The sequence below is a fragment of the Sminthopsis crassicaudata genome, chromosome 4 (assembly GCF_048593235.1).
Source record: "Sminthopsis crassicaudata isolate SCR6 chromosome 4, ASM4859323v1, whole genome shotgun sequence".
In the NCBI taxonomy this organism is placed as follows: Eukaryota; Metazoa; Chordata; class Mammalia; order Dasyuromorphia; family Dasyuridae; genus Sminthopsis; species Sminthopsis crassicaudata.
The window spans coordinates 122,297,696-122,419,591 of NC_133620.1; the positions used below are offsets into that span (position 1 = coordinate 122,297,696).

The following is a 121,896-nucleotide window of genomic DNA, read 5'->3' on the forward strand; positions in this document are numbered from 1 at the left end:
TTTCTTTCTATATACTATTTGTCATGCTTTGCTGCTCTCCATCCTTCTAAACCAGGAGCTCTTAGCTTGGGAATATTGTTTTTAAACTTACAGTTGAATTCTTTGTAATTCTATATAATTTATCTTATGCATTTAAAGAATCTAAGAAGGGAAAAGGTCTGTGGGTTTTACCAAATTATCAAAGGGATCCACAATGGTTAAAAAGTCATGTTTCAGATCTTGTTTATGATTTTATTGCTTTAATTTTTGCCTCATCAGCAAGTAATCGTCTATCACATGATGTGATAGAAAGAGACTTGGACTGAAAATAAAGGTATATGAATTCTAGCATTTGGTTCTGATACTACTTGCCATATGACCCTAAACATAACACTAAATCTCTTTGATTTTCAAGAGTCTTTCCTTCTTCAACATAGGTTTGGACCAGTCCTGCCTAAGAAAGAAGTTCAATCATTAGACCTGAAAAAAAAAACAAAAAACAACTATATGGTTATTGTCCTCTTTTATTCTCTCCTAACCTCAATCCTCTTGCTATCCCCCCCCACTAGCAATATTTTGTTGTTGCTGTTGTTAAAGAAATTGAGAAGACTAAAATGTAAATATACATTTTCATTGCAGTAACTTACTGTTATGGAGAAAGAAAAGAGATTTTTCTATTAGAAAATGCAATGGAAAATTTCAAAGGCCTTTTAACTTCTAATTAAGCTTTGCTTGCTTTGATACTTGCTTGTTTAGAATGGCCTGGAAAAGTCAGGGAATCACATGAATAAAGTGACCTTTTTTCTAATGGTATTTGCCTTATTAAATTATGTCAAAAAGCTGACAAAGTTGCAGATTTTTTTCAGCTTCCACATAAATAAGCCAAGAACCATTAAACCAAAAGCTATGGGATAGGAAGAAACAACTAGAAAAGAAACTGAGAAAGTGGAATGAGTGAGGAAACTCTTTCCCTATGATCACAGGTACATCAAAAAGTGCTGGACTGGGGGAGGGTGATTCAAAACCTGCACTGCCATGTACTGCCTGTAGGATTGTGGGCAAGTTACTTAATTCTGTGAGCCTTCATTTCTTCATTTGTAAAATGAAGTTTCCTTCAGCTCTAAATCCATGTCTTTTATAAATAGTAAATAATGCAATGGGTAGAGTGCTTGTCAGGGAACCAGGAAAACAGGTTCAGATCTACCCTGAACAAATCACTTAACCTCTCTGTAAAATCACATCAATAGCCTCTAAGTTACTCTCAAATTGGTTTTTTGCTTCTCCTCCTAGGTAATCCTGACTTATTCATTGAACTGTGTGTGCAGACTCATGACCAAAGAGGCATAGGTGTGGGGATGGGGGGAAACACATCCAAAAAGTTGAGGAAATGATGTCCTTGATTGGGTTAGAAGTTACTATTGTATTTGGCACTAAATAGACACTATTTAAATTAGTTGATTTGATTGATTGATTTCTTTCTTTTTTTTTAATGGGCCAAACACAACAAATTTTAGAGCATCAAATCAAATTGTTTAAAAAAATTATTAACTTGGTTAGGAAATGAAAGAAAAATGATGAAAGGAAAAGAGAGGCAGAAATCTCAAATTATAAAGACAGGTAAATCAAAAGAGAGTCTCTAAATAAACTATTGTGGAAGTGCATCTTTTTCAAAATGTCCATTAATTCTTTTCACAGAAAGCTCCTTGAAACCAAACAGATGTAAATTTATAGCTAACCAGTTAGTCACAGTTTCAGTGGTGGAAACAAGGGAAAAAATACACAGTTGGAGGAAAGAAAATGATGGTTTTGTTCAACATAACGTAGCAAATCAAAATACAGCCATTATTTTTCCTCCTCAAGCTAAAAAAGCAACATTCAACTTGAAAATCCCTTTCATGTCCAGGAATAGTCTGGCATCTCTGCCTAGATTATACTGCCTTTGAGCTGCATGTTAGACCACACAAATTCTGTGGTCAAATACAGGGTTGGTATGTCTGTTCAAGGAACAGGCTGTAGTGCTCCCTTCCCCTTCTACTGCTTTCTCTGTCTTGGAGTCCAATGGATTGAGAAGTGGTTGACAGAAAGAACTGAGCTCCCACAACTAGTCTAAAATAGAATTCTCTCTTTCTTCTGAGACAATTGCTCATACCTCTCCTATGTACTCTTTAATGATATCCTGTATTATATTTATTTGGGTCTGTCTGACTTATCTTCCCTATTAAACCTAGAATTCCATGAGAGTGGGGAGTATGGCTTATTTATTTCCAGTTCTTATATTAGCTTAATGTCCTATACATGTTAAGCACTCCACAAATATTTATTGAATGAAGCAGAGTTGTAATTAACAATTGTGATAGCCAAAGCAAGCACCACAAAAGGGTCCCTCAAATCAACTTTTTAAAAATTTTCTTTTTTATTGGATTTACACACATATATTGTATTTAGGTTATACTGTAACACATGTAAAATGTATGGGATTGCCTGTCATCTAGGGGAGGGAGTAGAGGGAGGGAGGGGAAAATTTGGAAAAATGAATACAAGGGATAATGTTATTAAAAAAATTAATCATGCATATGTACTGTCAAAAAAATTTTTATAATTATAAAATTAATTTAAAATTTTCTTTTTTATTATTTATTTTTTATTAATTATTTTATTTTACTTTTTAAAAAATTCTTATTAATTATTTTTAAATTTTAATTTATTAATATTTTATTGGTATTTTCAAAAAACATGCAAAGATAGTTTTCTACATTCACCCTTGCAAAACCTTGTATTCCAAATTTTTCTCCCTCCTTTACCCTTCTCCCCTCCCCTACATGGCAAGTAATTCAACAGATACAATTCTTCTATACATATTTCCACACTCAAGTCAACTTTTTTTTCTCCTGAGGCAATTGGGGTCAAGTGACTTGCCCAGGGTCACATAGCTAAGAAGTGTTAACTGTCTGAGGTCAGATCAAATCAACTTTTAAAGACAAATTCAATTAAGATGGAATGTGGGAAGATGGAGATCTTGGATACTCAAATACAGGTTAGCATAGAGAGAACCACTCTCAGACTATATTGTCTTGGTGTGACAGGAAGAGCATGGAAAGAGAAATCTTGTGATATTTCAAGAATTCTATGAGGACCTCTTCTAGGGAAGAGGACAAGGAAGGAACTGGACAATGAGGATCTTGAAGGCAGGAAGGAGAATATATATACTCACTTATGGGAAGTGAGTAGACTTTATCAGCTTCCTATTTTAATTATTCTTGGTAACTACATACTAAATAAACTAAATTGCTTTTATTTCCTTAAATATAAGCATAATTGACTCCTCAATTTTTGTGCCCTCGGGCAAAGCTCAAATCATTCTGCCCAAGCCACATTGTTGGGATTTATAGATAAAATTTTTTAAAACGAAGTTTAGGGCTATCTTTTACTTTATCATCCAAAGATATAGGCTTCTGTTTCTTCCCCAAGAGAACTAAAAACATCTGGACCTCTTTCATTTAATTTCTTAATCTTAATATTCATGGCAATTTCAAGTCCTTATTTTGACAGAAAACTATCAGAATTGGGATAATAATACTTCAGTTGGGACATTCAAAAAATGTGGCTAACTAATTTACACCCAGTTTGTCACCTATTGATATTTACTGTATGTTTTCCATGTCTTTCTTGGTTCACATATAATAGATTTGTTATTGTTTTGTTTTACAAAATGAAGCATATGGAGTCAAGGTGCCAGGAAGATTAGATACTTCTACCCATCTATCCATTCTTTCAATTAACATTTATTACACCTACTATGTGCTGGCAGACTCAGAAAAAAAAAAGACTATGAACTGAATGGGACATGGAAAAACAGATTTCATTTGTATAGCTAAAACCATCAGAAATAGATGGATGGGGTTTATTTTGCTGAGGCTGTGTGTCCCTAATTTTTTAGGATGCTCTCCCTATTTCTACCCTATTTAAAAGGGGGAAAAAAAAGTTGATTTGAGTGTGGAAATATGTATAGAAGAATTGTACCTGTTGGATTACTTGCCATGTAGGGGAGGGCAGAAGGGTAAAGAAGGGAGAAAAATTTGGAATACAAGGTTTTGCAAGGGTAGAAAACTATCTTTGCATGTTTTTTGAAAATACCAATAAAATATTAATAAATTAAAATTTAAAAATAATTAATAAGAATTTTTTTTAAGTAAAATAAAATAATTAATAAAATAAAAAATAAAACCAAGATGGGGCAGGGATGGGGAAGGAAGTGTGAATGCAGTGCTTAGAAGAAACTTTTAAATAATTTTTAATAATGTCCTTTAATTACATAATTACATAATGAGATATGATAATTACAGCAGAAAATAAGAAGTGACTGAAAGGGACCAAATTTTGTTAATGTTATTAATAGGATTTCTTTAAAGCACAGCTCTGGTGCCACTTCCTACATGAGATCTGTACCAGTCCTCCTAATTATTAAGTTATTAACACTCTCTCCTTTTTAAATTCACTTTATATTCATGAGCATGTATGTATATTTACATATAGATAGATAGATAGATAGATGTACAGACAAAAAAATATATATATAATGTATACATAGAGAGAATATATATGTAATGTATACACACACACACACACACAACACACACACACACACACACACACACACACACACACACACACACACATATCATTTGTAAACTCTCTGTCTCTCTCAACACCCCTTCCTGCTCCCTCAATCTCCTCCCCTTACACTGGCAGGTCAGGTATTCAAAAATTGGTTACTATGCCCCCTTAGAAACTCTAAGGTTGTGTATCAGATTGCTTGCTGTCTTAAGGAGTCAGGAAGGGAGGGAGAAAATTTTTGAACTCAAAATCTTAATTAAAAAATGAATTTTGAAGATTGTTTTTATATGTAATTGGGAAAAATAAAATATTTTTTAAAAAGAAGCTAGGTTTAGTTTTGAAAGATTGGGGGTGGGGTGTCTCTCTAATGCTTTATTCACAAACTCCTGTTGGTATACTTCTCATCATGATTATCATTGATATAAATTAGTCAAACTTAAGTAGCTTTTAGAAAGGGCTATTTATTAAGGTGATTAGTAGGAAAAATTGGAACATTCTTCCAAAAAGTCTGTGACACATTTTCCTACTGATAATATACTGAATCCATGAAAAAATGAATTTAAATCTAGAATACATGGTAAACAGAATATAGCTAGAATCCGGCTTTTAGAAGTCTTTTTAGTATAATTTTCAAGATAGTCCCCTTGTGTGTAATACTGTTTTGTTTTGTTTTGTTTGTTTATTTGTTTAGCTGGGCAACTTGTAAAGCTTTGCATCTATATGTAATTTGTTCTTGGTTCCCAATGCAGATATTGCCATTAGATACTCTGGTGATGATGCTAAGACTTCAGTGGAAAGATGAGAAGTCCACTGTTGTCTTACCGTTCACTCTAAGTGAGGTAAGGTTATTGTTTAGGGTGAATCTCTCCCCCAATCTGGATAGATAGATTAGATAGATAGATGGATGGACAAATAAAAGAATAGACAGATAGATATTGTATATATATGTATACATGCTATAACCCTTCAGTTGAATATAAGTTTCTTAAGGGCAAGACCAGTTTCATTTTTTTGTCCTTGAATTCTTAGAACTTTTGACCAATAAGCAAATTTAAGAATACAATAATACCTGTATTAAACTATGCCTCTCTTTTGTCCAGAGAGCCCAGTGCTGGGCACATACCACAACAAGCTAAAGACAAAAAGAAAGGTCCCATGTATAATAAAATATTTGATGCACAACATTTTTGTGGAAGCAAAATAATAATAATAATAATGATATGTGTCCAGCACCAGAAGAGCAGCTGAGCAAGTCATGTTACGTCAATATGATGAAAGTTTCTTGAACTAAAAGAAATGATAAAATAAGGAATTAAAAAAATAAGAAGACTCCTATGATCTAAAAAAACAGCAAAAAAAGCAGAACCAGGAAAGCAATCTAATATATACAATGCCTACAATAATATAAAGAATAATAACACTTAAGTCAGAGAAATTCTGACTAATTATAATGGCCATCTCCATCTGATTAAAAAAAAAAAAAAAAACATTCCTCCCTCTTCACTCTGTAGGAGAGGGGGTACCTTGGATGGGAAGTGACTCATATGCTATGGGTTTAGATCATTCTGTTAGTTTTGCTTAACTGCTTTTCTTCGTGACCTGAGAGAATGGAGAGGGAGAGCAAGAAATGATTGTTATAAAAACAGAAGACATCAGTAAAACTTTAAAAAAAAAAAAAAAAAGAAAACCGATACTTGTCAGGTTTGCTACAATTAAACACTGAGTTTTCTAATAAGTAACCAGGATTTTTAGGCCTCTAGTGTAATGACAAAGTTAAGGAATGCCCCAGAAACTTAAGCTGAGAATAACTTTCTGGTGAGTCACAAATGCTTTGTTAGCACAATAGTCACCTGAGGCAAAATGGTATTGAGTTCTTTCCTTTCAGTAACTGACATGCTGGACTTCTATCTACATAATTTCACTTATTTGTTTATTTTGGATAACAATTCATTAAAGCTTAAATCAAGTGATTCTTCGTGTATCCACTGAAGGGGTCTACATAGTGCCCAGAAAGAAATGGACTACGATGGGTTGGAGAGGCTGGAGGGAGAGTGCTCATTGTGTGATAGGAGTTATTGGAAGTTATGTTTTCTTCTTAGCAAATTCTAAGAGCAGTCAAAGGTGACTCATAATAATGCAAGCTAGCCCATGGCAGTACAAAAACCTTCAATAATCTCTGCTGCCTGCTCCCTGGTTGGCACATTGTGCCTTCTGGCTGTGGGCATGCTGTGCCATGATGACATCCAGTAAGACACACAGGGGATAATCCTGTCATTTTCATTCAGACAAATTGAAATATGTTTTTCTCCAAAAGGAGACTACAGTATCCAGACCAATGAAGCTAAGTGCAGTAGCTAGGGAGGCAATCCTTGACTGAGATCACATGGATTGGTGATCCTTACCAACATGAGGAGGTTTGTCCTAAGTTCATTGCTCTGAGATTGATTATTTGACTTCTCAACAGGGAATTAGGATCCTGGGTACTTCAATCCATCACCACCTAGTATGCCCTCAAAAAGTTGATCCTTGTATCTAATTACAGAAATGGTTGTAGATTCAAATTCTATCATTTTTCTCAATGTGCCAAAGTTAGCCAATTTACAACGTGAATCCCACAAAGAGCAATTTAAAAAGTATAGAGAGAATAATGAAAATCCAGTAACATCTTTATTAATGCAGTCATTTAGGAGACTAATATTGGGATATAAACGATTTCTTTACAAAGATCCTAAGTAGTCATTTTACAAACTGATCAGACACCAAGAATGGATCCGCTATCAACACTCTTCTTGTCACAAACTCAATTCTGCTGGTACTGCCATCACAACTAATAAATATAATGAGCAACTAAGTGTTACAATGGAGAAAACACCACACCTGGAGTCTGGAAGACCTGAATTCAAATTCAGCCACAGATACTAGTTGTGTGTCCCTGGAGGAATCACTTAACTAATGTTTGCCTGTTGCCTCATCTGTAAAATGGGGATAATAGTAGCACCTACCTCAGGGATTGTTATGAAGATCAATGAGATAATAATTACAAAGCACTCAGAACAATGCCAGGTACGAAGGAAGTACCACATAAATATTAATTATTATTATAGACATGGTCCTAGCTGCCAGAATTTGCAAACCTTCCAGAACTTTCCCATGTTCACAAAGTTAATGCTAGAGGAAAGGAAAAACAAAAAGAGGCAGAGGCAAGGCTGCCAAAGACTTCTAATACAAGCCCTGACTAGAGGAGTCCACACTCCAAGTGAGAAGAATCCTTGTAAAGCTACATCTGGGGCATGTAAGGACAGCACCTTCCTCTACCCCAGATTAGAGTCTCATTTTGTCTTCTTAGTAGCTGCCTCCAAAAGATCTTTCACTACTATAAATTAAGCAAGGAATAGAAAGGATCACAGAAGATATCATGAAAAACTTTACTTACATAAAACTGAAAAGTAACTGGAGAAAAAAATCTTTGTAGCAGTTTCTCTGAAAAAACCTAAATTTCTCCCCGCTTATTAGTATTTTATTTTTTTCAATTACATATAAAGATAGTTTTTCACATCAATAAGATTTTGAGTTGCAAATATTTTTCCTTCCTCCCCTCTCCAAAACAAAAGATGTTATACATATACAATCATATTAAACATATTTCCATATTAGTCATATTATGAAATAACAAAAGGGAAAAATCACAGGAAAGAAAAAAAAAAAGTGAAAATAACATGCTTCCATCTGTACTCAGACTCATAAAGATCCATAGTTCATAAAGAGCTAATTTCCAAGATGTATAGGAACTAATTCGAATTTGTAAAAATAAACCATTCTTTAATCTAAAAGTGGTCCAAGGATATGAAGAGGCAATTTTCAAAGAAAAAAATTATAATAACTATGTGAAAATATGCTACAAATTAATGGGTGGGATTGGCAGAGACCCTGAAGGAGAAAATTACTCCCTGGGGCAAGCAGGGAAGGACATCGTGCAATCTTATAGTCCCACTCTCTGTGGAGGTCATGGGTAGCCCCACCTTGCTATGTCCAATGAGAAATCCAAGTTATGTCAAACCCCTGAGGTTAAATGTCTCCTATCTGTCTATATTTCATCTTTGCTAAATCCCTTTTAGGATTATACCATCTAGGCACTCTGCCTCCTATCTTTCTCCTCCCTCCCTCCCCCGACCATGCTTTATAATGTCTTTCTCCTTATTGCCAATTAATTGTTTTAGGATGCTAAACTCCTTTATGGATTTAGCTTGTCATTTAAGGGTATTACTCCCATCTCTTTTCCTTTCTTCCAATCAATTGTGAGTTTCACTAGAAACTCTTCTTTTCCATTGTTCTAACTAGATGTTCTCCCAACTCTATTTCATATTTACATTCTTGGTGCCTATTATACTCTTCATTTTGTCTATAATCTCTTCTCTTAAATAAACCTACCCATTGCCAAAGAGAATGACCATTGATGCTGAGTGAAATGAGCAGAACAGGAGATCATTATACATGACAACAACAAGACCATATGATGATCAATTCTGATGGATGTGGCTCTCTTCAGCAATGAGATGATTCAAACCACTTTCAATTGTTCAGTGATGAAGAGAGCCATCTACACCCAGAGAGAGGCCTAGGAACTGAGTGTGGAACACAACATAGCATTTTCACGCTTTCTGTTGATGTTTGCTTGCATTTTGTTTTCCTTCTCAGGTTTTTTTTTTTTTTCTTTCTAGATCCAATTTTTCTTGTGCAGCAAGATAACTGTATACATACATACATATATATGATTTAAGATAACATATTTAATATGTATTGGAATATCTGCCATCTAGGGGAGGGGATGGGGGGGAGGAGGGGAAAAGTTGGAAGGGAAGGTTTTGCAAGGATCAATGTTGAAAAATTACCATGCATATGTTTTGTAAATAAAAAGCTATAATAAAAGAGAGAGAGAGAGAGAGAGAGAGAGAGAGAGAGAGAGAGAGAGAGAGAGACAGAGAGAGAGAGAGAGAGAGAGAGAAAATGGCCATTGTGAATTCTTCACATAACCTAACCCCATCATTGAAGCCTACATCAATCTCCATATTTGGTGCGAAACTCCAAAAAACATCATTTGGAACTAAGAATTGCTATTCTTAGTTCAATCACATCACGCATTACCAATGGAGAAAACCAAATTAAAGCATCTCTGAGATTCTCCTTCACAATACCATTAGTTTGTCTGATGACAAAGAAAAGAAAAATGACCATTGTTGGAATGAAAGTATGCCAATGTACTATTGGTATGACAGTGAAAGGATGCAATCATTCTGGAAAGCAATTTGGCATTAAATTCAAGAAGTTACTAAACCATGCATATCCTTTGACCCAGCAATACTCCCGATAGCAAAGAAAAAGGGAAAGTAACCATAAAAATATTCATAGTATCATTTTTTTTCTGTAGCAAAAAAACTGAAAAATAAAGAGGTATTCATTATCAGATGGGAAATGGCTGAATAAATTGGGCTATATGAATGTAATGGAATATTATATTACAATAAGAAATAATGAAAATAATGTCTTCAGAAAAACCTGATAAGACTTGAATTGATACAGAATGAAGTAAAAAAAAAAAAAAAAACAAACAGGAAAATATTCTTAAGAGCTAACATTTTATATATATAAATATATAAAACATTACATATAGCATTTATTGTGTGCCAAGCATTGTGTTAAGATACAATTATTATCTCTTTTGTTTTTCACAATAACCTCTGAGGTATGTGCAGCTATTTTCCCCATTTTACAGTAGAGAAAACTGAGTCAAATAGAGGTTAACTCATTTGCCTAGGATCACACAACTAGTATCTGTGGCTGGATTTGAACTCAGGCTTTCTTGATTCCAGGCCTGGTACTGTATCCACTGTGTCATTTAAGACTACAATTTTATACAGAAAAATGACTTTGAACAACTCGCAAATTCTATGTAGTGACCAACCATGACTCCATAGCACATAGTTGAAGTATTCTATCACTTGAAAAAGAGATGTAGGGGCAGCTAGGTGGCGCAGTGGATAGAGCACCAGCCCTGAATTCAGGAGGACCCGAGTTCAAATTTGATCTCAGACACTTAACACTTCCTAGCTGTGTGACCCCGGGCAAGTCACTTAACCCCAGCCTCAGGAAAAAGAAAAAGAAAAAAGAAAAAGAAAAAGAGATGTAGACTAGAGATGTATAATGAAAACATGCATTTTTCTATCATGACCAATGTGGAGATTTTTTTTTGCCTGAATATACTACTTGTTATAATGGAGAAGATTTTACTTTTTTAAAGGGCTTGGGGGGAGAGAGAACCATGAAAGCGAGCAGAAATAGTAATAGCTATGACATAAAAAAGAAAAAGAAAATTTTAAAGTTAATTTTTTTTTTTTTAATTAAAGGGGCATTGGTAATTTATTTTTAAATGAACAAAAGAAAAAGAAGGAGGCTGAATAGCTTTGGAACTAACATGCTGAATTTGTTATAAACTTTTAAAAACAAACTATAAATAATGGAGATGCATGTTTCCAAATATAATTCTGTTTTTCTGATCTGTGCACATGAAAATGTTCTTTGTTGATGTTTGAGTTCAGAATAAAACAATTATAAAAAATAATTTTTAATCCTTTTGTCCAAACCCTCCCCTTAGTTATTCTAATTTTAGACAAAATTCTGAGCAGATTGGTTATCTGTTGCTCTTCATTTGTGTCTGACTCTTCATGACCCCATTTGGGGTTTTATTGGCAAAGATATTGAAGTGGTTTGTCATTTCATTCTCCAGCTCATTTTACAGATGAGGAAACTGAAGTAAACAGGGCTAAGTGACTTGCTGGGGGTCATTCAGGTAGACAATTCAGATTGTCTAAGATCAAATTTGAACTCAGGCCTTCCAGACTTCATACCCAGTGTTATATCCATTATGCTACCTACGTGCCTCAGTTATATGATTTTCCATCCAACAAAGAGATGGAAAAGTTATTAAAATAGACCCACTGACAGCAGCTAGAAGTGAAAAAAGTCTAACATTGAAAGAAGAGAGAAAATACATCAGATGTGGACTCACTAGTTTGGAAAGCACAGTAGCCTTGAGTCAATTAGTTCAAACCACTTCAGAAGCTTCTAAGAACTGTATTCTGTAGCTAAACTCTTTCATATTTCATTTTGAGTGGTCAGTTCCACTAAAATCTCCAAGAAGATGCTTGAAATGGAAACTTCCAGCTGATACACCATTGTAATCAGAGGCACAGCCCAAAGATAATACTTTTTGGAAAAGTGAAAGGATGGGTTATCAAAATTCTGTTCCTCTATTTGATTCAAGGGGGAAAAAATTCCCACCTCAGTTTTTGTTCCTTATAAAGAAACTAATCTAAGAAAACACATAAACAGACAAGACAGGCTAACATTTTTTATGAGTAACAAATTAGGAAAGATGAGTGCTTTGAACCAGTTCATTTCTGGAAAGGTTTCAAAAAGCATTAGATAAGGATTCAATTTTATAATTTTATCTGTCCCAGTCTAATCATACCTTCTATGAATGAGAATTCTCCATTTACTATAACATTTCATGACAGAGTTGGGACCAAAGATTCTTTTTCATTGGTTGGTTAGTGAGGTAGGATCAGTATCTTATTTTGGGCAGCACTCTAGGGAAACAAAAACTCTAAGCTCTCCAATTGGGTATCAGTCTATATCCAAAAGAATAATGAAAATAACAATCTAAGGAAATAGAGAGAAAACAAAAATTAGAAAAGCTATTAAAATTCATTTGGTGAACAAAAAGTCAAAAAAAATCTAATAGATATAGATATAGAACTGATAGAGATAGAGATATATATGGAAAATATATAGATATGAAGGAGGCTTGATAGTATCAAATCTTAACATATTCTAAGGCATTAGTTATCAAAATTATCTGGTTCACATGCATTTGCAGTTTCATGTGCATTTTAAAGTTGTACTATATTATAGAAATGCTTATTTTATTAGTTAAATTAAAAATAAAATAAAATAAATAATTTTAAAAAAAAAGAACTGTATTCTGGCACAACATAAGACAGTAACTGAGTACCATATTGGTAACTCTTATTAATCATAAGAACAATAAATTATGGTCAGTACTAACTATTTTAAAAGGTGAGGAAATTTGCAATACAATAAAGGAAATTCTACATAAAAAAGGCTATTTTTTTTAATTGCCTCATAAAAGGTTAAGCCTTATTTATCTGAAAAATTCATTGGGCTTGAAAAGTTCCTTTTCCGATGATGATAGATAAACAAGGCACTCTAGTACTCTTTCTGAATACTGGACACAGGGATAGGCATTATTACATCCTGATTAATTTTCTGCATTTAATTGTAGCCTTAGGTTCATATGTAATTTTTAATTAATACTTAAGGTAAAAACCATAATGGGACTTATGTTTATTAGTATTCTCTCCACAGATGTCAGAAAATTAGGCTCTGTTCATTAAGTGAATAGTATAATTTCACTATAATCATTGTTCCAACTCAGATCATTTTGGGATCATAGATTTGTAGCTAGAAGGAACCTCAAAAGAAATTCAGTCCAATTCCCTTGATTTACATGAAAAAAAAAAAAAACAAAAAAAAAACCTGAAATCCAGAGAATCAAAACGTATTCATGGCTACATAGGAATTGAGAAAAACAGCTGAGTTTCAAGCCCTGGTTTTCTGATTCCACAATCAGCTATATTCCCACTATGCCACACTTTTTTTAAAAAATAAAAGCTTTTTATTTTTCAAAATATATGCGAAGATATTTTTCAACATTCACCCTTGCAAAATTTTACGTTCCAAATTTTTCTTCCTCCCTCTCCCCCTCACCTCTCCCCTAGACAGCAAAAAATCCAATAAAGTTATTAAACGTGTAATTCTAAACATATTTCTACATTTATTATGTTGCACAGGAAAAATCAGATCCAAAAAAAAAAAAAAAAAACAAGCAAGGCAACAATAACAAAAAGAGTGAAAATATTCTGTTGTGATCCACATTCAGTCCCCAAAGTCCCCTTTCTAAATGAAAATGGCTCTTTCCATAATAAGTCTATTGGAATTGGCCTGATTGGCCTGAGTACCTCATTGTTGAAAAGCACCAAGTCTATCACAGTTGAGCATTACATGATCTTGTTGTTACCGTGTACAATGTTCACTTGGTATTATTCACTTCACTCAGCTTCAGTTCATGTTAAGGTTTTCAGGCTTTCCTGAAATCATCCTGCTGGTCATTTCTTACAGAACAATAATATTCCATAAAATCCATATAGCACAGTTTACTCAGCCATTTTTCAACTGATGGGCATCCCTTCAATTTCCAGTTTTTGACACTACAAAAATGGCTGCCACAAACATTTTTGCATATGTGGGTCCCTTTATCTCCTTGGGATATAAACCCAGTAGAAACACTTCTGGATCAAAGAGTATATGCACAATAACAAGAGAACTGTACGGTTCTATACACATATATTGTATCTAGGATATACTATAATATATTTAACATGTATAAGACTGCTTGCCATCTAGGGGAGGGGATGGAGGGAGAGAAGGGAAAAGTAGAAACAGAAGTGAGTTCAAAGGATAATGTGAAAAATTACCCATGCATATGTATTGTCAATAAAAAGTTATAATTTAAAAAAATAAAAACAAACAAAAAAAGAGTATATGCACAGTTTGATAGCCCTCTGGTCATAGTTTCAAATTCTATGTCATACTTATAAGAAAGATGTAGTTGAGAGAGGGCATTTCCCATTGTCCATTGATGTTAATAATGACTTGTCTCTAAACTGGAGTCATTTCCCTCATGACATTGATCTGGGATAAAAAACAAAGTGAAAAATGGGCACACCTTATCATTAGTGTCATCTTGTCACCAATTTATCTCGTTCTTCAGCTTAAACACAATCAACCGAAATTTAAATCTTCTTAGAGTAAATATGTTGGCACAAATGGCTTAAAAGCCAAGTTTGTCTCTTCAAAATACTGCCAATAAAGCCATTTACATGGGGAGGAACCTGGTGACACACAGACTTTGGCGTCTTTGGCTTCCCTCTCCAAGTTGTTAGCAATTAAAACATACAGGGAGCATCTAAGTCAGCAAGACAGAGAGACTCAGCCTTTCTCTCACCTCTCCCCTTCCCTCTCCTGGTCCCTGCTCTTCTCTCCTTCCTCCTTCCTCCTTGTCAAACCTTCAGCCAATGAAAATACCATTTAATAAACACAAAGCTGCAGTATGTGCCCTTTCCCTGGGGATCCCAAGCTATGGTTCACCTTCCAATGAGGAGAAGCATGCAAAATTCAGCACATATTGGGGAGCCAAGTTAGTTTAGTCATGTTTCCAATGGCATCCTCTAGGTTTGATAGTTGTCATTCAAAAATTGCTTTCAGGTAGGAAAGTATTTTTTTTTTTTTCTTTTCTTTTTTTTTTATTCATTTTTCCAAATTATCCCCTCCCTCCCTCCACTCCCTCCCCCCGATGACAGGTAATCCCATACATTTTGGGTAGGAAAGTATTTTGAATCCATTATCTCTTTTGAGCCACACAAAGACTGGTGAGTTAAGTATTATAAGGTTGCCTTAATCCCAGGTTATTAAATTGATGTTTGAAATGAAATGGGGCAGCTAGGTGGCCCAGTGGATAAAATGCCCAGCTCAGAGTCAGTCTTCCTCATTCAAATCTGGCCACAGACACCAGCTATGTGACCCTGGGTAAGTCACTTCACCAGGTTTACCTCCCTTTCTTCATCTGTAAAAATAAGCTGAAGAAGGAAATGGCAAACCACTCTACTATCTTCACCAAGAAAACCCCAGGTGGGGTCACAAAGAGTTGGGCACAACTGACCAATAAAAAAAAGTACCTACTATGTGCCAGAAACTATGTTAAGTGTAGGACTTCATCATCAATACTTTGGTGACAAAGCCACCAAGCAGGACTTAGGAACAAGGACTCACAAAACTTTAAACATGCACATATATCTTGCTAAAAACTTGTGATTCTCAGTAAGAGCTTTCTGTTAGGATTTCTCACTTTACCACTTCAGGGAAAAGGGTTCAGACTTAGTGACTCTGGAAGGATGAACTCTAGTCTGGATAAGGTCCAATTCAAAATATCAAGCAAAAAGAAACCTAGATCTCAACAGGAAAGGGGAAGCAGTTAAAGGCAACAAAAAACATGGTCAAATACATTCATATAATTAGAATACAACTGTGCCATAAAAAATGACCAAAGGGAAAATTTTGGAGAAATAGGGAAACTGATGTTGAGTAAAATGAGAAGAATCATGAAAATAATTAAAATATAACAATATAATTGTAAACAATATTGAAATATTTACAAATTTGGATCAAAGCATAGCAATGCCATGATTACAGAGGACTGATGATGAAATATACTCTAACTTCTTAATAGGGAAATGATGGATTAAATATATAGAATGAGACACTCATTTTTTAAAAAATCTTATCAGTTTTTCCCCAAATACACATAAAGATAATTTTCAACATTCACTTTTGTAAGATTTTGTTTTCCAAATATTTTCTTCCTCCTCCCTTACTTCTCCCCTCCCAAGACAGCAAGCAATCTGATATAGGTTAGACACGTGCAATTCTTTTAAACGTATTTCCACATTTGTCATGTTGTGGGGGAAAAAAAAATAGATCAAAAGAGAAAAAGAACCATGATAAAGAAAAAGCAGACAAACAAACAAACAAAAGGTGAAAAATACCATACTTCATTCCACATTCAGTGTCCTTAGTTCTCCAACATTTTCCAACCCAAGCCTATTGAAATTGAGACACATTTTTAGACAAAGTCAACATGGGGATTTGCTTTGTTTGACTATGTATATTTATTAGGAAAATTTCTTTTTTTCCTTTCTCTATCTCTGTATTTTAAGTTGGAAGTATCAGGAGACAGAAAATATATTCTTTTTAATAAAGAAAATAATTGAAAGAAGTAAACAGCATCAGGAATACTGGAAATCAGACATAAATGACCAAAACAAAAAAGGAACATAGAATGAAAATTTGGTTTTACTTAAATTGAAGTCAGGAACACTAGAGCTTAGGGTAAGGCATGTCACAGAATTCTGTGGAGGTTAAATAAGCCATGAGGCCCCAAGGGACACAAATCAGAGAAGTGCTTCGGGTCTGCTTACTATAAATTGTAATATTTGCAAAAGGCCTGGGATAGGAAACCTGTATGAACTGATATCAAGTAAAGCATAACAAGATATAAAGTAAGCATAACAAGGAGAAAAATTTTATACACACTGGATAAATAGAGATACCTAAGTAATACAATATTTTAATTTCTGGCCCTGGAGTCAGGAAGACTCATCTTTCTTAAATTTAAATCTGGCTCCAGATAATTCCTATTTGGGTGACCCTAAGCAAGTCACTTAACCCTGTGTGCCTCAGTTTCTCATCTGTTAAATGACCTGGAGAAGGATCTTTATCCAGTATCTTTATCAAGCAAACCTTAAAAGGAGTCATAAAGAATGGAACATGACTGAAAAATAATTCAACAATAGAAATAAATAACGAAAAATGTAAGAATTTAGATCAGTGCTATGACCAACCATGATTCCAGAGATAAATGTATATTTTGTGGACATGGCCAAGGCTAATTTTTTTTCTTTAGTATTAAGCAAAGACTTTTTGGGTTTTTTTCTGCAATGGTGAGAAAAAATAGATTTTTGTTCATTGAAAAAAGTAAATGTGATTAAGAAAAAAAAAATTATAAATACCTCAGATCCCCTTACCCTCCTAAGTAAGCTGTTGGCATTTGGCCCCCAAGCCTGTAGTTCTGGACAGGAACTTTAGGTCTGCCAGAGAAGGACAACTGTATGGTTGGCAAAGAAAGGAATGAAAGATATCCTTTTAAAATACCCATCCCATCAGGGGATTGTAAATCATCCATAAACACTGTAGTTAGATATAAGAATTCTGAGGCTCTGTTTCTGTCCCTGGAGATCTAGAACAGGCCTGACACAGAAAGAAAAAAGCCCAGAATCAAAAGATATTTATTTACAATGGCTAGTGGTTCCACACTAGCTTCTTATCTATTGTGGTAGCTGCTTCTCGCCACATTCACTGCCTGATACCATCAGCAACTCCCCTAAAAATGTCAACTACTTTCCTTTCTTGGCTGGGAGGAACAGTTTAGACAGAAACCAGATTAGGATATCAAAGTGTCCCAGTCCCCAGGATCCAGAGTTGACTTGAAAACATCCTACAGAAAGGAAGAAAGAAAGGCTGCTTTTTATTGAAGAAAATTCCCCCAACCACCACCATCTACATATGTCTAGTGAATAAGGTACCCCGAGAGAGATCTAGGAAATGTCATGTGCCATGCTTCTTCCTCATAGCCTCAACCTCTACCTGCTCTCAGACTTGGATGGAGACATGACCCAGGACCCAAAAAACCCAGGAAGAGTTCCCAGGGCACCAGCTTTGCTTCCAGCCCAGCCCCCATAGACATCAATTCTTCAAGGGGAGCAATCTAGTGGAAAGGACTTAAATCCCCTAATGGACAAGTTCTTCCAAGAGTCTCAGGAATAGCAGGACTCTCCTCCTAGTATTACCAGCTTGCTCCCCACATCCAACCATCATTTGACCAGATATTGTAGCCCCTATTTCCTAGGTAGCTACCACTAATGAGGACCTAGAAAAAAATTCTCAACATTAATCTCTTGGGACTGGAAAATTATTCAATATCAGAAATGGATATGATTTTATCCATAAAAATAACATTAAAAATGCATTACTATTTATTTTGCCACTACATTCAAAGAATATCTTATACCTTTCCATCTGACCAACTTTCTTCCACCTAAAACCACCAAGATGTGTTTACTCCTCTATTAGAACTCAAACTATCTGTACTTTTCTTTTTCTATCCACAGAATTTAGCATAGTGGTTTGTGCTTAGTAATGCTTAACAATTTTTAATTCTAAATCATTACTGATTAAAGAAATGCAAATTCTGACAACTCTGAAAGTATTACTGTACACCTTTCAGATTGGTTAAGATGACAGGAAAAGATAATGATAAATGTTGCAGGAGATGTGGGAAAACTGGGATACTGATACATTATTGGTGGAGTTGAGAACTGATCAACAATTTTGGAGAGCAATTTGGAATTATGCCCAAAGGATTATCAAACTGTGCATACCTTTTGATCCAATAGTGTCTCTACTGGCCTGTATCCCAAATAGATCATAAAAAAGGGGAAAGGACCGACATATGCAAAAATGTTTGTAGCAGCCCTTTTTATAGTGGCGAGAAACTGGAAACAGTGTTTGAAAGGCCTGAAGAGATTTAAATAAACTGATGCTAAGTGAAGTAAGTAGACTCAAGAGAACATGGTACACAGCAACAAGATTATATGATGATCAACTGTAATAAACTTGGTGCTTTTGAACAATGAGGTGATTCAGGCCAATTTCAATAGACTTTTGATGGAAAGAGCCATTTTCATTTAGAAAGAGGATTATGGGGACTGAATGTGGATCAAAATATTATAATTTTTCCTTTTTTGTTATCATTTGTTTTTTTTCCTTTTTCCTTTTTTTCCTTTCTGATCTAATTTTTCTTGTGCAGCATGATAAACGTGGAAATATGTTGTTTAGATAGATAGCACATGTTTAACATAGATTACTTACTGTCTAGTAGAGACAGGAGGAAAGGAGGGAGAAAATTACAGAACATAAGGTTTTTCAAGGGGGAATACTGAAAATTATTTTTGCTTGCAACTTGAAAATAAAAAACTATTATTAAAAATTTTTAAAGAAAAAATTTTGTATTGGCTTTGCCTATTCATGATTATTTAGATCTGACTTTATTTGTATAAAAATGTCATAAATGAAAAAAAAATGCTTTTTAAGTCATTTATTCACATCCTACAAATCACAGTGATTTGCAAAGACCTATGAATTTGAAAGTCGTCTTTAGTTAGGAAAAATATAATCAGTGGTAACGATGCATGCTGGATTTTTTAGGATAGCTTCAATTTCAAGAAAGAATAGTCTTTAAAGTTAGTACGGAATATTAGAAAGGGCACCAGACTTGTACTCAGGGAAAGCTATCTGGATTCAAATCCCATCTAGGTAGTTAGACAAAATACTTAACTTTTCTTGGCCTCAATTTTCTTATCTGTAAAATGAGAAAAATATACAATTGTTTGAGGATCAGGCTGGATAGAGTATACAAATAGCTCTTTGAACTTTAAAACCTTGTGGCCCCGTTAATAGAGGGCCAAGCCTAGAGTAATGAAAACTTAAATTTAAGTCTGGCCACAGATTTGTGATTCTGGGCAAATCACCTAACCCTATTTGCCTCAGTTTCCTCATCTGTAAAATGAGCTGGAGAAGAAAATGGCAAACCACTCCAGTATCTTTTCCAAGAAAACTTCAAAAGGGGTTATGAAAAATCATATATGACTGAAAAATTACTAAAACAACAAGTATATATGTAAGTTATATTTCCTTGTAATTAGGATGTAGGAAACATACCCCCAGAGAGACTCCAGTCCCAGTTTGAGCTTTGAAAAATATAGTTACTCTAAAACAACCAAAATCTAAAGGATAAAGTCCAGCTACACTGTACTATTTTGGATCCATTATAAAACTGTTTTTTTCCTGTCAACAATTTCATTTTATCAGTTAAATTTAATTTAACTCTAAATGTGAGATACTTGTCCAATGACCAATAAGTGGGCATACTGCTGGAACAGCTGAATTATATCAATTATATTTATTTATTTATTTTGGCTGAGGCAATTGGGGCTAAGGAACTTGCCCAGGGTCATACAGCTAGGAAGTGGTAAGTATCTGAGGTGGATTTGAACTCAGCTCCTCCTAATTTCAGCACTGGTGCTCTCTCCACTGTGCTACCCAGCTGCCCCTCATGTCAATTTTGATATCCTTTCTATAAAGAAAAACCATTACTAAATGGAAGGATTACCCAAAAGTATTCTTGAAGAGACTAAATAAGGAGTTGACAAAATGGATTTTATCACATATTCACAGGAAACAAAAAGCAGGATGTCATAGGCTGTTTAGTTATAATGTATTATGAAAATTAATGTTTTTAGTTTTATTAACTAGTATTTTCTTATTGAAATAGTGGGGTTTTTTTTAAGATCAAATATCTTACTGACCAACTGAAATTAACACTATTGAAAATATCAAATGTAATAATAAATATAAAGATATATATATATATGAAGCAATTTGCAAACCTTAAAGTGTGATTCATTCATTCTACAAGTTATTATTAAGTATCTAGGAGCTAGGCTGGCATGCAGCTAAAATGGCATTTACTTTTCAGGTGCTTACCTTTCTTTGGGCAAAACGAAATACACACAGATAGAAACACAAAATATAAACCAATTGGAGGAAGAGGTAGTCCAAGATCAAGTTTGTACAGTACAACAGATTGAGGGAAGCCTGGAAAGGAGTAAGGGTATGAGCCACCTGGAAATGAGGAGAGGCCCTTAGGGACAGCCTGAAGCAATTTACAGCTGGAATGTAATATACCAGGAAGAGCTAGAATGCCAGTTTGACTGGAATGTAGAGTTTATGATAGAGTGATGTGCAAATAAGCTTAGAGAGAAATTGTGTTAGGCTTTAATTGCCAAACTGAGGAGTCTGAATTTTAAACTTCTTGAACTGTATTTCAATTCACTGGAACTTCTTGAGCAAAGACGCATGCTCAATGCTATGCTTTAAAAATATCATTTTGTGTTTGTGGCAGCTCTTTTTGTTATAGCTAGAAACTGGAAGTTGAATGGATGTCCATCAATTGGAGAATGGTTGGGTAAATTATGGTATATGAAGGTTATGGAATATTATTGTTCTGTAAGAAATGACCAGTAGGAGGAATACAGAGAGGCTTAGAGAGACTTACATCAATTGTTGCTGAGTGAAATGAGCAGAACCAGAAGATCACTATACACTTCAACAACAATACTGTATGAGGATGTATTCTGATGGAAGTGGAAATCTTCAACATAAAGAAGATCCAACTCACTTCCAGTTGATCAATGATGGACAGAAATAACTACACCCAGAGAAGGAACACTGGGAAGTGAATGTAAATTGTTAGCACTACTGTCTATCTACCCAGGTTACTTATACCTTCGGAAGCTAATAATTAATGTGCAACAAGAAAATGGTATTTATACACATATATTGTATCTAGGTTATATTGTAACACATGTAAAATGTATGGGATTACCTGTCATGGGGGGAGGGAGTGGAGGGAGGGAGGGGATAGTTTGGAAAAATGAATTAAAAAAAATAATAATAAATAATGGGAACTCCACTATCACTGAAGGTGGCATTTTGAACAGTTCTCATTCTCAAGAGGATTTTGCTCTCAGCAAGCCATTACTCTTAATCCAATGTTTTGGGGACAAAATAAAAGAAATTTAATTCCTTTTTCAAAAAAAAAAAAAATATATATATATATATCATTTTGGTTGCCTAGAAGATAGTTTAGGGATTAGAGGCAGGAAACTTTGATTTAGAGGTTAGGGCAGTAGCCCAGGCAGAAGTGTTGGGGGCCTAAACTAAGATGATGTCATGGTGTGTTTAATTGTGGTAAAAAATAGCTTACTTCAATTTCATAAAAAATCAGTCTGGGATAGGGAGACCCAAAACAGAATAGGGCCAAAACAGAAACAACTGCTTACCCTGGATCAGCCATCAAAACCCAAACAAAAAATAAATAAGACTTAGGCTGGGACTTCTTACTGACCAATCAGTGAGAGCCAGAGTGATTTGGGTTTAAAGGTATAATCTAGTAGCGGCATTTAAATCACAAGGAGTTTTTAGAAAACCTATTTTTTCAGAGCTATATTTCAAGAAAACACAAAGGAAAACTACATGAGGCAAGAGGAAAGGAAATTGTTGTATGATGTAGAGTCTTTAGGACGTGGCCACTGATTGGATGTGAGCACTGGGAGAAGAGAAAAATCAAGGATGACTTCATGAAGCATAGAGATACTCTCGATGAAAATAAGAATGTTTAAACTAGAGGAAATTAGATGGAGGGAGGAAAAAGATAATTCTTTTTAATAAAAAAAAAATCCACTATTATCTCAGTGAGTGATTTGCTCAGAATTTGCACAGAGAAATAGGAATTAGAGAATGAAGAGGTAGGAGTTTTCTTTCTATAGAATACGGAAATTCCAGTTAACCATTTTCTCAACCAGAGACAGTTTTCTTCTTTCTTAAATACCTAGGAAGGAAGTGAATCAATTTAGGCTTCCTGGTCAGTAACTACTTGCTGACTGAACTCATATACAATGCCAATTCCTTCATGCCAAGAAGCTAGGGGAGTGATAGAAGATGCCCTGAATATCAAGCAAGAACTTGACTCCAGGTCAGGTTTGGTATGTGAGATCCTCTCCTGGACAAGTAGGCTAGGGTGAGGTCCTGGCACTTTGTTACATACTGTCACTGCTGATTAATCAATTTTCACCACTCCCTTATAGTCCACATCACTTTAATTCTCTCTTAGGAACATCTCAGATTTTAAGGAAGAGGAAATGTCTCTTTAATTCCATATGAATAAAATAGTAAATATTATCACAATTTGTGCCCTTTGTGTGAACAATTTCTTTTTTTTTTTTTTTTTCAGACTTGTGGTTCCAGTGGGAACTCTTTCCAAAAGAGGCTGAAGGGAAACTCATAATTTGTAATATTAGAGTCTTCTGGGACACAGATATGTGACTTTCCCAGAGTCACATAGCTAGTATGTATAAGAGGTAGCACTAATACCTAGATCTCCTAACTTTGAGACCAACTAGACTTTTAACTACTTCCTACTCTCCCCATAAAAGCCATTAGTGAATAGTATCATCTACTTTATTAAGCTAACAATTTCATGAAAACAATTATCTACTCTTATCAAAACTTTTTATCTCCTCCAGGTACAGCTCATAGTAGGTAAGTAAATAACAAAGTAGGTAAATTTGTAAGTGTTGAATCCAATAATCTCCCCATGGCCAACCTGGTTTTTTTAGAATCTAGAGTTAAAAATGAGCTATTGAGGCAGTAGATAGAGCACCAGCCCTGAAGTCAGGAGGATCAAGTTCAAATTTGCCCTCAGACACTTAACACTTCCTAGCTGTATGACCCTGAGCAAATCACTTAACCCCAATTGCCTTAGCAAAAAAAAGAGTTCTTTCTCCTATGAAACAAAGCAAGTAAAAGCACAAAATCATGTAAAAGCCATGATTTTTTTTTGCTTAATATCCATAATGATCTATGATGTGGGGTTTGTCACCAAATGATGGCAGGCACCAAAAGTTAGGGTACAGTCATGTGAAGAAGTCACATATTCTCTTTGGCAAAAGGTAGATGTATTTAGGGAAGAGGCCACAGACAAAATGAAGTGATACAATAGATACTGGGAATATTAAATATGAAAGAGTTGGGAGAGATATGAAAAACAAGTTCCTCAGTGAAACTCACAATTACCCAATAGAAAAGGAGCAACCATGAGGTTGGGGCATGCCCTTGACTGGCAGGCTAAAGCCTGAAAGGGACTTAGCACCCTAAAAATGTTAGCTATAAGGAGGAGGAGTGGTGTTGGGAAGCATATACCATGGGGCATGGTAGGGGGTGGGTAAAGGAGAAAAACAGCATGAGGCAGAGAGCCATGGCTGGCTGACCTAAAGGAGCAGCCATGGTTTGGCCCACAAGTGGATTTATAGAGAAAATTTAACCTCAGGGACATGACTGAGATTTCTAGAGGGTAGATCTCAGGAGTCTGACATAACTTGGATTTGAACCACCTCCCAAAAAGGTGGGAGCATGGAGCTAAACTGAACTCAATCAGAACCTTCTGCCTGCCTCAGAGAGCAATTCTTTAGTTTCTCATGGTCCAAAACAATATTCAGGGTCTCATCACAGCCAGTCTTTTTAAGATTTATTCTCAATGAGAGATTCGAACATACTTTTGGCAAAAATTCCAGGACATGTCTCTTATGCTTGAAAAAGTTAGTAATTAAAAAAAAAAAAAAAAAAATCCATCTTTTCCTTAATCATATAAGTCACGATTTGACCAGTTGGGATTGTAAAGGAATCATTTGATGAATTTAAAATTAGACTTGAAGCTGAAAATTCCCATTTTAAACTAACAAAATAAATTATTGAATTTCTTTTTTCTTCTCTTCCCCCCCCCCTTTTTAACCCCTCTTAGATTCTTCCCATGTCTTTTTCTATAATTCTCACCCCAGAGACCAGCAGCTTTGACTGGAATGAATGGGCAATCTATTCTTCTTTGATTTCCTATTGATTCCTTTGCATACCTTCCCAGCTCTGCCTGTTGACTAAATGATAGGAGTAAGAATGCTTGGGATTTCTGGTTTCTGAGTCACACTCTCATGACAGGCCCTGAACTAACCTTAAATCTTAGAAAAACTGCTCTCAGAGAAAAATTCCTGCCTATCTTTTTATTTTTTTTATTTTTTATTATAGCTTTTTATTTACAAGATATATGCACGAGTAATTTTACAGCAAAACCTTTTGTTCCAACTTTTCCCCTCCTTCTCCCCACCCCTTCCCCCAGATCCTGCCTATCTTTTTGCCTTTTTCAAATCCCAATTTGCTTTTTCATTTTTGAATTTTACAAAATGGTCTCTTTCATGACCATTCTCTTTAATACAATTAACAAAAAAAGGGAATAGGAAGGCAAAATTTAATTGCTAAACTTCGGATTCCAAATTTTTTGGATTTAGAAATATTCATAAAAGTTATTGAATCTTGTTCTATCTCATGGAAAAAAAATGGCCTAGGAAGAGAGATCAGAAATGTTTTTCTTAAGTTGGCATGGACAATATTATTGTTCTTCAGTTTCTTTGCTGGCCTGTTTGCTCCCTGGACAAGCTGTCTCTCAGACACTACACTACCATCACCATTAACTTGAGTTGTCTCGATTTACTTGATAGAGCTCAAGGCATGAAACAATTAACTAAGGGAACCAACCAACAGACTATATGCTCTTTGAGGACTGAGACTATTTTGGTTTTTGTCTTAAAACCTCCAGGGTTTAGCATGGCATATAATAGGCATTGGCCATGTTTGTTGATTTGATTTAAATTGAAAGGAGTTAAGCCATTTAAAAAAGTTTTTTTTTAAAACTGATACCTTTTGTTTTTCACATCATCTTCATATCCAAATATCTCCTGCTTTCCTCTTTTACTTATACCTTGTCATGATATATGAATATTCCATACTCCTCACTTCTACAAAGAAGAAAGAAAGGTGAAATTTTGTCAGGAGTTAAATCATGTAGTCATAGCCTCCCATACACAGGAGCAACACAATTAGTGACACTAATTTTTTCACTTTCAGTTTTATTGATATTTTATTTTAACCTTTCATATCTATTTACAGATCACTCCCATTTTATGATCAGTCTCTTATAACAAGCTAAAACAGTTAAATAAAACTAATAACACAATGAATTCATCTGAAACTTCATTCAATATTTCATACTGGTACCATTCTCATGGTAGATATGTGGCATAGTGGATAGAAGAAAGACATAGTGTAATCAGGAAGACATCTTTCTGCATTCACATCTGGCTTTGGATATTTACTAGCTGTGTGACTTTGGGCAAGTCACATAATCCTGTTTATCTGTTTCCTCATCTGTCAAATGAATTAGAGAAGGAAATGGTAAAGTACTGTTGTATCTAAATAGGGTCACAAAGAGTAATACCTGACTGAACATCACTCTCAACTCTCTAATATATATATATATATGAGCAGAAACCTAATTCTTTCCTTTTCCCCCAACCCATTAAAATTAAGAAAAGAAAAAAATAAATAATAAATATGTGATAAAATCACAGTCAAGCCAAACAAGAAAGATTTCTTGCAGAAGATGATATTTGAGCTGTCTTAAAAGAAAAGGTAAAATGAGAGGAATATATTGTTTACAAGAAACACATTTAAACAAGAGTGATACATACAGAGTCAAGGTAAAAAGTTGGAGCAGAATCTATTATGCTTCAGGTGAAGTAAAAAAAGGAGGGGTAGCAATCTTGATCTCAGATCAAGCAAAAGCAAAAATTGATCTAATTAAAAGATATAAGGAAGGAAACTATATCTTGCTAGAGGGCACCATAGATAATGAAGCAATATCAATACTAAACATATATGTATCAAGTGGTATGGCATCTAAATTCCTAAAGGAGAAATTAAGAGAGCTTCAAGAAGAAAGAGACAGCAAAACTATAATAGTGGGAGATTTCAACCTTGCACTTTCATAACTAAATAAGTGAAACCACAAAATAAATAAGACAGAAGTTAAAAGAGATAAATAGAATACTAGAAAAGTTAGGTATGATAGATCTCTGGAGAAAACTAAATGGAGACAAAAAGGAGTACACTTTCTTCTTAGCAGCTCATGGAACCTATACAAAAATTGACCATATAGTAGGACATAAAGACCTCAAAATCAGTTGCAGAAAGGCAGAAATAGTAAATGCATTCTTTTCAGATCATAATGCAATAAAAACGGCATTCAATAAAAAGCCAGGGGAAAATAGACCAAAAAGTAATTGGAAACTAAATAATCTCATCCTAAAAAATGAATGGGTGAAACAGCAAATCATATACACAATTAATAATTTCACCCAAGAGAATGACAATAATGAAAGGGCATACCAAAATTTATGGGATGCAGCCAAAGTGGTAATAAGGGGAAATTTTATATCTCCAGAGGCTTACTTGCATAAAATAATGAAAGAGAAGATCAGTGAATTGGGCTTGCAACTAAAAAAGCTAGAAAAAGAGCAAATTAAAACCCCCAATCAAATACTATACTTGAAATTCTAAAAATAAAAGGAGAGATTAATAAAATTGAAAGTAAAAAAAAAAAAAAAGTATTGAATTAGTAAATAAAACTAAGAGTTTGTTTTACAAAAAAATCAACAAAATAGATAAATCTTTGGTAAATTTGATGAGAAAAAGGAAAGAGGAAAATCAAATTATTAGTCTTAAAAATGAAAAGAAGAACTTTCTACTAATGAAACAGAAATTAAAGCAATAATTAGGTATTACTTTGCCCAATTTTATGTCAATAAATTTGATAACCTAAGTGAAATGGATGAATACCTACAAAAATATAGGTTGCTCAGATTAACAGAGGAGGAAGTAAATTGCTTAAATAGTCCTATTTCAGAAAAAAGAAATAAAACAAACTATCAATCAACTCCCTAAGAAAAAATCCCCAGGACCAGATGGATTTATATGTGAATTCTACCAAACATTTAAAGAACAATTAACCCTAATACTATAAAAACTATTTGAAAAAATAGGGAATAAAGTAGTCCTACCAAATTCCTTTATGACACAGACATGGTACTAATACCTAAATCAGGTAGGATGAAAATGGAAAAAGAAAATTATAGACCAATCTCCCTAATGAATATTGATGCAAAAATATAAAATAAAATATTATCAAAGAAATTACAGAAAATCATCCCCAGGATAATACACCATTACCAAGTAGGAATTATGCCAGGAATGCAAGGCTGGTTCAATATTAGGAAAACTATTAGCATAATTGACTATATCAATAACCAAGTTAACAAAAACCATATGATCATTTCAATAGATGCAAAAAACGTATTTGATAAAATCCAACACCGATTCATATTAAAAACACTAGAGTATATAGGAATAAATGGACTTTTCCTTAAAATAGTCAGTAGCATTTATTTAAAACCATCAGTAAGCATCATATGTAATGGTGATAAATTGGAACCATTCCCAGTAAGAACAGGAGTGAAACAAAGTTGGCCATTATCACCATTACTATTCAATATTGTATTAAAAATGCTAGCTTCAGCAATAAGAGATGAAAAAGAGATTAAAGGAATTAGAGTAGGTAATGGGGAAACCAAATTATCACTCTTTGCAGATGATATGATGGTATATTTAGAGAATCCCAGAGAATCCATTAAAAAAAACTATTAGAAATAATACACAACTTTAGCAAAGTTGCAAGATACAAGTCTACATAAATCATCAGCATTTTTATACATCACTAACAAAATCCAACAGCAAGAGATACAAAGAGAAATTCCATTTAAAATAACTGCCAATAGTATAAAAAATTTGGGAATCTCTCTGCCAAGGGAAAGTCAGGAACTGAGCAGAACGACAAAACACTTTCCACACAAATAAAGTCAGATTTAAACAATTGGAAAAATATTAAGTGCTCTTGGATAGATCAAGCAAATATAATAAAGATGACAATATGACCTAAACTAATCTATTTATTTAGTGCTTTGCAAATCAGACTGCCAAAAAACTATTTTAATGACAGAAAAAATAACAACAAAATTCATCCGGAAAAACAAAAGGTCAAGACTTTCAAGGGAACTAATGGGGAAAAAAATCAAATGAAGGTATCCTAGCTGTACTAGATCTAAAACTATATTATAAAGCAGCAGTCACCAAAACTATTTGGTATTGGCTAAGAAATAGACTAGTTGATCAATTGAATAGGTTCACAGGACAAAATAGTCAATAACTATAGCAATCTAGTGTTTGACAAATCCAAAGACCCCAGATTTCAGGATAAGAACTCACTATTTGACAAAAACTGCTGGGAAAATTTGAAACTATATGGCCGAAACTAGGTATTGAACCATACTTAACACCATATACCAAGATAAAGTCAAAATGGGTTCATGATCTACACATAAATAATAAGATTATAAATAAATTGGAAGAACATAGGATAGTTTAACTCTCAGACCTGTGGAGGAGGAAGGGATTTATGACCAAAGAAGAACTAGAGATCATTATTGATCACAAAATAGAAAATTTTGATTATATTAAGTAAAAAAGTTTTTGTACAAACAAAACTAATGCAGACAAGATTAAAAGGGAAGCAATGAAATGGGTAAGTATTTTTATATTCAAAGGTTCTGATAAAGGCCTCATTTCTAAAATATATAGAAAATTGACTTAAATTTATAAAAAATCAAGCCATTCTCCAATTGATAAATGGTCGAAGGATATGAACAGACAATTTTCAGATGAAGAAATTGAAATTATTTCTAGTCATATGAAAAGGCACTCCAAATCATTATTGATCAAATAAATGCAAATTAAGACCACTCTGAGATACCACTACACACTTCTTAGATTGGCTAAGATGACAGGAAAAGATAATGATGAATGTTGGAGAGGATGTGGGAAAACTGGGACATTAATACATTATTGGTAGAATTGTGAATGAATTCAAGAAAGCAATTTGGAACTATGCTCAAAAAGTTATCAAACTGTGCACCCAGCAGTGTTATTACTGTGCTTATATCCCAAAGAGATCTTAAAGAAGGGAAAGGGACCCACATGTGTAAAAACGTTTGTGGCTGCCCTTTTTGTAGTGGCTAGAAACTGGAAATTGAATGGATGCCTATCAATTGGAGAATGGCTGAATAAATTGTGGTATATGAATGTTATGGAATGCTATTGTTCTATAAGAAATGACCAGCAGGATGATTTCAGGAAGGCCTGGAAACACTTATATGAATCAATGCTAAGTGAAATGAGCAGAAACAGGAGATCATTATACACTGCAACAACAAGATTATACGATGATCAACTCTGATGGATGTGGCTCTCTTCAATAATGAGATGATTCAAACCAGTTCCAAATTGGTCAGTAATTAAGAAAATCAGCTACATCCAGAGAGAGAACTTTGGGAAATGAATGTGGACCACAACATAACATTTCCACTCTTTCTGTTATTGTTACTTGCATTTGTGTTTTCCTTCTCAGGTTATTTTTCTTTCTTTCTAGATCTGATTTTTCTTGTGCAGCAAGATAACTGTATAAATATGTATACATATATTGGATTTAACATATACTCTAACATATTTAACATGTATTGGACTACCTGCCATTTAGGGGAGGGAGTGAGAGGAAGGAGGGGAAAAGTTGGAACAAAAGATTTTGTAATTGTCAATACTGAAAAATACCCATATATATATCTTGTAAATAAAAACTATAATAATAAAAAAAGAAGAGATTACAGTCAAAATGAAGAGATACAATAGACACCAGGCATGATAAATATACATATATATATTTGGGAGAGCAATAGGATTACCAAGGAAAGGAGTTTCAAAGAATCCATTGAAGGAATATGCCATGAGAATATGCCATTGACTGGTAGGCTAAATCTATAGAGGGGTTTAGCACCCTAAAAGAGTTAGTTAACTATAAGGAGAAAGACACCATGAGACATGGTAATGATGGGGTAAGGAGAAAGATACCACAAGAAGAATCAGTGGCAGGTTTAACCCAAATGGGGTTCAGCAAAGATGGAGTGAACCATGGACAGATTTATTGGGGAAATTAAACTTTGGGGATTTGACATAACTTGGATTTCTCACTGGACACAGCAAGGTGACACTACCCATGACCTTCATAGAAGAAGATTGAACTGATCACTTGAAGAAGGTTGAATTGATTACCATCAATGCCCTTTCTGCTTGCCTCAGGGCAATCTTATTAGTATTTCAATCTTTCTCCATCAATCCCACTCAGGACTTCATCAATAGAACAGTCAGTTTGAAATGTCTAGGAGACAACTAGAGATGTTTGGAACTCAGCAGAGAAAGTAGAGCTAGGTAGAGATCTAAGAATCATCTGAATACAGATGATAACTAAATTTATAGAGACTATGAGATCACCAAGTAAAGTAATAAATGGGGTAGAAAGAAGAAGGGAGAAGATTGGGGGGAATCCACAGTCAGAGGGTACAATTTGGATGAAGATCTAGTACAGGAGATTAGACTAAGAAAAGTAGGAAAAAAAAAACAGAAGAGAGCAGTGTCATAAAAACCTACAGAGGAGATAGTATCTGAGAAAAGAGGGTAATTGACAGTGTCCAAAAATGCAGAGAAGTCAAGAAGGATGAGGATTTAGAAAAGACAATTAGATTCGGCAATTAAGAAATTATTGATGATTTTGAAGAGATTAATGTCTGTTGAATCATGAGGCCAGAAGCCAGATTGAAGAATAGAATGATTGGAAAGGAAGTGGAAGTACTGAATGTAGATGACTTCCTCAGAGAGTTTAGTTATTAAAGGAAAGAGAGAAATAGGATAATAATGGGGATAAAAAAATTTTTTTGTTTTTTTGTTTCTTGAGCATAAAGACATGGTTGCCTTTGTCAGAAGCGGAGAAACAGCCAGTAGACAGGGAAAGACAAAATATAAGAGAAATAGAATAACAGCGGGGGCAATTTGCTAAAGACAAGAGGGAATAAGATCAAGGATGTATGTAGAAGAGTTTGTTTTGGCAAGGAGAAAGGCTACTTTTCAAACATTTTTTTAATTGAATTTTACTTTTTTCAGTTATGAATTTTTTTTTCTTGATGTTTTGAGGGAGAACTAGTGCCTCTTGTGAGAGGCTTTGCTGAGCTCTTTTCAGGGGTGCTTCTCTATCTTTGCTCTCTAGTATCACTCAGCTCTCACCTGTAGCTCCAAGAAGCTGTAGTCCACATCTAAGTAAAAACTATCTCATCAGGTTGTGAGTCATTAACAGGTCTCAAATCCATTAGTGAGTAAGGAAAATGTCTCCTCCAAGCCTATGAAGACTTTTTTTTTTTTTTTTTTTTTTTTGGCAGAATGGGCAGATATTCAAATAGCCATGGGGAGAGGCTGAAGCAGGCATTGTGGAAAACTTAAAGATTGGTTATGAATAGAATAAATGAAGTTTCTTGGGAGATGGTAGTGTAAAGTAGAGCAGATCCCAGACCTCAATTTCAGGAAGTCAAGTGAACATGAAGCAGATTCTGTACTGCCAGGTCAGCACTGCTCATCCCACATAAGGAGGTATTGTTCCTCATTGGTCAATAACTCCTTTCTGTTTCTGAAGATTCAAAACATTTAATGAATTTAAAAATCAACTGGATAAGGGGGTGAACCCCCAATTTTTTTCGGCTATATAAATCAGCTTCTGCTTCTGTACTATGCCACACACCTTGCTGAACTGCCCAGCAACTTTGCTGCTTGCTTCTTGAAGGAAATGAATAAAGACTTTCTGTTTGTACCAGATCCCTCAGAGAAGTCAATTTGGGTAAGGGGGAAGAAGGGTCTAATAATCCATCCCACACATTCAGACATCAAAGACAATAAGGCTATCTACTGCATTCCAGGACCTTGTCTTGACTTTTGTCTCACCTTGTGAGAGTTGGATGAGAATATAGTTTCCACAGAATTAAATAAAAAGCTCAAAATCAGATTAATGAAGCCTAAAAACTAGGCTGATATGGAATAATGTAAAGCAAACTTATAGAGGGAAGTCAGACTTTTTTTTCTATCTTTTTTTTTTTTACACCCAAATAAAGTGAAAGGCAATGGAAGATACAATCAGTACTGGGGATTTATACCCACATGCAAGAATTAGGTGCTTTCCATAGGCAGTGACTTCTGGGGAGAAAGAGAAGGCCTTACTTTTTGGGACAGGGAATAAAAGTCTATGCTTTTGAACTTCAAGAGTGTGCCTGCTAGTTTAGATACTCTCTCTTGAAAGAATTTAAAATAAAATTGTATTTATCAGTGAGTCAGTGGAATTTTTAGTAAGGTTCTTCTCTGTTAAACCACAGGATTTGCAAGTCTGGAAGTGAAAGTGAGGCTAATGACTTCATACAACTTTGTCTCATTTAAATCCAATTTGTGGATAAGTCAAGATATCACCCCTGATGTCACTGATCCTCTAGGGAAAATGAAGGACCACACTAAGAACAACACCACTCTGAGGCTTCAGCTAGACATTGGTGGGGAGTCATAATAGTGTTTGCCTCAGCCAAGACTTAATATTCTATTTGCTAGTCTAAGCGACATGCTCAGATGTTTTTTTTAGAAACATCTGAAAGCTGATACCTTGTTCTGCAGAGGGAACATGGCCCCAGAACCTTTCCTGACCTACAGATACAAAAGACCAGAAAGCCCCTTGGCATTTGGGCCTGAAAAGATAACTAAGGGGATGCTTCATGTTTCCTAGGCAGAATTTGAAACTCAAGGATTATGGGAAACAATCCTCCTCTCTTGATGGAATAGCTGAAGATTGTCTCCCCTTAAGGAGGGATAACTTCCAGGCTCCCGAAGCATTGGAACTGGCTCTTGACCCCACCCACTATCTTGACTTCGGAAAAGGATCCGGTCTCCCTTGGGCATGGTCCTTGGGGAGTGTCCAACCATGAGTCCTCCACACTTAACTTAAAGTGATTATTATTGTCACCACTTTTTATCTAGTAGGTGGTCTTCTTTGAAGAATTTTGTTAAAAGTACTATAGCTTATAACTACCTAGACTAGGACTTTTGTTCTCTGGAAGTTGGAAAGATTTAACTACAGATACCACTATTAAACACAATTCTAAATTGTGAATGTGATTATCACTTTCTTCTAGAAGAAAGTGTCAGAGGAAATGAAGGTGTTACATTGTAATTATATACTATGTTTTTATTAATAGCAATAGTTTTAAGTTTATAGAACCATTTACAAATATGGTCTTATTTGGTTTGCCTTCTCTGCATCTAGTATACTGTGTTGCATTTAATAGGTGCTTAATAAATTATTATTAAATTGAATTGATCACCCTAAGTTTCAATTTCCTCATTAATGAATGCTTGAAATAGTTTTAACAAATGCATTCTAAGGTTCAATAACTATGCCCAATTTATCTGTGAAGCTTAAAAAAATAATGCTCCTATGACTCTAATAGTCAGACTTCAGGGGAGGGATGGACCTACAGACAGAAAAAACCCATATCTTTATTTACATTAACACAGAAATGAAATTTAATTCATTTATGAATATAAGGAATAAAAATTGAGATGGCCTTTATTAGGTCAAACTGCCAAAGAAGTCCTAAACATACACAAAACACTTGACTCCCGGGGTTGTTTGAATGGTTGGATAAGAGAGAATAACACTATTAGTTAGCCCTAATTCTTCCTTTTCCAGATATGGAAACCAAAACCTCTCCCAAACTGAGAGACTAGGCCAAGGTCATACCGCTATTAAGTGACATTGCCAGAAGCTGCTTTACACTAACTTATAACTACTCGAAATTCCAATGGTAGTGCATTGTAAATTGTCAGGTATTCAAAGAGATTCTTTGCATTAAAAAGGCTTGTGGGGGGCTTGGGTAAAATTCTTGGTACCAAGCTTTTATTTGCAAGTGAATTGCTTTGTTGTTGTGGTTAAGTGAGACTGAACTTAAGTGCATTTAAATCCCCACTCTTACTTATAGTTTTTTTTTTTTTTAAGCAAACCATTTTTAAAGTACTCTTATAATTACTGTATTTTAGATAAAAATTATTGAAATTATTCCATATTTTTATCATATTACCCTTTGATAGAACATCATTTTGTCACCTTATCTACAATTCATAGATTATGAATTGCAAATGAAACTATCCGGATCTTAGTTTGTGGTTGATTCTGTCCTTTCAGAGTGTGGCCCCCACCTATCTTTCCATTCTTAATTCAGATTACACTATTTTACTTTACAAATCCTCCATTCCAGTTCAGCCGGCTCATTAGCTTTTCCCTTGACTGGTTGTTCCACCTTCCTCTTCCAGACCTTTGCTCAAGTGGCACACACCCCATGCCACCCCATCCCCCCCTTGCATGGGATATAGCCCCTTTTTGCTTCCCACAGGGAAGACTTCCTTGCTTCCTTCCCAGAACTATAGGCTTTTCACGCCTTCCCCCAAATATTAACCCACTGTCCACCTAGATCGAAAGTACTAGCAGTTACCCCTCAAAGGAATGTATGCTCCTTGAAGACAAAGATTTCTTTTTTTTTTCCCTTTTGTCTTTGTATCCTACAAGTGCCCAGAATAGTTCTTGTGCACTTAGTAGACAATTAGTACATGTTCACAAAGAAAATGACCAACAAAAGTAGGTTTAAGCTTTTAGAGATTTGTTTCTGCTAGCATTTTTTTCCAGTTTTATTATGATTTAGTTTTTTTCTCAATTTAGTTTTTTTTATTAATATTTATAATTATAACATTTTTTGACAGTACATATGCATAGGTATTTTTTTTTTTTTTTACAACATTATACCTTGTACTCTCTTCTGTTCCAAGTTTTCCCCCTTGTTCCCTCCATCCCCTCCCCTAGATGGCAGGCATTCCCATACATATTAAATATCTTATAGTATATCCTAGGTATAATATATATATATGTCTGCTAGCATTTTTTAAGTACCTGCTTATTTGCAGAGTTCTTTGAGCTGGCAATAATACCAAGACTGAAACAAAACAATTCCTACAATAAAGGACTTTATATTCTTTTTGGAGACTCCATTTGTAAAAGATAACTAAATACAAAATGTATTTAAAATCAAGGGCAAGCTAATTAGTTTAAATCTGTCTTCAGATACTTACTAGTTAAGTGATCCTGGGCAAGTCACTTAATCCTATTTGCTTCTGTTTACAAACCCTGTTTGTACAATGAACAGGAGTTCTTGGCAAACCACTCCTATTATCTTTACTAAGAAAATCCCAAATAGGGCCAAGAAGAGTTCGACGTAACCGAACTATGCAGCTCAAAATTCCCTCTGAAATTTCTTCGTCTCCTGTATGTAAATTGTTTGGATTAGAATTCCCCTCACTAGGTTGAGTTACTTTGAGAATAAGGCTTGTTTTTTGCCTTTCTTCGAATTCCCTACACTGCACCCAGTATGGGACACACAGTAAACGCATAATCAATGCATGCTGACTTGAAAAGCTCAAATGAGAGATTTCCTTTGTATTTAGCAGTTTCTCGACTAGCCGAGCCTCCAAATACTTATTTGTATAGCTATTCGCATATCTATGTATGCAGTAGTATAGATGACTTATAGACCTCACAGAAAATATAAAGTCAATGAGAAGAGATGGGGTGAAATATTGCAGTTTATAGGAAGTCGTATATTGCGAACTGAGTAAATAAAAATGGTAAATTCTGCTTATACAGAATTAGACCAACAAAGTGATAATAGCTCGCATTTCTATGATCTAAGGTTTGTAAATCACTTTACACAGTTTATCCAACTTAGTGGAGCAGTTCCCACAGTACCCCAAATGATGATGCGCTTTTCTCAGGGAGTTGAGGTTTTCGGTATCCGCTACCGAGCACTTTCTACAGTTTAGCCCAGTAAAGGGAGCTGAACAAAAGACAGAGGGAATCCGCCCAGAACTCAATAGTTTTAAACTCACTCAATCCTCGCACATCCCCTCAAAAGCTCCAAAGAAGGAGTTCGACCAACCCCCAATGGGAGGAAGGAGCGAGACCCCTCACGCTCCACCCGCCGGGGCCAATCGAGTGCGGTAGGATTGAGTCACTCTCCCAGGAATTACTATGAGTTCGACCCGCCTCTCCACGTGGTTCCATTGAGAAGGCAACAAAGCCCCATTCGCTGTGTGTTTACAACAATCAGCCGGGGGGGTGGGAGAGTCCTATCCTCCGGGAGGAGGTGAGAAGGAGACGCTAAAGAGTTCACGTCTCCGAACCTAGCCAGCTTCTCTAGTCCCTTTCTTTGCGGACCCCTACCTGCGGGAACATTTAGGGAAGGACCGGCGTGATCTGGAGTTAAGAGGTGAGTAGGTTTCTTGTTTTGAACTTCCATATGAAGAGCCACTGCTCAGCCCCCGCCCCTCTCTCCTCCCTCCCCTCTCCCTTGGAAGGGCTGGATAACTTGCTTGCTTGCTTGAGTGATTGACTAGCTCGTGAGCAGAGGAGAAGCCCAGGTGAGTTTAAAGGATTGCTCTGGGGTCGCGAACAGCTCAGGAGCCAATCCTGCTCGGATCTCAGCCGTGCTCGGCGTCCCTTCTGCGCTGGGGTCCCCTGCTCTTGAGCTACGGCTGTAAGAGTCGAGTTGGAGTTCCAGCCTCGCGTTCCCGGGGGAGCTGCCAGGTGTAAGTATTAAAGGGCCAGCCATAGCCACGAGTTGCTGGCCGGAGATGCCACAAGTTCTCTCTCCCAAGACATTTGTGGTATTGTGGCCGACGCCTATCTCTCGCCGTCTCTGCCTCTCTTGCTGTGTGTGTCTGTGTGTGTGTGTGTGTGTGTGTGTGTGTGTCCATGTGTGTCCATCCCCTTGTGTGTCTCTGGATATAGAGCACCCGGACATCATCTCTGTGTGTAATTATTAGCGTTTGGGGGCTTGACTCCACTATTTGCATTGGGTATCTATTTACCGAAGTCTCGATCTGACCGACAGGGCAAGTTATTGAAGGATTTTCTCCAAAGCTCTCTCATCGTGAGTAGAAGAGTTAGCTCCGAGAAGTCCTATCCCTTATGTGTTCTCTCCTGCTGGTACTTTATTATTTATAGCCAAGATATAGATTACTAGCGTGTTCGTAATAACGTGAGGGATGAGATTGCTGTACTTCCTTGGGGTCACTACGTTTCTTTTTCCTGGGCGATGCTTCTTAGGGTTTGTGAGAGCCCCTCTCCACCCGAACTCACTATCTGCACTTGATCTGCGTTGTGCTGATGATAGTAGATAGTTAACTGATGGCTCAAATTGTGCTTGGATTGGAATTACAAGGGATAGGAGACGTCTATCTTTAGTTTTTTTCTCAGATAACAATCACACTTCCACGGCTCTTTTCCGGGATGTCTAGAAAAGTGGGTCGGGGAAGAGTGTTGGCCCTTAGAAAATTTTCGGAACTTAAAGGTTATTCTCATCGCAAGAAGGAAAACTCCATTTGCACTATTTGGAATTTACTCATATCCACTCTAAATTTAGTGGTGGGTCATTGTCGGTTGAAGAAAAGGGGGAAAAAGGGGGAAATGTCATCCATCAGCCCTTTTCCCAGCCATCTGAGTTTTTAACTGTCTTTTCGAACTATCCCCTCTAGGCAATTCTTGTTGAACTTAAAATATGACCAAAAGACAGGATCTTTAATAATACCTTCTCTACAAAATAAAAAGAACTGTTTGCCAACTTGGTGGATTATTCAAATTAGAACACAGAGGCATAAGATGTATCCCGGTTAAAGATTTTTCTGAAATTGGGAGTGAGAAGAAATGTTGCTTTAAATGATTCTTCAGCTGTATAGTCTTTTAAGAAGTCTTCCTTTTTTCCTTAAAAAAAAAAAAAAAAAAAAAAAAAAAACCTTAACTAAAAGGGAGGGAGGTTAAATTAGAGAAAAAGTGAGTTGGGGGAGGTTTTTTGGTTTTTGTTTTGTTTTTGATGGGTAAGCTAAAAGTTACTATGGTGAAAGTCTTCAGAAGATTAAATGAAATAAGTGATAGCTTTGACTATCTACCTGAAGACTTAAAGGCCCTTAAAGTCTTCAGGAATATTATTTGACCTTAAATTAAGCATCTGACTCCTTCTTTTGACCCTTCCTGATTAATTAATCTCCAATAGGTTCTACCTGAAGAATTAAACTCAGATTCCAGTTTGGATGGGGGTCAGGACCGCCAGGAAAATTTAAAGCTTTTAAAGAAAGAGATAGAAAGCTTTTGATGAATCATCCCACTTTGCAAATCACAAATTGTTTCTATTTAAATACAGTAAAAGTCAGGCAGAGGCCATTCTGTCTTTTGTCTGAGCTTGTTGGTAGGTGATCTTGAGGTTTTGTTTGGGAGGTGGGTCTGTCCCTGCAGTGTATACAGATAAGGAGACCTGCCTGTTTGTTGGAATAGATTTGGCTTGTTTCCTTTTGTGGTATGTTTTATATGTATCTCACTTATCTTGGGAATGTTCCTTGAGTATTTTCTAAAGACTGAGGCCATTTTTATGGAAGAGAGTGATAAGAGCTAATATATGCCTCTTAACAAGTTTTTTCATTTGATCCTTACAGTTTTCTAAATAAGGAAACTAGTGTCTGATTAAGTGATTTAATAGATCTGATCTGGGATTCAACCTACATATCTGGCTCAATTCCAGGGTTTTCTCTCCTCTACCAAGCTAGTAGCTAAGTGATTCACCTAGGGTCATGCTGCAAGCTAAGTGCATCATCCAGGGCTCTGGACACAGAGCTCCCTGTGGTTTATGTTAGGATTTTTATTTGTCTTTCATTGGTGTTGTGGAGGACAGAGCTGGATTTGAAATTAGAGGACCTCAGTTCTAATGTTGACTCTACTAGCTCCTTCTACAATCACCAGCAATCAGTCTGCAAGAATGTGTTTACTGATTGCTAAATATTAGGATTACAAGGAAAGGCAAAAATAATCCCTGTCCTCAAAAAAACTTGTATTCTAATGGAGGAAATAGCATTGCTAAGATACATTCAGAGTATATAGAAGATAACTTTTGAGTGCAAGGCTAGGAAAAGGCTCCTATGGAAGGATTCAAAGAGATGGAAGTGATGAAGGAAGGTATTCCAGAGATAGGAGACAGCCAGAGGAAAGAGACAGAAGGTTCATCTTGTCCACCAAATAGCACATAGACCAGTCTGGCTGGATCTTAGGGTTTATGGAGAGCAATCAAATGTAAGAAGATGAAAAGATAGGAAGAGAGCTGGTTGTGAAGAGCTTTAAAAGCTAACGTCCTGGAGAGTCAGGAGAGACTTTTATATGAAGACTATTCATAAAACTATTATAGTAGTGCAAGTGAGAGTTGAGAATCTGATTTAGGGTGGAAGCTCTTTGAAGGGAGAAAAAGGGGCATCTACACAGATGGTGTGAAGATAGAAACAAGATTTGGCAAGTGATTGGTGGCATCTAATGAGTGAGAACAAGGAGTAGATGACATTTAAGGTTTCCAGTCTGGGGAAATGGGAACATATCAGTGTCCCTAATAGTAATAGGGAAGTTTGGAAGGAGTTAGGGTTTCTGGGCTTCACTCTACCCATCTGTAAACTGACTTTTCTCCAAAATGATTTGTTGGGTTCTTTCAAGTTCTTAAGACGCCCCTTGATTTCCTCTGATCTCACCATTGGGTAAATGGAACTTTAGAGCTGAAAGAGAAGGGAAAAAAACAGGAAATGAAAATTCCCCCACCCCATCAATCTCAGTACCTGGCAGGACTTAGCTTTAAGAATGTTGAAGGAGTGAAGTGAATGGAAAGGCTGTGTGACTCACTGAATTTCTGAGCCTCAGAGGCAGCCCAACTGTGTGATGTTGAAACTTGTCTAGTCAGTCCTGAGACACAGCCAGTTTGGGGACATAGGGAGCCTCAGAGATACCCAACTCCCCAGATCTTTTGAAAAATTTCATTTTTACTCAGAAATTAAATCTTATTGCTTACTCTCTCTCTCACCCTGTATATTTAGTTAATTGCTGACTCTTGTCCAAAGTTTCTGCAAAAACTATGGCATCTGTCCCCTCCTCTCTACTCCCACAGAGCCCTCCCTAGTCCCAGGCCTCACCTCTCTCCTGGACTAATAGTAGTTGCTTCCTATTTGTTCTTCCTGCCTCAGATTTCTGCTTCTTACAACCAATCAATCCACACTATTACCAAAGTGTTTTTCTTAAAGCACCCACTGGCAATCACCCTCTTCATTCTATTGTTGCTTTCTAATGCCTCAAGGCTTAAATATGAATTTTGTTTGACATTTAGAGGCCTTCACAACATTTCTATTTTCTCACCATTGTAGTCTTCCCATATTTCCCATAGCATTTCAGTCACCTGGGCATTTATTTGTGTTTGTCTACCTTCCAAGCCTGGAATAGATTTCCTCCTCACTTCTTCTGAGAACCTCTGCTTTCCTTCAGGACTGTTCAAGCACCATAGTTTTCGGCAAATTTTTTCTGATCTCCCAAGCTGCTTCCTTGTCTTTATTTTATTAATAGTAGTAATAATTATAGCTAGCATTCATCTAGTAGTTTAAAATTTATAATTCAGTTTACTTATGTTAACTTGTTATCTCAATTTTAATGTTCAGAAAACTAAGGCTGAAATTGACTTTCTCATGTCTGAGGCAGCATTTGAACTCAGCTCTTTCTAATTCCAAACCTGTGCTCTATCCATTGTACCTACCACTCAGCTGCCTAGGTGGTGTGTTTTGTACATATTTTGTATATATTCATATCCCTCCCTAGAATATAAACTCTTTGAGGGAAAGGAGTGTTTCCTTTTTCCCTTTGCATCCCCAGCAAAGAGCTCATACTTCACAATAAACTTGTGAAGTAGGTAATGTGATTATGGTTATTCTCATTTTTATAAGTGGAAAGACTGAGGCTCAGTGAGATTATGGTTTCCCTACGGACACTCAACAAGTAAGAGTCAGAAAATTTGGGAGCCATCTGATTCCAAGGTTTCAGCTATACAAATGGAAGCTATTGGCAGAATCATCTCCACAGAGAATTGGTAGCCTGGTGGTTCCACAAAAGTTAAGGCACTTAACCATTCTCTATCTCCTTAAAAAACAAAATAAAACAAAACCCCACAAAAAACCCAAACACAAAACAAATAGCTGTCAGACAATCTTGCTCTGCACTGGTTACAGATAGGGACCATGGTAAGACTGACCCAAGTTCTTCTCAGTTCACTAGATCACAGAGGTTGGATCAGGCCTGGAAGAACACACAAACCCTTGCCTAAGGTGGCTTACTGAGTCAGTGACAGCAACAATTAGAGATCAGCCTTGGATTGCTAAAGTTGCTTTATAGCATAACCCTTTGAGTCATGTTGTACTTCCCGATGGCATATTATTACTGGCTCCTATTTGTTATAGTGATTTACTGTGGCAGAACACTTAATAATCCATCATTTTCTTTGGTCCTGACATAACCCTATCCCTCACACCTGATCAGCTGGCAAGTCTTTTTTGACTTCTTCAGTGGTTCTTTTTTTCTGTTAGATAACTGAGTATTTATTTTAAAATTTCCAAATTTATCAGGGACTTTTCCACTCAAATGTGACCACTTGCTGTTCTATTTTCATGTTTGATTCAATTTCCTATGCCTCTTAATCCATGTGCACTCAGTGAAATCCTTTGAATCCTCTGTGTTTTGAAATCTTAGTTAAAATATTATGGGTCTACTCATCACTTACTTGATGATCACCCTACCTCTCTTTTCCATTTATATGTGTCAAAAGTCCCTGACTAGGTTTTTATTTAATCCACAGAGGCAGGGACCACAAGACTTATTTAATCTTTGTATCCTTAATGTACAATAGACAATTACTAAATGTTTCATAAAGGTTAGCATGTTTGAAGTCTTCTTGGAAATTTTTTTTTTTTTTTGTCTATTGCATGTTGGCTAGTGTGTCTGGAGTCAGGAAGACTCATCTACCTGAGTTCAAATAACTTACAAGCTATACTTATCCTAGGCAAGTCACTTAACCCTGTTTGCCTCAGTTTCTTCATCTGTCAGATGAGTTGGAGAAGGAAAGGACAAATCACTCTAGGATCTTTTCAGAGAAAACTCCAAATGGGGTCACCCAGAATTAGACTGGATTAAACTGTAACATCAAATCATTTCCCCTGGGTCAACAAGTTAATAAGTTTCTTGAATTGTTTTTGGCAAGTGATAGATTCACTCTTTTGGCTTTTTTCCTCAAAATGTTATGCCTTTTTGTTTTTCTATGATCTTCATTATTTTGAATATCATCTCTCCCACTTCCCACAAGCCAGCCTTTGTAATTCTGACAGTTTGTTGTTGTTTTTAAGGGGGAAAAAAGCAGTTCCACATAACCAGCATTTTAATCCTGTGTAGTAGTATGGGCAGTATTCCATGCTCCAAATCTTCCCCACCTCTGCAAAAATGAGATGAGAGGTACTTCCCCCACCTCTTTTCCTGTTAAGAGTAGAAAGAGTGATAAGGTCTAGTCTGTCTCTAATTCTATGTTGTGATGAGGTAGAGTCAAGCTTCTTGTTCATTGTAAAAATACCCAGCAGAACCCAGGACTAAAGGATGCCACATCCAAGGCTATTATTACTACACCACAGGCTGTTCCATTAAAGGTTCTGTAACAAAACTATCCTGGGCAGCTGAGCAACTTCATGAGATGTTCAGAGTCATCTTTTATACTGACTGATTGCTATTAAAAATAATCAGGAGTCACATTAAAGTCCCATGGAAAACTAAAGAATGTTGTATGCAACACTGATTCCTTTGATTTTTTTTTTCCCCCCTAGTAAAACAGTAGTAGAAAAAGCACTTGAAGTTAGAGGACCCAAGTTTTAAATTCTGGTCCTTTGAGATCTTGAGCATTGGGATAACCTCTCTGGGCCTCAGTTTCTTTACTTGCAAAATAAGAGTTGGATTAAATGACTACTAAAATCTTTTTCAGCTCTAAATGTAATATAATCCTAAAAATCATAAAATCCTATGATTTGAGAGCAGCAGGCATGGCACCTTTTTGTCTAGGGCTTTCCTTTACTCCTTTTTTCTTTTCCCCAAATCCCATATTTACTCTGGGTTCAAGACCTAATTGTCTGTGACTCACTTTGATTATGTCTGGCAACCTAAATTCCGAGTTGATTACTCTGGCCCTCATCTCTAGTTAGCAGTAGCCTTTATTTCTTTTTTCAAGTCTCTTGGTCCCTCCCTTGGTGGCCCCAGCCTGACCTTCCCCACTCCCCCATCCCACCAAAATGGCTCCTTCCCAATGGAGTTGAGTCCCAGATCTTTGACAGCTGCTCAGTTTTCAGTGCTAGCACAGTGCCTGGCAATAGTAGTCATGTAATGAATGAGAACTACATTCTGATAATAGGGCCAGTTTTAATCGGTATCATAAAAGAATTTCTTAGGTAGAAAGTGATTTCCCCCCCCCCCCATGATTCTTGTCTTCAGTATTAGATCCCTTATTACCCAGAGTTTTTGGTTTTCCTCCTTCTAATTTAAGAAGCTTTTGGTTACTGGTCTCATGGAGCCTATTTTTAAGAGAATGTTCGGAGAATTAATCCCTTTTTTATCCACTGAACATGCTGGATGAAGGAGGACAGGTCCATGCAAAGATTCCTTGAAGAAACTGGAGCTATGTCATTTAGCCTGCAGCAGAAAAAAAACTAGTGGGAGTGGAGGAGGAGCAGGGGAAGGAAGGATTGACAGCTTTTTCAAGTATTTTAAAGACTGTCATGTTTAACCCATAAGTGAAACAACAGAAAGGTAGATCGAGGTTCAGTCAATGGGAAAAACAAAAACAAAACAAAACAAAAAAACCCCCAAAAACAATTACCTAAGAATTAGATTAGTTTTATCTTGGAAGGTAGGAAGTTCACATCAGGGAATGTCTCAGGCTGAAGCTGGATGACCACTTCTCAAGGCTCTTGTACATGCTTCTGGTTAGGAGGTCCTTCCCACTTGGAGATTTTCTAATTGCATAAATTATTTGGACTCACCCAAAATTTTCTATTGGTTATAAAAAAAAAAAAAGATATAAAGTCTTTCTCCCAAGGCTTATAAATATAAGGAATAATTAATAAATGTTTATGGTAACCAAGCAGTCTAAGGCATTGGATTTCCATTCAATTATCCTTTTAAATTTAATTTTCATCATTATTAATTTAACAGGCATCAAGAAAAAAAAATCTTTTCCACATTCCAAGAATAAAAAGAGCATTTTATATGAAACCCTTGGTCTTGATTATGTCCTGTCACAGCTTTTAACCAACATTGCTTTTGTACTGTGATCCCTTCTGAATTTTCTATTGTCTTGAGTATCTTTTAATATTTCATTGACTTTTTTTGATCACTTTCAATAGTCTCATTACATCCCCAGATAAAAATCCTCCCTTGCAGCAAATAAGTATTTAAATATTTTTTATGATAATAAATAGTGCATTTTACTAAGGTTCCTATTACTGAATTAAGTGGAAAGTTAAGCATTTACTATCTGTTGGGCACTGAACTAAGTGCTTTGACTTCATTCTTCACAATTCAGAAACCTTTCAATTTTAACTGTGCTAAACTTGAAGGAAGGGAAACTGAGATGTTTGGGAGAGTGGGGGGGAAAATCAGGTCTCGGAAGTTTAAGAAGATGGACTCTCAGAACTATTCATTCCTAGGAATGAATCTCTCCAGGACACTTCCAGTCACATATCTCCAACTGCCTGTTAGACATCTCAAGCTAGGTACCCCATAGAAATATTAAACTCATGTCCAAAACCTGAATTCATTATTTTTCTTCCCAAACCTTCTCCCTCTTCCTCACTTTCCTATTGTTATTAATGGCATTATCATCCTTCCCTCTTTGAGGCAGTTAAGTGGCACATTGGATAGAGTGCAAGGCCCGGAAGTCAAGAAAACTCAGTCTCCCTGAGTTCAATGTGACCTCACATATTTCCTGGCTATGTGACTCTGGGCAAGTCACTTAACTCTCTTAGCCTCAGTTTCCTCACCTGTCAAATGAGCTGGACAAAGAAATGGCAAACCAATCTATTATCTTTGCTAAGAAAACACAAATAGGGTCATAGGACATGGCTGAACAATAAATATTTATCACCCAAGCTTACAACCTAATTATCATCTTCAACTCCTTATTTTCTCTTATCAGTTTATAGAATCTAATATCAAGTCCTTCAGTTTCTATCTCTCATAGACACTCCCTCCACTCCTGATTCTATTGCCACCTGGCCCAGGTCCTCATTACCTATCCTGGGCCTATAACTCCCTCACTTATTTCCTCTCTTCATTTCATTATCAGTCACTTGTCAAATTGATCTTCCTTACACAAATCTGACCATATCATTTCCCAATTCAGTCACATGCAGAGGCTTCTTATTGTTTCTAGGATAAAATATAAAATTCTCTCCTTTTTAAAAAAGCTTTTCAAAACCTTTTTAACACACACCCACTTTGCATCTTTCCTTTGTAGCTCACCACACTCCTTCCTCCCTCCCCCATCCTTTGAGTTTCACCTTGCTGTTTCTCCATTGTCTCCAGACTTGCATTCCTACTGTCCCCCAAGCCTGAAATTCTCTCATCTCAAACTATTGATTTTCCTGATTTCCTTCAAGTCTTTTCTAAAGAGAAAGAAATCTTGATTTTTCCTGATTGCCTATTACACCTTCTTTCTGAGATTAATTCACTGGATTTATCTTGATTTTACATTGTTTGCATGTTGTCTCCTCTGTTGGACTGTGAGTTCCTTGAGAAACAATGATTATCTTTTGCCATTGTTTGTGTCTTCAAGGCTTAGCACAGTGCCTAGCACTAGTTGATATTTCATTGATGCTTGTTGAATGACTGGTAAAATGGGGTCATACTACATTAAGGGAGGTTTTCTTATCTAATCTCAGGTGAACCTCATTTTTGGTTTGCTACCTAGCTTTGTTGTTGAATAAGATCTTCAGGGTAAAGGTTGGCAGCTAGAGTCTAGGAAAATTAAACCATTGGGAAACCCGCAAATAAATTACATAATTACATCTGATTTAATTGATTTTTTAAAAAATTTTTTGAAATCTATTACATTGTTTGCTTTTCTATTAATGTAATAAATTCAATATATTACCATCAAAGCTTTCTGGCTTAGCTTCCTTTTGCTCACTTGTGGGCATTCTGAAAATTGTTTTCAGTGAACTTCTCTTTTTTGCTTATTCTCTCACTTTCACCCTCCTTTTTCTTTTCTATCCTTTCTCTACTTTCTCTTTCTTTCCTTTCCTCTCTTTACTCCTCTCCTTCTTTACTCTTTCTCTCCTCTTCCTCCCTCCCTCTTGTCTTTCTTTTCTCTTTTCTCTTCTCTCTGCTTTCCTCCTCCCTTTTCTTTGTATCTTTTCTCCCCTCCATCTCTGTCTCTGTCTCCCCTTCATTTCACTCCCTTAAGTTGAAAGGTGAAAAACCCCCAAACTTGTAGCAAATAATACAGCTTCAAGGACAATGAATTCCAATATTGGTCATGTCCACAAATGTATGTCTCATCTTCACCTTGAGTTCAAAACTTCTCTGTGAAGTGGATAGTCTGTTTCCTTTGGAATTGTGGTTAATCATGAAATTGAGAAGAGTTCCTAAATTTTTCTCAGTTTTTTTTTTTTTTTTTTTTTTTTTTAGTGTTACTATTCTTTGTCACTGTTGCAGTCTGGTTGATACATTCTTTTAGCCTTTGACAGACACTGTGGCACATTAAAGTACTTTGGCGGTGAGAAAAGACTGATTTCAGTCAACCTCTTGACTTTGGTAGCCTCGGTACTACAGCTAGATGGCATATTGGATAAAATACCAGGCATAAAGCCAAGAAGCTCTGAGTTCAAATCTTACCTCGACACTTGCTGTGTGACCCTAGACAAGTCACAACCCTGATTTCCTTCAGTTCTTCTTTATTAAATGGGGACACACTGGAGAAGAAAATGGCAAACCATTCCAGTAACTTTGCTCAAAAAACTACAATAACAACAACAAAAAACCTATCCAGAGACAGACACGACTAACTGAAAAACTTTGGGAACCTGCACAAGTCGTCCAATTTGGCTGAGCCTGTTTCTACAACTGTAAAATAGGCAGGATACTTGGTAGTATCTACAGCATCAAATTGTTTCCAAGATCAAATGAGATGCTTTTGTTAAGCTTCTGGGATTTTCAGGGACTAGGGATTAAAAAGGCAAAAATTCCAAATAACCTCTTCTGGCAGAACCTTGAAGAAGGCTAAGGATGCTGGGAAGCAGAGATAAGGAGGGAATTAACTGGCATAGGGGGAAAGTCTGGGCAGAGGTAGAATGAATGCTGTGTGTGTGTGTGTGTGTGTGTACACACATCCATATCTATATCAATCTATATGATTTGTACATGTTTCCCTCATTAGAAGATGTTTGTTCTCAAGAACAAAGATGTTGTTGCCTTTACTTTCTGTCTCTAACACAGAGCATAATATTTGGTACAAAAGCACTCAAAAAAAGTCTTCTTGATGAGGTAATATGTATAATAATTCTGGAAAGGTAACTGGAATCATATTATATGAGGAGTTTGTTCTTTTACCCCAGAAGAAGAGGAAACCAGGAAGTTCTTGATATGGATTGATATGGATAGGATTTTGAGTATGGCAAATGTGTGAGGAATAGGGTGGAGAGTTGAGAGATTCCAGGCCAGAGAGACTTATTACTATTGTTATTTATTAGTAGTATTTACTTGAAGTGATTAAAAACGAATTATGGGAGTGACCCACTTAAAGCACTTGGAAACAAGTACACCATTTTAGGAGAGCCATTCCACTAAATACCTATCATGTACAAAGAACTGTGGAAATGTCCTAGATTAGGTGCTAGAGATTTCTTAATAGTGCTAGTTTATTCCTTCTTGCATAACTGGATACCACCTTTGTTCCTTTTGGGGTCAGAGGTCCTACAAGCTTCCTATATCTTCTGTTAGTTTAAACTAGTTTTGCTATATGACCTTTAATCTCTTTGGGCCTCAGTTTCCTTATCTGTAGAGTAAAGGGATCAGACTAGATTATCTTAGCTTTAAGGTCTTGTGTTCTACAAGATATGTAAAATGTTTTTAATGGATGTTTATAGTTGAGTTCAAACAGTTAAATTACTATGGAGAAGAGTTTCCTAGTACTTCATCAGAAGTTCAAAACTTCAGAGGAAACCAAATTATCCAGTTGGCAGCAGTATCATTAAAGCTCCATGGCCCTCAGTAGTGTTCTGTACTTGTTGGGACCTTATTTGAAGAAAGGAATATAGGAAAAACATAAACATTTATGAAACCTGACTCAAAAGTTTGATAAGGGATGAGTAAGCATGACTAAAATCTTGATCTAATAATGTAACGATCTGGAGAAAGGGGAGCCTCATAAGAGTTGTAGGCTGTTTTGGTGACCCTTCCTGAAAAAATAGCTTTTAAAAAACATTTTTATCAATGGTATTTTATTTTTTCCAAATATATGTAAAGATAGCTTTCAACACTCATTTTTGTAAGACTTTGTGTCCAAGTTTGTCTCCCTCATTTCCTTATCTCCTCCTTCCTCAGGACAGCAAGTAATCAGATATAGGTTAGATAAGTGCAATTCTTTTTTTTCTTTTCTTTTTTTTTTTTTTTTTTGCTGAGACAGTTGGAGTTAAGTGACTTGCCCAACCAGAGTCATTTGGCAAGGAAGTGTTTAGTGTCTGAGGGCAGATTTGAACTCGGGTCCTCCTGACTTCAGGCTAGGGCTCTATCCACTGTATCACCTAGCTGCCCCAATATGTGCAATTCTTTTAAACCTATTTCCATATTTGTCATTTTGCAAGAAAAATCAGACCAAAAGGGAAAAAACATGAGAAAAAACCAACTAAACAAAAGAAAGGTGAAAATGCTATGCTGTGATCCATGCTCAGCCTCCATAGTTCTCTCAGGATGCAGATGTCATTTTCCATCCCAAATCTGAAATGCATATTTCTTAATCATATAATGGGGGGAAATAATACCCTACTTGATATTGTAGGTAAAAACATTCCAGATACAGCTTTTATTAACTTATCATCCCTCTAAATTTAAGCATTGTTAAGCTTGAAAGGAAATGTCCAATATAAAGGAGTCCCCCCTTCCCTTTGAACCTCTCTCCAAAAGACATTTTAAAAGTAGCAGTTAAAGGCTTCTTGACCATGAGAATTTCATAATATGACAAAACAAATATGCAACTTGAGGTGAGCTTAGTAAATGTTAACTTTTTGCATCATTGATCTACAACAGTCATTTAATCTTAGAATCTTTTCCTCTAAAACCACTCATCTCTCTTTGACAAGGGTTCTTATTTAATCTTTTTTGAGACCTTTTCAGCTTGATGAAACCTGTGACCCTTTTACAGGATAATGTTTTTAAATTATAAAATATACATAGAATTACAAAAGAAACATTGAAATGCTATTATCAAGATATTAAAAACAAAATAACCAAACATTTAGGAATCTCAAGAACTCCTGCTATATTATTACCAGCCCTTCAACAATTCCCTCCCATTCCAATCCCATCATTTCAAAGAGATTTCCCTCTGATCCCATACCCTAATCCAGCATTCTCTCAGACCTCCTTGAAAAGGTCTCTGGGGACCCTGAAAACACTTTGAAAGTCACTGCCCTCTTCTCTTCTGGGGACTGGGGGGAAAGACTTCTCTTTTGGATCAGATTCCTGGCCCTTGTCCTTGTCCCTCCTAGGCTGATCTGAGAGAAGGGGACAGGATATTGTTTTGGAATTGATAAAGCCTGATAAGGTTTCTCTTTCAGATTAGTTCAGATTAGGATATTTAAAATGTTTTCTAAATATTTCTAAAAAGAGGGGATGGGCTGGGGAGAGGAGAAAAACTGTTTTCACAATGTGATAAGCAACTTAAGTCTTTGTTCTTAGATCGTCCTGGAATTTCAAAAACTGAGCCACACTGATATGATCTGGTATTTAAAAATTAATGTACTTTGTGGCTGTTGAGAGGATGAGGAGAATATATCTGCCCTCATGGAGATTTGTGAAGTAGACCCTCCCTTTCACTGCTTTGAACTTTCTTGCAAAACTCATCTGTCTTGAATTCCATTTATAGGATGCCTACTTTAACTAATCAGGCAAATTTGAGATCTACTAAACTTTTCCCTGAAGAGTGAATAATGTTAGAATTTCAAATATAGGTCATGCCCACTAAGTGAGCTTTTAAAAAATTCTTTTCAATCAACACATATTTGTGTTCCCTCTCCAAACTCTACCTTTAGGAAAAGAAAAATAAAAGCACTTGTAACATAGAAATTTCCAGAGTGACAATGTCCAGAAATATCTAACTTCCTAATAAATGAATAGGATGGGTCATCCATTATTGGTTGTTATATTCATCAGAGTTCTTAAGTCTTTCAGAGTTGTTTGTCTTTACAGTTGTTACAGTTATAGTCTCAGTTGTTCTCCTCGGTCTACTCAATTTCACTCTGTAAAAGTTTATACAAGTCTCAGATTTTTTTGAAACCTTCCCTTCTGTTGCAGCATTACATTATCCATATATTGTAATTTGTTCAGCAATTTGAATAAACTTTTTGTGGGATAAGAATCTTTTTAGTATTCCTCAAATTACATAGACTCATCCTAAGAAAGATGTTCAAAATTTATCCAAAAAATTCTATAATGATGAGCCATTCCATAATAGTTCATACAAAGCCAGTGTACTATTGCAGGGTGAAGAATAACTGGAATTAGAATGGTTAGATATTAATCCCAAAACTTTTTTTTTGATCAATGAGTACAGTTCATGGGGAGGGTCTGATTTTACTTTATATGATGGATGGTTTGGTTATTAAAATCTATGATGACCTTTTCAAGAATGAAATTGTACCTGTAATCTTCATCTTTCAGCCACTGTATTACTTAGAAGCTTGCTGTGGATTTCTTGATTTGTTTGGAACCTTTTAGCTTTGCTGAACCTCTAGAGTTTTGCTGGTTTTCTTGGGGATGGTAGTGGAGAAATGAACTCTGAAGAGATAGACCCAGTTTGGTGTTAGAGTAAATCTGCATTGGGGCAGATCCTGTGGGTAGAGGGAGGAGGGGAGAGGTGGGTAGGGAACTCTCTCAAACTACATGTGGCCCAACCCCTTTAATTTGCGATTGAGACTGAGACTTATCTAAGTTAAAGGATTTGCTTTTCCTTGGTCACATTTCAAGAAATGAGATTTGAACTCAGGACTGCTGATTATGGAGCCAAGTTTGACTGTTATACTGGATTTTAATCTGTTTACTAATTAGGCTCCAGCTTTCTGTAATTTTCCTCCTCTAAAATTCAAATTAAGTTTAATTATATTAAATACCTTTTCAAATTATAAATTATTTCATTAAAATTTTTTTATTTTCAACAAAATTTGTAAAATTAAAGAATCTTAATATGAAGTTTTGCAAATAATAAGTTCAAGTATTGAGCTCTCCTCATCTTAGATTTGTTAACTATAAAATTGAAGAGATTATAGATTGTAGATCACATAAACATTAAGAACCTAGGGACACCTACATACACACACCCTCAATTCTTTTTTTTTTTTTTTCTTGGTGAGGCAATTGAGATTAAATGGCCTACCCAGGGTCACACAGCTCTGAAGTGTTAAGTGTCTGAGGTCAGATTTGGAACTTGGATCCTCCTAATTTTAGGACTGGTGCTCTAACCATTTAGCCACCTAGCACCCCCCCCCCCCCCATCCCGAGTACCCTCGAGTGCTCTCTCGCACGTATACACACACACACACACACACACACACACACACACACACACACACACACACTTTTATCAGACTAATAAGAATAATCACAGTTCCTTGTTCTGTACATGTGCTTTTCTGAGTCAAATATTAGATTGTCCAGACTTTGGATGGCTTTAAATTTTTCTAATTTTTTCAAAGACTCACTTTTTTTTTTGCTGCCTTTACGTGCTTGAGGTAAAACAAAGCAAATTGACCCAGCTATGGTCATGGGGCTGCTGTGCCTGTCAGTAATGTGGTGGGTGACAAAGACCCAAGAAAATAATAACTTAGTCTGCTCAAAACCTGACAAAGCTAGCTAGCTCTTGGGATCTGACCTCAGATTCTAGATGCTGAACATGCGTCTGAGACTCTTTCTGAAGAATCTCCTTTCTCCATTGTTGAGAGGTCTTTAGGGAAAGAAGTGGCCCTTTTTTAGTAATGAGATGACAAAGAAAATATTGAGAAGTGACTAATTGCAGTCAGTTTCAGGTTCAATTCCAGGAGAACTGTCAATTGAATAATTACTGTCAAGTATATTAAAGTTATTTAATACTATGCCGGAACAACTGAATAATTCACAAATCTTTACACTTTCAAGATACTTGGAGAAAAAAACCACTTGTGTGCCTTCCAAAAAGATTTATCAGTAACAGTTTAGCTTTGTCCTTTCTGTTATAGGTTTTTCTCTCTTTTTTTTTCTGAGGCTGGGGTTAAGTGACTTGCTAGGAAGTGTTAAGTGTCTGAGACCAGATTTGAACTCAGGTCCTCCTGAATTCAGGGCTGGTGCTCTATCCACTGTGCCACCTAGCTGCCCCAGTTTTCCTATTTCTTTTGGATTGAGGTATCAAAATAGATGCCATTCAATAGGGAAATGGCTAAATTAATCATGATTCATGGATGTAATGAAATATTAGTACACTGATAAATGAAGGCTATTTAGAAAAACATGGGAAAGAATATTTAGGATCTGTGTTAATGTGTTAAGCAAAGTAAGCAGAACCAAAATATTATATATGCCCAATAAATATACTATATATGCACAATTTATTACATGTAGACACACATATATAAGGTTACGCACAATTACACATATCCATATAGTTAATTTTGCTACATTTATAAATGTATGCATGTGACCTGTATATGCACATGTGTGTTTACGCACACATATAATGATTACAACAATATAATTTAAAAACAAAAACAAAAAAGAGAGAGAGAGAAAGAAACTGAACAATGTATAACTATAATGACCAAGCTCATCTCTTCATAAGAGATGAGAAAATGGGTTTGAATGCTGTACTATTTTACATGTTGCCTTGTTTTCCTCCTCTCATTCTTTGTTATGAAGAAAGGCTTCCTTCAGGGGAAGGGAAGCAATAGTCTCAATGAAGTTTGTCCATATAAAATCTTACTCTGAAAGACTAGGCTCAACATTCCAAGGATACAGATTATGAAAGCTTTGAAAAAGTAAAAACCAAGATTATTCCCAGGAAACCCGGGTCACCTTTTAAAGGATAAATAAATGTATTTCCTCCAAAAGGATCCTTGTCATGGACTATTATGACATTTCCGTTTGGTCTTGGCAATGCCAGTGTAAACAAGGAATTGTTTGAACCACTCCAGAGAACAGAACCATCTCTGTTTTGATTGCTTGATTTGGCTGAGGTAAGGGATGGTATTGGAGAGTTCTAGGGCAACTACTTATAACATTTCCTTGTGCTTTTTAAAAATTTATTTTTTTAATTAAAAATTTTTTTTTTTATTCTCTCCCCCATCCCACCCCCATTCAGTTCTGGTCTTTACAGTTCCTTCTGTGTCACACTTTTTCTACAAGGTTAAAGATGCACCAGAGAAAGTACTGCATTTAATTCCTTTTTTTGCCACCTAACACAGATCTGTATACATACATATTAGGTATTAATACATTTTTTCTTATATTGCTGTATGCTATAGTATTGGTTCTCCCTAATTTACATGGTATACTCCTGAATTCTCAAGGTGTTTTTCAGCCCTCACTCTATATTCACACATATGGTTATTAGAGCAAAAGTTGTGAACCTTATATTCTTAGGAGTGGCTTTAATTGGCTAGTGTCAACTATGTGGAGAGGGGAAAGGGGAATGGGGAGTGGGTAGAGTCAGTATTAACTCCACTTTAGTCACTACCTTGATTATATGATCACAGATGATATGGAACCACTATAGGGTAACAAAGGGGAATACGTGATTTCTATATTTAGCAGAGCACTCACTTCTAAAGCAGATTTTAATGAAATAAGTTGCAATTTGGAAGATGTTTAATACAAGCACAAATTTAATTTTGATGTTGGAAATTTTTTATTTAAACAAAGCTTGCCACACTGGACCCAACACCAAAAAAGCAGTCTTAAATCTGGTTCATCATAATTCATTTTTCTATCTTGATTTCAAGCAAGAATAGAAAAATGTAGCTTCCTCATAGAAAGATGTAGCAGATGATGTGGATAGAGTGGGTTAATGCCAAAGGAGTAGGGATTGCAAAAATAGGTATGCTGGTATCCAGGTTCTTACTCTGGCTTCCTTGAATTTTAATTGATTAAAATTTCCTTGTCTTTGGAGACCTTTGTCTATCACTATTATCAAGTATTTGATAGGTCCCAAGGCTCTACCTTCTCTTGTGAGATCACAAAAAAGAATAGCTTGGGTAAGGATTTTCTAGTTCTCAGCAGAAACACTTCAATAACAATGAAAAGCTATTTGTGCAATAAGAAGAGTTCTGGATTTGGAGTCTAGGGACTTTGGTTTCAAATCCTAGCCAGCTTGCTTACTTGGTATCTTGATGAATTTGGGTGAAATATTTACATCTTTGGGCCTCAATTTCTTTCCTTATAAAATTAGGATATTGAACTAAATGTCTTTTTTCCTGAAGTCTTTTAGCTTCAAATCTGGTATCCTTTTCATCAGTGATTACCTATTTTTTTTTTTTATGTTCCTTGAACCTCTTTCAACAACAACAAAAAACATTCAAATTCCCTAAGTAATTTAGTATACTACTCATAATATTTAATAAGTGCTTACAATAACTAGTATGAAAACTTGCAACCAAATCTTCAAATTAAAATTTATATTATTCTACAATTATATTTTATGATTTTAAACAATGGCTATTATATGTGGGACATTTTAAAAAAAATAACAAATCTCATGTTTATTAATTTGTAAAACAATATAAAAATTTCTCTTAAAAATTTATAAATTATGAACAAGATTTTAATGAAATAAGTTGCACTTGGAAGATATTTTAAGCACCTAACTGGTGAAAATAAGTACCTACAGTTTTAAAATATTTACATTTATTCTGGCTAATAAGTATTACTATTAAATGATCAGTATTACTTAAAAGTTGCTCTATTTTGTATAATTATTATTTGTAAATTAACCTTTGTAAGGAAAAAATAACTTGATATGACTTTCTGCACTTCTAAAGTTAGCACACTAACTGCATTTTCATAGAAACTATTGCATGACTGACCAGTGTTGCCAACTATTTCAATTAGAATTTTGACAGATATAAAAAGAATGACAAAAGTGAAGAGAGGATAAGTTAGAAAATAGCCTTACTACTGCAATGAAAGGGAGTATTAGGACTGTTTTCTGCAGAGCAAATTATGTTCTTCAGAAAGAAATGGTTTATTTTTGAAGATCTGTGATAGTTTCAAGATGTTTGATGGCTGGGCGTGCCCAGCAATCATGTTTTTCAAACAGTCTAACATTTGTGTGTAACATCTTGATTATATGATTACATAGCTGATGAGGTACCATTATAGGGTAACAGAAGGGAATAAGGGAGCTACTATGATGCCATGTATAAAACACAAAAGAGGGGATGGGAATGTATCTAACCATCTGTTGGGTTTTGTGCTGGAACATCCAGACCCTTCTGGTGGTTTGGAAACAATTTGATAGGTTTAGAAACTTCAAGGACATATTACATTCAGAATTTGATGTAATCACTACACAAACACTAAAAATTGTGTATACAATCACAATAATTTTGAATGACTGCAGAAACAAGCCTGTATTTCTTCAAACACATTTGTTGCCATAGAGGGGAAAAACATTTTTAATTGAAGTGGCCAATTATTTATTCCTTAAGACACCATTAAAGAATTAGCTCAAACCCTTTGAACCATCTTCATAAATCCCTTGGGAATCATTGCTGTATCATAAACATTATAGGTGTTCAGGATAACATGAGAGTATTTGGTAGGTAGGATTGAAGCTGGGACCTCAGTTGGGTAGTCCCGAGAAAAAGTAATGATTATTAGAAGAAGGTTCTTCAGGAGAGGATACTTAGTATTTAGTCAAAGGGTTAAATTGAGTCTCAATCATAGGTTGTTGAGATTAAGATATAGTTGGATAGAACAGAGGTTTCATATAAGGCAGAGTATGGTGATGAGCTTGGCTGGTTAAGATGGAAGAGTTGAAAGTCAGGTTAAGAAGTTTAGCCTTAAGCCTATGGGGAATGAGACTTTCAGATAGAAAAGATGGCATGAAGTAAGTAATATTTGAAAATACTGATCATAATTTAGCCCTCTCATCAAGGATCTTCCTATTGAGAATTAGAATCAAGACTTGTTCTCTATTAAAGTACTTTTGAAATGAAATATTCAAGATAATAATAATATGTTTATTTATAGAGCACCTTTCTCAAAGCTTAAGGAGTTCAAAGACTGAAGAAACTCTCATTCATTTCCAGACATACTAGAGAGAGATGGCAGAGCATTTCAAAGCAACTTCTTCTAGTAGGAATTTGCCCAGGCTGGCCAAATGTCTCTTTAGCAGAAAGTGTCTGGGATCTAGAGGCAAAAAAGTATAGCAATTCTTTTTGTAGTAGCCCCAAATTGGAAACTTAAGTGAAATGTCTATATAATCAGGAACAGCTACAAGAAATGATGAAATGGATGGTTTCAGGGGAAATTGAAAATGCCTGTGAATTGATGAAGCATTAAGTGAGCATGACTGGAAGAACAATTTATATAATGATGTTTTGAAAAACTTTTTTATTCTGATCAGTGCAATGGTGAACTTAGATATCAGAGAATCAAAACATTGTACCCACTTCTTGCCAGAGAAATTATGGACTTAAAATGCAGAATGAGATGCACATTTTTGGACTTGGGCATTGGCTGGGAGTTTGTTTTACTAGACTCTGCATATAGTTTTTCTTTGTTCAATTGAGGTTGAGCATGGGAAGCAGAGATATTAAGTACTTATTAAAGTGTGTGGGGAGGAGTGAGAGAATGAACAACACAGAAATCTAGGAGTAGTGTCTCAAGTGTCTCAATTTCATCCTTTGATGCTTCTCACCAGCTTGGGAATGGCAGAAAAATTCATAAGAGCTGCCCTAAGGAGACTATTCCAGGAAACAAAAGCAAAGGAGGCTACAAGCTCAGTAATGCCTCCTAAAAGTTATTGGGGTAAAAAATAATTTCCCCTAGAATCTGTTCTCAAAATGGATCGGATGGACAATATCACATGTGTAGTGTTTAGGTCAGAGACTCTCTACCTGGCATAAACAGCACTTAGAAAACCAGGAAGGCCCCAGCATCTGACTGCTGCTCATGGCCTAGGCATCCGAGACAGTAACATAAACCAAACCATGTGATATTGCCAGTTTGTATTTGCTGAGGCAAATGACACTAATCAGCTTTATGAGAATAAGCATACTTATTATGGTAGCTTCTTCCTGATGGGGAGTTATTTTAGTAGGCTGGAACAGCCCTGTAGAATTGGAATGTCATGGGAGTTGAGGAATTGGTTTATGTTTTCTTTTTTTATAGCACCATTCCCTCCCCAGAGAGTAATATCTTGATGCAGCAGAAGCTTCACACCGAGCATTTGAGGATGAAACTTAAAGCTGAATTCAATGTGTTATCCATGCTTTAGTAGTTCTTCTTAGAGCAAACTGACTAGCTTGAATCTCTTTAAGAAATTTTTAATTTCAGGGGCAGTTATGTGGTGCAGTGATTAGAGTACCAGCTTTGAAGTCAGGAGGACCCAAGTTCAAATCTGGTCTCGTCTACACTTAACACTTCCTAACTGTGTGACCCTGGGCAAGTCACTTAACCCCAATTGCCTCAGGGGGAAAAACTTTAATTTCTAGTCAACCAATCCATAGAATAGAGAAACCTCCTAATCTTTTGCCCCTTTAGTCGTTAAATGGTTGGGTGTTTTGTCTGTGTGTGTGTTTTCTCTAATTGAAAAGGTATATTTGTTTATAATAAAGTTGTATGAATTCCTGCTGAATCCTAAATTCTAATCATTTCCATAGGATCTGAATTGAAGTTTGCTTCCTTTGTAAAATTTTCTTTTGTCAAGTTAGTGGAATATATTAAATTGTATTTAATACAGCTTATTTTAACATATTTTACATGTTAAAATATATTAAATATTTGGAATGTTTAATATAAAACATAGGCATACCTTTTAAACATTTCCTCATTAAGATAATTCCAAATTTATATATTGGATGTAAATTTTTCTATCATTTCCACCCTTTTTTATAACCAAAACATCCTTTTTATATCCCATTTAAAACATTGTCCTCTTTGAGGAGTATGTCTAAATGCAAATCATCTCATCTGTTGGCATTGAAAAGTTCTTAAGAACTACCAATTTGGGGGCATAAATATGCTAATTACACCTCATACTTAGGTATTCATTAAAGCTGGTCCTCTGAGGAACTATATTATATATAATATATATTATATTAAGTTAATATAGTTTGAAGTACCATGTATGTATCATTTTGGTTTGGATCAGGAATTGTGATCCTGATGTGGGAATATCTTAGTGAAAAATCCCAGATTCTCTTCCCATAAACCTCTCCTGGCCATCAAAACTCCAACTGTGGACCTGAACCAGATTAAATATAATTGGAAAATGTTTAACAAAACAGACAAAAATATAATGCAACATAGATAACAGTAATCCATGGTGTTCTAAGTCAGTACGAGGCCCATGGAAATCCATTATTATATGTTTGATGGCACTATGCTATAAGATCATTTTAGTGATAGGGAAAAAAAACCATGGAAACAACCATGCAATTTATTTTGTGTCTCTATGTATATATACATACACACACATATACAAGATAAATCTGAAATAATCAACAGAGGAATGGCCCCAGGATTGAGGATGACAAAGCTTTCGTGGGGACAGTTATGTTTAGTAGATGTGAGACTTGGGAGAAGATCCATTCTCAGTCTGTAGAGAGGTCAAGACATCTTGGGAAAGAATATCTGCCATCAGTGAGACTGCAGCTCCATGGAAGAATTGGCACGTATGTAACATCCTATGGAAAATGTAAGGAAGTATTCTCCTCCTTTCATGGAATTTGAGACTTAAGAAAATTCCTCAGAAGCCATTTAATGAAACCCATTCGTGAAAGAAATTCCCATTATAAAATACCTGATAAGTAGTCAACCATTTGGTCTCTACTTGAAGACCTCCAAGAGGGGGACTCCCATCCTTTTAGGCAGTTTTTCTTGACATCAAGGCTAACTTGATTTCTTTAATACCCACTGTTCCTCTGTCTGCCCTCTGGGAACAGACAGAACAAGTTTAATCCCTCCACATGCCAGCTCTTCATATCCTTAAAGACAGTTATGTCTTCCTGAGTTTTTTTTCCTCTAGGATAAACCTACAGCTGAAACTTCTGTCATCAATTCAAGGCTCTCCTTATGCTATCATAGTTGATCTCCTGGATACTCTTTAGTTTATCAGTCCTCTTTAAGCCACGGTACCACACTCCAACAGAGGTTTGATGAGGGTGTAAGGCAGTGAAACAGTTCTCCCTGTGCTCCCTGCTTCTTGATATTTTAGACCAAAATCACACAAGTTTTGGGGGAGCTCATTGCTGACTTTTTCAATTCTATGCCACTAAAATCCCCAGGTAACTCTAATCATGTCTCCCCCATCTTATACTTGTGAAGATGATTTTTAGGAACTAAGTACCAAGATTTGATATATGTTCTCATTGAATTTTATCTTGTTTAATCTAGTGAGTCAATCCTTTAAGATCCTCATTCTGTTTTCCATTGAGTTAATGCTTCCAATTTTAGAATCCCTTTCATCTGTAAATTTGATTTGTGCCTTTTTTCAAGTTACTAAGACAAATGTGAATCTGATTTTAAAATTGTCTCAATTCATCTCTTTCCATCTTCTCTACAAGAGATATGTAAGATCACATGATGTATTGAATCTTAACTAAGATTTTGGAGCTTAATCTGGTTGGGGTCAGTTTATTGAGTATATGAAATGGTAACTATTATATTATTATTATATATTATATATTGTGGTACACAATGTGCTGGATAAGTAAGAAATGCCAGAGAAGTACAGAGGACGGAGTTTTCTGAGAAGACCCAGTGATGGAAGAAGGACTTGGAAAATGAGTAGGTTTAGAATATTTTGGGGAAAAAGAAGTTGGGGTAAAGAAAGGAATTTACGTAGCACTTAGTGTGTGCATGACATTGTGCTTAAAGCATTTTACAAATAGTCTCTCTTTTGGTCCTCAAAACAACCTGGCTACGTAATGGCTTATTATTATCAATTTTATAGATGAGAACAGAAGCAAATGGAAAATAAGGTCATATTTGACCTCAGGTCTTTCTGACTGCAAGTTTATTTCCTTAAAAGACAGCAAAGAGTACGATGAAAAGAGTGTCAAACATTGGTTTAGGTTTCAAATCTCAGTTCTGATATTTGCCTTTCCTCCTATTTGTCTCTAATTTCTTTGGGTCTGTTTCTAGCTATAAAATGAGGAGATTGAACTCTGTACCTTTAAGTCTTATGAGAGGAAAATACTGTTCCTTTAGGGTAGAATAAGCCTTGGGAATATAAGGAGCAAAGACATAAAGAAGTCATAAGCAGGTGATGTCTTGAAGACTACTTGAATCTTAGAATGGAAGATGTGTTGAGTAGATGGAATAAAGCACATGTGAAGCTGTAAGGATTTGGTTATTTTACGGGAAAACACAAATCATTGAGGGATCTCTGGGGAGGAGATGGAACACTTGAGTAGCCAGTCCCATCAAGGAAACTAAAGCATTAGCAGTATCTGTGGGCTTGAACTCAGAAGAGTTGGGATCAAGTCCTTGTTTTTAACCGTTACTAACTTTGTGATTTGGCACAATTTAACTCTTGTGTACTTCATTGTCTCAGTTTTCTCATCTGTAAAAAATGTGCATGGTAATTTTTAGTACTAAACAATCTTCTCTACATAATTGTGAAGAATGTGCTTTGTAAAAGTTGTAGAATGCTATAAAAATGGGAGCTACTATTAGGCACTCTAGCCACAAATGGATTTTGTGCCATTAATTATCTCCTTCCCACCTTCCTTGCTTATTAACTTACATGCAAAACATGCTCAGGTCTCTATCTTTAAAAACAAACCCTTTTCCTTGGTTCTGCCAACTACTTGACCTATATCCTTTTCTTTTTATTGCCAATCTTCTCAAGTACTCTGCTCTTATTGCCTCACTGTCCTCTTTAACTTTTTTTTTTCTTTTTCTTTGTATTTGCAGTACTTCATTTATATAGTAAGTGCTTAATGACTATATTGATTTGTTCCACAAAACTTTGCTGATTCTCATCCAATTTCACTCATCCTATAGCGCCAGTGGTGACTCCTATTTTTAGAAAATTGCCACAGCCATATGCATAAACTTGCTCTTTCCACAGCTGCAGTTTATAATTTTGTGTACTGTTATCTTTGTTCATTCATGTTTTCTTCCTGCCTGAGTCTATCTTTGATTACCCCAAGGGAAGTAATGGATTCCTCATCTATACTTCTGATTTTTCTTTGTATCTTGTTTCTCATAGGGTCTTTACTTGGTTGTCTTTGTAAAAAAGTTTTTGTAAAGGACTCCTCCCTACTGATCCTGTTGGCAGATTAAACAATTTGCTATGTCCCCTGTTATACCTATTACTAACATGTACTCCATTCAAGAGGCCCTTATGATATTGGTTATTTCAGCAAAAAAAAAAAAAAAAAAAAGTCTGAAGGTACTGATAGCACCATCAATATTTTATCATGTCTTATTTCTCCCTTCCTTATCATGGAAGGAAAAGGCAGGTTTGTATATAAAACACCTCAGAAACAAGTAGGCATTAATTAATTGCTCTCTGTAATGTACTTTTTTAAGCCTATTGAAGACCTCTAATAAGACAGAACTCTATCTCCCAAATAAAGGCAAGATGAATTTAGCACTTCTGACTGCCTTTGCAGATTGCCTAGAATTTTGGCATTTATCCTGAGACATAAAATGAAACCCTAATCCTCCTGTACTTTTAACCTTCCCTATCTATCGTGGTCTCATTGCAAGCCTTCTCACATAGTCCCAATGAATGAAGATGACTCTAAGCTTTTTTCTCATGTGCTTATTTCCAAAGGTTAAGAAGTGACTGTAGTCTTTCTGTCTATGTTTTAATAACCATGTGGTTCTAGTATCTGATTATGAAAATAACTCACTGTTGGGTTTCAATCTATAGTGTGGATAGGGAGCCTGGAGGCCTTGTCTCTCTTGGTAATAATAATAAATAATAATATAGTGTTTCTACTTTAAAAGTACCTTTCATCTAAAGATCTCAAACATTTTATAGGCGTGAGCTCATTTGTTCTTATAACACCCTGATGATATAGGAAGATGATATTATCTTTCTTATTCTCCCAGGGGAAACTGAAGTATGGAATTAAGGAAAGAGGATCTGATGCTTTAGTACTTATGATTTATTTCCCTGATCAGCTTCATACCCATGACGATGTACAATTAAATATTGGAAGGACGATCCATTTTCTTGGTTCTAAAGAGCAGTGAGTTAATGACTTCTTGTAAGATAAAACTACCTTGTCCTAGTGTCCAGTTATATGCCCATATTGCACCATCTAGTCCAATTCAAATCTGAACAAGAATCCCCTCATTCCCTAACATATCTAAGTAGTCATCCAACTTTACTTGAAGACTTCTGAGTAGAGAGCACTCCTTTTCTCCTAAGGCAGTCAGCCCCTTCTTCTTTTTTAGGTAGTGCTAATGACAACTAACATTTACATAATTTTATATATTTTGCGAAACACTTTACAAATACTGTCAATTGATGCTTACAACAGTGCTGGGAGATCTACTTGCTATGGTTGTCCCTATTCTACAGATGGGGAATGAGATAAGTGTCTAAATGTTTGGATTTGACTTGGGTCTTCCTGACTTGAAGTTCAGCACTTTTTTCTGTATTATTCAACTGCCTCCCAATCAAGTCCCTCTTTGCAGATTCCACTCGTCCCCGTTTCTGCTTTTCTGGATCCAGGAACACATTATTTCGTTTTCACAGAATAGTCATTCTCGCTAAGCACCTAAATTTCTTCAATTTATCTCACATGGCATAAGCTCAGTGCCATATTGATTGACCAACATTCTTGCTCAAGTATGGTATACATACTTTGAGCATGGTATTCTTAACATGCAGCCTAGGGTACAGTTCTTTATCTGTCTCCCTACTTTTGGACATGAACTCTCATCAAAGCCCCTGGATCAGTTTTCTTGACCACAGTGAGTTTGAGGTTTGTTAAAACTCCCTATATTAGCCATATAGATGCAAGGAGCACTTGTTGATTCTGTGTTTTATATCCATGGTACCTAGCATATAGACAAATTTAATAAATGCTCCTTAAGTTGAATTTTCTATTTCCTATGACTTCTTCTTGGAAGAACAAGGGAGTAAATAGATGCAGGTAAAGTTCTCTGTAGAAGAAAGGATTTAAATATTAAATCAAAATCAGCTCTCAGTGAATGAATTCTGAAAAGGATTGATTTTTCTTTTAATCTGAGCAGTCCAAGTAAGGACTGTTCTGTTTTGGAGATGAAGCTGGGAACTTCTGTGGAATATCAATGGGCATTTGTTTTGGGGTGGCTCAGGCAACCAAGGGGAAAGCTCGCCATTGTAGGGGAAAAAATCAAAGTCCTTGTAATTTAAGTTGTGTCTCCAAATCTTCCATCTGGGCTGGAGAAGGACTTTGCTGTGGGAATACTCTTAGATATAAGGTTAGTTGATTTTTTTTTTTTAACTTATATTTTCTTGCATTTAAATAAATTTTAGACATGAGTGATACTCTCCTTTTGGGGGGAAATACTATCTTCTCTCTCCTTCTAATATGTATCAATATATTTCTGTAGTGTTTGGCCTCCTGACTTCCTCTCCCAACGAATTCCTTTAAAGCTCATTTCAAAATGCTTCCTTGTCATCTCCCAATGATCTTCTCTTCCCTTTATTGACCTCATATAGTCCTTGCTTTTGTATCTCTCTAATGCATTTATCTATTGTGTATGATAATTGGGTCAAATCTCTCTACTAGACTGAGTTCTAAGTGGAGAGTATCTACCTAGCTAGCAAATTTTTGTGTTCACTATCTAGCACACAGTTCACAGATTTTAAATTTTTTGTTAAATTGATTTTGATTTGCCCTAACACATTAATTAAGGCCATGGTTTTGGGATGATAGATTTGCAAGATTATTCGTTAAAGCTAGGTGGTGCAGTAGAGAGTGTCAGGGCTGAAGTCAGGAAGACTTAATCTTCCTGACTTCAGATCCAGCCTCAGTAACTTACTAGCCTTGTGACCTTGGGCAAGGCACGTCATCTTGTTTGGCTGAAACGACTGAAAACGTAGTGGCAAGAAACTGGAAACTGAGTGTATGCCCATGTTAGAGAATGGCTGAATAAATGATGGTATATGAATGTTATGGAATATTATTGTTCTGTAAGAAATGACCAACAGGAGGAATACAGAGAGGCTTGGAGAGACTTACATCAACTGATGCTGAGTGAAATGAGCAGAACCAGGAAATCATTATCCATAGCAACAACAATATTATACAATGATCAATTCTGATGAATGTGACTCTTTCCAACAATGAGGTGATTCAGACAAGTTCCAATGATCTTGTGAGGAAGAGGGCCATCTACATCCAGAGAGAACTGTGGGAACTGAATGTGGATCACAATATAACATTTTTACTCTTTTTATTGTTCTCTTACATTTTGTTTTCTTATTCATTTACTTTTTTTGATCTGATTTCTCTTGTGCAACAAGGGAATTGAATAAATATGTTTATATATGTTGGATTTAACATTTTAACATGTTTATCGAGTATTGAATTACTTGCCATCTAGAGGAGGGGAAGCTTTGGAACACAAGGCTATGCAAGGGTCAATGTTGCCAAATTATCTGTGCATGTGTTTTGAAAATAAAAAACTTTATTTAAAAAAAAATCTGAAACAATTCAACCACAGTCCTCTCCTGGAGCATAACATCTCATTGAAGTTCATTGACCAGTAGATGATAAATGGATATAAGTATAAAGAAAAGCAGTGTTTTCTGTATGTCCAAAGAAACTTTCCTTTTCCAAATCCACTGGGAGGGTCATTGGAAGGCAGGGCTTTTGTAAGCAAAGCAGGCATGACTTAAAATAGAAATGTAACAGTAATGTTTACATAGTACCTGAGTGCTTTGTAGGTGTTTGTTTCCCTCTGTTCTCTGGAAATCTAATCTTATAAATATATATGTGTTGATTTAGTTGGATATGGGGGTGGAAGATTTCTTCTATGATGAGGAATTTGAGGGATCAGAAGTTTACCTGAGGACATATAGCAAATAGGTAAGCGTGGGCAATTAAAAAACAAAAACCTCATATGTATCCAGTTTTGAAGTTCTCATGGACTTTGGAAGATTCTCTGTCAGCCAAATAATTTACCAATCATTTTTGTTGGCTGGTAGTCTTTAACCACGGATGGAATCATCGATTCCCAAGTAGTCAGTGGAGGTGTGGGATGAGAGGGAAGTTGAAGATGCTTTGAGGATGGTGCTTGGGAAGTCTGCCACTTTGAAATATCCTGAGCACCTGGAGTTTGCCAACCTTACATCACTTTTAAAAAACATTTTATTGGTGCCATTTGCTTTTACATTAGTCATTTTTTGATGTAACCCTCCCCTGTCCATCTTTATCCCATTTTAGTCCTCTTGTAATTAAAAAAAATAAAGTCAAAACTAACCAAAATGTAAGCCACAATCAACAGTGTATATAATATTCCATACCATTAGTACTTCACCTTTCCAAAAGAAGGGAGGACTTTTCCTCAAATCACCTCAAGGACCAAGATTGTTCAAAAACTATATTTAGCTTCCGTTTTATTTTATTCTTTTGCATTGTAGTCATTATGTATATTATTTTTCTGCCAATCTTACATCATTTAGACCCGCATCTTCTCTTGCTCCCTTGAAATTATATTATGAACTTAGTAATTACTAATGTTTATGCCTTTTATAGAACATAAGTTTCTCAGCCTTATATTTATTAAAGATCTACTATGCCCTGTACATAGTAGGTCCTTAATAACTATTTGAACTGAGGTCTGTATCTGTTCCCAAATATGTTCTTCCCTCTACCAGTGTCCATCCTAGATATATAGATATCTATATAGATAGCAAGACAGATATATAAGGATAAGTAAGACATAATTCTTGCTTTTTTTGAAACATTTTTTTTAATTAAAGCTTTTTAATTTTCAAAAGTTGCATGGATAATTTTTCAACATTAACCCTTGCAAAACCCTGTGTTTTAATTCCCCCCCTTCTTTCTCCCCACCTTCTCCCCTAGATAGCAAGTAATCCTATTTTTGTTAAACATGGTAAAAATATGTTAAATCTAATATATGCATACATATTTATACAATTATCTTGTTGCACAAGAAAAATCAAATCCAAAAGGAAAAAATGAGAAAGAAAATAAATGTAAGCAAACAACAAAAAGAGTAGGAATGCTATGTGAAACATACATTCTTACTATTGTTTAGTCATTTCAGTTGTCTCCTACTCTTCTTGGCCACTTTTGGGGTTTTATTGGCATCAACCTCCAGCTCATTTTACTGAGGCAAATAAAGTTGAGTGATTTGCTCAGGTTCACCCAGCAAGTGATAAGTATCTAAGGCTAAATTTGGACTCAGGAAGATGAGTGTGCTCCAGACCTGGCACTCTGTACACTACCTTTAGCTACATTCTAGTAGAGGGATATAAAGCTATGCACACATACTCTCTATTTCTCTCTCACACATGCACACTTAATCAAATTTCATAATTAAATCCAAATTGTTTTGGCTATCACTGATTGGCCAATAATAGGTTCCAGTTCCAGCCTCACTTGTTCATTATTTGAGTTTCATTGGCTGTGAGTGTGAATAACAAGTGTTTCTCTTCTGACTAGAAAGCTTGAGGATTTCCCCCTCCCAAAATGATTCTTTTGAAAAGGCAAATTAGGCTGTCTTTTGCCTTCATTCTTACCTACTCTTTAATCACTGAGTGAGTGTGTTACCTCAGACAAACTGAGACCTGGGAAAGACTGGAGCTTTAAAAGGTCGAGGACTTCCCCAGCATCCAGGGGAAGTTGTCCTGCTCTATGCTTTGCCACTGGACTCAGATGGTTCTACAGGAAAAAAAGAGTAAGGCTGATGATTTTGCACAGTTCTCCCTCCCTTAAATCCAGTTCACCTATAATTTAAGACATTATCCTTCTGTTAGCATTGATCCTCTTTCAGAATGAAGGCTGAACCACAACTTTGGTGAACCATATTTCAAAAATCATCTGGAAAATGCTTAGAAAGAAGAGGGTCAACTGAATTAAGAATTGTCTCCTTAATTACTTGGTTTAATATTTATTTCATGCCATTGATGGTATAATAAGACCAAAGTTGATATAGATACTCAGTCAGGATGTTTAACTTAGAAGATTCATCTCCCCTTTCCTCATATCATCTGTTGTGTTTGGGACACCTGCCACCTGTCCTCATTTATTATTTTTTGACTAAATTAGTAGCCCAGAAATTGCATAAAATGAATCATTCTATTAGAATGTGCAAGAGCATATTTAGATTTCAATACATATTTAAAATAGAGAAATTATAATAAAACATCTAAAAATTTCTGCCCCTTTTCTCGAAGATATTCCTAGTGTACAGATGGACAAGCTGCTTTTTTTTTTCTTTTTTTTTTTTTTTTTTTTTTGAGAATTTTTATTTGAATCTTTAACTTGGAAAATTTGTCATCATCATTCACTCCCAAAGCAGTCTGGACTTGCAGGGTAAAAGGCTCTCATTTACTTAAGGTCACTGACCTTATGGTCTCCCACCAGTTCTAGTCATCAAATCAGATCGGTGTGACTAAGGTTCAAAGTCTAGGACAGTGAGAAGAATGTGTTTCATGGGTTGCTCTGAGGGCAGAAGTCCACCCAGAGGTTATTTAAACAGGTATATGGCTTCTGCATCATATTTTTATGGTTTTATCCTAAGGAGAAAGTTTATGTTTCTTTCTAGGAGCAATCCCAGGTACGTGTGCTTATCTCTGCTCTTTTAAAGTTGTGGTATCTATGTTTGTGTCTGCTTTTAATAGAAGAAATTTAGATTACCTAAGTTACCTACCTTTCACAAGATCTCCCATTTTATCCACAATCATACATTTGGTTTTCTTTTTTAGTACGGAATACATGGAGTTTCTGACTGCTTCATTAAAACAAAGCTATTACTTGAACTATGTGCTCCTATGGAAGCTAAAACCTTGAGTCACTTAGAGGAGGACAAAAAGTCAGCACCCCGAAGACTGATGATTGACTAGACCTTTTATTAATCCTGCTATGCTCTGTTTGTTGGGCACTTAGGGCTTTAAGTAAGGCTAAAAAGCTGGAACTGATGGTAAACAAAAGCATGGCATTTGGACTGGAGCTCTGCGGGTATATAATCTTGCAGAAGAGTATTCCTCCCGGCTGTTTGGTTTTCTTGGCAGGCTGTCCAGGGTGCCCAATGTAAACAGACAACTGGACACTTAAGCTAATGAAGCTAATGATTTCTGCTTTTTTTTTTTTTAGGCTTCACATCACTTTGGAGCATGGGGTTGTATTTCTCAGCTTTTCTGCTGTTCCATGTATATCTATCAAGCATTGATTTTGCAAATTTTAGTGAGCACAGAGAGGGTTTAAAATACTAAAGGACCCCCCTCTGCTCTGTATAAAATTACTTAACCTTATGAATATCTCAAGTAGGATCTTTGCTTCATGCCCTATTATAGGATCAAAGGTTGATGAAGGCATTCAGAAAAGATGTTTAACTTTGAAGGTTCTCCCTTAACCCCGGCCCCCCCAAGTCATCTGATATGTTTTTGGGACACTTTTTATCTGTCCTCATTTAGAATTTTTTTAAAAATTGTATTAGTAATCTAGAAATCACATAAGACAAAACTATTCTGTTGGAATGCATAAGAGCATATTTAGATTTTGGGATAGTTAAAATCAAATAATAATTATTATTTTTTTTGTTCCCAAATAGAACCATACCTAATGTGGAACAACTAGAACTTTATTCTAGGAGCCTTCAGCATAAAGGGTGTTTCTCTACATACCACTTTTGAGAGTTCCAAGCTACTTTTTGTGCCCTGTACTTGTGGCCTCCCCTCCCAAGGTACTTATGAACCCTAAGAATAGACTGTTCTCTGACCACACTCTTCAAAATGAGTTTGTCCTGGTGGCAGAAGGTGATATTTGGTGTTCCACTTCTCCCCAATAATTAAATGTGACAATAAATTATCCAGTGCCTCAGTGTTTTTGCCTACTTATGAGTACAGTGGCATATATATTCTTGTTCATTGTGGAAAGAACTTTCAGAAACTCATTAATAACTTTTTTTTTTTTTTTTTGATATATCATGGACCTCCTTATTAGAATGATATTTTAATTATTCTGCATAAAATACAAATGAAATTGATCAAATTGAAGCATAGTTAACAAAATATTTTAGAACATAAATCCAAATATCTCTTAAGGACAGCTATATATTTTTAAATTTATAATTAAAACAAGCATTTCTATTTCACAGTATAATAAAAAAGATGATTGCATATGAAAATCTGTTGTGCACAATTTGCTATTCCTTCTAAATATATAATAACATTAGATACATTTTTTCCCTTTCCCTCCCTGTCCTACAGGTGGCTACCATTAGATACAAATAGATGTGTGTATATATGTATGTATGTAAACTTATTCTGTACATTTCATTCTTCTGTTCTGTTAGTAATACATTCTTCTAAAAAGGGCTCCAAAGTCTTCACAATAACTTCCAAGTTCTCCATAACAAACAAACAAACAAACAAAAAAAGCTAACTCCTGGTCACTACATAAATGAGTTGTAAGAAGCCTAAATTTTGGCATTTGAACTATGTTTTCATCTGAACTGTTGATTTGCTAATTCTGTGACTTTGGGTGAATCACTTAACTTCATTTAAGTGGAAGCTTCAGCCCAGAATCTTAAAATGGAGACAAATTCCAAAATATGCCACAAGGTTGGCTACCCCCTAAAATGGTATTTAAGCTCATTTTCTTTGGCATGAAAACTGTTCTGCCCCACCTCACCTTTTGAGCTTAAATTCTCCCACCTTACCTGTCACCAGCAAGTCAATCAACAGTTTCCCATATAGATGCCACAAAGGAGGGGCACTGATTTGGTCACACTCCTTTTAAAAGGAGCCAACAATGGATATGGCTCATCTTATTTACTAAATGCTGCATATATTTAAACAAAGAGGGATTGAGGGGCGGGGAAGAACAAAGAAAGGAAGAATGATCCATCTAGCTGTGAGGACTGGGAGAGTACAGAATTGTTCTGATAGGAGCTTTAAATATGGTAAATATTAAGCATTTAATATCACACAGGAGCATTTGTGACTATACTAAAGCAAATCTCCCTGAAAGAAAAAAGTGAATACTGTAGAGATTTTTCCAAACATCATGATAAAAAATACCATCCGGATTTGGAAAAATTTAAAATCATGCTTTTCTTACCCAGAGAATATAGGGGAAATGGGTTAAATTGTATTTCCTACATAAGTGAATTATCTGTATATAGAGAGGGAATCTTTTAGAAGTATTCAATTCAACAGACATTTAACTACTAAGTCACTATTCTAGCTGCAAACAGGTGGAAAATGACAGTTTCTAGCCTCGAGGAGGTTACATTTTTGGAAAGATGGGAATTCCATATATACAAAACTAATGGCTCATGTTTTTCATAGAAGAAAAGTATGCTAGAAATGTTTGAGGAAGGAGATTATACTTTTAAGTAACAAGGGACTTAAAAGAATTGGGGAAAGCTCCATAGAAGGAGAAATAGAGCTTGCATTAATTGAAGCTTGAAGAAAGAGAAGAATTTTATGTATTTTAACTTAACACTAAACACAAATATTAACATACACAAAGATTAAGGTTTATTGTATGTGTAGAGCTTTTTTTTTTTTTTTTTTTTAAGAAGTATAGTCAATTTACTATTCTTTTTCGTGTCCTTTGGTACATTAAAAAATTACTTCCTTTTTCATGTCTCTTCATGTCCTCCCGTATCATAACTAACCCTCTCTCTTCCCCCTAATTTATCTCTCCGTTAATTCTAGTTTGAACTGATTTTTTTTTTTTTATCAAAAACTTTGAAATAATTCTTTCTGTTTTTTAAGAAGAATTTGGAGAGATGATATTTGGTGTAATGGTAGGCATCTGGAATTTCTCACTATTGATAGAAATTCTGCATTTGCCAAATGACTCATAATATAACCATTTTTAATGTGGAAATGAGACAACTAGAGTGTGAAGTGGACAAGGCACTGATTCATCTTTGTCACACACAGAAATTTCTTCAGAGATTTTGAATTTATTTGGAAAATTTAAAACTTTTTTCTTCTACAACTCTCAATTTAATATATATATTTTTTAAATCAACAAAAATCTATTTTTGCTCTCTTCCATTCCCAGAACTGGGGGAGAGAATTGCACTATTCTTTGTGACAAAATAGCAGAGACTAGCAAAACAAATTGTCAAATTGGTCGTTTCCAAAAACACATGTGTGTTTTATTCAATATTCCCAAAACTATCTGGGATGGCTAGCATACTTTATCATCAATGCTTTGGAATTGTAAATAGTAATAAGTCCCTGGATGCATTCCATGATTTAGTCTGGAATCCACTCTCTTGAGAAAGAAATAAATATCCTTTACTTTTTCCTTGCTGACCTAGTCCAGCCTCAAGAAAAGGGGTCAAAACTATTTAAAGATAGAAAATGAACAAAGGATGAACTAATAAAAGGTAAAGTCTAACTTGCCTACCATTCAGAAAGGAGATTACATTGTCTGCATTTGCACTTCAGGCCTTCTAAAGATTTTAAAGGGGTTGTCAAAGATTTTGAGGAACCTAAGAAGTGAGTTTCATAAGAATTCATGAAGGGAAGCATAACTAAGTACACAGAGAGAAGCCCCTATCTCTTTAACAATTAAAAAAAGAATTCCTTGAAATGGATGGAAAACCATATTTAGGGAATAATTATTATTTGCAAGAATGTTTTCAGATTTCAAACAAAGTATTTACCTTACAAAAACCCCTTTGAGGTTAATAATGAATAATAAATATAACAGTAATAATAAAATTATTTATCCTTGTTTCATCAATAAGGGTTCTGAGAATGAAAAGGCTTAAACTGCTCACAAAACCAAGTGATTATGTAAAAGATTGGCTTATGAGGTCTCCTGATATTGTGTTGGTTGTACTCTTAACACATTTGCTTCTTCTTCCTCAGGATAAAATTAGGAGATGTTTTTCTATTTATAAAAAACCCTGAAAAAAATCTAATAATCCAAAACCACTTTTTATTTTTTGTCTCCAAGCTCCTTCAGGGCACATTCCTCTTATAGACATTTGTAAAGAACTATCTTCCAAATGTCCCTTCTTCTAAATCTGAAGGATGAAACCAACTGATTTTTCACAGAGGGGTCAAAGTTTAAGAGATCTGATTGAGTCCTAAGCAAAGTGATCCTCAGATTATACCCTAGGCAGGAATGCAGTCATAGTCCTGGAGAGATATGGTATTCTGCTCTTGGCTAAATTTCACTCCTGTGAAGGCTGATATTTGCCTATAGGCAGTCAAATTAACAAGCTTTTTATCATTATCATCATTAATTATATTGCATGTTGGATTTCCTATCATTTTGGACAGGATTGCTTCCTTCCTTCTTCAGTTTTCAAGGTTCAAGTAATGGGAGATATCTTTTTTTTTGTCAGTTGGATCCTACTGAAGATTTTTCTTTAAACTACAATAAGATCTTTGGGACACTGTATATTCCACATTCGTAGTCCCCCTATTTCTGCAAAGAAGAAAGGAAACTACATTCTAAAATTATTTCTTAGAGGGCAAGATTAATTATTATAAATATTTGCGTTTCTTTTGCATTTTCAATTTTTCCCCTAAATTTCCACTATATTTTTGAATTCATATACTCAACTTTCAAGACATCTGTTCTAATTTTTTGCCACTTTTAATTTTCAGAGGCCCCATTTCTCTTAAATCTCTCTTTCCCCAAGAAATACAAGAGTTGGCAAATACACACAATTAAAACTCCTTTGAGTCACTGTATGACTGGAAAGGAAAACTGGAGTTAGGAGGAAAGAAAAGGAGTGGGGGAAGTTCCTTCCGGTTTGCTATTGTTAGGTGTCTTTAACTGGGTGATTCATTAGTCCCCTGTGTCTGTAGAGCATGCAAGCAAGTGCAGTCAGCTGCTACCTGCTGCCTTCTCACTCTTTTAAGCAATAAATGGCTTTGTATCTCTGGGAGTGTGATCTGTTTTTGTTGCGTTCTAATCTAGATTTCACATTATTAAAGCTATTTATAAACTTGAACCTTGCCCTCTGGGAAAGGGCCTGAAGTTTACCTTGCATTTCCTTAGTGTGACTAAGCCAGAAGCAAAAAAAAAAGGTAATGATTTGCAAATGAATCTTCTAGTCATGGATGAATTTTTGAGAGGTATCATTTGCCCTCCCACGGGTGGTTGGTCTAATGTACCATTTCTGCTAATCAAGGGAAAGGGCTGACTAATGCTAGAATAATTTAGCTCTAGCAATGATTTCAGTGAATGCAACCTTTGAAAGAACAGGGTTTATCTCCTTTTGGAATAAGGTAGAAAACATCCTGTGTTACATACAGGCTGTCCAGCTGCTCTGTAGTCCCACCCACCCCTTTCCCATTCCCATGAACTTGACACTGAAGTATTTTATCTCCTGGCAAGCAGGTGACATGGAAGGAGCCTGGCTTTACTTCTGAGGAGCGTTTCCAGTGGCGGAAGTGAGTTTGAAATGCTTGCCCCAACTCCCATGAACAAACAGTTACCTGAAGGCAAGATGACCCTGGAGTATAGAAATATCTGCGTCCTGCTGCCCAACCGAGAACAACTTAAGTTAAGCATTGGGGTGAGTCTTTCCAGTTTCCTCCAGTTGGTTTTTGGAAGGTTGAAATGTGTTTATAAAGACACGGTTTGGTTTGCATTTTGGCACTGGAAGAGAATGAGACAAAAGGGCAGAAAATACTAATTCCCTTTGTGACATTGCAAGAAAAATTAAGCTCCTTAGTTAATTGACAATTAGCTTTTTTTGGCAGTATCTTGGGTTTCCCTGTTGCTGGCTATCCCTGGGAGACACACAGGATTAAAGCTTTTTAATGTGTCTTCTGCACTGATCTACTTTTGAACAATTTTATATTCCCCTCTAGACTTAAAAGTGGTTGTCTATTAAGAATAAGGACAGTGGGGGCAGCTAGGTGGTGCAGTGGATAGAACACCAGCCCCTGAAGTCAGGAGGATCTGAGTTCAAATCTGGTCTCAGACACTTAACACTTCCTAGCTGTGGAACCCTGGGCAAGTCACTTAGCCCCGCTTGCCTCACCAAAAAAAAAAAAAAAAAAAATACTAAGGACAATAGCCACTAGATCTGATCCTGAAATAGATGGGGCAAACATGAGAAAACATGTGTGTGAAGTGTTGTAAGAAACTTGAAGAAAAGAGGATACTCTGTGGTATAGAGAGCTATCCGAAAGCATGTGGTCATCAATAAATCCTTCTCCTACCTGAGGAAGGCAAGGAGGGGTTTGGGGGTCATACCTGATATACTTGCTGAATTTGGGGAATTATGGCTATCCTCAGAATCTCAGCATTGGAAGAGAGTTTAGAGATTTCAAGACCTCCAGGGAGAGGTAGCTCTTTGTACTTTGGCATAGCTGTAATTGGTGATTAATATTGCTCATTGCTTCTGATACTGCCCCATTTATGTACACACAGAACGTCACAGCCTTTCACACATGATTTTGCCCTGCCTCCCTATTATGACTTCTATTATCCAGGCTATAAACATCCCTAATTCCTTCATGTCATCCTTTTAGCATGTGTAGATTCTTTTACCACACCTTTTAATTTCCTCTGCATCAGGAGTTCATGAACTTGCATGGAGGGAGAGGGGAGAGATTGTGTATTTTATTTTATTTTTTCTATTAAAAAACATTTTTTTGAAAAGTTCAAAAAACTTCAGACTACCAAAAGGGTCCATGATTCAAGATTTTTTTTTTCTTCTTTAACTTTTTCTTCTTTCTATTTTGTATATTGTGCCTTGAATTACTTGATTCTGTTCTTTGTGCTTGTTTTGTTCAACTTATTAATCAATTAATTTTTTTGTGTATGTGAAGCAATTGGGATTAAGCAACTTGTCCAGGGTCACCCAACTAGGAAGTGTTAAATGTCTGAGGTCAGATTTGAACTCAGGTCCTTTTGACTTCAGGGCTGGTTCTCTGTCCAGTGAGCCATCTAGTTGACCCTGTTTTGTGTCTTTATAAGAGTAATACAACTTTCTGCCTTTGTATTCCAGAGAGATGATCTTAAAACTATAAGATCCAACTGCCAAAACTTGGCATTTCTTTTTTTACTCTCCATTTTTCCTGGCCTCAAGCCCATCAGATTTCTCTTCCTATCCCTCTAATCAAGTAATCTTTGAGTACCGAAAATCTCATTATTAGGATCTATTTATATACTTTTAGAATTTTATTTATATTGATAATCTCTGTTTTTACATCATATATTACTATAGCCCTCTAGGTACAGAGTCATGGTTTCATGTACAATACTTTTGTTCACTCATCTTGAAATGGTCATGTTGATGTTTTCAGTTCATAATAAGAATAAGAATTTCCCACCAAAAAGAAAAGTTATGTGAGATATTGCTAAATTCTGTATTATCTATACAATAGCATTAGATAGTTGATAAGAGAACTGACTTCAATATCTGAATTTCAAGTCCCTTCTCCAACACATACATGATTAGTGATCTAGAGCAGGTCTGTTAACCCCTGAGGATAATCAAGTTCCCCAAACTAAGCACTCTTGGGGTAGCTAAAACTTTCTGGGGGGGGTTCCTTAGATCAAAATTATTTTCATAATATTTAGATGTTATTTGTTTATTAAAGTGCTTCTCCTTTTTCCAACTATCTATTTGCTTGGTCAGATTTTATTAATGTAATTCAACCAAAATAACATATTGCAGCAGATTGAATGCAGATGTAGATATATGAATCCAGCTGACTTGCATTAATAGAGGGAGTTTCCTGACTTGATACATTTTAGATTAAAGGGATTTTTGTGGATTTACCTTGGAGGTTTTAAATTATGCATGAAATTGTTTTGCTGGGAAAATGCCTTCCAATCTTTTAGTCTCTCATTGGTGGTTGTCTGCACTGGTAGGTTCAGTACTGAGAATTTCACAAATCTCTATAGTCCCCTTTTTGGAGGGGGGGGAGGTTAAGGTAATTGGGATTAAGTGACTTGCTCAAGGTCACACATTATTGTTGTTGTACCAAAAGGGATATATCTCACTCTTACTTATAACACACTGATTCAACATCCAAGGTGCACAGAGAATATAGAATAGTAGAGTTTCCAATTAGCAATCAATAAGCATTTGTTGATAAAATGATTATTAACACAGAAAGACCACTGGCATCAAGAGGTTTTTGTAGAAGTTAGAATTTTACCTGTAACTCAAAGGAAGCCAAGAGGTGGAGATAAGAAAGGGAGGGCATTTCTGGTGTGAGAGACAGCCAGTAAAAGTGTGCAGAGTTAAATGTTTTTATCAAAAAAGTAGCAAGGAGGCCCATGTCACTAGATCACAGAATACAAGGCAGACAGAGTGGGGCCTGGTGTTAGGGTCTAAGAAGACTGGAAATGTATAATGGGGCCAGATTTTAAAGAAGTCTGCATATCAAACGGAGCCCAGATTCTTAAAATATAGGTCATTAACACCATATGAGGTCTTGTACCTGATTTAGGGGGTTGCAAAACTATGATAAATTATCAGCAAATTATTTGTATACCTATTTTATATACTTAAGGTAATATAAAAATTTCTTAGGGGGGGGGGAAAGGTCATGAGGGGAAAAGGTTTATGAAGCCTAAAATAGAAGATTTTATATTTCATCAGGTAGGTAACAGGGATTTTATTGAAGGGGGGTAGGGAGAGATATGTGCCATGGTTAGATCTTCACTGTAAAATGAATCTTCCTAAAGTGAAGTGGGTGAAAGATGTCATAAAGGGGGCAATAAAAGCAAGCAGCTAAATTTGCAAAAAGTAGATTTGCAGATTAAACTAATTAAGAGTATTCCTATCTACTCTGACCCTAACTCCAGCCCCTCACTCATTTGAAAGGATGTCAGAGGAGAAAGACAAGTATGTACCATCTGTGCATCACACATCTAGATTTTCCTCATGTTTACCAGGATTGTTGACTGGGACAGACTACAGAAAGCAGATTCCTAGCATAATTGACCTTTAACATATTAGCTGACTGACCTCATGTTCTCTTAATGATTAAAAGCCAATACCTAACAAGATTTCAACATTATAGAGCCAGTAAAGGGCAAAGGGGAAAAAAAAAAGTTCATATTAAAACATTCCTCACACAGGTTTGTGCTGGTTTCAGAAACCTCTTTCAAATAGTCCTATTGTTGGAGGGGAAAAAAAAAAATTTGAGTTGTTTTTCAAGCAAGAGCTTCTTAATTGTCACAGAAGGAACCCTTGGTATTTACCTTAACTCTGAACAATGATTCCCTTTTTAAGAGTAATAACATACCTGACCAGCTTTCCATCCATCTCTAATCCTGATATTGGAGCATCCCTAATTTAACTGAAGTTTGCTTTTTCCATTTGTTAGAGTATTCCAGGAAAAGAGAAATTTTCCCTTTAAATTCTTTACAATATCATTTAGGGAAGAAAGATATTCTAATTTCAGATTCAATCCTGACCTTCACAACAACTTTGGCCAAGAAACTGTTCTTGCCTCTAGAAAAATGGGTCCAGCCAGATTTAGGGAGAGGAAAACAGGTAGTCAGCTATCTCAAATATAAACTTCAGCAAGGTATGACATGGAATGTTTTCTAATATTTCTTTAATGAATGCTCATTCTAGAAGGCCAGAGAGTGCTACTTTTTTTTTCTTTTCTTTTTTTTTTTTAATAATAGCTTTTTGATTTTCAAAACACATGCAAAGATAATGTTTTCTAATATTCCTTTAATGAGTGCTCATGCTGGAAGGCCAGAGAGTGCTACTTATTTCTTTTTCTTTTCTTTTTTTTAATAATAGCTTTTTGATTTTCAAAACACATGCAAAGATAGTTTTCAATATTTACCCTTGCAAAATCTTGTGTTCCAAATTTTTCTACCTCCCTTACTCCTGTCCCCCCTCCCCTAGGCAGCACTTAATCCAATATAGGTTAAATGTGCAATTCTAAACATATTTTCACATTTATCATGCTAGAGTGCTATTTATTTCACGAGCTAAGCTAATTCACACATTATAGCAAGGCTTTAACTTCTAATGACTGCTTATCACGGAGAGCATAATTTTCAAACCTTGGCTAAGGTGTACAAGTGCCTTTTTTTTTGCCTTGTGGTCTGGTGGAAGGTTTACTTGGGAGAAAAATGTGTTGGGCGAACGTGGAGAAACAATCCTAATCCCCAACAGAAAAGGAAGCTTCCTCATCTTGGCTATATTTAGAGGGTTGAGTGGGCAAAGAGTCTATAAAACTATTTTGTGCAGGGAGGAAATAAATGGGGGAGGACATCTAATTGAGACAGAATAAGGTGTGGTAACTGGACCATCCACCCCCGAAGAAACAAAAAGTAGTTTCCTCTTTACTGTCTTGGAATTTTTCCAAACAAATGACCACTGGGTGATAGCTTTAAAAGGCTGAGGAGTTTTGAAAGATTCAGAGCAGTGTCTCCAGGGATGGGTGTTGGCAATAAAATGGGTCTGAATAGATAGGAGAGAATTTAGGAGCAGCTTCTTAACTTCTTATCAGTCACTAGGACTCTCCCTAAGTTTTAACAAGTGGGACTGGTTTTCCTTTGGCAAAGTGTAACTTGTGGAGTCTGGACCGACACATCTAAATCCTCTCTCTGATACTTGAGTTGTGATGCATGAGCGAATCCTTCTGAACCTCATTTTCACTGTCTGTAAAATGGGGATATCATCGTCATGGTATTTAACTCACAATTTTATTAGACTCATGAGATAGTATTTTTAAAACTAAAGCATGATCTAAAAGTTGGCTATTGTTGTTATTCAAGGGTCTGCTTAAGTGAGTAGTTTGGCAAAGTGGATAGAAAACTGTCAGGGAGAACTGGGCTCAAACCTTTCCTTCAAAACACACGTGTGCACACACGTACACTATCCATGGGAGAATTAATGAAAGGCATTTCCTTATTATTTCCCTATATCAGTAAAATCACAAGTCTAAAAATAAAATACGATTGCTTGGTATGTTCTCTGAATTGTCCTAATGAGGAGTAAGTAATCTTTCTTACCTTCTAGAATATACAGGGACAGATTTCCAAGATTAGGGATCTTTGAAGGGTCGGGAAGGACAGAGCTCCTTTAAGAAAACAAAACAAACCAAAAAAAAAAACAAAAAACCCTGGTGTTTCTATATAAGTACTGAAGAAGCTTTTTAAGAATGGCTTGTTTAAAAAGAAACCAACCAAACAACTTAATTGATATTCCTTTAAATATATCTTTCTATTTCCCTGCTTTTTATTGCATAGTGATAAATAGTTGATTCTTTTGGGAGGGAAATAAAGCAAACTCATAGCATTTGACCAGGGGAAAAAAAAAAATCTTGTTATTCCCATTGTTATTAATTTGCCATACACTACCATATGCAAAGGACAGAAAAGAGAATGGTACATGAAGTCATGAACATTTACTTCAATGTGTTATTTCTAAAGCTCTACATCTTGCCTTTCCCTTTGAATTGCCTTTGGTTTTCTTTTCTTTTCTTTTTTTTTTTTTTTTTAAATCTCTATTACTAACTTTTCTTCCTCACTAATAAAGCAGCCATACCTTGTGATAAATAAGTATAGCCAATCGATACAAATCCACTCATTAACCATGGTTGAAGAAACATGTTATCTCTCAAATTAGATTGTAAACTCTTTGAGGACAGGAACAGTGTTTACCACCTCCAACTTTTTTTTTTTTTTTTTGGGGGGGGGGTCTCTCCAATGCTTTGCTGAGTGCCTGGCATCCTGTAAGCCCTTAAATGCTTATTGACCAACCATTGATTGACTAATGAGGTTTTTGTTTGCTACTCTACTGTACTGTTTGAAGTAATGGGAGAGGGTCCTGAGAAGCCAAAATGTGGAGTTTAGTTGATGAGTATGTATCTAGCAGATAATGAAAGTTTAATCAGGCTTGCTTGGGGGAGGGGAGTAGACAGACTATGGAAGAACCAGAAATATTGTTGATCTAGTTACAAAAGGCTGGGTCCAAAGTCTTAGAAGTCTTTTGAAGGTAGTAAGGATAATTGATATAGATAACATGGCCTTCAATTACGGGGGAAATCCATTGTCTGGGAAGTCAGTAGGGGTAGAGACAAGTGAGTAAAGCTGTTAAATGAATCAAGAAATTCAATTACTGTTTAGCTTCTACGTAGGTAATTGGAAGCATAGAGAGGAAAAGCCCTATCTATTGGGGGCCAGTAGATACTGATTAACAGTGGATTTTTAACATCACCAGTGTTCTAGGTGCTGCTACTGATGGATGTGACTATTGCTGATTAGGTAGAGATGTGTGAAGCTGCCTCACTTCAATCATGGAGTCATTAGATAAGTTTTGTACACTAAAAATATGGTTTAAATTTTTTTTTTTTAATTTGCTAAATAAACTTAAGTGTGTGTTATCCTTTCCCCATTGCCATCCCGGGGCATTTTACTTCTTTGCATTTATCTGGAAGTTTTGATCACATCAAGCCTCAGCTTGCTTCTTTGTAACTTCTCCCCATTTCCTAGTTCTGCCTCCCATGAAGCAAGCTGAACAAATTTAATCCTGCTTCCATAGGTTACTCCCTTCAAATACCTGAACATCACTATCTTGTTAGAAATATGAGACCAAAGAATTATTGCCCAATGTTCTGTCAACTGTTTTAGATGGTGCCAAAGCTGTTGGAGACTGCTGCCTCTGTGGGTGAGGCAAAATAAATCTTCCTTCCCCCTCACATGACAGTGTTTCAGATATTTGAAGACAGTTACCATAGTGGACTCTTAGCCTTCTCTTTTTCAACAGTCTCATTTCCTTCAGCCAATTTCTATTCAACATGGACTCTACTCACAATAGTCCTGGATGCTATTCTTCCAAGACAACACTCCATCTTTTGAATCTGAGACTTCTTACTTTTCTGCTCCAGTGCATGAAATGTTCCCCTTCCTCATCTCTGCCTTCTGGCTTTCTTAGTATCTTTCATGTTTCAGCTAAAGTCCCACCTTCTGCAAGAAGCCTTTCCTAGTCCTCCTGAGACTATCCCAACACACACAGTTTTCTATGTCTTATTTGTGCTTAGCTGTTTGCATGTCACCTCCAGTAGACTGAGCTTCTTGAGTAGTGACCATTTTTTTGCTTCTTATATCTTCAGAGCTTAGCACACAGTGTCTGCATATAATAGGTGCTTAATAAATGCTAGTTGACTGATCCGGTCTTTTGAGATTTATTGGGCATCCCTTCTATGAGTAGGTTTCACCTTCTTTAGGGTCTTTGGAGTTCACGTTCCCCATTGCTTCAACTCAATGTGTGACCCGGTTTTCAGGTCTCAAATCTTGGCATACAAATTTTTTGGGAAGTATGTAAAGTGTACTTCATAAGGTACTTTATGCAAAATGGCAGAATACCTAGTTTCTATTGAAGAATTAAGATGGAAATGGCACAGTATTAGAAAAACACACTCAAGATGGCATTTTTCCAGATTGAACAGAGCATCCTGAAGAAAATCTCTCACCTTTTGAGAGGATACTTTTAGCAGAGACTATTGTCTACATTCTAATAATGAATTAACAATCTTGTTAATAATTAATTAACTGAGGAGGCTGGAATGGTTCTGCATACTAGGCAGCAGAGAATATAATCCTTACCCTCAAAATGGATATAGATACTTTTTTACCTTTTGGAGAGAGGCTGATGTCCTTTATCAGATATTATGTTTTCTTAGAGGATAAATTCTATCTCACTGTTATTAAAGAGACAGGGGGGGGGAACAAACTTACTGTGAGAAACCATGTAGCATTTGACTTTTTTCTGTCTTGGGTTTTTTCCTATCCTTTACCTTTCTTGCAATTGTTTACCAAATACAACTTTTTCCTACAAAGTTATTTCATCACTTTGTCACCTCTTCTCTTCTAACTTTCTACTGCCAATTTCAAACCTCTTTAGTAGTTTTTTTAATAGGTCTTCATGTCTTCTTCCTATTGTACTCCATCCTTTAGGGGCTCAGACTATATCAGAAAGCATTAACCCTAAAACTATTTGTCGTTGGTCAGAAAATGAAAGAATAGTTTAGTGGGAAAAGACTACATAATCAAGAAACAGAAGCATTTGAAAACAGCAGCATAATTTTTATAAACCCAAGAACATAAATTACTTTTGCAAGGACTGAGTACCCCTTTTATCAAGAACTGCTCAAAAAAAAACAACCTGGAGAAGCAGAAATTTGTATCAGACTAATATTTTGGAACATATAACACAAGAAAATTGATACATATCCTACTTGAATATAAATTCCAAAGAGAGGATATTCTTTTTATAACTATAGCTAAGAGACAATTTCAATCTGTCCATACCACTGTTAAGCTAACGTTCTTGTTGCTTTGCTCCTGCTTACCAGTCATGGTTGTTGTCTACTTGGTAATATTCATATCACTTTTTTAGGGGAATTTAAAGCCTTCTATAGACTGGCAGCATTCAGCTTTTCATGCCTTGTTTTACATTTATCCCCAAATCTAGTCTGTTGCTAAGCCCTGTTGATTTTACCTTTGAAATATCCCTCATATGCCTTCTCTCCAATGACATTGCCACCATCTTGGTACAGTTCCTGATCACCCCACTCCTGGATTATTGCAATAGCTTTCTGGTTGGTCTGCCTATTACAAGTTTCTTCCCACTTCATTCCATCTTCCACTCAGCTGTTAAAGTGATTTCCCCGGAGCATAGGTTTGACCATGTCACCTCCATACTCAGTCAACCCCCACATCTCCATGTTGCTTTCAGAATCAAATAAAAAATTCTTTGTTTAGGATTCAGTGTCCTTTATAATCTCCATCTCTACCCACACACACCTTTCCAGTCTTACAGTTTACACATTCTCTTCCTCATACTCCCTGATCAGTGATACTGACCTTATTATACCTTCCACATAACCTTCCATATCCTAACTTAGCATTTTTATCTGCTATGCCCCATAGCTGGGATGCTCTTCTCTTCATCTCCACTTCTGGAGTCCTTAGTTTTTCTTCAAGTCCTAGCTAAAATCTTATTTCCATAAGAAATCTTTCCTGAACCTCTTTAATTCTAATTCCTTTCCTCTTTTGATTATTTCCAATGTATCCTAACTGTAACTTGTTTGTACATAGTTATATGCATTTGATACATGTTTATCTACTATTAAGTTTTGGGTTATTCCCTTTGACCCATTATTCTAGATGCTGAAATCCTTTGGGATTCCAACTCTCATTCTATATAATGTGTCAGTTCCTTCTCTCAGCTTTGTGTTAATAACTACAACTTAAAGATGCCTTCCATATGTTGATCAAAAACATTGCCAAAAAAATGCTGAGCATTTTTATGTATAATAACAGATACCTGGAAGAGTGTACTCAAGACTTACTTTTAGGACTCAGTCTTACAAAAATGAAAGTTGAAAACTATCTTTACGTGTAATTGAAAAAAATAAATAACTATTGCGGGGGGGGGGGAGTTTAAAGTGGAGATGGGAACAAGGCAAAGAAGTACAACATCCAGCTGAATAACTTGGCCAGCAGAAATGCTGCAACCAAGCATAATTCCATGAAGACATCATGAGGAAGAAAAGGACACAAGGGCTCCACATGCCAGTAACATCAGCTCCTGGACCATATCTGTTGTCAGCATGTATCTTTTTACTTTTATATTTCATGTGTTGTGTGCCTATTCTTCTCATTGATGCTGTGTGTATTTGTGGGAGAATGAACAGTAAGTTGTGAGAAGAGGTCGTTATTCTTTCTATGTCATCTCATCTCAGTAAGTGCTTTTTGAGGGTTTTTGGTTTTTTTTTTTTTAACCTTCAGATTGAAGACGGAATCTTTAAAGCTTTTTTTTTTTTTTTTCAAGTGATCACTAAACTATTTGTGAATCCACCTAGCTGTATTTGTAATCCATATCTTGCCATCTTGTCCAAAAGAGAAACTTGGATGTGTCTTTTGCTGAAATCTAGCCAAACTGTCCTTATATCATTTCCTATCTCCCAGTTTAATTGCCCTGTCCAAAAAACAAAAAAGAAAAAGTTAAAAAAAAAAAAAGCTAGTGAGGTTAGCCTACCATTAACTACCCTTCTGAAGTAACCAATGTTAGCTTTTAGAGATCACTGCTTCCCTTTCTATGTTCTTATATACTGTCCCTTTTAATAAAGGATGTATCTTAAACTAAGTAGATTAAATAGAGGTTTTGTTAAATTAAGATAATACTAGTAGAGTAACATAAAAGAAAAAATCCCAAGGATTATTATTTTTTTTTTTTTTTCATTTTTATCCTAACAATATTATGTAACATAAATATCGCTACGAGCACCCTAGTTTTGGAGGTGGTTGTTATTGTTCAGTTGCTTCCAGCTTTCTTTGATCCTATTTGGGTTTTCTTGGCAAAGATTCTGGAGTAGTATACTATTTCCTTCTTTCATTTTACAGATGAGGAAGCCAAGGCAAATAAAGTTAAGTAACTTGCTCAGGGTCACACAACTAGTAAGTAGTAAATTTGAACTCAGATCCTCCTAACTCCAGAGCTTGTACTCTATCCACTATGGCATCTAGCTGCCCCAAAAAACCAAACTGGAGTGATTTGTGTTTTCCTTTTTTACTTTATTGTATAAATGAGGAAATTGAGGGCACATGTCTAGCACAGGGACATACAGCTAATATATGTCTGAGGTTGGATAAGAATTCAGGTCCTTTTGACTCTAGGGTTGGTACTGTGTCCACTGAGCCACCCCACTTTACTGATGAGTAAACTGAGCTTTGTTAAGGTTAAGTGAGTTTCTGGATCATTCAGCACAGCTAATAAGCAAACACCAGAAAATAGATTGAATCCTGACATCTTTGATTCCAAGTCTGATGCTTTTTTTCTGAATTGGAACAATTCTTTAAAGATGAAAGAAAAACAAAAACTTTTTTTTTTTGTTGTGAAATTCATGATCAACACAACACAAGCATTCCAATATGAAAAAGAACAAAATAACTTTGTAGTTGCTAATTTTGGGCCACTATCTCTGTGTGTCTGTCCCTTCTGTGTTTAGGCCCTTCTGAAAATTCTCAACATCACCTGTTATTTAGTGACCAAAGGGAGTCTACTCTCTATGATTCACAAAAGTATGGTCCATAACTATGCCTTCCAAGGTTATAGAATGGTTTGGTTAGAATTATAAGTGTGATTAAGAGTATTTTTACTTTTCCCTAACTCCATTTTTTGGTGATGAAGAAGGCAGATAAACAGAATTTGCTAGATTTTCATTACCTTATTTGACAGACCTAGTTTCTTTTTTCTGTATTCTATAGCATCATAATTCATTTTACTCTATGGGGGGGAGTCACAGAATGAAAGTGTTGCTTGCCTGGGACTTGTTGTTGGGTGAAATTCCAGTGAAGCTGTTAATAACTGTGAGAAAGAAGTCTACTGTGTCAACAACACCTGTCTGGCTACTTGAAAATGTTTGGTGATGAATGGGGGAGGGGGAAATAGTTGTTGGCTTGTTGGTTTTTAATGGAAATAGCATTTGTTTGATTTGTTTAGATAGGAATGACCCTCACTGAGTTGAGGTCTCATTCCAAAAACAATTCTACTTCACTGCCTTTTTTTCTTTCTATCCATCCTAATTTGGTGAGGAAATTTAGAGGAGTTAAAAAAAGTAGAAAATGATCTGAGTGATGACACCTTAAAGATGGTATTTTCATTTAAAGAGGAGAGCAAAAATTGGGCGAAAGTGATAATTAAGCTAGTAAATGGAGATTTACTCAGCACAATAGCTTTTGGAATAGATGGCTTATCATGTTACCTTTTGGACAGGGTTGAATAGCCACCTGACATCAAATACAAGTTGCTAGTTCTTAGTTTAAATCCTTTGGGAATTCCCTTATCTGCATAAAGATACCTTTCTGTGTTTAAAGGTCTATATTTTGCTAGCAGCATGTGCTATATGGTGACTTCAGTGTGTTTTAGTTTTAAATTTTGAGGGGGTATAATATTTCTAACCTGCTTCATCTTCAAATTGACCAAGTGAACTAGACAATCTCAGGTCTTAAAGTTATGTGGTGCTGTGCACGAATGTTCATTCTTTTAATTTAGTGCCCATCTCACTGGTTGTGTTATGGTAGGGGTGTAGTTCCATATTTTTTAACCCCTCTATCATCTAATCAGCAGCAATAGGAACTAATAGTTCTTGAATCACTGCCTCTGATTTTATAAGGCAAGGTGAGGAAGCTATACTGGGGACTTGATTGTGAGTCTATCATGGCTTTCCCACAATATAGGGGGAATAAATTTTCCCATTGAATAACCAAAATCTGGAGTAATGGAGTAATTTGGGGGTTTCTTGTATGTAGAGGTCCTCCAGAAAATTCTGCCATCTGATACACCTTAGATAATAATAAGGGAATAGTTCAGAAGTGTATGGATATCTGTTGTTCTGATGAATGAACCCAGTGGAGATAATCTGGGTGAAAGAATATAAAGACTGATTTCCCAGATAGAGAATTAGTATAGTGTTCTACTTAGGACTGGCACCCATTCAAAAATGTCTAGAGTCTGACAATTGACAATGGCTGGTAGAAAAGGGAAGGAGGAAAAAAAAATAGACATTTTAAAGAATAAATTTGGAGTATGAAAGAAAGACAATAAATAGGTTCTTGCCCCAAGTGTTTCTTTAGTGGAGAAAGATAACCACAGTTTTGAAGTTAAATAGCATAGTCTGGGCTGGGAATAATAGTGGTGTCTATAATCTGTCACAAGCAGATCTTAGCAAGATGGATCACTAAATGTCAGAAGTAATTTTCAGAGATCTCTAACCACTTCTTGCCCCCAAGGTGCCATAACCCATTTTTTAAACTGCTTATTCTCTAACTATCCTATGTGGATTTTAGTGACCTCTCTTCTCTTGATCTATGGGAAGCTGCCAGAATGTAGTTTTGGTGCATTGCTCTCTTGCTTCAGAGCAGCATCTTCTTCCAGCCCACTTGTCAGGCTCTCTGGGAAAAGGCAGCAGCAGCACATTCTCACACTCTCAGCTAAGACTTCTCAACCTTGATCTGACAGGACAGCTCCTGTTTAAAACAAAACAAACAAACAAACAAACAAAAAAACAACCCCGAAAACATTTCTGACATTTCATTCTTATTTATTACATTCAAAATTCTCCCATTTATTTATTTCAAAAAAAAAAAAACTCTCAGTTCCAAATTCTCTTTTTCCTTCAAGCTCCTCCTTCATCCATTGAGAAAGTAAATTATGTGATCAGTTATTTATATAAAGTCATGCAAAACATAATTCCACATTTGGCCACATGTGATCTAATTCCTATAATAAAACAAGAAAAATAAAGTGGAAATGTGACATTTCATCCTTCAGACTTTTCTCTCTAAGCTGAACTCAGGACTTTGGAAATTCGCTCTATCCCTTGGACTTCTCATTTTGGAAGTACCCTCTATCCCTGTGTTCTTTCCCTCTGATTGGCTGGTTCCTTCCAGAACCTCCATTTTAAAGAGCTTTGGACAGCTATGTCTTTATTCAGGATGCTAGTCCTGATTTTTCCACTATGCCCTCTATTGGCATACCCCATCACAATTGTAGCTTCCTTTTATGTATTGTCTTTCCCCTTTATGATGTTAACTCTGTGAGGACAGGAACTGTCTTTTATTTCTCTTTGTATTTGTATTCCTATCACTTAGCCCAGTGCCTGATACATAGCAGGTGATTAATATATGCTTTTTTATTTGAGTCTCTTTAGTTCAACAGAGTTCATGATATGTTCAAGATATGGGTGTTTTTCAGATTTTCCCTTGGAATTTAGTGAGGGAAGATGTTCTTAAGGAATTTTGCTGCAGACTTCAAAAAGGTCTATATATGGATGTACACATTTTATCTACAATGCTACTATATGCTATGGAAGGCAGTGTGGTCGATTGGCTGGAGTATAGACTGAAATTTCAGCTCAGATTCTCATTTGATAAACCTAATCCAGTCAAATGATATCCAAACCTCAGTTTCCTAATTGTAGTTATGAGTAATAAAACTATTCATATAGTTATATGAATTATATATGAATAATATGATGTATTATTCATATAGATTTGAATAATAGTTATAAATAATAATATTCATAAAAGAATGCTATTCTGGTATGTTTGTATGTGTATGTATGTGCATATAAATGTATATACTATAGTAGATATGGTATAGTAGTATATTAAAAATCCCACAGGATAGTTGGGAGGATCAGATAAGAAAGAAAATCCATATAAATCAGTAAGGATTTGCAAAGTGCTAGAGCAAAGTTATCATCTCATATTACAATAAAGGACATGTCCCCAGAAGGACATGGTTCATTTGCCTGTATTGACATCAGAACTTGATCATGTTTTTGTTGGGATATGTTTTTGTAGCAAAGCTTGTGATCCACAGAGCTCTCATTCTGGGATTTTTTTCTTTTTTCTTTCCTTATGTAGGTAAAAGCCACAGGAAGAGAGCTTTTCCAGCAGGTGTGTGATTTGTTGAGCATTAAGGAACCCCACTTCTTTGGCCTGAGTGTTGTTCGAAGTAAGTATTGACTCATGCATGAAAGGCAGGGCTCCTTTCCTCCCCCTCCAGCATTTATACAGCTGTGTTCCCACTGGGCCCTTTACATGCCTGTATAGCCTACAGTGGCTTAATGTCTGTAAGCAATAAGAGTACATTCTGGGGTCCCTGTTTCTGGCCACCTCCCTTAAATGGCTATATCTATAACTGTCACAATAGCTTGGTGACAGACCTTCGCCATCTGGGTGCTTCTTCCATTCTTTTTCGTTCTGAGTAAATAAAAAGCAAGATTTTCTGTATTAGTTGAGCTAAGATTCTCTGAGCTTTCATAATGTAACACTGTCACGAAACAATGCTAGACTAGTCTGATTTAGTATTACTTCCCTCTCTACCATTCTAATTCCCACTTTTGTGCTTCTGTCATGTCCACAATATTCTCCAACCTCACCTGTTTCTTAGAGACTCCATTTATCAGTCATGGTGTCCCACCTTATAATCACTTTTCACTGATTTTTTTTTTTTTTTTTTTTTAATCTACCCTGTCTTAACTTATCTGTTCATATGGGGCTCCCTTTATAAATAATATAAATTCTACGAGGGTAAGTACCGTCTCTGTTTTGTATTTGTATCCCAGCATCTGGTATGGTGACTGGCATATAGTAAATATTTTTGACTTTGAAAGACTATTGATATGACTGTTTATTCTACCATGTCAAGTCCTAACCCATTAAGAGTTGCTGGACCAAATCAGCTGTCACAGCATGATTCTTTCTTCTCATCTAGGCTATTTCTCCACTGACTCAACAATCTATGTCAAGTACATGCTTATAGTTTTTCCTGCTGGGTAAGATAGATTTGTCTTCCCCTAGTAGAGCCTTTGACCCAGAGCAAACTTTTAGAGGCAAGGTGAGGTGTTAAGTCATTCTTAGTGCAGGTGAAAGTACTTCTGTAATTTACTATTTGAAAGCATCTTGTGCCTCTCTAAAGTAGATTCAGTTATCCCATGTTCATGAAAGCCTGGGAATCACAGAATTTGAAAGCTAAAGGGACATCAGGGGGGTTGTATCCATCCTCTGTAACAGACACATGATTATCCAGTCTCTGCCTGAGAAGGGAGCCACATTTAAACATCTCTGGATGTTGGGCAATAACTTTGATGAGGGGTTGTGATATCAAGTAGACCACAGTTGGCTTTAGTCTAAAACAGCCTCTATTTCTTTGTGTAGAATGGGCATAAAGAATATTGGCTCAGATAATTGCATAAATATGTATACATATATTGGATTTAGCATGTATTTTTAACATGTTTAATATATATTGGGTTACTAGCCATCTAGGGGAGAGGGTGGAAGGAAGGAGGGGGAAATTTGGAACACAAAACTTTTCAAGGGTCAATGTTAAAAAATTATCCATGCATTTGTTTTGAAAATAAAAGGCCTTAATAAATAAAAATATTTGCTTTACATATCTGATGGGGTGATTGTGAGGAAAGATCTTTACAAGCATTAAAATACTTACTATATTACATGTGAGTATTGGCCTTGTCTATCTATCTATTGTTTTCCTATATTGTATTAAAAGAGCAGTAAGAAGAAAAATCTCAATATGTTATGATATTAGAGCGTGAGACAAGGAGGCTAAACCTGTCTCTGTTTTAAATTAGCTATATGGCCTTTATCCACTCTGGGCCCCAGGTTCTCTCCTCTGTAAGATGATCACAATTAATTATCTATTCTTTGGGTCATCTTAGGGTGGAATTTCATTGGTTTTTAGGCCATTAGTGGTCATCTTTTTTAGGTGATCCCAGTTAATGACATACCTGCTACTTTGTCCTTAGGATTTTTATATTTAGAACTGGAAGGGACCTTGGAGGTCTAATCTAGTCCAATTCCTCATGATTTTTTAAAAAGTTGGAAGCTATTCTCTGTTATAATTTTATTATTTTCTCTCTGAGTGTAAAATGTGTAACTTATTTGAAGGTGAGATAGTGGGGAAGGGATACAGTTTAAAAAAAAAAATCAGAAATCTTGATAACTAATTCATTTGAGTTACTCATGTATGGCCTTTCTCTGCATAGCTGGGTATTGAACCATGTAAGCTAAAACCTATACTGATTCTAGGTAGAGTTTGGAATCTTACTGATCAAAGAGATATCTTGTGTGTTGTTTTTTGGGTTTTTTTTTTTTTTTTTTGCCCCATAGTCTCTTTTAAACTAATTATAAAGGCAGAAACTTCCCCAGCAAATCCCCACTCTTTCTTTCCACCCTTTCTGGTTTCCATTAACTTACCTCCCTTATCTCGTTGCCCATAAATCTTTGCTATCCACCATATTCCATTCATTTTACTGATTTGTGACCTGACTTGGCTACCTTGTATTTGTTGAGAGTCGGGCAGTAGTGGCCCCCAAGGGTGTACGTGATGTGTGGCTTCTGAAAGACCCATAAAGAGAACGACAAGAATAGACTATAATTGTTGGAGACTGTGAGGAGGCAGTTGAAGATTAACCATGCATGTATATTGATGGTGGTCTCTTTTTTTTATCCTAATCTCAGACACAAAAAAATGAAGAAATACCTGAAAGTTCTTTCAGAGACATTCTTTGTTGGAATGAGTGGCTAGTGAACAATTCTTTGCAGATGGTCCATGGGTTTAGCCCTTGTTCTTCAAGATCCTTTCTTTTAATGGAAATTGAGTCATATTAGGAGGGGAGAAAGGTTGCCACATTCTTGTTGTACCTGTTCTCTAGATAAACAAAATCCTCCAGGGTCTTTATGCAGTTTGATTTTTAATAAGTATACCATCCACCAAATGGGTGTTTGCTCTGGGGAGTTTGTATTTGGCCTTTGCAGTGATGACATTCACAACAAAGCCAATCTTTTCCAAGAGCTGGTGACAAATTTGGGAAAAACAAATTCTGCAGGAAAAAAGCAAGTTCAGCTGCATCTTCTGACAGATCATAGAATACAAACTCTTGCCGCCACTTTCTTTTGACACTTGATTTGGGAATATAGTGTTTGCCTTAAAACATTTTTTTAAAAAATTAGAAATAGACTTAAAAATCCTACATGCCTTTGTGTTTCAGTGAGTGCAAACTGCATGTATAAGTATGGCTATTTTCCTTAGAGATTTGTGTTGTGTAACAACTGCATTAATTAATCACATTTATTGAGCACTTAATGCAACTTACTATATTAGCATCTTGAGTATATACTGAAAAATTCAAGATGTAGTCCTTGTTCAGAGGATTTTTTTATTTAGAGCTGGAAGGGTCATTAAAGTCTTCTCTAGTGAAGCTCCCTCATTATACAGAAGAGGAAATTGGAGCACAGAAATTAAATAACTAGCCCAAAGTCGTTCTAGGATGTTCTCAAGGAGCCTACGGTATCATTGTACAGATACATATCTATACCTGAAAAGGCAATGTTGTGGAAATGACAATGTATTTAAAATATCTGAGTAATATTTCCTAGGTATATGATCACTAGCAAGTCATTGAATTTCTCTGAACTTCAGTTCCTTCATTTATAAAATGGGGATAATAATACACTACTTGGCTCACAAAGTAGTTGTAAGAAAAAATTCTTTTAAAAACCTAAAATAACTTTTCAGAAGGGGTTTCCAGAAGAAACCTTAGTCGTAAAATGTTCGAGGTGGAGGTGGATTCTAAATCCAGAGTTTATAAACTCTGATTTCTTTGAGTTCCTGAGCACAGGGGACGGGGTTGAAGCACTGAGAAGTGGAGAACCATCTTTGAGCTCAAAGTGGCCATGGAATTCAGGCTTGGGAAGTCTACTCTGATTCTCCCAATTCATGGTCTCTCCCTGATCCGCTCTAGCATTGTACCTTTGTACAAATTGTATTTCTACCCCCATGCCACATCCAGGGGCACAGAGACTGGTTGTATATTCAGTACCTAACACAGTCTCCTCCTTTGCATACAGTAGTGGGAAACTTTTAATAACAGTTTCCCAGAAAGTAGAGGACTTGAAATTTCAAAGGCAAACTGAGGGAGGAAAGCTTGGTTCTAGGGAGACTGGACTAAACCCTCCATTGTAGGTTAATTGGATTCTGCTAGGCTTCAAGCCTGTTTTTCATTTACTTGGCCCCTGGACATGACGCAGCTGGCACTGCAATGGCACCTTTGCTATTGAAGTCCCCTGTTTTTCTCAGTTGGTCACTTCAGGAAATTAATAAATATTTATCCAGCACTTTCTGTGTCCCAGGGACTATGTTAAGCTCAAAAACAAGAGTGGGAACTTATAGGGAAAGTCTCAACATTTGAGATAATTAGTTTTAAAAGATCTATGAGGGGAGATGGGAAAGAGAAGGTAACAAAAAAAAAGTCAGATATGTCTGAAATAAATAATCTTTTCCAAGATCCAACTTGTGAGCTCAATAACCAGCTTTGCAGAAAGGGGAGAAAACATGCATTTATCTAAGCATATACTGAGTATATGCAAAATGCATACAAAGGAATTTTTCAAGGGAAAGCAAAGTAGCACCTGGGGAAATCAGGAGTAGTTTTGCCTAGGAGATAGTGCTTGAGCTGCTTCTTAGAGAAGCAGCGCTTCCCAAGAGATGGAGAGGAGGGGAGAGCATTCTAGGCATGGGGCTCAGCGATTACAAAGATAACCTCAGGTGAGAAGGAGGAATGAATGGAAGGGATGGAGGGAGTGCTTGCTTCAGACTGTGATATCTTTGTAAAAGGAGCTGTTGAATTTGTTTGGCGCTGAAATCAGGCAAACATGCCTGACAATATTAGGAGGGGTGGGAGTTAGGCCAGGAGAGAGCACAAAGGGGGATTGTTAGGTTTATCAGCAGCTGATATTTTCTTAAAGAAGGTGTGTTTGCTCTGCAAAGGAAGTTCCCAGGTGGGAGGATTTTCGTACTAGTGCCAGCCACTCAGTTAGTGCCACCTCCTCCTACACCAAGGACATGTGAGATTCCATGAGGTGCTTCCCAGCCCTCTTGAGCTCCCTGAACAATGAGGGAAAGCAGGTTGTTCTTCTTGAGGAAAAGTAGCCTGGCTGTCTGCCTACATCTGTGTAGGGCTACCTCTCCCTCAAAAAGAAGAGGCTAAATTGTCTATTGGATATGGATATGCTGTTGTTATGCTTTGTTATGCCCATTTTACAGATGAGGAAACTGAGGCAGGTAGAGATTAAATGATTTGACCATTTGGCTAATAAGGAATGAATTCCTTGTCTTATATTTTAGTCTTCAGCAAGTTTTCAAGAAGAATGAGAGGTAATGGGATATAAGATGTTGGAAACTGCATTATATACTCTACTCTGCTGAACCTTTTTTGACTCATCGATAAGATTGAGGGGATTAGATGGTCTTTAAGTTATCTCTGGTTCTAAAATTCTACCATTGTAACTCAGCTGACCTTCCACAACTTGGAAAAGGAAACAGCAAATGGTTGAGGGATGAGACTAATCATTGTTTATAAAAGTAGAGGTAATATTAATGAGACTAATTCTTTTCTGTAGTGCTTTAAAATAACAGTCCTATAAGGGAAGGATTGAAAAAATTGTACGCATTTCATGGTTCTAATATCTTCTATCCCATTACCTCTCATTCTTAAAAATTTTCTGAAGACTAAAATATAAATCATGGTGACATGAAATGTCTTTCCCCATATATGTGTCAAAACCAGTATTCAGATTCAGGTCATAAGAATGTAGATAAAAGAATTGGAAGGGATTTTTAAGGTCACCGGGTCTGATTCCCTTCATTGCTGCTCCTCAGCTATATCCAAGGGTTCTTAACTTGGAGTGTGAACCTTTTAAACATATTTTTTTTATTAAACATATTTTTATAACTATTGAAATATTGTTGGTTTCCTTTGAGTATTGGGTACTTTGTATATTTGAAAACTTTCTGAGAAGTATAGTGTTAGGCTTCATTAGACTTCCAAAATAGTCCATGACCCCAGAAAGTTAAGAACACTTGAATTTTATAAAAAATTAGCATTCCCTTCCCATTTATCCTTTTATTGCCTCCTCTATCAGCCATATATGATAATCATTCCAGCTTCCCCTATGTCTATAGCTTGACATGTAAGGTATTGACCCCTTTTGTCCAGTCCCTATAATCAATGATGGCTGTAGGCAGTGGGTCGGGACAAGGATATAGGCTAAACAATGGACATCCTAGAGTTCACTGACTCTATTTCTTGAGCTATGGAGAAGTACAGCTACTTGATTCAGTTTATAGGTTACTTTGACTGATCTTTTAACAGATATATTATGCTTTTGAAGCAAGACATTCTTTCTAACTCTAGGAATAATAATAAGTCCACTTGCCTTTCCGCCTCATCACTTTTATTAAAATGAGTCCAGAATTCACCTGAGGTAAGGGAACTACCTGAAATCCCTGATCTTCCCAGCAAAAAATACCTGGAGGGTGAGGGGATGAATAGGATACTTTATTTTTATAGGCTTGAGGGATTTCACAGCAGGCTGGCATTCCACTAATATTAATTTCATTAAAGCTGGAATGTGGGGTTACATTCCTCCCCTGAGAGGCTTGGGGCATGTGTGGGTGGGTGGATTGAGGCAGGAAAGCTCCTTCCCCAGAAGTTGCACTGAAAATGGGAAGGTTGGAGCTTATGTTGCTGGTAAAAGAAGCATTTGGACATTCTCTGAACAACTAAGGGAAGTTAGCCCTCTCTAATTATCCAGAGTCTTCTCATAGGCCCTATTTCAGTTCTCTAGGTTGCTCAGTCAGTTTTGTTTTTACCCTATTCTCCATTGAAGTAGAGAAAAAACATCAGAGATAATGTCTTGAATTTATATTTTCACTCTTTCAAAGTTGTCTCTTTGGGCCTGCCTTCTTAATATGCTTATTTCTTCCCCTCTATTTAAGTCTCCCTCTTCCCTCTAACTGATTCTGAGTATGCCTTCTTTTCTCAAGGAAGAGATAGGAAAACAGTGTATTTCCTAGGGGCTAATTTTAGAATTGCAGATAATTCTGTACTTCTGAGAAACTGTTCTTGGGCACTTTTTCTGAAGAAGTTGGAAAGTAAACTTCAAAATACTTATGGCTAACTAAAATTACAAGTTTATTTCTTTTCTTGTGACTTAGAATCATAGATTTTTAGAGTCATAAATGACTAGAGATCATTATAAATGACCCAGAGAATGGCCAGCCCAAAGTCATATATTAAATGCCTTGGGCTGATTCCTAGAAAGTGTGGTGTTTAATCAATAATTTTTATGAATCCATCCTTCAAGAAGAAAGGTGGGGAGGAAGAGTTTGAGAGGTGTAGAAGTTATAGAGAAAACCATGTGAGAAACTTTTGCACATGTGTATATATATATTGTATTTAATTTATACTTTAACATATTTAACAAGTATTGGTTAACCTGCCATCTGGGGAAAGGGGTGGGGGTGAAGGAGAGGAAAAAGTTGGAACAAAAGGTTTTGCAATTGTCAATGCTGAAAAATTATCTATGCATAAAAATTTTGTAAAAATTAAAAAAAAAAAAACCTAAAGTTCTATAATACCTTTACCTCAAGGTATATTCTCCAATTATTCTGTTCATATATTAGGCTCACTAATCTGAAGCCAAGTATAAATTTGGTAATCTGGATTTAGGAGACCTAATTTCTCTCTCCATCCCAATTTCTGCACTTTGGAGATATGTGGCCATAGTCACCCTCTGAGCCTGTTTTTCTCATTGTAAAAATAGGGATAATAATAAACTATCCACCTTGATAGGTGGTTGAGAGAGATTTGCCTTTACAAAATTAGAGCACTGGAAAAATAAATGTAAGGAAAACTGTTAGAATTATACAAGGGATTTTGTGTTCTTATTATTCAGGTTAGCCCACTTAGGCTTGGTCCATCTTACATAGCATTTGTAGATATTTTGAAATGGTTCACTCTAATTCTGAGAGACACGAATCAGAATGTTAGAATTGGATGGGTACTTTGAACTGATACAGTCCACCCCTTTACAGATGAGAAACTGAGGCCCAGTGGTCTACATATTGGCCAGCAATAAAGCTCAAGTCATATTTCTTATGTTATATGACCACTGTTTTTAACCCAAGTCTTAAAAACTGGAAACAGTATTAACATTACTTTGCCCACTTAAGGAACATTTTGGTAAAACGTATGGTCATCACCTCTGGCTGACTTTGGATTTGTGACATTTTCTTATTTGGGATATTCCCCCACTAACAGATATTAGTGCCTAAGCCCTTCAATCAGCCAAGACCCTTCTGTGATTGTCTCTCATTCTCATTATGTGATCAGCTCATCCCCATTTCCCATTACATTTCTCTTAATGCTTTCCAGTAAGTACCTTCCTTTTACTTACTGGTAATTTTTACCAAAGTTGTGACTAAGAAAATCTGTAAGCCAGATTGCATCAGCAAGAGAATACTGGTATAAAAAATATGGCATATGGAGCAATTTAAGATAATTGAAGGTATTGCATGGTTTTCCCAAATGTCATTCATTCTGATTTCTTGAACCTAATTCTTACGTAGCTGCAATATCTATCTATTCAAGATATATGAATATGTAGAGGTGGGGGTGAGGGTGCTAGTGCTAGTGTAGGTTACTTCCTTGGATTCTTATCCAGCTGTATAACATAGTTTGGGATGTATGTGTTTCCCATTCTTTTTCTTTTTCCAATATGGATAGTTAGACTTCTAACCCATTTCTATAATAACCATGTTCTTGTTCAACTCTACAATTAAAGTTCCCAACCAGCCATAGTACACCAAGAGATGATTCAATAACACTGACAACTGTTTTTGTTAAATTTGCAGACAATGAATACATATTCATGGACTTAGAGCAAAAGCTCAGCAAATACTTTCTGAAGGATTGGAAGAAAGAGATATATAAAGTAAGTTCAAGTTGACTAGAACTTGGGAGCCAAAAGGATCAAGTAGAATTCTGGGATTTGGCAAAAGGTTTAAGGTGGTCTTCATGAGAGAATCATCCAGTAAACATTTATTAAGCACAATGTGTCAGGTACTCTCCTAGGTGTTTAGGGACAGAAACCAAACAACAAAGAATTTATATTCTAAATTCTTATTTAGAATAAGAATGCATATTAAGAATACATAAAATCTATATGGGTAATTTCTGGGAGAGCCACTAGGAGCTGGGGAGATTGGGAAAGTTGTATTCTCAGGAGGGGGTTAAATTTGGCCATTATCCCATTGTGAATAATTAGGTGGTGCCTTGCATATTGTGTGGCTTGGACTCAGGAAGACTCATTTCTTTAACTTCAAATCCAGTCTCAGACATTTACTGTGACCCTGAACAAGTCACTTAATCCTGTTTACCTCAATCTCCTCATCTTAAAATGAGTCAGAGAGCAGATAGGTGATACGATAAATAATATGCCAGTCAGGGAGACTCACCTTCATGAATTCAAATCTGGCCTGAGATACTAGCTGTGTGCTCCTGGGCAAGTCAGTTTACCCTGTTTGCCTCATTTGTTTTCTCATTTGAAAAATGAACTGGAAAAGGAATTGGCAAACCATTCCAGTATCTCTGCCTCCCCCCCCCCCCCCCCAAAAAAAAAAAATTGTGGTCACAAATAGATAGGATTGAAAATAATTGAATAACATCACATTGTTATCAACCTAAAATTTTAATTTCTACACTACTTCTCATAGTCATATCTCAGTTTAAACAATTTTACATTTCATGATTATTTCATAATCATCTAGTTTGCCATGGGTTTAAAATTATTTTTGGTGATTGTTTTATGTATGCATGTGATAATGTTTTTTAAAAACTTGCTTAAATTTTGGTTTAGAGTAAAGGAAGGAAACTAGTTGAGGCAATAATTTAGGCAAAGTATAAGGACACAAAATAATTTCATAGAAGAAAATGGAAAGAAAGGTGGGCTGCTGATATCCACAGCATGAAAGCCATTGGTGGGGGTGATTCATTTCTGTTTCTTTTCTATAACCATCTTTACAGGGAAATGAGAAGTCCAACCCTCCTTTTGTTGCCTTCTTCAGAGTACAATACTATGTGGAAAATGGGAGAATTATAAGGTAATTGTTTATGTATTCATTTTTGTTATTGATGATTTAACTTTTTTTTTTTTTTTTAATTTTGAGCTCCAAATTCTTACTCTCCCCCTCACCCATTAAGAAAATAAGTAATATGATAATCATTTATTTACTTATTTTTAAGGAGCCTTATACTCTGGAATGAAAGCTTGGATTCTGTGGAGGTGAACTAGAAGCTGTTTATATATCTTTAAAATCAGAGTTTACTCTGTAGATGAGAAGATTCATTTGGTTGCTAGTTTTTGGTGCCATTCAGTTTCAGTTAACTGGAATTTGAAGGTCCTTGATTAAGATATGACTAAGCCCCAAGACCTGGGTAAACTTAATCTATATTTTAATTTTGTTTAGAAAAACAAAACAAAAAAAAATCTCAGTGGTATTGGGTGGAAATAATTTTTTCCCCCTCCAAAGTGGCACTGTATGTTCTCTGCATAGCTGCTTGTGACCACAGAAATTTGCTTTTGGCTCCTCTCCTGTGGAGAGTAGGGGGTTGGGAAGACTTAGCCTAAAGGGATTATACATTTGAGTGGGTTCCATTCACTTGGAATAGGGGCAACATTCTAGCTGAATCTCTCCAGTTCTTCCAAGTGAACAAAAGGGCTTTTTTAATTATCCAGGGCATTGTCTGAATATTATCCAAAAGCTGTAAGCATTTAGGTGAGTTTAAAATGAGACAGACCCATCACCCCACTCCCTTTCTTCAGTACTGGTGAAGTTAGCTGCCCTTGCATGGTTTCTCCTCAAAGTATTGTCCCATCTGAAACTTTTTGACCCGGAAGAGGAGCTTTAAAAATAACAGGACCCTAGAAAGCTATGATTGACAACTTTTAAAGGTGGTTCTGACCTCTCTGCCTTTGCTGTGACAAGATGAGAACAGAACAAAGGGAAAAAATAACTAGCATTAATTCTCAGGTACCCTTCAATTCAGTGCAGCAGAATATTTCTCAGGTGTCTGATATGAGCTGAGCCCCTTTGCCAGGAATGCAGAAATGGACTGTGATAGAGCCCTCCACTTGATGGAATTTGCAGTTGAATACAAAGATATGTTCTCAAAAAGGATGTAACTTGTAATATGGTAGCTATAGAGGAAAGATTCAAATTTAGGAGAAAATTGGAAAGGGAGGGACCACTTTCAGCTGGTGGAAAAGGAAAGCCTTGTTTGATGTAGTGGGTCCTTCCATAGACAGGAAGGATAGCCTGTATGAATGCACTTACCAAAAGTCAGAACAAGTTGAAGAATAACTATACTAGTTTATCTGGAATATAGCTTTGGTTAATAAATTAGTGTGAAATGAGACAGGAAAAGTAGGTTGGATTAAGATATTCTAGAGGACTTTGAGTTTGAATATACCAGACTTAGCTTCCAGGGAGGTTTGGGAAGTAGGATGGCTACTCTGCCCACTGTAAGCACACACTCACAAGAGCTAAGAAAAGAATAAGGAAGAGGACAGATGGCAGGTGACCTGAAAGTCAGTTAAAATCAGTCCACTGTAGTGCTGCCTTTAGCACTAAACTGCCACTCTCAAATCTAGAGTGCAATCACAAAGGTGCTCAAGAGGCAAAAGTCGTAAAGCATATTCTAGCAACTTGTAGATACTTAATAGTAATTACATAATACACAATATTAATATTAATTACAGGAGGCTGAAGGTTAAGCCAATCAGTCATTTATTCAGTACCCTCTGGGTGCTAGTGATCCAGTCAGAATGCAAAGGGTTGAGAAGGCAAGGAGCATACATAATTTGGGGATTTTTTTCATTTGTTTTTGTTTTTTCACCTAGTAATTGGAAGGAGAAACTTAGGTGAGATGGTAAAGTCCAGCAATTCTTTTAAGGATAGAAAAAACCTGAACCTATTTATTGAGGACAAGTAAGCAGCTTTTAGATAGGGAAGAATCAAAGATTAGGGAGAGTAGAGTGGATGATTGGTTAAAAGAAAACTAAGACTTACCTGGTTGTTCACATGATCAAGTTTCAAAGGGCATTAGAGAAAGCCACTGTTTTTCAGGCTTCTCCCAAAAGGGTGTTCTCTGCCGGCCCCTTGGAGGAAAGGAGGGGAAAACCTTAACAGGGTCAAAGTGATGTGGAAAGGGAACAGATCATTGGGCTTGGGATCAAAAGGTCCAGGTCTGCATCTCAGGTCCACTGCTTAGTGATTCGACAAGACGAGAACTTTGACGTCATATTTAAATTTTTGTTGTTACTATTAACAGTGTTGGCAGAGTCTCAGAATATACAAAATACAAGGTAATTGGGTCAGAGGAGACATGAGCACATATGAGACTGAGAAAGGCTTCGTGGAAATAATGTTGGAGCTGAATTTTGAAGGAAACTATGTAGAAGTGGGGAGGGAAAGCTACCTAAAAGGGGAGAGGGGGGAAGAACAGGGCAGAGCTATGGAGACAATAAATGGCACGGGTGAGGAACAGCGTACAAAGAGAAGTAAAGTGAAATAAACCTATAAAGATAGTTTAAAAATTAAGTTGTCAACAAGCTTTAAATGCCAAAGTAAAAGGTTTTTATTTGCTTCTAGAGATAACAGACCTAGACCCAGAGTATATATGACATGATCAGTCAGACCAGGCTTAAGAAAACTCAGTTGACCCTGGAAGTCCTGAGTTCAAATTTAACCCCAAACACTTGACACTTTATTATCTGTGTGACTCTGGGCAAGTCACTTAACTCTGATTGCCTCATGAAAGAAAGAAAAGGAAAAATCACTTTTGTAATTGTCTGGAGAAAAGAGAAACTTGTGCTAAGAAAATCAATTAGGTGACTGTTATAGTCATCTAAGTGAGTCAAGGTGTTGGCCATGTGAATAGAGAGAATGAGGAAGTATATATCGAGGCAAAATGAAGGCCAATTCCATAAGAATTGGCAGTTGTGATTGCACATCCAGGGTGAGGTAGGTTATAAAACCTGTGTGACTAGGAGGAAGGTGATAGGAGAGTTATAAACATGAGCCATTATATAATTTTATGATGATGAATGTGCAGTTTGGAATAATCCAAAGCAAATATTTTAGTACAAGTATCTACAGCTATGGGAATGACAATATGGCTGATGTTCTTGGGTTCAAGAACTAGATTATAAAACTAGAAAGGAACTTCATTGCCCATTGAGTGCAACCTTATGAAGAGACATAGGGTCCCAGAGTCACACTATTTAGTAAATGGTATTGCCAGGATTGCCAGGGTATTGCCCATTCTATAAAGCAGCTTTGCCACACTTAGTGTCTGCTGTGCCCATTGTATTGAATCAGTACCCAAAGATGAAGAAATACTCTATCCCCAAAGAGATATCCAACAAGTGAGATGAGATTGATAGACATATATAAATATGAGGACCATGACATTAGGAAGCTGATGTTCAGGATCACCAGGATCACTCTCTCCTCTCCTGGAGCAATCTGGGTCCAGTGGCAAGTTATAGATCAGGATGATTGGAGATGGCCCTGGATAGATGGATAGACTCATCAATTTCAATCTCTCCATTTTTTATATGAATGTAATATATAAATGTGTAATATGCAATATATTACTAATCATTGTTTGATTTTAATTAATGGATATTTAATTATTTTTAAAATAATTTATTATATTATTATGAAATTATAAAAGACCGTTGTTCCTAGCGAGTGCCGGAAAACAGCCTTGGTTCCTGCTATGCCCTTTGGGGCATCTTTTGCCCACAACATGATGGCCTATGGCTCAGCCTCAGCTATAGGGCTGCCTTAGCACTTGGACTTCAAGTGCTATTTATGTCTTCTCTTTGTGTTCTAGTGACAGGGTTGCGAGACGTCTATACTATCACCACCTCAAGGAGCAGGTGCTGAGATCCCAATGTACCCACAAGGAAGAAGTCTACTTCCTATTGGCTGCCTATGCCCTGCAGGCAGACTTGGGCAACTACAGAGAGACCATCCATGTGGGGAAATATTTTGAACCTCATTCCTACTTCCCTCAGTGGGTAAGATTTTCCTCTGTATTTATAACATAGCTTAGTAAAGCCTGCTGCCCAGGAGGTGATTGAAAAACAGATGAAATATCTTGCACTTCATAAAAATTTAAGATGACTTTATTGATTTTTCCAAATTTTTTTTCTGAGACAGTTGAGGTTAAGTGACTTGCCCAGGGTCACACAGCTAGTGATCATTAAGTGTCTGAGGCCATATTTGAACTCTGGTCCTCCTGACTTCAGGACCAGAGCTCTAAACATGTACCATCTGTCTGCCCCCAAAGTTTTGTTTTATTTTGTTTTTTATTGAGAGCTATATCCATCCTGGGTGACTTTGGACAAGTGACAACCTGCTTCTTTACATAGATAAGTGAAGCAGTTGGTCTAGGTGGTCTCTCGGCTCCCATTCCAGCTGTCATAAGAGCAAGGTGATGCTTGTTTCAAATAATTAATGGTGTACATGTATGTAAGATTTCTGTGAACTCTCCATTCCTTATTCTTGCATTTTTCAACATCTACCTTATGCCTTTCCCCCTCTCTGTGATTTAAATAAATGAGGACACTGAAGAGACTTTAATGGAAAGAGTTCTAATCTTATATTCAAGAGACCCCAGATTCTCATCCCTACTCTGCCACTTCTAAGGGACAATTTAATCAATCAACAGGACTTGACACCTACAGTTGACTGGAAACTAAGTAAAGTTGATACAAACATATTTTATATGATCCTATTTCTATCTTCAAGTGGCTGTCTTCTTTAGTTAGGGAATGCCAGATAGACAGACAGTAGAAAGCAGCATGTAAGAGAAGTTGCTATGTTTGACAAAGTTGCTAAAAATATATATATATACAAATTTTAAATTTAAAAAAAAGTCATATAGCTAATAAGTACTGAGCTATAGAGAGATCAGTGGATTAAGAGGTGGATTCGAATTCGCGCTTTGCTTTTTATTTATTGCTTATTCATTTTGAAGTAAGTCATTAATTATGGGACCAGATTTTTCATCAATAAAATGTTACAATTAGTAGAGGGCATCTCAGAGGTCCTTTTCAATTCTAGCTTCTGTCATCCTAGGTCTTAGAGGAAAGTATGGAATTAAGTGAGTCAAATGGGGGAAGAGAAGGGAGCTGCTAACTTGACATTCTTTCTGTAGATTATCACAAAGAGAGGGAGGGACTACATCTTGAAACATGCTCCAGAGATTCACCGAGAGCAGCAGGGGATAACCACCAAAGAGGCTGTGCTGAAGTTCATCAAGGAGTCCTGTCTGCTGGAAGATGTGCCTGTTCATTTTTTCAAGTTACAAAAGGTTGGTTAGGAGGAGTACCTTTAATCTATCTGAGAGTGAATCGGGGGTTCAGCCCTAATAAACTACACTCCTTTTTAATGTTTTCTTTCTACCAAGAAGTAATTGAAATGCATATGCAAAGGATAAGGCTATTAGCTCTTGTTTTTCATTGTGAAGTCTTCCCTCTTCTTGGGGATAAAATGCTATATAGGGAAAAAATTTGTTTTCCATTTGCAAATTCAATCAAACATTGATCAAATGAGATGATTCAGTGTGCTTTCTAAATCTTAAATAAAATAATATATAAATATATAATTAAAATAATAAATGTTTATGATTTAATTATTAATCAATATTATTTTTAATATTTATATTATGCATGAGTAATAAGTAAATAAATAAAATCTGTAGGAGTTAACTAAGTCCAAGTTTCCTGTTTTACATATAAAGAAAGGAAGGTTCAGGAAAGTGACAGCACTTAATTATTGTCTGTCATGAGCAAGGTTACCTAGGGCTTGATTGAAAGCCTCCTGGAAAAATTATAAAAGATGAGAAATTCCATTGTGATTCTTAAAGTTTTATAACAAAGAGACCAAAGATTTAGACCCTATCATAGGCTTGGTAGGTAAAGTGATATGGGGAGAGATCCATAGAAATCCAGGACAGAGTTAGCATGGAGGCAAAAGGCCTTAAGTGATTGTGTGAGAAGGGACGTTTTTGGGTGCAGTGATTAATTTCTTACCAGTCAGGGAGGGAAATCTTGACCTGCATCCTGTAAGCCCCTTTGGATCTAGGGCAGACTCAAACTCTTAAGTCAGTTTTTGTTGATTCTGTAGACAATCCTAAGCAGTTTTCTTCTATCACATCAGTCCCAGGGGGGACAAGAGCTGTCTGTCTAGTAGTGGCCAGAAGGTACCCAATGCTTGTTTCCTCGTTTCCCTGAATCCCCATTCGCATCTCATTTTACTCTGATAACATTGATGAGGAGAAGATATCAAGTTCTCTGAGGGATGGTGGGGGGAAAATACATTTCACTTCTGGCTTCAAGCCCAATGTTAGTTTAACCTCTCATCTGTCATGGCTCTCATTTTCCCTCCCCCCATCTCTCCACCAATATCTTTTCCTCCTTATTTGACTATAGGAGTTCTTTCAAGAGATGAGAAATATATGGCTCATGAGGAAATAAGCCTAGGATCTATTTTCAAGAATATGGTATAGTCTATTCAGGGAGCCTAAAGGCAAGCCCAGGTTGGCTTTGGGGTGATCTAATCATAGCTTGTGTTTGCCCTGTTGGTGCACTTCTATTTCCTGGGTAGTCCTGTCTGCCAAGGTCCTGCTCATCATGGTGTCTATGATAAAAGCAGATTTGGGGAGTGGGGGAGGGGGTACTTAGGATCCTTAAATTAGGCTGGGTGATGTAATCAGTTATAAGAGGATAGTGCCTTGGCAATTATCGTTTGGAAGATGGAAGAGCCGGGCATGTTGGTTGTGTGAATAGCCACAGGCAGGGTACAGACTTACGAAAGCGGCTCCAGATCCACTTGTTGGTTCTTGCTTTTCCTGTGGGTGGATTTGCGGAGCTGGCCTGGGAGGCTGCCCAGATGGGTCCCTTTGTGTGATGTTTGTTCCCAGGCCAGATGTGGCAGTTGTGTTAGTGTGTGTTGAAATGGTTGTGTCCTTACTTGATCATAGACTACAAACTAGATCATCCTATTAGGAAGAATTTCCGACCATTAATCCACGTGGGCTGTATCCAGGTTGTTTGGGTTTAATGAAGCCTGGCTTGGTTTCCCTTAGGACAGGTGGAGTTCAGGAAGTTCAGCATGGCCTAGAATTTAAGGTCAAAGGTCCTTTCTTTGTTGTACGGATTGGAAACATACCTTTTATACTAAAATAATTAGCATTGTGCTTTACAAGAAAGAACCCCCTTTTTTTTTTCCTCTCACAATAATGGCAAGTATCAGGGGTCAGTACTTTGGAATCTAGGCTCTCTCAGGGAAAGAGACAGAACAAGAATTAAGCCAGAGGGCATGAACACCTGTGCTTGAGTTCTAAGATGGTTGGATTGAGGAAGGAAGGGCATATGTACCTACAGGTATTCCCAAATTTCATCTAGACTCTGGGTATGACTTTCCCTAAAAAGGCAGAAACAAACACTGGGGGTGGTGGGGAAGAGAAGCAGAAGACAAAGAGAAGTGCATGAGCCTGCTCTCTGAAAGGATTGGGAATAGAAAGAGAAAAGAGGGAATGCTAAGTCTTTGTTCCATAGACACTTCACTAAGTCCAGTTTGTGATATGTTCTGAGTCCCTAACTACTATGTATACCATCGTGTCCATTAAAATCATGTTTAGATTTCCACATAATTTTTCTCCAAAGCATACCTAGCAGGAACTCACTTTGTCCACTTTCCCACTGAAACCTGTATCTTTTTGCTTTCCCTTTCTTTAAGAAGTTTGAGATTTCTCTGTAATGTGTCCAGTTGCTGATCTCACAGGGTCTCATTAGATAAGGCAATACAGTGGCGCTTTTATTCGATTCTTTGGGGAGAGCTTCCTGAGTGAATCTCTCTGTCCACAGAATATGGAAAGTGGTCAGAGGTCATATTGAGACCTGGATTTTATTTAGTAAAAAGTAGTTAATTATGACCTTTACTAATCGCAGATAACATTATGTCAATAGGTAACTGACCTCAAATGTTCAGAAGTCAGAAACAGCACCCCCTCTTCACCCCCACCCCCAAACATACACAAAAACACACACAATATCTTTCAATGATAGGCATCCACTATACAAATGTCAGATAACCCTCTGGCATCCTTTTGATTTGCTGTAGGAATATAGCTTGTATCTGTATGCATACCTAGGCAAACACATAACTCTTGACCCTACTGACTTTTTGTGTCATTATAGGATAAGAAGGAAGATCGACCTACAATTGTCCTGGGTCTGACCCTAAAAGGAATGCACATTTATCAGGTAATGAAAGAGCTTTTAGCTCCTCATCTTTGAGTTGCTTAACAGTTTTCTCTCACTCTCCCAACCCTATAAAAGTATTTTCACCTCCCTGAAGGCAAAAATACTGGCTATGTGCATTGTTAACATTCTTTTCTCTAGCCTGAAGGCAATCTAGGCCCCATCCCCCCATTTCTGGGCTCATCCCAGTTTCTGGCCAACCTCAAACCAGGTTCTGTTTGTTATTTTACAGGAGGTAAACCATTCCCGGCAGCTGCTCTACGACTTCCCCTGGTCACATGTTGGAAAGCTGGCATTTCTTGTGAGTATAGAGGAACATCAGTGATTCTATCTAAATGCAGAGCGTTAATCCAGAAAATTGTGCAAATATACATTATCATAAAAAAAAAAAAAAAAAAAAAAAAAAAAAAAAAAAACACTCCGACATTTATTAAACTATGTCTAGATATTGCAAGACATTATGATCCCTGGCTTAGAGAAGCACCGTATATCTAGTTATAGATCTGTCTACAAATGTGTCTATATATTCATGCACACACACATCTTGATAATACTGAGGTGCTGAGAGGAACAGAGCAGTGGATCCCTGGGAAGGTAGGAGGAGGTCTGCATTATGACCATTATAGACTAATAACTGAAAGGGATGAACCTCACTGGTTATCCTTTTTTTAATAGGTAATTGAGTCTAGAGAAGCTACAATGATTTGCCCAACCTCTCCCAGACAGAGAACAGACAAGCTAAGATTCACACTCAGGTTCTTTGCCTCCAAATTCAGTGCTTTTGACACTGTTCCAAATTGCATCTCACTTTTTCCTCATGAGTGAAGTCTGGAACTGTCCATTTCTTTTAAGGGTCCTCTATATCTGAAGTCTATTCCATGGTTTTATACTTAGTATGAAAATTGCCACCTATGTATATAGGGCCTATGCTGGCCATATACTTTATATTGTGTGTGTATATGTATATCAGTATATACTCTGTACTGATAACTCATCTTCCATCCTGGAGTCCTTGCCCCATCCAGTGACCACCAGGTAATCAGTGGACCTGTCAAGCTCTATATTGAAGGGAAGAGAGTAAGTAGTTCTTAGGCCTAGGAACCTTTTAGAACATTACGACCCTTTGATTCCAAAAAGAGCAACTCTTTGTTTTACTCAGGGGAAAAAATTTGAGATCCAGCCAGATGGTTTGCCTTCTGCTCGGAAACTGGTCTACTACACAGGCTGTCCATTCCGCTCCCGGCACTTACTTCAGTTACTCAGTAATAGTCATCGGCTCTACCTACATATCCAGCCAGTGCTGAAACAGATCCGGCAGCTGGAGGAAGCAGAAGGTAAGCTGTGAACAAGAGGCAACATATAGCATTTAGGCTCTTGTGAAAGAAGCCTTCCCTTGTCTCTTTGGCTTGGTGGCGTATATGAGTTTGTGAATTAAGTAGGGAAAAAGGTTGGAAGATATGTGTGCAAAAGTTCTCTTCATTATCCCATATGGTGCCTGTAGCAGGTGATAGAAATGTATATTTCTTTCAATAATGTGCTATTCTCCCTCTCTTCTGGGTATATTTTCTGGTTTGAGAGAGAGAGATGAAGGAGGAATTAGTTTGTCCCTTCTCAAAATCTTATCTCCCATTTTTAAGTGTAACAGTTTCCAAGGATGGGTTTAAATTACCTTTTGAAAACATTATTTTCTTCAAATATGTTTGATTTTTTAAAAAGCACCAAAAAACTGGAGACTTGACCTATTAATCTGTTCTTGTACTGCCTTAAATTCTTCCAACAATTTTAAAGATACTGTTGTTTAGTTATTTTCAGTCTTGTTTGCCTCTATTACCTCTTTTAGGGAGTTTCTTGGCAAAGGTACCGGAGGGATTTGCTATTTCCTTTGTAGTTCATCTCACAGGATAGGGAACTGAAGTATCAGGGGTAGGTGACTTGCTCAAGGTCACACAGCTAGTAAGTATCTGAGGCCAAATTTGTACTTGGGTGTTCCATTTTGTCTACTAGTACATAAACTGAAATTCAAATTGGTTCCCCTCCCAAATATAGTTATTAGATTCACTTAAATTACGTATTTTCTCAGTCTTTCAAGGTCCTCTTCATCTTACTGCCAGCCTTACATTTATGCCTCTTCTATTACCTTGAATTAAGCCCAAATGACTCTCATTCAGTTTGTAAGAGCCAGCATTCCTGAACTAAAGCTGTTGTCTGTGTGGGGAGGAGCAGGAACAAGGGAGATGGCTTACCGAGTGATGGATGGGCAGAGCCTCCACATTCCTTTGATCTGTAATGAATCCATTTAGCTGAGCTCTGCAATACCTCAGAAAGAGTTGCCAAAAATTCCACATGCTTCCATCTCTATTGGTCTTCCCAGGCAGCCCTGGCCCTCTTGCTATAATAGAGAGAAAATTGTCAGAGACACCCATTTTCAATTGCTCCTTCTGAAAACTCAGGTTGAAGAAAGCATTTTAACCAAGGTTTGTCCAGTGTTTCTCTGGATATAGCCTTTCAAAAGGCAACTGGGTAATAATAGTAATTAATTGTAATCAGCATTTTATGATTGGATTCACAGTGAGCAGAAGAGGAAGAAGATTGGACTTAGAACTTTGTTTTGCTTCAGTCTCTCCAAAGCATAAGTGTCACATGTGGATATTTGTTGTGTGGAAATTCTTCCTTCCAGAGTGGGTGTGGGAGGGAGTGCCCTTTTTATCAGCTTAGTAGTAAACAATGATAAAGAGAGGATAATTTCTCTTGAAAAGAGTATCCTTGTAGAAAGTCTTCATTTTGGAGCCATGTGGTCCATCTTCTTGGACCTCCAGAAATGCTGATAGTTTTGTTCTGGTTTTGTTTTTTGTTTTCCATCTTCTGTGCCCCCACTAGGGATAGAGATAGGGACTGGGATCTACGGGGAATCTACTTTTAGTAGATTTCATTGGTTTAAGGTATTTCCAGGTGAGGAAATTCTTTCCACAAATACAGGCTAGCACTTTCATTTTTTCCCTCATTAAAAAAAACAAAACAAAACAAAAAAACCTCATTATTTGAACTTAATAAGTACCCCATAAGGTACTTCTAAATCTGAATCTGTTCATAAAACAGCTTGTTTTGTTTTTTTTTCTTAAAGCACGTAGTATGTTCACTATCATATTTCCAAGCCTGTCCTGCTTGTCAGTGTTTCCTGTTTACTTTTGTTTTTTAATTAACTCCTTCACTGTCTTTCCCTCTTCCTCCCTAATTTCTTCTTCCAAAATGAAAGAAAAAATAAAATCCCCGAGTCAGAAATAATAAATCCTTATATTGACCACATACAAAAATGTCTTACTTATTCTGAACCATAGCAGGATTTTTCACAGGTCCAATGAAATCATGGCATCATGGTTACCTTTAAATTGATCAGGATTTTTAAGTTCTCTATTCTTTCAGGATGTTTTGTTTTAAAGATATTGAAGTTATTGCATAAATGATTTTAGTTATACTTATTCTATCCTGTGTCAGTTCATGAAATCTTACCATTTCTTTTTGTGTGTTAAGTTCTTAATGGCACAATAATATTACCTTGACATTCACATATCATAATTGGTTCGATTATTTCTCATTTGATAGACACCTATCTAGTTTCTAGCTCTTTGCTATTCCAAAACACATATAAATACTTTTCTTCTTTCTCTAGTACTGATGTCCAGTAGCCTCCCAGAATGGCTGGAACAGTTCACAGTTCCACCAAAATAGTATTTCAGTATTTCTGTTTTTCCACAGCTCTTTGAACAATAATCATTTTCCTTTTTTTATCATCTTGTCCTGTCTTAGGGTATAAGGTTTGCAACCTCAGAGTTTAATTAATCTCTCTCCTATTTAATAAATTTGGAGCATTTTTTCATGTATTTTCTGATTTTCTCCATTTGAGACTGCTTTTTTTATATACTTTATCTATTAGGGAATGTTCTTTGTTCTTAAATTTGAATCAATTCTGTATACATCTTATCAGCTCTGTCAGAGAAAGCTTTTGGAAAGATTTTCTCCACCAGTTAACTTCCTTTATAGTTGTAACAATTTTATTAGTGCAAAAACTTTTCAGTTTTATAAAATTGGAATTATCCATTTTATATTGTGTGATCCTTCCTATCCTCTCTGAAAGTTGGAGTATTGTAGTCATCTATAGCATTTAGAAGCTGAATAATTTGTCCAGGGCTAGTAGACATCAGAAGTAGGACCCAAACCCAGACTTTTCTATTCTTTATCCACTACTGCAGGACATTGTCTTTTAGGTGATCCTTACATATTCTTTTGATCCTCTTTCAATCACCCTTTCTTCTTGTTTACCTTTTTTTTAATTAAATTTTTTCTCTTGTTTACTTCTTTAGAAAAGAAACGTTACCGAGAATCCTACATCAGTGACACCCTGGAGATGGACCTCGACCAGTCTGACAAACACTCTCATGGGAGTGGAAGCAGCAGGGGCAGTGGGCGGAACCACCACCACCGGCTCTCCCACCGCTCCACGGATAGCCACGGCAGCTCCCACACCTCTGGCATCGAGGCCGACTCCAGACACCGAGTGTCCGTGGAGATGTCTGTGGATGAGCCCTTTGGCATAGAGCTGGGCCATGGTAAAGAGAGGTTCTGCAGCTCCAGCACCAGCCACAGCAGCTCCGGCATAGATAGCAGCAGTAAAGGGAGAACTGAGGATGGTGAGTGGGTGGGGGGACCAGGAATGGGGAGGTTCTGGCCTCCTTATAAGAGAGTTTGCTTGGTCTGTGAGGAGCTAAGCTCCCTGAGATCCAAGTATCTCAAATACCTTTTATTTTGCTTCTTGCTATAGAGGTGGAGGTGATGGTAGATGGGCCAGAGGATGTGACAGGAGATGATCCATTGGAAAATAGCCAATTGGACCGGACACATGAACCGGACACCCTTGGTCTGCATGACTGTAAAGGTGAGGACTACTGAATTTCAGAATGTTACCATGGAAAGCTTTCCCTCTTCTACATATAGCTTAATTATGAGACTCGGAGTCAATCATCTAGCTTCTTTGGGCATCCATTTCCTCATAATGTTAAAATAAAAGAATTATATTTTCTTATTTCTAATTCATATTATAATCTTCTTGGTGGGAGAAAGGGGAAGAAGAGGGAAGCACCAGGAAGCATACAACATCATGGTTGAGCTTTAGTACATCCAACTTCCTAAGAAGAAATATAGTAAAGTTCTGTATGTGTGCGAGCAGTCTGCTTTTATGAGAAAGAAAACAGTAGCAAATATATTAACTGGTATTAGTAATCTTTTTTTTTTTTTTCTTCTCCCATGGAAAGGTCATAATGTCAGGACAGCTAGGTTGCACAATGTATAGAATCCTAAGCCTGCAAACAAGACCTGAGATCAAATTTGAGTGGAGATACTTATAGATATATGGTATTTAGCAGATCATTTAATCTGTTTGCCTCAATTTTAAAAAAAAAGGAGATATTAGTAGCATTTACCTCTCAAGGTTGTTTTGAGAAAGGGCTTAGCATATGGTAAATACTAATGATAATGATGACACAATCAATATATCAGTAGATTCAGTGATTCAACATAATCTCTTTTTCCTCTCCAATGCTTAATCAGAATGATCATTGTGAGGAGCCTAAGGCATAGCAAGGGGATAACTCCTTGTATTTCTATACTGCTTTAAATTTAAATATCACAAAGTATTTCTGGGATGTGGAGAGGAAATGGTGGATTTGGTGTCTGAAGACTTTCATGTTTTAGTTTCTTCCACTTAACTTCCTTTATGACTTTGGACACAGTCTTTTCAGGCCCCAATTTTCTCATCTGTAAAATGAGCATTGAATTAAAGGGCATTAAAAATGCCCTTAATTCTAAATCTTAATATTCCATGAACCTTAAATTTCCCTGTATCATAAAAGAGGTGATGAAAGGACTATTACAGACATTTTGTAGATGAAAAACATGACTTATGGAAGTGACGTGCCATTGATCATACGGCTAAAAATGTCTGAACTAGGATTCTGATCAATATTACCCATTTGAAGGCAAGTTCTTTTACCACTAAACTATTGCTAGTCTTCATCTTTATCATCAAAATTACATTCAAGGTGGTTTTGAAATAAATAATTACTTCCTGAAATATTGATAAATATGATAAATAATTCCTTCTCAAAATATTGAATATATGTAAGTTGTTTTGTGAGTGGCTTTCCTCATATTTGCTTTGGCAGAAATAAATGGGTATCCATAAAGAAATTCCAAATAGCCTCAAACAACTCATTGTCTGATATATGCCAGCAAGGCAGGGTTACTGGAGGTTACTGGAGAACGTCATCTCTCAGTGGTCAATCTGTATGTAGCCAGCCTTTGAAGAAAGGTTTATCTGAAGGCTCAGAACTTTAGCTTTGTACCCTTGAACCCACTGACTGGGGCAGATTGGCATGGAAGGTTAGGAGTTCTAAGCTATAACAAAAGAGGGGAAGTTTGTTGGCTGGGAAATGAGGGGAAGAGTCTAGAAACCTGTGGTTGACCATCCTTATTGACTTTTTTTTTTTCCTGCAGCCTCTCACCAAGAACCTTTTGCTATGGTGCAGATAACATTGGTCAAGATGAAGGGTCAGAGTGTTGAAGCCCTTAACCAGGTATAAGAGGGTGCCTTGTGTGCCAGTTGAATGTCCTTGGTCTTTTTTTTTTTTTTTTAAACCTTTTTAAGTATGTCCACACAAGTGTTGAACCTTGTATCCTTCATCTCCAGTACATAACAGATGTCAGAGTCCAGCTTTTCTACCAACATATGTGGATTAGTTCCACTGGGCATCTTATGCCCCCATGAGAAGGTTGGCATGTTAGCAGCCCAACTTTTTCCTCTTAACTTTACCCCAAACACTAATAATATCAGCCACAACAATAACTATGGAGCACCCACTATGTGTCAGATACTGCACAATAGGTGCTTTCTTTCCAAATATTATTTCATTTGATCCTCACAACAACTCTGGGAGGTAGATATTATCCCCATTTTACAGATGAAGAAATTAAGGAAAACTTGGGGCTGAGTGGGGAAAAAAAAATTATTTTAGTCCTTTGTCTAGGATCACATCTATGTAGATTGGATTTGAGACTGGATTTGAAGGAATCAAATGCGTAGTTCTTTCCTTCTAGCTCATAAATACATACCCAGACCCTAAATATTCAGATACACGTTCAGAATTACAGATTTAGTGATTATTGTCTAGTTGTTTCGGTCATATCTGACTCTTCAAAGATATTGGAATGAATTTCCATTTCCTTCTCCCACTTGTTTTACAGATAAAGAACTGAGCCAGTCAATGGTCAAGTCACTTGGCTAGGGTCCCATAGCTAGTAATCATTGGCTCTGCTATTTTATGGTTTGATGGGCTTATGAATATAAGTAATAATCTATTAAAATATCCTGTCTGCCTTGCCCACCCCTAAAATTCCAACACCATTAATTTACTTCTGACTCCCTCCTGTGTCTGATGAATGTTTTTGTCTTTCCATTTGCAGAGCTTGCTAGGTGGGGCCATACCAGCCAAGACACCATTCCTGAATTTCTTGAGGAGAGGGGGGGCAATATCTGGAAGGCTTCTATTTCAGAGGGCCTCAAATGATATTTAAAGAAAGAAAGAGATGGACAGTGTGTCATAATGTTTGTCTTTGGGAGTTGGGAGTGGACATTCTATGTTGTATGAGACAGTGGGAATCTTTCGAGAGCAGATCATGATAAAATTAATCTCCATGTGAGATTAGGCAAGGAAAAACATGTGGCCCTTTGCAAGATTAGTTTATTCCCACTGCATATATACCTGTTTTAGAGTCTCTAGCATCCATGCCTGTATAGTGCTATTTCAAAATGGCTAATATTGTATTAGGGACAAATTTCATGATTCCTCTTGTTTAGGGAAAGTATCGGGATGCATATGAAGTGGCCATTCTCTTTAGATCCTCCATAACACCTTTCATTAGGTAGGAAGTTCCTGAGACTGATCCTTTTCTTTACTTGATTCATAAATTGCCTCGAGTGGAAAAGGATGTTTTTTTGTTTTTGTAGAAGCCATCCAATTCAACATGTGTTATAAAGAACCTACTGTTTGCAAGGCACAGTGATAGGTATTTAGAATATATCAGAACTAAGTCCAATCTCTGCCCTTAAGAAGTTCATATTTCTAACAGCAACAATAATATTAATATAATGCTTGAATGTTAATCTCCTTTGATTCTCACACTATTATTGCCCCTATTTTCAGAGGAAGTTAAATGATTTGCCCAACATCAAGCTAATAGGGAGTATCTGAAGAAAACTTTGAATTCAGGTCTTCCTGACTCTGTGACCTTGCACTCTAACCACTTCATTACCTAAAATGCTCTTGGAGAATGTACCTGAGTAGGTCTCTGTTGAAGGCAGTGATGACTTATTTTGCCCCCCATGCAGCTTGATTCAAACTCATCTTGTTTTGATACCTTTCAAGTTGGTTAGCCTTGTTCTTTGTTTTTGACCACCTGTCCTCAGGGTGTGTATGTTGGGGGTGTGAGGGGCTGAATGCCAGCTACACAGAAAGAAAGCACTTCTTTAAAAAAAGGATTGTGAAATCTTTCAAATCTGGTTCCACCCAATTGCCTCTAACTCAGAAGTTTTCCTTATTACTGTCCTCACAAAGAATTCATTAAGCATCAAATTGCATGTGGTATTGTGTGAGACCCTCTGAAGCAGAAGCCCTCCAGATATGACCTTTCTCTCTTCTAGAAACTCAGGAATGATGTCTTAACTGGTATGGCCCCACCTGTCAATTCTCAGCAAATGGAAAGACAAAAGTATTCATCAGAATAAGGAGTCAGATGCAAGTTAATAGTATTGGAATTTTAGGGGCGGGCAAGGCAAAAATGGTCATTTGGGCCAGTACCAGGAGAGAGGTGCCAGATTTGGGTAAATCACATGATTTTTTTTTTTTTTTTAAACTGGATTATACTTTAGTCTGATGCCTGTGATATTTTTTTAATTAATTTAACCATATGACTTTGGGAGAGACCAACTTTCAAAGGCTTTTCATTCCCCAAAGGGGCAGCATGATACCAGTAGCTTTTTTTGTCTACAGACTTCCCACTCCTTTCCTTGCACCTCATTTAAGGCTGGTTCTTGGTACACTCCATATTTACTCTGGGAATTACTAAAAAAAATTCCTCAATCTCTAACCATATGGCTGATGTTCTGGGGACTATGAATGTTGCTTTTTTGTTTTGGAGTTGCCTTTTTTTTTTTTTTTTTTTTTTTTTTTAAACTTTTGTTTCCTGTTTTAGCAAATCCATCATTCAAGTTCCCATGGGCAAAGACTGTCTTATTTAAACTTATTTTCCCCAGCATTGAATACAGTGATTGTCACAAAGTAGGTGTCCTTTGAATTTGGAAAAGCAACTGCTTGGCAGATTTGACCAAGCTTATATATAGTGTTGCTAACTTGAGTGAGATCTGAGGTGCTATCCAATCTAACTCATATTTGGATAGTAAGTCTTTTCCCTCAAGTCAATAAATCAGTCAACTAGCATTTAGTAAGCACCAGTTATGTGCAGGCATTGCTCAGTACTAGTGATAGCAAAAAAAAGCGGAGAGCCCATCTATACTGATCATAACTCTTTTCATCTTGATCATTAAGTGGTTTTTGAATCTGAATAATTGGCTCGTGTTTTGGGGTTCTCTCCCTCATGCTTTCTTTTTCATCTTGTAGGTCAGAGAGATCAAAGCCAGGGAGTGTTCAGACCAGCACAGCCAGAGCCTGGATGATGTCCGCCTCCACCAGCAACGGCACCCACCCCTGAACGCCAGTCTCTCTTCCCCCACTTCTCACAGCTACACTTTTGGCTGTGCCCCAGAGGATAAGCTGGCTACCTATGGCTGTGTCTACTCTACGGCTGATTATAAGACCAAGTCTGCCCTCTATGGGAAGAGATCTATGAACTGCCTCTCACTGGATCTTCTGGGGGAAGACCAAGTTCAGGAAGAATTTGTAGTTTAGACCAGGTTGCTGCAGTGTGGAGGTGCTTTGTGATGTGGTAGCCTATGAGAGAAAAATGAAGAGGTCACCTCAGGCCTTGTGGACAACTGCAGAAATGGATCCTCTCCTCGCAGAGGGAGGATGTGATGTGGTACTCACCTTCATCAAGACTACAGAGTGCTCATGATTCATTGAGCACATTTCTGGCACTGGTCCTCACTGTCTTAGACACTGCCCCAGAAGGTTATTTCAATCTCCTGGGCAGCCTCCAGACTGCCAGACAGAAGGAGCCAGTCATGCAAAAACCTTCCATAGAGTGTCAGCATTCATCATTATCTTCCACAGGGTTCCAAGAAAAGAGCAAATCTCCAGTTGGACTTTAAATGCCCTTTTATGTGGTGTGTTAATGTTTTTCCTATAGGTCTTGAAGATAACTGGGCAATTTAATTCAAGAGTCATGCAATAAGCATCTATAACATGCAAGATATTGTACCAGGCACTAGGTCTTGAGGCAAAAACTGAAAGATTCCTTGCCCATAAGAAGCTTACATTTTTCTGGACCACAGAAGGGGCTTTGGATTCAGTTGCAATGATGTTTTGGTTCTTCCAGATATATCATGAAACCAAATTCTAGGTTCCCACTGACAAGTGAGCCTAAACAGCTTCTTTATTAATTTCTCTCTCCTTCTGCCTCATGGCCAACTAAGGGCAGGACAAGGGGGAGGAGGGAAGAAAGAGGTTTTTTTGGGGAAAACAAGAACTTTCCACCTTGAGGGATACCTTTGATTTACTTTTTGGAAAGTGATGGGGAGTTGAAAGGGAGTGGCAGAAGGCAAGAAATGTGTCAACAATAATTAGTATTAGGTTCAGAATGAAGAGCCCTGGAATCTCAGAGCTTCAGCTCTGTACCCTTGACTCACTGAGGCTGGCCAGCCACCCGGGTAATTCTGTGTCACTGTTTCCTTGTCTACAAAATTGTAAGATTTGATCACTCTAGAAAGTTGATTGTGCTTGAATGGGAAGAGTCCTACAATTATATATTTGAAGCATAACACAGGTTTGACTTCAGGAATGTATGAATGTGTTTGCATGGATACTGTTCTCAAGGGAGTAAGAAGGTTGGTCTCTTTCCACTGGTGGGGTTTCCAAATTAAACTTTTCTGTTGCTGGTTTTTTGGGCCACTCGGGCTTGCTTTTTCCTTTTTGAATGACTTCTTTGAAATGAGCTAAGTACATATCTCTCAGCTAATAATCTAGCATACATTGACATCTGAAAGTTCCTTCAATCATATGTGCCAATGAAAAGACACGCAGGCAGAATCCCTCACCCAATGAGGGTTTCAGTTTCACCAACATAGGTGACATTGATAGTATTCAAATCTGTTCTTTTTTCACGTATGTGGATCTTGAGAGATTATTAGACATGAAACCAACACAACTCTAGACCATAAAGTTAACCTCCCAGGCAGGGCTTTTTTGGTGTTTCCCTTTTAAAGTGGTAACAAGAATGAGATCAAAGTAGCCATTTTACTGAGTCTCCTAAACAGAATATTCTTAAATAGACAACTGTGTAACTTTGTTAGTAATTAGCCCATCATTCTTTTTCTCTTTCTCTCTCCCTTCCAACAAATTTCTCATGTGCTGAAATAATAAAAAGTTCCTTGTAATTCCCTATGCAATATCCTGATACTCTTAAACGGGGACAGATCTACGGAATTTTCAGCATTGTAGTCAGTGATCAATGTCTTATTAAGAAGTTAACTGGGGACTCCTGGGAGATTCTCCCTGCTATTCACCAGTTTTGCCATAGTACCTGCTTTTTGGTAATATGTTGAATGAGTTCAGAGTCTGAGCTTGGACTCCTCAAGCTGCGGAAGCTGGCCTTTCTGCAGCCACCATTGCTGACTCCATAAATATATAGACAAACCTGAGTAACTATCTTCCTATTGTTTTTTTCCCCCCTCCAAGACCTATGTACTTCCATTTAAGCAATGTCACTTTTTTTTCTTAATTTAAATGAGTTTATATCTTTAGGTCAAGTTGTATTTCTGTCTCTGTTGGTGCTTTTTAGTTGTTCATGGTGATAGAATTTCTTGAAAAACGTTAATAATGGGGCATGCCTATAAATGATGAATTCGTTTCCCTTAAACCACAGTCACTATCAGGGCAAACACATAGTTCATCTTCATGGGCAGGAATGGGGTGAGGGGCTGGAAGAAGGTAGTCATTCTTTCTACTTTGGGGTTCAATATGGCACCATCAATCATGAGGCATTATGACAGTGTGCAGGTATACATACAGGGTCCCAAAAATTCTTTTGCTATTAATTACTGTGCTCCTTCAAGCCTTCTAATATCTTCAAAGGAATGTATTCCTTCTAACTCCCCAGATCGTGATAAATAAGAAAACATTTTCCTCTCTCTAACTCCTTTGCAGGCTCTCCACTGAAAGTGAGTCAGGTTCAGTTACAGGTGGCCTTGCTCCCCATGTCATCCATCAATTTCTTGTCATTTGGATATTTGCTGTGTAGCCTGTTAAAAGGCATGGATCATTTTAATAGACGGGCCTGTCTGCATCACCTGATGGGAAAGTGGAGTCTTACATTTGTGTTCTTTCCAAAATGGACACAATGAAAGAAGTGTTTTTTTATATACTTATTCACTGCTCCTTCACAGGACAAGAGCTGCATGAATTCTGCTACTTGTCTTCAAAGCAGCCCCTTCTGCTTGCTTCTAAGTACAGCTCTGCTGGGGGAAATGCTGCACTTTTGAGTTGTATAGCAGGGATTTCATGCTGGTGGTCCATGTATATTTTTATTTATTTGTAATAACCATGGGCTGTTGTCCCCTCCCTACACAACCCCACTTGTACTTTAAATGAGGAAGATAGTATTCATTTTTGTTTAGGCAGAATTGATCTATATTTTGTTATTTTGTATTTCTAAAGTATTAATATTGAATCACTGTGAAACCATTCTTATGCAAGATTTTTGTAACCATGGGACATTGTTATCTTTACTAGTACTATATTTTGTATCTTGATTATATACCTGGTTCACGTTATTCATATTAAAGCTTTTTGGGGGGAGGGACTGGGTAGGGCAGACATTTAAGACACAGTATTCTGGATGGTTTATACTCCTGTGCTATCTTCACTGTACTGAAACGTGTTGCTTCTCCTTTCTGTGAAAGGACTCTTGTATATATAGACCATACACATGTAATAAAGAACTGAAAAATGTGTGCTTGATTCTTTTTATCAGAAGGGAAGCAAGGAGGGGAATAAGCTTGGTCTTCTAGCATGAGGTGGGGCTCTAGATGCCATTGAAGACTTTGGGAGAAAGCCCTGCTTCTGGCTTTGTTTGAGTTGCCAGCAGGAATTATCAAGTTTGGACAAAGGTGGCTGGGAATAGTTATCCCATATAGTGGTCTAGGTTGCTTAAAAGGGCAGCAGTGATTAGATAAAGCAAGTTTATATCAACCTGCAGACTGATGCAGTCTTTTTTTCAGATCTTTTCTGAAGCTATAGCTAAAAGACTGGGAGGAGGAGAAGAACCAGTTTGGCTGCTTTTGATTGGTTGGTGCATATAAGGTTAATTTTACTCGGCAATTTCAAGCTCTCAAGTTGCCATGAAAAAAATGAAAGAACAGTGATAAAGAAGTTTTTCAGGAAGCAAGGGTAGAACTTGAAA

At 36.5% G+C, this 121,896-nt stretch overlaps 1 protein-coding gene across 4 annotated transcripts; it reads left to right on the forward strand.

The window, feature by feature from the left end:
• Positions 1-37,070: 37,070 nt before the first annotated feature.
• Positions 37,071-121,445, forward strand: FRMD1 (FERM domain containing 1). Of its 4 annotated transcripts, none has more exons than XM_074309305.1 (14): positions 37,071-37,244; positions 74,842-75,019; positions 89,872-89,962; positions 98,729-98,808; positions 99,900-99,976; positions 103,776-103,962; positions 105,105-105,260; positions 108,151-108,216; positions 108,446-108,514; positions 109,373-109,547; positions 112,572-112,898; positions 113,030-113,143; positions 114,760-114,839; positions 117,939-121,445. In XM_074309305.1, exons 2-14 carry the CDS (start codon positions 74,906-74,908, stop codon positions 118,224-118,226), a joined length of 1,824 nt encoding a protein of 607 aa, XP_074165406.1. In that variant the 5' UTR covers positions 37,071-37,244; positions 74,842-74,905; the 3' UTR covers positions 118,227-121,445. The 4 variants fall into 4 exon arrangements, with proteins under 4 accessions (XP_074165406.1, XP_074165404.1, XP_074165403.1 ...); XM_074309303.1 differs by lacking the exon at positions 37,071-37,244 and adding an exon at positions 37,286-37,395; XM_074309302.1 differs by lacking the exon at positions 37,071-37,244 and adding an exon at positions 37,427-37,563.
• Positions 121,446-121,896: the final 451 nt, after the last annotated feature.

What these genes read in the sequence shown, in the direction of transcription:
- FRMD1 (XM_074309305.1), top strand. Translation starts at nt 74,906, where the DNA reads ATGCTTGCCCCAACTCCCATGAACAAACAGTTACCTGAAGGCAAGATG. An exon ending in TTGGAAAGCTGGCATTTCTT is followed by an intron (nt 108,515 to 109,372) that starts GTGAGTATAGAG and finishes TGTTTTACTCAG; the next exon opens with GGGAAAAAATTTGAGATCCA. An exon ending in TGGTCTGCATGACTGTAAAG is followed by an intron (nt 113,144 to 114,759) that starts GTGAGGACTACT and finishes TTTTTCCTGCAG; the next exon opens with CCTCTCACCAAGAACCTTTT.